The sequence below is a fragment of the Phyllostomus hastatus genome, unplaced genomic scaffold, assembly GCF_019186645.2.
Source record: "Phyllostomus hastatus isolate PE091 unplaced genomic scaffold, TTU_PhHast_1.1 phas_contig_495, whole genome shotgun sequence".
Taxonomy (NCBI): domain Eukaryota; kingdom Metazoa; phylum Chordata; class Mammalia; order Chiroptera; family Phyllostomidae; genus Phyllostomus; species Phyllostomus hastatus.
The window spans coordinates 7,448,230-7,584,947 of NW_025333895.1; the positions used below are offsets into that span (position 1 = coordinate 7,448,230).

The following is a 136,718-nucleotide window of genomic DNA, read 5'->3' on the forward strand; positions in this document are numbered from 1 at the left end:
TTCTCCTCGCTCCTGCCGGCGAGGGCCACTGTGCTCTCTTGTGACCAGGATCCCGAGAGGCTGTCGCTTGCCCGAGGTCACACAGCAGCGGGGGCCCAGGCCACTGCCTCCCACAGCCCTTGTTCTGGGCAGGGCACACCCTGCCTCACACAGTGCTGCTGCCCGGAGCGGGTGGGCTCGGGCGCCCCACTCTTGGGGGTGGGTGGGGCAGCAGGGGGCGGGGAGCTGATGGTGCAGGGGGGCCCCCCCAGAGAGGAGGTCGTGCACAAAGCAAGCGCGTGTTAACTAGGGGAAGGGCCGCTTTGTGATGTCTTGGTTCTGGCTAAGGACTTACATCCAGATGGAGTTTCACTGACAGTCCAGCAAAGTGAGATCTGTCCTCCTCCCATACCCCAAGTGACAAGGGTGGGTGGCACGGCCAGTGACCCCTGACCAGGCTGGGCCAGCTACCTTTCGGGCTCAGTCTCCTCCAGTCTCGGGTGCTGGGTGCAGAGCAGGCGGCGTTTGCAACCGGCCTGCAGCCAGGACCCCTCCGGGGCCTCCCAGGGTCTGGGGATGCTGACCAGGCAGGGGCCGCTCTCAGGGGGCCCTCGGGGCAGCCGGCCTCTCCCCGTGAGGAAGGACCCTCTGCAGCTGGCGTCCTCGTCCGTCAGCGGAGGGACCCCCAACCATCTTCCTAAGGGGCTGGCGTGGGGAGGGGCTCATGAAAGAGGATCGGAAGCTCTGTTGGCCCGAGGTGCCCCGTCCCTTCACGCCCCCTCCAGGGCACTGTGGGCCCCAGTGGAGCATATTGGGGGGCCTGACGCCCTGCCGTCTCCAGGGTTCCAGCACCTTGGGAAACAGCTGTGTCCAGAGCTGCCCACCCACCAGGGCAGCCACCGCCACCTGGGGCCGTCGACACTGGAATTAATGAGAACGAAGACCATCCCCTCGGTCGCACCTGCGGCTGCGGGTGGCCGTCCTGGACGGGGCAGAGGGCACGGGCCCTCGCTCCAGAGAGTTCTCCTGGACCACATGGCCCTGGGGATGCCGGGCCTTCAAAGCTGCGTGTGAGAGGTCACTGGGCACCAGACTCCGTGCCGACAGCCTCCCCGGCACCTGCATGTCGGCTGCCTCGGGGGCCCGGGAGGCGGGGCCCGGTGACGCCCACCCCCCCCATTCTCGCGGTGAGAAAGGAGGGGCTCGGGGCCGGGACTTCCCTGGGTACACGGCGTGTTCCGGCTCCCACCCGCTCACCACGCTGCCGCACAGTCGCCCTGGGCCTCACCGCACCTGCGCTCCCAGACCCCCCGACGAGGCCACCTCCTCTCAGGACACGTGAGATTGCGCCCTGCACTCTTTATTGGCTCAGCCGAGGTTCCAGGGGGCGGGGGGTGGGGGCGGGGGGGGCCCAGGGTTAACTCTGTTTCTCCGGATGCTGCTTGCCCTGCCCGCGTCAGAGGGCTTTCGTGGGCAGGGGGTGGATGATCCCGCTCTCTAGGTGCTCGAAGACGGTGTATGGGTCCTGGTCGCCGTTGACGGCGATGGCCTGCTTGTAGAACTTCTCCAGCTCGGGGGAATTCCTGTAGAACAGGTCTACCTTGAACTTGACCCGCTCTTCGGCGTCCTTGGGGTGCTGCAGGAGCCGGGCCTGGATTTCCATGGTGGGAGGCGGCTTGTACATGAGGTGGTACCTGCGAGAGAGCCGGGGAGGCAGGTGACGCACGGCCCAGCCCAGACGGCGGGGCAGAGGGGGGCCCTCTGTCCTGCTGTGGCCAGGGGTCGGCAGCCACCAGCACCGCACACGGGCCGTGCGCAGGGGCGAGGGCTGCGAGCGGGCCAGACGGCGTGGAACAGCGGGCGACACCCACATTCCTCCCTTCCCCCCGCGCCTCCCTCTCTCCTTCCTCCCAAACACCGTGCGTTGGGCATCTGCTCCGTCTGGCGTTCTGTCTGCTGAGGACGGCACAGGGACACGCGAGACAGACGCCGATGCCCACGGAGCCTGCAGCGAGATGGGGGCGGGGACATCACGCCACCACTGGGGAGCGGAGGGGACAGGAAGTGCCACCCAGGAAGTGCCACAGACGGTCCCTGTTGGGAGGGGCCCCCCAGGAGGCCGCCGTCCTTCATGGCAGGAAACATGGGCCCGCAGCCAGGGCGAGGAAGGAGGTCAGGCCCGTGGCTCAGAGAGAGCCCGCCACTCCCCTCCCGCCCCCCTCACTCGCTGCTGCGGGGGCCCCGGCTGCCCCGGGCACGGAGGCTTGTACCCCGCCGTGGTGGCAGGGACTCTAACCCACAATCGACACGCACACAGCGACCGCACGTGGTCGGGCTGCAAAGAAACTCAGAATCGACCCTCTGCACCCACGGGAAGGCCAGGGGCTCCCACGGGGTGCGCACAGCACGGCTGGGACAGCAGGGCCCAGGGACACACACGGGTGGCCCCTGCACAGGCTGCAGCCGGAGCTGCCTGCCGCCAGGACAGTGCAGGCGGACCTCGCTACCTCCGCTGGGGAGGCGCGGACACTTGTGTCCTGGTTCCTCGTCCAGGCAGAGAGCGTTGACAGACGCTGTCCGGGGGAGCTAGTGGGAGGGGCCCCCTTCCTAGAGTCCCCCGTGAGCAGTCACCAGGCTGTCCCTGGAGCAGCCCGGCTCAGGCACTGGTCAGCCACCTGGAGAAAGGGAGTCTGCGGGGGGCACTGACCTTTCCCCGGTGACGGGGTCGGTTCTCCTCAGGGTCAGCCGCTCGACGACGGAGTCCAGCGGCACGTTCAGGAAGAACACCCTGGGGGGCGGAGCAAGCGCACGGTCAGCCGGGAGGCCCCTGCCCACCGAGTCCAGGGTGGGCACCAGCCCCCGCGGGCGGGCGGGGCCCTGGGAGCCGCCCATCCGGGCTGCAGGTGTGCAGCTCTCGCAGGCCACCTGGGAGGGACGCAGGTGAGGCCTCTCTGCTATGGGAGCCACCTGCACCCCTGATTCGGGGCGGTCCCCAGCCCCCATCCCTCCTGTGGGGGCCACTGTGCAGGTGGGCTACGGGCGAGCAGATGACCTGCCCTTTCGGGAGGGCGGAATCTCCCCTCCTCGTGGACCTGCCGTGTGAGCCGGGCCACTCACACGACCTCCCTGCGACTCGGTCCCCCGCCCCCGCTGTGAGGTGGGGCGGGCGACGGCAGCTGACCGGCGCCGAGGGTCTGAGGAGACGACCTGTGTACGGGGCTGAGGAGCGCCTCCCGGGGCCGGACACGCCACTGGTGTGGGCTGTGCTCCCCGGTCCCTGCGCCCTCCCGGAGCCCGGCTCCCCATGGGGACGGCCCCTCCCCGAGTGCGGGGGCGGGGAGCGTCCTCCTTCACGAAGGGGCCCCCGGCCTGAGGGGCAGGGTCCTCAGTGGTCAGGGGCCCCGCGGGAAAGTCACAGCACCGGCCCCCGACCCCGGGCTCCTGGAATGGCAGTGCTCGGTGGTCCTCTGTCTGCTAACCCCTGGTCCAGAGGGCTTCGCCACCCCCCCCGACCCCGGCCATGGACCCCTTTCCGCACATAAACCAGGGGAGAGGGGCTCCCAGCTGGGTGTGGCTTTGCCCCGAGAAGACGTGTGGCAGTCCACACCTGGGGACACCTTTGGTTGGTTGTCACAGCCGGGAAGGGGTGCCGCTGGCACCTTGTGGGGAGAGGCCCGGACGCTGCTACACGTCCTGCAATGCACAGGACGGCCCCGTGTGCCCGCCCCCACCCTGGTCCCCGGTCCCCGCAGAGAACGGCCGGCGTGGTGGGCGTCTCCAGTGCCGGCCGAGACCATGGGCGGGTGCGAGCATGCCCTGGGTGGGGGCAGGGCAGGGGCCTGCGTGTGCGAGGCTGTGGCCCACACACCTGGCCCCGGCCATGCCTTCCCGTGTTGAAGCACCTGGGTGTGTTCACAGCAGTGACTTCAGGAAGGTTCCGTGGCTCGCTTACTAGTTAACGCCCGCGTCGCGAGCCAGGCACCACAGCAAGCCCCTCGCGTGGGACCCAGACACGACTTTCAGTGGAGCTGTCACTGTCGACGCCGGGCGGGATGACGACTGATGTGTGCAGCTCCCACGGGGGACTCACGGGGGGGACAGCAGCGTCAGTGACAACAACCCCCCACCCCCGCACCCTTGTTCCTGTCCCTTCAAGCAGGCCAACCAGGCGGGAAGCCTGGCGACACTTCTAGCCAGCCCGCCGAGACCACGTGTCGTACTCCAGGGAAGGCTCCCGACCGGCGGGCAAGGTCAGGAGCACAAGGACACCAGACTGGTCCTGGAGACGCATCGCCGGGACAGGCCTCGCCGGACAGGCCCAGCGCGCACCCTCTGGGTCGGGCGCCCGCGGAGAGCCGTGGCTGACGGTGGCCAGGGTGGGGTTCGGACGCAGGCGGCGGCTCCCGGTCGGCACAGCTCACCCCGCGCTCCTCTGCAGATCGGCCAGGAGGAAGGAAGGGGGTGTCCCTGCCCCGCACAAGCCAGAAACCGGGGGTGTGGGGGGCAGTGCCGGCCAGAGTCCCAGGGTCAGGCCTGCGGGCATCAATGCCGCCTTCCTCGCTCCACGAAGACCCACCGAACGGGGGTAAAGGCGGGAAAGGGTGCCTGCGCTGGTGGTCCGGCCCGCCCCGGGCGGCTCCCGGGCACCGCTCGGGACCAGGAGCCCCCTTCAAGGGCTGGGCTGCAGGGTGCGCGCGACCTGGGCTCTTGGCCGCCTCGGGGACAAGTGCGTCTCCTCGTCACCGTCCTGGACACAGGCAGCGGAGGGAGAGATAGCAGACTCCACTGTGAGGTCTCCTTCCGCGGCGCCAGTCCCCACCCAGGTCGGGCGCCCAGCGCACACCCGCCCGGGGGGCGGTCACCGAGGCACCACCCCCTTGGGGTCTCCCGCGAACCCCCCACTCCGCTCCTGCACGGGGCGCAGAGAAGCTTCTGCCCGACCGTCCCCACAGCCGGGCCTCCTCCACGGGCCTCCTGGCCTCCGCCCTGACCCTTTGCCCTCAACACCCATCACCACCGTCACTGCCAGCCGTCCCGTGCTTGCTGCGGGCCGGGCACTGTTCCGGCGCGGTACACATGCGTGTCGTGACACTCGATCTCACCACAAGCGCGTGGCCCAGGTCCTGCGATCGCGCCCGACTCAAGGACGGAAAAACTCGCCCGAGACGTAAGGTGGCGCCTCTGGCTGGGCGCCCCGTCCGGCGGACTCGAGGGCGCCCCGTGGCGGCCCGCTACCTTCCCGAGGGAAACCGGATTCTGCTGCGTTCCCTGCTGTGGTCGGAGGGGGAAGGCGGCCCAGCGGGGTGGGGGTGGGGTCGACACCCCACGGGCACCCCCACCTCTGACCGGAGCTGCCACCTCACCCGTGCCCTCCCTCCTGCACCTAAGGGACCCCCTCCCCCCGGCTCGCCTCCCTGAGCACGCCGCACACCGCCGCCTCTGGGGGTCAAAGATGAATAGCCAGGATTCCAGAAGGCCCTTCCTCCCACCTGCCGCGGCCCTGCCTCAGGAACCCACCCCCGTGCTGGCTAAACCCGCGCTTCAATCACTCCGGGAGCACGCCGAATCCTTGCATAAACACTGCCACGGCACCTGCCGCCGAGTCTCATTACGGCGAGCTGGGCCACCGCCAGCGCGCTCAGCCGCGAGAGCAGGCGCCGGCGGAAGGGACGGGCTCTGTTTTCCCGATAAAGAGGCCAGGTCACCCTCTGCCGTCGCCCAGGTGTCGAAGAGAAACGGTCTCTCCCTTTCGCAGACTGTGCGGGGGGAGTCACGTCCTCCCGCCCTGCGCTCTAGAAGGGTCCGCTTCCCGAAAAACGTAACTCCGATTAAATATTGATAGCCAGCGGTATTAATTAAGGGGGAAAAGTCCATCAAGAGAACCCCAATATGTTTCCAGCGTCCCCGGGAATCTGGGAAAATTCACAATCAAGTGCGTAAATATTCCAAAAAAGGGTCCTGAATATTTTATGAATATTTGTCATAAAACAGAAATAATAACCAGTGTGCAGAGCTATTAGAATTAATATTTATGCTGCCCGCCATGAAATATGCATGGGGACGGGGCGGGGGGGGCCGCGAGACAAGAATTAATTTACACCGGGCTCGGTTTACCCGCTGGCTTGATGTTTAAAGACGGTTGACAAGTCTCCGTGTGCATCCGCCAGTCACTTGCCGCACCGGCGGGGGGCGGGGGCGGGGCGGCCGGGGCCCTGACAGCCCGCAGATTGAGTTTCTGACAGCCCTTAAAAACCTAAACGGCCCCCCACCTTTTTTCCCTTCTTCCGTTGCCCGAGGCGCTCTGTTCTGCCACCGTGCATCCGATCGCCCCTTCCATCTGCTGGAATTAGCGAATTAATGAGCGGGTGCGCTTTACGGCGGGGCCTGTGACTGTTTACAGGCGATTAAATTATAATGCGGGGCGGCTGTATAATTCATGAGCCAATTAAAGGAAGTGTTAGTTGGTTTGATGGGATGAGGGCGTACAAAATGCATTTAACTAATGGGGAGCCGCGGGCTGCGCGGCCGGCTCCCTCTCTCTCTCCGATTACTCGGCTAATTGCTGCGCTTTATGGGGCTGTCACCGACGGCCATGCATATTTCATTGTCCTCAAATACCGCGGTCGTGCCGGCCGTGTCGGGCTGCCACTCGGGGGAGCCGGGCCAAGCCGGGCGGCCGCAGCCGCGGCCGAGGCTCGGAAACCAGAGCTGGGGCATCGGGTGTCCTCCCACCATCAGGGGATTAGAAGGGTTCGGCGTGCAACTGGTTTTTGTTTTACCAACGGTTCCGGAAGCCGGCTGCACGGCAGTGGTGACTCCGGGGGCCCTGACCCCGTTTGTGTGGGACCCCCGGTGCGGCCCCCAGCACGCCCGGCCCTCACGTCGCCCTGAGGCCCAGGACCCCACAGGGCACTTCACCTGGGTGCTTTGTGCGCTGAGGTTCTGCTCCAGGTCTGACTCTGTCCCTCTGCACAAGGTGGCCACTCGGGGCCTCATTAAACGCAGTCGGCGGCAAACTTAGACTTCACCTCGAAGCTCCGGCCCCAGCGCGCCGGTGTGCCGGGAAGGAAACCACAGGGAAAGGCAAATGGACCTGCCCGAGAAGCACGGCAGGCGCCCGGGCGCTCAGAACCGGCGTGCTTCCCCAGTGCTGGGGGCGGGGGCGTGGCCGCCTTCCCAGCGGGGGCCACGAGGCGTCCGGTCCAGAGAGATGCTGCCATCATGGCAGCACCCACCCCCCCACCGTGTGCTCTGCAGGGCCGGGAGAGAGCCTCCCCGCTCACCGCGGATGGTCAGAGCCCTGTGTGCGGCCTCAACCGCCCAGCCCACCGGCCGGGCCTCTGAAGTGCTTCCCCTCCCCCCCGGCTCCTAAGCCCGGTCTCACACGAGCTAAGCACACGGACACGACAGCAAACGACAAATCCTGGGGGTGCCCAAGACAGAATGTCCTTGGCTCCCCTCTGGCACCCAGAGTTGTGCAGGGGGCTGGGCCGTGGCCAGAGGCCACAGCCCCGGACCAGGGCTCACAGGTTCTCCGCCTCGGGGGTGGGGGTGGGGGCGGGGTGGCCACAGGTGGTGAGGATTGGCAGAACCAACCCACGTGCTTCGTATTTGGTCTGGCGTGTCTCGATTCCCCAAGTCATTGGAGCCAACGCTGCTATCACGGGATGTTAGAGGCTTCCACGAGTACCACCGAGGGGGCTGAGCCCACCACTCCCTCCTCCAGAGACGCCCGAGTGCCCCGACCCGCCCACCCCCACCCGCACCTGGGTGCCGGGCGGGCAGGTGACGCAGCCAGGACGTCCCCTGGGGGGCTCGGCAGGGGTGGGCCCGTGGGGCCAGAGCAGGGCACTCTGACTGGACCCCGGAGGCGGCGGAGGCAGCGGTCCGAGTCCGGGGCCCTCGGGTGAGAAGGGCACCCAGTGGCGCCCCCCAAGGATGGGGGAGGGCCGACGAGGTGAGCAGAAGGGCCTGCCCCCAGCTGCCCGTGACCAATGCATTCAGTTCGCTCTGGGTTCGGGCAAGGCTGACGCACCGTTTCCCAGGGGCTCCCTGTGCGCGACCGACCGTCCTAAACGTCTCGTCAACGCGGCCCCGTGCCGTGCCGTGCCGTGCAGCTCACACCAGCACCCTCAGTGCGAACGTGGGGAACCGGAGGCTGGGCGTCTTGGTTCAGGGCTCCCTCCTCAGCAAGCACTTGTGCAAGTGCAGGGGCACATGGGCGAGCTCCCCGGCACGGGGTGTGCGCCCCCAGACGCGGCCCAGGGGCCCGGGCGGAGGAGGGCACCCGCGGTGGTGCGCTGTGCCCCGTGCTCTGCGGACAGAGCAGCAGGCGGAGGCTGCCGGCCCGGACGTGGCTGACACCACAGCACGCATCGCGCCAGCCAGCCCGCCTCCGTGAGACGGGAGAAGAGGGCCTGGCAGGACGGACACCGGCCTGGGGAGGGCTGAGGGGCTCGGAAGGACCTGGCTGACTGCAGCTGGAGGCGCTTCATGTGGAGGGGTGAAGGGCGCGGGCCCCGGGGCCTCGCCCGGGCCAGCCCGGCGGCGTGTGGGCGCCGAGAGAACACCCCCTGACTGCCCGCTGCAGAGGAACCCAGGGGTCACCTGTTCATCCGGCTGTGCCCCCGGGTCAAACTCCTTCGGTGAACCCACCTCGGAGGTGACACCGGAGCTTCCAGATAAAGCCTTTCTGTCCTTGGCGGGGGGCCCAGGGCTGCGACGTGAGACCGCTGGTCTCCGATGGCGGCTGGGACTACGCCCGCCGCCCGCCAGCCGCAGCCCCGCGGGCCTGCTGGGAGCCGCCCGAGGCCTCGCCCTGCAGTGGCCCGGAGCCTGGGGGGCAGTGGAAAGGGGGGGCGCGAGCCACCCCCCCGCCGTGCGAACACGGAGCACAAAGAACACATTACGCGGGAGAAGGGGGTGTGTAGAGTATCTCCAAAAATGTCACGGAGGTTGGTTTTCTCTGGACATCCAAAATACTCACTCAGCGGCACTTCCTCCTCCCTCTTCTGCAGGAAGTGGATTCCCGGTGCGGTCAACTGCGGGACGCACACGTGGACAGTCACCTCCCCGACCCCCCAACCAGCCCTGCCCTGCAGACCCGCCGCCCCGGGTTGCGCCTGGTGCCCCCCGTCACCCCGTGGCGGGCTCCTTGTCTTCACGCGAGTCTCAGCTCAACCACCCCTCCCCCAGAGATGCCCTCCCGTGTCACCAAACCTGCCACTCACTGCCCTCTGTGCCACGGGGCACCTGGCCTTCGCGGACACGTCTCCTTTGTGGCGGGTCGCTGTCCGCTCCTCCCCCCAGGGTCTGGGACGGCGCCTGGGGCAGCAGCAGCCCGACCGGGCTCCCGGCTGAGCTCTGTGCTCAGGAGCCATTCAGCGCTCCCTGGAGGCAGGAGCCGGTGCCCTTCCTCGCCCCTCCGACCGGTAAGGAGGCCGAAGTTCAGAGAGGCGAAGCCACCCAACAAAGTCCCCCCCCCACCAGCATTCACCCCGCTGGTCCTGGGCCTTCGTCCCGCCCTCTGCCACCAAGATGCCCAGCGGTGGGTGCCCTGGCCCCGCAGAACTGGGGCTTGGCGGGCAGCAGCACTGACCCCTCCGTCTGGCCCCGTGGCGTGGCCCAGAACGCCCCCCTAGGAGGGCTTGGGGCAGTGGCCCGCTGACACGTGCTCACGGAACGTGTCGCGGAGTCGCACAGTCGGCCCAGCTGGCGGACGGAGTTCGTGGAGGGGCCGAAGCCACCCTGGACCCTGCCGCCGGCCTGCTCGTCCTGGTCGGGATGCGCCCTCGAGTGTGGGCTCCCGCTGGCAGCTCCGGACACGCTGGTGCCCTTGCTGGAGGCCTGGCAGTCCCCTCCCCCAGGTGGCCCTGAGTGGCATGCCCCCTGCCCTACTGGGGCGCAAAGGGCATCGTCACTGTAGCAGGACCCCCTCTCCAATGCTCGTTCCTGGGCCCCCCAGAGTGGCGCAGGGTGATGGCGGGGATCACGGGGCTCCCCTGGGGCGAAATAACCGGCCGCAGCCCAGGCAGCTCAGACGGTGCCCACAAGGGAGTCCCAGGACCCGCTCCGGCCCAAGGTCCCCAGTGATCCACTCGGCTGAGCACAGACCCCAGGGAAGGAAGCAGCAAGGACAAGGACGCCAGAGCCCCTGCCGCGAACGGGACAAACGGGGCAGAGCAGGCGCTGAGCAGACTGTGTGTTCGGCGTTCCGGAGGCGCCCTGGCCCAAAGCTCCGCCTGCAACAGGCACGTGCTGCGTGTGGGCCCAAGACAGACAGGGCTGGCGGCATCGCGCTGCCTTTCCGCGGGACTGCAGGTACACGCGAGACGGAGGGGGGCGGGGGTGGGGGCGGGGAGAAGTCCGCTGGCGGCAGTGCGAGCCCCGGGGCGCGGGGTGCTTTGAGACAAGAGGGCGCCCCGCTCGCTCGGGACCTTCTCCTGACTCAGCAACGACTCTGAACTCTGAACAGCGAGGTTTTCCCGGAATACCCGGGAACATGCAAATGAGGGAACCGGGCGAGCCCCCGGGCCCGCCTGATTGGACGGGAGTGACCGGAGCCCCGCCCCCTGCGCATCCCCGAAGGTCAGGCTTACCGGGAGAGCCGGTCTGCGGGCTCCTTCCCGCAGCTGCTGTTCCAGGAGCAACCCTGGAGCCAAACGCAGCGTCTCCTCCCCCAGCGCCCCCCCGCCAGCCACGCCGGTCTCACCTAATGGTCCGACATCTCCCAGTCTGATTCGATCCTTCTCCAGCCACTTACAGAAAAAGGCCTTGCGGCCAAAACATTACCGCGGACCTGATTAGCCCGGCTTTGCTGATATTTTTATCAGCATCTCCCTTCTTCCCGCTGACAGCAGCCCGCCCGCACAGCCGCGGAGGCCTGGGCTACAGCCTGGTTGTCTGAAATATTTAACAGGCCTCGCGATTTTCCATGTGTCAGGGAGCTGGAACGCCGTCACGGGTACCTGCCCTGCGCGAGCGCCCTGCCCTGCACCCAGACCTCCCCGGGGGACAGTCTGTGGGTCCAGCGCCCTCGGCCGCCTCCTGGGAGGCTGAGCTCTGGGGCGAGGGGACCCTGGAGGGCAGCACCGTGGCCCTGTCACCACCCACCCTGGTCTCTCCCGAGCCTGCGCTGCACACACACCACACCACCACGGGCACCACAGAGGTGGTGGAAGCACCAGCGACCCTCCTGGTGGCGGAGGTCCGAGCCCACGGCTGTGGCCCCCGCACCCTGCTAGCAGCAGCGCCCGCCCCGGGCCCAGAGGCCCCCAGCAGCCCTCCGATTCTGCAGGCGGGTTGCCTCAGACCCGGGATGGGCTCCAGTTCTCAAAGATGTCCAGGAAAAGAGGGTTGGTTATTCACCAGTTTTTGTTGGTTTTTTTTTTTTTCCCCTCTTGTGGCCGCCTTTGCAGACGCCACAAAAGCCCTTTGGATCCAGGCTCTTACGGATTCATTTCAGACGTCTGTCCTCCTCTCAGAGGAAGGGCCGGACCGGCAGCTCGCTCTGGGCGGAGGGGAACCGCTCTGGGTCAAAAGCCCTTTGCCCGCCTCCCCGCCAACCACACGTCCGAGTCTGGCCACAGACAGAGGACCAGCAGGGTGGGGGTCGCCCGCCAGGGGCCGTGCTCCAAAATGCAAATTGAACCTGAACCGATCCCCTCCCCCCAAGAACAGCCACAACCTGCTGACGCGACTCCCGACATTTTCCAGGCCAAGCCTCGGGGCTGGGCCATCCCACCATGTGGAGCTCAGTGTGTGCTTTTCTAGGCACTGGAACACACAGCCTGACTTACGTCCCGCCACCCCCGGGGCAGGCCCCATCCTCACGCCCACTCTGGCGAGTAAGTAAGGGGCCTGCTCGAGGTCCCGTGGCCAGTGAATGGCAGGGCAGGACTCGAACCTCTGCATCCTGATCCCTCACAGCTGCCACACCTGGCACGTGGGGCGGGGGCTCCCGCCCACCCACGCAGCTGCTCCACCCAGCGTCAGGGTCTCCGCAGGTTGGGGCCGTCAAGCCTCGGTCTGCACCCGGCTGGCCGCCACCCCCCACACGTTCCCTGCATGACCACTGCACGCCTCGCTGGCATCCAGGTGGTCCCTTCCCCGGCCGCTGCGCCTCCGCCCCTCAGTTCAGACGTCTGACGGGCCCACCGCTGGGGGCTGGAGTGACGCGGCTGCCGGGGCCAAGGTACCGTCCGAGGGTCCACAGGCCGGCTCACTCAAGGTCATCGCCGGCCCGACAGACGTACTCACTGGATCGGTACCCAGAGGCTTCCGCCTGGCTGGCTTTCTCCACTCCACAACCAAATGTCTCACGGAGCCACTTCCTCCCCAGACACAGGGTGGGGCAACAGTAGGTTTGCAGTTGTTTTCGTGTGAAAAACAGCACAGTAATTAACAAACAACAATATAAGAGTGAACTGTGGCGCTAGCTGGTGTGGCTCAGTGGACTGAGTGCTGGCTTGCGAACCAAAGGGTCCCAGGTTCGAGTCCCAGTCGGGGCCCATGCTTGGGTTGTGGGCCAGGTCCCCAGTGGGGGGTGCATGAGAAGCAACCACACATGGATGTTTCTCTCCCTTTCTTTCTCCCTCCCTTCCCCCTCTCTAAAATTAAATAAATAAAATCTTAAAAAAAGAATAAACTGTTTGTCATACTCACAACTGTAACCCTACTTTTGCCCCCCCACCCCGTACTTTTGTTCTCAAATGTGTACCGGCCCCTCCATCACGATGCAGACTTCATGAGCGCCCTGTACTGACTGTGAATTAAGTGCACAATTTCGGGCCCATCCAATCCCAGTTTGGCGCTGTATCTGTCTCCATGACGCCGTGGCACCAGCCTGAGTGCCCGGCAGATGGCGAGGGAACGCGCCCGTCCAAGGGCGGCCACGGTGAGGGACATTTTGGTCCGGGAGCAGCCGCGGCGTGGCGGGGGGGGGGGGGCTGTTCCCACCGCTCACTGGCACGGTGGGCGGGGCGGGAGCCCAGGGCCCAGCGGAAGGGGGCTCCCTGCCCGGAGGAGGCCCCTCCCACCCACCCAGCTCCAGGAAAGGGGTGCCGCCACGCCGCAGCACAGCTGGATGAGCCAGAGACCGTCCTTCCCTCTGGTGAGCGGAAGCGGCATCGCAGAGCGGGGAGGCCGTGCCTGGGGCCTGGGGGTCATCCAGTCCGCTCTGAAGCGGTATAACAGGGCGCAGCCAAGAGGGGAGCCCCAAATAGGGATCTGCAATAAGATCCAGAAGAGCCTGGAGATCATTGGCTCCACACCACAGGGCCTCACCTGCCCAGAATCTGGCAGCTGTGGCCAATTGTGGGAGGAGCCGGAAATGGGGCTGCAGAGGAAGATTGGCGCTGGGATTTAAACCAAACGCGGCAGCCATTTGAGGGGGGGGTCATGTGCAGCCCTGCAAGAGAGAACCACACAGCTTTAGCAGAGTGGAGACTCTCTCGGCCCTGAGGGAGAGAACCGCATGGCCTTGACGGAGTGGAGACTCCCGCAGCCCTGAAAGGGAGAACCACGCGGCCTTGACGGAGTGGGGACTCCCATGGTCCGGGGAGAGAGGACCACGTGCCTTTGCCAGAGTAGGGACCCCCGCAGCATTAGGGGATATGGTACTCTGGACTGGGCAAAGGGGGAAGGAAGGACTGTGTCTGTTTGTGGGTGCTTTAAGGGACTTTAGGATTTTTGGTGAAGACATTAGGTCCCTACTTTAAGTTTGTATAGCATTAAATAAACGTTTTCCTTTCCTTTTCACAAATCTCTGGCATTGAGAGACGTCTTTCCTCGGGCGGCGGACATAACGGACCTGGGGGCTTCTTTATATCCGTCCCAGGCCCCCCCTTTTTTGTTCTGTAACAGCGGGGCGTGTGGCTGCTCCCTCTGCTCCGCAGCCGCTCCTCCCAATGTCTCGTCAGCCCCCGGGCGTCCACGGGCCTCAGGGCTGAGCGGAGCTTGCGCGTGACCGTCTACCCCAGAGTGGGGCTCCCACCAGAGGGTGGGCGGTCTGCCCGTCCCGCTCACTGGCCCCGCACACAGCATGTGCTCACACCGAGTCACGCTCAGGTGTCTCTGACCCCGAAGTGCATGTGTTTACACTGCCCCTGCCGCTCCCAGATGTCACGGCCATGCCAGCCAGCGGTCGGTGCCCAGCGGAGCTGAGCGGCCTGCTTCCGGAGGGCAGTCTGGTCCATACCGACCTGGCTGCATCGCCGCTCTCACAAAGGACGGGGGTCCTGGCATGCTTCTACCCCCAGGCGCTGGGGCCAGCGGCCCCAGCAGGGTCTCAGCCCAGAGCTTCCAAGGCCCGCCCTCCCCACAGGCCACCTGCCGGGGGCCGACTGGACCACCCGACTGCAGGCCGGCTCCCTCGCCCGCTCTCCGTGGAGGACGGCGTGCGCTGGATTCCAGCTTCCCGAGAAGGCAGCCCGGGTCTCCTGAGGACGACTGCCTTTTATGATGGGCCTTTATGTTCGCAGGCTTGTCAGGTTTTAGTTGTGGCTAGAGGCTCAAAGCAGTAAAAATGGAAATAATTGTCATTACTTAAAATACCCGACATGTAAATCACAAAGTAACCGCTGTGGGCGGTAAAACCGTTCTTGAAAGAAAACATTTAGGCGTATTTTAAATCCATCCTTGATCCTAAGGAAAAAAAAAAATGCTCCCTAAAAGTTGAGTTCCACGCGTCAAACCTTTCCACAGCCCGGGCGTGGGCCTGCAGTCCCACGGCACTGTGCCCCCGGCCCTGGCGGCCACGGGGCCCTCGCGCTCGGAGCCGGCCCGGGCCCCCTGCAGCCCTGCGGGTCCAGGGTCCCCGACCCCAACAAAGCCTTCGTTCCTTGGATGTCCCAGCTGTTCCCAAAGGCCACCCCACCTCCGGCCTGCAGTGCCAGCACCCACTGAAAACAAAAATGCAGCTGCCCCCACATCCGGGATTTAATCTGCAGAGACCGCCCTGCGCGTGCGGGGGCCGAGCGACCCGGGGCGTCTGCCGCAGCGCCGGTTGCCAGGTGAAGGGAAGAAAACCGTCTGGACGTCCTTCCGCCGGCAGGCAGCCGGGTCGGAAGGGTCGGTGAACCCGACCGCGGGGCCGCGGGCTGGGGCGCCGTGGGGCCGGGAGAGGGGTGAGAGCGGGCGGCGCGCTACAGGGAAACGGTGCCGGACCTGCTTACAACGGACCAGAGCACCGAGCCGCGTGGGGACGCGCCCCCCGCCCCCGCCCCCTGCAGCTGCGCAGTAGGTCTCCACCTGCAGAAAACGAAGGCGTGTACGTCCGCCTCCGTATCGACGCGCAGAAGTTTTCTAGACGAACAAACATCCTATAAATTAGGACCCGTGGCTGCTTCTGGGGGAGGGAGGAAAGCTCTGGGGGAAGAAGAGAACTTCATGTTTTCACCATTTTTTTTTTTGTTACTATGATGTATTTTGATATATCAAAGTAAGCAGCGTAATCCTTCTGGCCACAACTACTTATTGAGAACTTACTATGTGCCAGGCATCCTTTTGGGAGTTTGGGATACATTGGTAAGTAAGAAAGGTTTTTTCTCCTGGAAGAATGTTATATAGAATATAAAACGAGCCCTGCGAACCCCCCCATGGAAGCAGGGCATCACCCCGATACTGAAACGCTCTGGGTGGCCCTACCCAAGCCTGCCCTCTGCCTGTACTCACGTCGGAAGAGACGTCGACTAGTGAGAACTTTTAATGCGAACCAGCGCCCACACGTCGCTCAGCTTTGCTGGGCCTGCCCTCCCACAACTCGCTTTGCCACTTCACTTTGTTTTCCTAAGACGGCTGCAGGCCCGCGTGCGTGGGTGGCTGCGGCTCGCTCCCTGCCGTGGCGGGGCGGCCTGGCGCTGGGAGTGGGGCTGTGCTCCGTGGTCTCCGGCCGGCCCCCTGCCCGCCATCACGCACGCGCATGGCTGCGGGGCGGTCCCGGCTGGAGTGCGGGGGCGGGGAGCTCGCTCGCTCACGGTGGGGCTGTTTGCGTCTTCCCCCTCCTCCAATGTCAGACGGGGGAGGCTGCTGCTCCGCTCCGATTTTCCACCTTCGCTCTGCTCCCAGACTTGGTGTCGGAAAGCGGTTCACCGCATGCTTCCGACCCTTTTAAACTCCATCTGCGGAGGTATGCACGTTTGTATCCCAAGTATCGTTTATCCTTGCACTCTTTCCTTTTCTGGCTCAGCCCCGCCGGACACACGTCCACTTTGGTAACGTCATCCAGGAGCCGGCTCTGGCCGCCGTGTCGCTCTGCTTTCCGTCCCCGATTTCTGTCCCGGCGCCCCTTTGCTGCTGCCCCTGGTTTACCGTTTTCCGCACCCGAGTCAGGGGCCCAGATCCTTAGTTTCTGGTGGTGGTTCTTCTTTGGGACTTACTTTTCACTGAATATTTACTTGTGCTCCTTCAACCCCTGACTCCTTCCAGCTGAAAAGAAAAGTAACTTGTTCGCTGTGAGTGCCCTTCGGCTCTGCAGCTCCGTGTCCACGGATTTCCCCGAGATGACGACCAACACGACGCATGAAGACGTTCGTGTTCGCGTGCACGCTTGCGCCGTGTCGTCCGTGACGGAGGAGGGCTGGAGTGCTGTCTGCTGACGGGCACACTGCCGCACACCCGGGCTGTGCCATCGGGCAGTGACGCACCGCACGGGCATTGCATGAGGTCTAGCTCTATGTAACGATAGGTCCATTATATTTTATTAAGCGAAAAAGTAAGTCACACAAGGACGTACACAGTCTATTCATTTTTTGTTGTTTAAAAGAAACCCATCAGAAAGCAATTGGGGTGCGGCCCAGCCACACCCCGCAACAGTCCCTGGCTGGTTCAGTCGCCCGCAGCAGACGGTGAGCACGGGCCGTCCCTGCCCTCCGGGAGCGGGGGCAGAGCAGGAGAAGGGCCGGCGGCCGGCGCTGGGCGGGGAGACGGTGGGGGCCACGGGAACACGTGGGAGGCACGTGGGTGGGGCTGCGGGCAAGTTCCCCCAAGACGGTCGGTGTCAGAATCCTCGAAACTCGGTGCGTGGGGTTAACGAAGGTGCCGTGTGGGGGCAGGGGGTGTAGGTAGGGCAGGGCCAGGACGGACCCCTGCCCCACCCAGCCCGTCACTCCAAGGCTGGGTGGCCTTGACCCCCGGGCTCTCAGCCTCTCTGAGCTCCAATCTTTGGGGGGCAGGTAAAATACGAGCCTTGAACTGAGGACCTCGAAGCATTCTTCAAAGTCCGAGACGCCCTGCCGACCTTCTCCAGCCCCACGGCGGACTGGTGCTGCATCCGAAACCTCGGGGAGACGCTGGGCGCCGGGGGAGGGGGGCGGGGGGCAGGGGGCGGGTGGGGGCAAGCGGAGCCCTCTCCCCAGACTCCAGCGAGCAGGGCCCCAGCCCGGCAGGCTCCGAGGCGGGGGTGGAACGGAGGGATGGGAGTGCGGGTGAGCGACTGAGTGAGTGAAGTCGGCGTGCGAGGAGGGCCGGACGGAAAGGCCCGGGCGAGGTTTCACAGACGTCCTTTGACCTTGGCTCCTCAAGGCGGCCGCAGGCCCCCCCCTCCCCGCACACAGCCCAGTGTGGGGGAGCCGAGCCGCCCAGCCCACCGCCACTTGCCGGCCCTGCCAGGTAACCGGATCGCGGTTGATTAATACGGCCGTCAGGTGCGCTGTCCTCCCCGGTCATTAGTATCCCCTCAGAAAGAGGATCCTGCCATCGCCACCCCATCCGCCCCGGCCCGCGGCTCAATTACCTTAATGCCATGCAAATGAGAGGCTCCTCTTCTCATCATTAGGTTAGAGTCCACGAATGTTAATCGCATAATTGGGCCTTCAACGGGGTAATTAGACACGATTCCGCCCATTAGTCTGACAAGGCTAATTACGGTTGAGAGCAGGGGGAGCCGCGCCCCGAGCTCCCCGGATCGGGGGCAGCTGCTTACCGTGCGCAGAGCAGAACCCCGGCCAGGCACAAGGGCGGTCACGGCCCACCGTCCCCGCCCGTGTGGGGGGCAGGCGAGGGCAGGGAAAGGGGACACGGGGAGGCCTCGGGCGTGGGGCACGGCTGCGGGGTGGGCGGCCGCTCGCCGGCCCATGTGCTGGACCAGAGATGAGCAGAGCGAGCGAGTCAGCGGCCGCACCCGGCTCCGGCCCCGCTCACCAACAGGACACGTCGGTCTCGGGGCCTCCGTTTCTCCCTGCGCACTCTGGAGGCTGCACGGGGTGGCCGCGGGAGCCTCCCGGGTCTGCCTTCATGGGCCTGAATCTCAGAACGAAAGCAGAAAGGCCCGGCCGGGGCTGGGGGCAGGGAGGGCAATGGATGCCCCTCGGGGGCTGGGAGGGGTGCCGGCACAGGCCTGGGCTCCTGGGCCCGGGAGCGGCTGTGACGCGGCAGCCCCGAGGGCAGGTGAGACGGCCCCGGAGGATGCTGTACGGGTTTGCTCGGGCTGCCGCAGCGAGTGCCACAGCGGCGGCTGTGAGCCCCGTGTGTCCCCCAAAACCCGCATGGTGAAGCCCTGACCGCAGCACCTCCCAGCGCAGGCTCTCGGTGTGTGGAGACGGGGCCTTTGGGTGGGCCCTGAGCCGATCTGGCGGGTGCGTTACAAGAGAGAATCTGGGTGCAGAGGGACCCAGGGTGCGTGGGCGCAGGGGAGAGGCCAGGTGAGAGGCAGCCAGAGGGCGGCCGCATGGGGGCCAGGCAGGGAGCAGAGCCGAGCCCTCAGGAGAAGCCAGCCCACACGGAGCAGGTGGTCCCTCCCCGCCACCCCCCCCCCGCTCCTTCTGCACCCCCCACTCACAGGCAGGTGGCCCGTCCTCTCCTCCCAAGCTCCAGCAAAGGTGGGAGCTCTCCTTGGCGCTGACGCTTCCCATCCGCCCTGTCTGTCCCGCCTTCCAAATGCAGACTTCCCACCACCTGCACGCTGTTACCATGGGCCGGGGCACCGGCGTGCCTCACCTGGGTTATTGCCAACGGCCCCCTACCCGGCCTCCCTGCGCCCACCCTTGTCCTGCCTGTGGCCCATTCCCCACCCTGTAACCCGCGCCATCCATTCGCATCGTGAGTCAGATCCATCACGCACCTGCTCCGACGCCCCCCACGGCTCCCACCTGACTCAGAGCAAAGCCCCTCGGCCTCGGGCATCACCTCCCAGGCTGTCCCCACAATCAATGCCCCCTCCACACACGTGTCCCCGCATCAGTGGCGGCCTTCCCTGACCGCCTGCACACGCACCGTGGCGACACTCCCTTCCTGCTGCCCATCGGGTCCTGCTCCCTGTCGCCCTGCGTCCCGATCCCCAGAGAGCACCCCCACCACAGCGCCAGCGTCAGCCACTCGACGGCACGTGCTGCAGCCTGTGTCTCCTTCTGTGTCCCCAGAACTCAAGCAGTGGTGCATGGGGGACCCCAGGGCCCCACGATGGTAATGCCTGCCCCACCCCACGGCACTGTAGGGGCAAAGCCCGGGGGCCACAGCCTGTGTGCTCCACCACCGGCCCGGCAGGCCGCTGCCCGTCACAGGAGCAACGCATAAGGCCCCGTGAAGGTGCCGAGTGAGGAGAAACATCAGGGAAGGCTTCCTGGAGGAGGGGGAGTTCCGGGCCTGGCCGGTCTTCTGCAGACACACGCAGCCCTTTCCTGGGATCTGGGACCCAGGCGCTCTGCATCTCGAGACCCAGGTCCAGAAGATAAAGCAGAGGCCACGCGGGAGCCTCGGGCGGAGGCTCTGCCCGGCTGCTGCTCAGGGGCGGGGGGTATCAGTGCACCCACTTCTGGGGTGGGGGTGTCTGGACTCTGCAGAAACCTCAAAGCCAGCAAGGCGGCACTGCCCGGGGCTTCACCACCTCAGAGAAAGTGAAGCTGAACTTCTCCTTGTGGGAGACTTTTTCTGAAAGTTTTCTCTCAGCAAGAACTTCCTGTGATATTTAAGGAAGGACAGCTTCCAGCTCTCATACCCCCACCGCCTGCCCGGCGGGGGCCCGAGCTTCGCACGCGCAGCGCCGGGTCCGGCGGGTCAGCGCTTGATTGATGCCTCCGCGGACGGCGGGAGATTGAAGGGCGCGCTGATGTGCCCCAGCGTCCCCGCCGGGCAGCGGAGAACAAACAGGACTCCTCCCGGTCAGCGCGGCATCTCCGCCCTCTCGCCCTTCTCGGGGAAATGAATTTGCGTGGCCGGCCGAGTGCGGCGCCTGCCAAAGATGAGGGCGTCTCCATCAGAGCCGGACTCAAATGCCAGCCGCCCTGGGTGCCGTGCTGCGAAAGGCCACCTGTCAGTCTCCACCGGAGGGAGGGAGATTGCTTTGGGCGCCTGGCCGCCCTGGCGGGAAGGGGGGTTTGCCTCGTCCGAGGTCTCCCCCACCGGCTGGCCGGGCTGCACCGGACACCTACGGAGAGCTTACCGTCCGCAGGGAGAAGGGGCCGGTGAAGGCGAGTGAGCCCCGAATGGAGGGAGTGTCGAAGGGGCCGGTGAAGGCGAGTGAGCCCCGAATGGAGGGAGTGTCGGACTGACTGCGCCAGGCGTCAAGCACCAGAGGACGCAGAGAGAAGGCGTCACTCCCTCCCGCAGCGGCACGTCTACCTGAACGGTGTGCTGAGAGTGGGGGGTGGGAAACAGACCCAGAACCCCCCATGACCCGCGATGAGGGCAGGGACGTCGGGCCGGCCCCTCGGGGCAGGCGGGAGGGAGCGGGCGCTCTCAGAGGACTCCTGGGAGGGAGGGTTTTCAATGCCTAACAAGGGAACCGACCTCCGGTCTGGGACAGCGAGGCCGTCAGTGGGGGCCCGTCACTCACAGACCATCCGCCGAGAAAACCCCGTGCAAATAATCCCAGGCTGCACGCACGTCTGCCTCCCCCCTTCCCAGAGACTCCCAGCTCCCCCCCACCCTGCACAGACCCCTCTCCTCCCCCTCCCTGGAGGTTTCCGCAACGCAGACCCAGACAGGGCGAGTCCGAGGTCCCAGCTACGCGCCCGGGCCAGCAGAGCTAAGCCTGGGCCGGTGGGGGCCGGCGCCCTCCTCTCTGGGAAGCCCCTGAGCTCTCTGCCCAGAAGACGCCCGAGGTAGCAGACCAGGAGAGCAGAGGGGACGCACCCTGCCGATCTTGTGGCTTCACAAGTAATGGCTCTCAGGTTCTCCCTACGGGGGATCGACCCGGGACAGATGGCCGACAGGGACAGACGGCCAACCCAGGACAAACGGCCGCAACTAAGTTTCACCCCGGGAAAAGGCGGCTCAGAACCACCCTCTCCGACTCCCTTTTGCGCCAACGTTGGAGATGGGTGGTACAATGTCACCGGCCCCCAGGCAGGAAGAAGAGGGAACATGGTTGGTTTTCCGAGTCAGCTCTGCTTTACTGAAGGGTTAAAACGCCGCAGCTCCAGGGGCTGTGGGCCGACGGCCTGTCGCCGTCACCGCCATGACTGCCGCAGCCTGGGGCCCAGGCACCAGGGCGCTCCACCTTTCTTAGCTCGGGCCGTGACCCCGCCGCCCCCAGGAACCTTGCTGCTGCCCGTGGCCACATGCCAGTGCCTCTCCTCCGAACCTCTGCGTCCTGCCTCTCACCTGTCCGCGTGTCACTGTGGTGCTGTGTCCTGCCGCCGCAACCGCCTCGAAGTCACATAAAGCAGCAGGGACGGGCGAGGCGCGTTTCACCTCTTTCCCAACCTGGGCTCAGGCCCCCTGGACCGCGAGGCTGTGGCTGCAGCATCAGGAGCTCCCCAGGCTGGGCTCCTGGTGGCTCCCACCGCAGAGCCGTTCCTCCTCCTCCTCTCTGTGCAGAGCCGCTCTTCTGCCCCCAGTCACCAGGTGGGCAGGTCCTGCCCTCCCCCGACCCCCGACCAGAGGGACGCAGCCCGTGCGGGGCAGCCGAGGACCCGGCCTGGGCCTCGCGGCCGTGCAGAGGAGATTTCAGCGAGACGCTGGCCTGGCCTTGCTCTCAGAAGCTCGGGCCCCGTGGGCAGGCACGGGGTTCCCGTTCGCCGGGAATAAACGAGGTCCCCACACGTGCGGCCCGGGGGGGGGACGCCAGGCTCCGCGCGGAGGGCTTCCCCGAGTCGTGTCATCTCGGGCCCGCAGCCGACGTCCTGCCTGCGTCACCGCCCTGGTTCCCGGCTGCGGACACTGAGGCACAGGGAGCAGCTGCCCCGGGGAGCCCAGGCCTGGACGTCGCGCCTGCTGACGTCATCGCCGGGGCCGCGCAGAGCACCGCCCCCTCCGTCCGCGCCGCCGCCGCCGCCGGGCACGTTTCCCCTGCAAACAGCATGGGGTCCGGCAGAGGGGGAGGGGAGAGGGCAGGTCATGACCCCACCTGGCGGTTAAGGAAACTGAGGCTCAGGAAGGGGGAGCGGCCCCAGAGCGCGTACCCAGCGAGCGGCAGAGCAAAATTGCCACGGGCGCGCGTCGGGCGGTCAGAAACCTGGGTGGGGGGGGCGGGAGGGACGGTCCAGGAGAGGAAGCGGCCACGTGCTGAGGGACAGGCACCAGGCCCCGCCGCTCGGCCTCGCCCCCGACATGTCAACGCTCCCGTTTCCACCCCGGACCCCGGACGCTTCGCCGAGGCTCCGGCTGCACCCTCGGTCGGAGCCGTGGGGCTGGAAGCCCTCCGCCCTGCGGACGCCCATCTGGAGGCCTCGCTGCGCCGTCCTGCTGCGGCAGGCAGAGCCGCCGGGCCCCGGGCAGGCAGCGGCGGGCGCCTCCGCCATCCACCGTCCGCCATCGGCAAGGCCCCGCGGCCCGCCCACCTCCACGGAGGAGCTTCCTCCCCAAACAAAAGGCTCCGCGGAACTCCCGGTCGGTGATATGTATTCGGGCCCACGTCCGGCAAACTCCCCGCCGGCGGCCGCGCGGCGGGGTCGGCCGGGTTCTATTAGCTCAATTAATGAGGAGCAGATGAGGCCGACACTGCGCTCGCCAGGCGGCTGGGCGCGGAGCCGGAGTAATGGAGTTATTAACCCCCGTCGGCCGCTGAGTGCGGCTGCCGCCTCCAACTCCATTCCCCAGTTCAGGCCTCCATTAATGGCTGTTTATCATCCCTAATCCACGCAAGGATCAGCGGCGGAGATGGGAGCGCTTCCTCGGGGGACGAGGGACGGGGAGAGACCGAGAGAGAAGGGAGGGGCAGGAAATCACCCTCTCTCATTTGCATTTCCATTTCTCTCGGGTCTTCCCACCGGCCTCGTCCTCGTCCTCGGAGGATGTGACAGCGTCCTTCTCACTCTGGGACACGTGAGGGACGGCAAAGCCGTTCTTGTTCTCCTCGGGTTTCACCGCGTGTCCCCGGAAACCCGGTGTCGCGTGGAAGGGAAAAGCAGCCGGCCTGTGAACTGCAAGCCGGGCCGGCCCGCCCCTTCACCTGCACCCCCGCCGGCCCATGGACTAAGGGCGGCCGTTGGCCGGTGAGGGCAGCCAGCGTCCCGTCTGGCGGAGTGCCCGCCCTGCTCCGCCGCATCCCGGGCCCCGCGCCCCGTTCTCCGGCCTGCCCGACTCCACAGGGCCCTCTGGACAGACCGGCGGTTTCGTCTTCGTCTGATTCAGGGTCACCCTCCGAGGCCACGTGCCGGCAGGTGAACAGGGAGGCGCCCTCCCCGGTTCCAGCCTCCGGGGACTTGGAGTGTCTCCCGATGGCGAGGAGAGCGGACGGACTGCAACCGGAGGGACACGCTTCTGAGCAGCAGCGAGTCCCCTGCACCCACCCCTGAGGGGCCGACGGGGCGAGACTCCGTCTGGCCCTTGTCCCTCCCCAGTGACCGCATCTGCCTCGGAGCCTCATGGCATACGACGGGCATTTGGAATTGCACGGGTGACCGGCAGGACAGACAGACAAGACAGATGGGGGGCTCCCGGGCTTGGAGGGGGCCGTGGGTGACTCAGTGTGTAAGCAGGAGAGAGGACAGCCATGCTCCACGGGCCAAGGCCAAGGCCTGCCTGGGTGGGCCAGCCCCCAGCACCGCGTCTGGGTGGCGCTTCCCATCATGCATCGGGTGGCACACAGGCCTGCACCCCGGGGGGCCGTCCCGGAGAAGGGCAGAGGTCACGGGCCCACTTGACAGACTAGGAACACCGGGAGAAAAGGTGGCGAGCAGGGTCAAAGGCCCCTTGCTGGCATTGCGGACAGGACACAGGGTCGGGGATGGGGGGCAGAGGGCTGGGCTCGGGGCCGGGCTCCTCGGGCCCAGGCCAGGCCCTCAGCATCCTGGGAGGCCCCCCACCCCACTCCACAGGGCTGCTGAGTGGAATGAACAAGACGTAAAGCATTTACGTCTCGTTTGTTCTGTGGGTGTGGGACTGGCAGAGGTCAGGCAACAGCAGCACGACGCCTGCTGTGCGGATGAGGATGAGGGCGAAGAGGAGGGCCCAGGGTCCGCAGGGCAGGAAGGAAGGAGCGCCCCAGAGGCCCCTGGGAGCCAGGCGGGAGGCTGAGAGGCATTCTGTCGGCCCCAGATGCGGCTGGGCGGTTTGTGTGTGAAGGAAACCTGACCGGCTGCCAGGCCCGCTGGCGGAGGGGCCTCCCGGCCTGGATCCGGCCAGCCCGGGGCCCCCGTGGGGCCCTGCTCCCCGCTCCCTGGAGGAGGGGCTGTGTGTTCAGCAAAAGCCAACACCACACCCCTCGGCCACGGGGAGGGAGCCGGGTGCAGTGCGGGCGGGGCCTGTCACTGCGTGCCCAGGGACAGCCGAACGCCCCCGGGGCTCCTCGGGGTGTGCGGCGCACACCATCCAGGTTGAGAAACAACGATGACCCATAAAAACTCAAAAGCTGCCCCCGAACGGCTTCCAGCTCGCACAGCAAGGCCGGGGGGACACAGGCCTCTGGCTGCCATCTTCGGGTGACTTCTTCCCGGGCCCCACGTTCGGCCCCCCGCAGGCGCAGAGAGGGGGAGCAGCGCTGAGACACTCCCACCACCGCTCTGGCTCTGCCAAGTGCCCCTGCTGCTGGCTCAGCGGGGGTCCCCGCGCCCTCCTGCCGGGGACTTCTGAGAGGCCCGGCAGGCAGCGGCTCTGACCTTGGACCCGTGCAGGGGAACGTGGCCCAGGCCTTGCCCAGCTGGCCCTGCCGGAGCAGCAGCGGGGGAGGGGGGTCACGGCCTGGGCTCGCCCCGCCCCTCCCTCCCTGCAGCGCAGAGGGGAGGCTCGTCTGTCTGATCCACCGCCAGCTCCCCGACACCAGTCAGAACCCCGAACTCCTGCTCTCCAGCGAGAACGCTGATTTGAAAAGCAACGGCCGAGCTCCACGCTGGCAGCCTGAGACGGATCTCCCGGCAGCCGGGCGGAGGGCAGGGCTCTGGATGTGGCCGCGGACGGGTCTTTGTTCCTTTCCTCTTCCCTTTTTTTCGTTTTTTTTTTTTTTTTTGCTGTTATTATGTTTTAACAAACTTTATAGCCCATTTTATTTGTTCTCAAATAAGTTCTTCTCCTTCTTCTCGACACATCAATTACTCGGCCTGTTTCCCTCCCTGTGTGATGCCGGAATCGGGAGATCGATTCGGCTCCGCGGGACGTGATTTAGTGTTACACGCGTGGGTTTATGCGGCAGGAGCCCAGCAAAGCACCGCGTCTGAGCGCCGTCCATTCATTAGCTCCGAGAGGAGATTTACACGTGACACGGAGATAATAACTTTGCTTTCTGATACGCCAAAGAGGTCTGTTTCTGTGTCCAATACGCCGAGCGGCTTACCCTTCCCAATAATTCTGTTTACTAGTGTGAATATATTTTAATAATAAAATTGATATATATGTAAATTTATTTTAATCTCATGTCACTGAACCCTCCTGAAAAAAAAAAAGAGCCTTTCCAGCGGTTTTTGCATCTGAGTTGCAGATTCCGGCATTGTCGTCCCGGACTGACTTCCGGGCGGGAATTCTGTCCGGTGTCCCCCTGGGGGACGAAGCGGGGGGGGGGGGGCAGGTGCCCTGCTTGGCAGCCGGAGCCTCGACCACGCCGGACCGCCACCCCAGCTCGGTGTGGGCCAGCGTTTGAGTAGTTCTGTCTTCCTCAGCCTGTATCTGGACTTGCAGGTTTATGACCAAAATTACTTTCCACGTTAATCACACAAATGTTTAGCCACGAGCCAAGCTGGGAAAACAAAGCCAGCCGAGGGGGGGGCGAGTGCGCGCCCGCTCGGGCATGGGGAGAGGCCAGTGGGCAGGGGGACCGGCGCGAGATGAGGGGTCTGCGCTGGGAACAGGCGTCTTTCTCCCGCGTGTCCTCTGCCCGAGGGTCAAACGAATTAAACTGGCGTCCTTTGCTGAGTGTTCAGACGCTGGTCTTGACTCCGTGGCGAGCAGGGGAGTGTTGACTGGAGGGCCTGCCCTAAATCCAAGCGTCCTGGGCCCTTCTTCCCGGTGCGCTGCGGCCCACACACCGTCGGCCCGGCAGCCCCGCGCCCTGCAGAGGGCGGTGAAGGAGGCCGGTGGCTTCTCCCAGGGGCTCGCGCAGAGGAGCGCCACCCGGGCCCCACGCGGCGGTGCCGCGCCCCGACCTTTCCCAGGTCACCACAGCGGCCACACGACGCCGACGTCCCAGCCTGCGCTACTCGGAGACCAGCAGCAGGCCTGTTCCAAGAGACACACGATGGCAAAATGCCTCCTTACCGGTCTCGGGACTCAGATAGGGACGTCACCAGAAAGGGTCCTGAAGTAACAGAGAGAGAGAGAGAGAGACTCGGACAGACAACGGACACCCTCTGGAAGAAGAATTACTCCAGGAAACTAAAGAACGTTTTAGATAAAGGCTTATCGATGTGCTCAAAATAATGTCGGCAGAGCAGGCTGTATGACGTGAGACGTCAAAGAAAAAAATGGTAAGATAAAAACAGAGGAAAGAAAGCCGACAAAGCTAAGGGAAAGAAACTAAGGGAAACACGGAAGCATTATAAAAATGAAACACGAACTGGAAGCAACAAGAATGAGACGTGGCGGGAAATGGCGTTGTCACGAAGGGCGGGCGGGCGGATGGAGGAGCCGGCGCCGAGGAGGGAGCAGGAGGGGCCGCCCTGGTGGGCGCAGACGGTGAGAACCCGACTCACGGGAGATCCGTCTTCCCGAACAAGGGCGCCCGGCTGGTGAGCCGGAGACGATGTCAACGACGACGCACTAGAAGAAAATCCTCCCGGAGTAACGTAATCGCAAAGGATTCCGACGCTCCAGGGAAAAGTGAGGGGAGAATCCAGACCGAGGCGCGCCCGCCGCCTGGAGAGAAGCCGAGAGGGAGGGAGGGAGGGACGCGCTCAGAGGAAGGTTCCCGGCACCCTGGAGCCGGAGCCGCCAGAGGGCGGGCCGAGTGGGAAGGTGCAGGACGCCGAGCGGGAGAGAAGGGCCCAGGGGCGTCTTCGCTGGGCTGGACGTGCACACACTCAGGGAAGGGAAGGGAAGGACGCCCTCCGCCGTGCGAGGGTTCGGGAAGGTCGGCCTGTGCGTGCCCTTGCCGTTCCCCCAACCGAGCACACGAGACGCCCGCTCCTCGGTGGCCACCTCGGCTTCCTGGGCCACCGCCTCCCCCAGGACACCCCGAGAACCACCCCCCCCACCCCCCCCACCCCGCCCCGAGCGCTCTAGGTTCCGGCCTGCCTCTGCATCTCCCTCTGCCAGACCCCGGGACGGGCCGGCTCCTGGCCAGAGCCAGCGCCGAGGAAAGGGCCTCTGCTGCTCTCGTGGGGGGGGTGGGGGGCGGCCTCCGTTCGTCTCCCAGAATCCCCACGGGTGCCGCGCCCTCCGGGCCACGTCAGTGGAGGGCGAGCAGCGTACCCCACAGCGGGCAGCCCCGTGTCGGGACAGGCGGCTGACCCCTTAGGGGAGGAAGAGCGAGACTCACGCGGCGGACCCACACCAAAGTAAAGTCCGGGGGCGCCCAGGCCTCCAGGGAGGGGGCAACGAGGTCAGAGCAGGGAATGAAAACCCCGTTTGCCCCACGACGATCCCGAGAGGAAGGACGGACTCGTGGGTGGGTGCTGTCGGTGTCCGGGGGAGGGAGCTCCGTCCGGCGAGGCCACGAGGCCAGGACTGGGGCCTCCGCTCCACTCCACTCCCAGTTTTCGGGGCAGACGAACACGGGGTGACACACCCTCCGCCTCAGACGCTCGAGCGCCCGTGCGCAGGAAGCCCCGGGGCGGACGGGGGCCGCTCACCTGTTGGGCTTCTGGCCCAGGTGGTCCAGCAGGTGCGCCTGGTCCAGGTCTCGCGGGAAGCCGTGCAGTACCCACCCCTGCTGGACGCAGTCGTGTTCGTCCAGGCGCTGGCCCAGCACCTTCGCCACGATGCTGTCGGGGACTGCGGAGAAAGGACGCGGTCACTCCGCCTCCCCGGCCCCCACCGGCCCGACGAGGACGGGGGCGGGGGGGGGGGCAGTCCCAGGCTTGTGGGCGTCCTCACTGCACCCGACCACGAACCACACTAGTGAGGAGTTGGTGCGGGCGGACAAGCCCTGGGTCCCCGTTCTTGGGCCCCTCCAGCCATGGTCTCAGTGACAGGAAGAACGTGACTGCCTGAGATGGGTCAAGGGCAACCCTGACCTTGACCTTGTCCTGACCTAGACAAGACAACCATGCCCATCGGCAGCCAGGGTGGTCCCCAGCCCCCCAGTAACACATGGGCCGCGTTGCCCCCCAAGGATCCAGATACGCAGCCAACGTGCACCAGGCCCTGCCAGCCGAGGGGCTCACCACCCCGGCCCCCCCCCCCCACTGCGGCAGGAATCCGGTCTGGGAGGATCTCCGCTCCGGTTGTAACCAGGCCTGGAACGAGGACTCGGGGAGCAGACGCGGGGAGCGACGTCTCCTGTTTACATTCCGAGTCTGACATTTTCCCGAACCAGTTCTCAGATCCACTAAATGTCCTATGTTGCTAATGTTCCGGCAATTTGCTCTGCGTCTCCTGCACTTTACACTCATTTTTCCGGAAACACTCGGTAAATATCACCGCGCCTGCCGTGCCTGGGGCCCCATGAGAGCCGGTTTCCAGACTGGCGGTGCCGAAGGCGTGGCGGCTTTTCTCGGGAGGTGCCGGGCCCTCCGTCAGCACCCGCGGGCCGGGCCCAGCCCTGGCGCACCCGCCTGAGACCGCCCCAGAGGCCTCCGGGCCGACGGCGCGGTGAACACGGGCGAGAGACGCGGAAAACCACCAGCGTCTGCCTTGCTCCACGGCCACGACCCGCCGGCCACTCCCCTGTCACCGAAGAGCCAACCGCAGCCTCAGTCTATGTCACCTGCGTGTCCCTACTCGGACCCTCTGAGACCTTCCAGCCTTTCCCCCCAGTCCCCAGGAAGGAGCGGCAAAGGGCTCCCATCCCAATGAGAGCATCGGGCCGCGCAGCAGGGATGAGCAGCCACACGGCTGTCCCATCTCTTCCCCCGCTTGGACCTGCTGTGGCTCCCCAGTGCTCTGTCCCCTCCCCCACGGCCGACCGGGCCCACAAGGTCCGATTCCTCCCTCCCCCACCAGGGGACTGTCCCCCAGACCTTGGATGTCCAGTCCTTGCAGCCAGAACTCAGCCTCCTCCAGGGCCGCCCCCCCGTGCCCCCCACGGGTCAGCCCCGGCTTCTCCCCCCGTCACCTCTCACTTCCTCTGCCCCGCTGCCTCTTGCGAAGGCCGGGGGCGTGGCGGGTCCCCGAGGACAAAGGACCAGGCCTCCCTCGTTTCCGCACGAGGGACCCAGCGCCGGCACGCAGTGGGCGTGGGACTTCTTCAGAGGCTCTGCCACGACCAAGCAAGCGTGTCCAGCCGGCCTGGCCTGCCCCTGGGGAGCTCAGGTGCAGGGTCGGGGGGGCACAGCGCAGGGGCGTCCCGGCCCCGCCCTCCGTGCTGGCTGACGGTCAGTGGCCCACTCAGGCTCTCTGGGCCTCAGCCTCCTCGCCCCCTCCGAGGAGGGTGACGCACCTGTCCCCATGGAGTCGACACAACCGAGTTCCAGGCCCGCGGAGAAACCGGAAGACGGTGCCGGAACTTTCCAGCGTGGGAGGTGTGTGCTGGGAAGCGGGGAGAGGAGCCTGCCGCCCCATGACCCCCGGGCCCGGGGGCCTCCACTGTTGGGGAGCGGTCACTTCCGACGGCCTCTCCCACCGTCGGGGCCCGAGGGGGAACCAGGCTGCATCCCAGGGCCTCCTCCGGGCGGCGGAGGGCGTGGGCAGCTGGGAGCAAAGGGTCTGCGGGGTTCCCCCGCAACTGGCCTCCCTCACTTCGAAGCGGAGAAACCGAGGCCCTGAGAGCTCGCAGCCGAGGTGGCCAGTGCGAGCCGGTTTCTCGGCGGGGGAGAGCTGACCCAGGCAGGAGTGGGGGCGCCCACAGGAACGCAAGGAGGCTTTTGGGGGGAGGATTTAGGGGGAGGGGTTGCCTGTTAGGCGAGCAAGGACTTCTAGGAGGAATTTCCCCATTTGCCTCCACGGTCCAGGTGGACATGCCTTTCGCGCCGGCCATCCCGTGTCTGAGAAGGCGCACCTGGGAGCGGTAGGGGGCTCAGGAGGGACGGGGTGTGCGCGGGGGGGGGGGGTCCCCGCAGGTTCTCCCTCCTTTTCACCCGTGGTCAGAGCCTGCTGTTTGAAATGTGGCTTTTTTTTTAAGGAAACTCACTAAGTGCCTAAAGGAGGCTGAGCCAGCCGCTGTGAGAGACCACCCCAAGGACAAAGAATGCATCTCAGAAGGCCGTGCTTTGGGGGCGGGGCCGGGGCCGGGACCGGGGCGGGGCCTCCGAGGGGCTACAGGCTGCAGGGGCTGGATCCTCCCCGACACAGAAGGCTCCTCGGAGCACGGGGTCTCCTCCGCGCTCCCCCAGGGGCTCAGGGCCCGGGGAAGAAGACGGGAACCCCTGGAGGACCCGCCCCAGGCGCCCCCGGAACCTCCTGCAGTGCGTTTGCCGCTCCCCGCCCCTTCCACCCGCCCGCAGGCTGCGGACTCCCTGCCCCTGCCCCAAGTGGCCATCCCGAGCAGGTCTGGCCGGCCGGCCGTGCTCCGCGGGGTGTGGAGAGGGGCCTCAGCGGGGCCCTCTGTCCCCTGGTCGGTCAGACCTGGGCCTCACAGCTCACGCCTTAGCGCCTCTGCCGCGGCGCCGCCCCAGAACGTCCCGTCTGGCCCGAGTTCAGCCAAGTGCGAGTTTTTAGCCAAGACTCAGACATCCCACGATCTCATGAGGCCACTCTGTGTGTTGCAGGGCTTTCCCCCCCTTTAAGATCTTCCATAAAAGACGGCAATGCTCGCTCAGACCTTGAGGTCTAGAAACCTCACTCCCTTTATTTTCTGCCAGTGGGGTGTGCTTGGCACCAGGGTGCACTTGGCCAAGGGGGTGGATGGGAGCCGCGGTCACAGGGGACAGGCACCCAGGCCTTGCAGGCTCCTGCCAGGTCCCCCTCGCGCCTGGAAACACTTGATTCTACTCGAACCTGAGGATTTCGGTTTGAAGGCCCGGGAGCCCCGCCCAGCTCCCTCTGGCACAACTGGGTCCAAGCTCCTGCACAAGCCCCTCCCCGCACCCCTCCCGGGCCCAGACCACCAGAAGGGACTCTCCTCTTCCTCCTCCGTCTGGCCCCCCACAGAGAGCGGGCTTGGGAATTAGGAGGGCCCAGAGCCCCAGGCCCTGTGGAAGGGAGCCCAGGGCGTGGGGCTCCTCCAGGCCTCGCTCCCTGCTGCCCCCTGGTGCCCACACCCACACTCCTGCTTCCGGCCTGCCAGACAAGGCCTGACTGGGGGCTTGGCTGGGGAGGGAGGGGCAGGTGGGGCAGGTGGGGCAGGTGGGGCAGGAGGCTGCCCAAGTGGGTCCCGAAAGGCCAGGACGTAAGTAGAGGGAAAGAAATGGAACCCTCAGCTGTGCTTGAAGACAAAAAGGACCCGGGGTTGACGGACAGGCGCAGGGTAAGCAGTTCACCCCCTGCACCCCAGGACAGGTCAGAATAGGGAGGAGCTTCTCCGCACACCCTGCACGCTCCCTACACGTGCACACCCCTGCACACCCTCAGCAACCCCCCTGCACACTGCACACCTTATACACACACTCACGGCCCCACACTCCCCTGCAACACCCCCACAATACCCCCCCGACACCCCCACGACACACTCTCCAGCCACACTCCACACCCACGCTTTCCTGGGCGCGCACAACCCACACGTTCCACGGCCCACACCCACCCACGCATCACACACGCACCCTGAGACTGTCCCTGCAACGTCCTTCCTCCCTCCCTCGAGCCCCCTTGCCGCCAGGGTGCAGGTGACGTGTCAGGTGGGAGACCCAGGGCTTGCACGCCCTCCCCCTCCCAGCACCCACCACGGGTGGGAGGGGCGGGGTCCCCGGCAGGGCCCTGCGGGGAGGTCCGAGGAGAGGACGGGACCGTGGAGGAGGAAGAGGCTGCCCCTGCAGTATTTCCATCTCCTGCACGGGCCCACCCCCCACCCCTGCCCTGCCACGTCTCTTCCCCAGAGTGGTGGGGGCTCGGCCCAGGACAAGGGTTGGTATAACCACAGGGCCCGACCTGTGAAACAGCTTTCCATGAAAGCTATTTCTGGGAGACTGTTCCCCTCCCCCGACTCCAGGGTACTGATTCCAGGCAGCTGAGGCCCCCTAGCCCCCTGCTGGCCCCCACAACCGGAAATCGCCAGCGTCTCAGAAGGAGGGGCAGGGCCCACAGCTGGGGGGGGGGGACCGGGGCAGCCTTGCCTTAGACAGGCTGTTTGTTTATTATTTACTGCCACCTGCTGGTCGACCTTGGCTACTGCGCCCCATACGAGCACAAAATGGTCAACGTTTCTAAAGGCTCCAAGGGAGATGATGAGGGGACTCCGGATTGTTCCAATTGGCCGCACCCTGCAATTCTTGGGGGGGGGGGGTAAGCCGCCGGCCCTGGCTGGCCTCCGGCCGCTTGCGCCAGACAAGCCCGGTTTCCAGGGTCTCCAGGGCTGCCAGGCACAAGATGGCACAGACGTGTCTCCTAAGACTTCTTCAGCTTCCAGAAGTCCGTATTCTAACATCTTTATGGCTTCACAGTAACGTTTAAAATTGCTCGGCAGGCAATGGAGCCAGGAAGCAACTTTCGGGAAGCTGGATTTTTTTTTTTAAAGTCTAGGAAAGTACATGAGCCCCGGGGGGTCTTCCCAATGAGGAGCGGATTCGTGGGCTCACCCCCCTCCGGAGCGGCTCCCCCGTCCACCCCCCTCCCCACCCAGGCGGAGGGAGGGCCAAGCCGGGGCCGAGGTGCCCACGCACCCTCTCCTGTCGCCCCTGCCGGGCAGGGCCCCCCAGCCACAGACGCCTGGCTCCGTCTCTCCAGGGGAGTTTCAGATAGAAAGAGACGGTTTAAATAGAGACGTTCTTCTAGAAACAAACGGTACTTCGCTTAGCAAGGTCATAAGACGTTTAAGGAAGGTGCGCACTTACCCACACCGTGTGTAAAGATCTGACGGTCATTCCCATCTTAAAATACGTCCTCACACGAAGGTGAGAATGGGGATGTGAGGAGGAGGCCGGCCAGCCCGCCCGCCGGCCGGGGGTGGACCGTTTCCCAGCGCAGCGCAGCCGTGGCAGCTGCCCACGGTGGGCCCGGGAATCTAGGGACATGCGTGTCCTCCGTGGTAACGGGTCCGGGCCCAGGAGGCGTCGTCTCCCCCACACCTGACGGGCAGCAAGAACACTGCTGCCCGCGCCACCTGGGAGAAGAAAACCAGCGACGACGGCACCCGGGGAGCGCCCGTGCGCCCGTTTCCTGGGGCGGAAAAGACGCCTGGTGCGCTGTCTTTTCAACCCCATTTGACAGATCAGGAAACCGAGGCAGAGAGAGGGAGTGACTTGTCCAAAGCCACGCAGCCAATAGGCGCAGGGCCCAGATTTCAAGGCAGGTGACCTGGCTCTGGGGCGACCTGCCCAGTCTGTGCTCTGTCCCTGCCCTTTGGGGAGGGGGCAGCAAGAACCTACCCTCCACTCTGTGCCCCACTCACAGCGCACCCTCGGTGAGCCACTTTACCACCCCCCAGGGGTTCCTGCCTCTTTAAAAGGGAATGGGCCGCTCAGGCCCCTGAGCTGAGGGCGAACCCCTCCGTGGCAGGCGGGAAGTCACGCTGTCACCCAGCTCCTTGGGGTCCGAGGCCCCAGTCACAGGTGTACCACCAGCCCTGCGCAGCCCCGAACCTCTGGGCGCCGACCCCTGCCCACAGGTGTGGGCCGGTCGTACTGACCCGTCTGACGGAAGCCTCGCAGCTCACCCCACCCTCCACCCAACCACCGCAGCCGCCCCGGACACCCTGGGGTGCCGGTCTCCCCAGAACCAGGCAGAGGGCTGGCGGACCCGAGGCCGCTGGGCCGTGGGAAGCCAAAGGCAGCCACGTGAAGAGGCCGTCGGGACAGAGCTGCCCGGCCAGCCCCCTCGGTCCCCAGCATCTCCCTGCAGGCGCCCAGCACGAACATGGGGACCCCATCCTGGACAGGCAGCCCCGGCAGACGCGACAGGGAGAGGACCCACGGAACCGGCCGACACCGGAACTGAGAGCCAGACAGGACGCCGGCGAGCGGCCCGGTTCCGCCCAGCGTCGGGCTGCCGGACCGAGACCAAGTCAGAGCAGAGTGCACTGGAGCCCCCGCCGCCCGCCCTGCCCGAAATCCCGGCGGTGCAGTCAGGAGCGCCGGTCAACACCTGTTGTCATGCGCCACCGCGGACGCGCCACTGGAGGTGTGGCCAGTCAGGCCCCCACCCGTTCCTGGGCATCGTGGGGACCCGGCACCCAGCGCCGGCAGCGGTCACAAGGAGAGAATAAACTATCAAAAACACACCCACATGGAAACCGGGGCGTGCGCCCGATGGCCTCGCTGCCGCCACCGTCACGTGCCCCATCACTGTCCTGGGGCAGCTGGCGCCCAGTCCCAGCCGGCGATGGGCCGCCCACGGGGCTGCCTGTCTCTCGGGCACGGTCTCACCTCACACAGGATGAACCAAGGCGGGGGGGCTCCGAAACGCTCACCTCTCAGGTGAGGAACCTGGGTTACCAACCCCCCTCAACCCCGGTCACACGGCTGGGAGGTGGCAGAGTCGGAACCGTGGAGGAGGGACGGAGGCCGGCCACCTCCGGAACCCGCCAGGCCCCGGCTGCCTTCCATCGCTGCTGTCCCCACTGCCCGCCCCGGCCCCACCCCCTGGGGACGGTGGGGCTGTCCTACCCAGAATGCAGGTGCAGGACCACCCAGGACGGCCACACCATGCCACCGGGGCCAGGCCGGGCGCGCACCCCTCACCCTCGGGCATTAGCTGGGCCCCCCAGCTGGCCCTGGGCACTGGGGGCGGGCAGAGACGAGCAGACACACACAGGGCAAGGCCCACCTCACGTCCCAGGACCCACCCGTGACCAGCAGTGGGGGTGGTGAGACCCCAGTTCCAGAGGGTCAGCTGCAGGCATCCAGGTGAGAGGCGGGAGGGGCCGTATGTCTCCCCCTCCCCCTCGGCCTCCCCTGGACCCCGCAGGGGGGCTGCAGGGAGGTGCACGGGGACCAGTGGGATGGGTGCTCCCCTCACGCTGGCTACGCTACACCATGCGTGCCCCAAGCACAGTGTACTCGCACTGCGCTGTGCTGGCCCCCCGCCTCCCCTCCTCCCGGCGGGTCCCTCTGCCCTGCCTGCCAACCCCTCCCCCCGCATTCCCACCCTCACAGCCCCCCACCCCACCCCTAACTCAGAGCAGCGTGGACAGGTGCGGAGTGACGGGCGTGGGTCCCCCTCCTCCACCACAGCTGTGCCACGTGCCCCGCGGGGAAGCCTTCTCGCCGACAGACCCCAGCCAGTCCCCCGTCCCTGACCTTCCAGGGACACAGCCACCGGCCGAGGCACGCCTCGGGCGGCGCCCCCTCCGCAGGCCCCACTCCCACTCCCAGGGAGAGAGCCGGTGTCAGGGACGGTCCCGGAGTGTGGGGGCTTCACGCCGCACCTGCCTTGGGGGTGTGAGGGGACCCCCCAGGCAGCTGCACGGGAGACCTCCCGGCTGGAGGCGGCGGCTGGGGCCGCGGGGTCCAGCCTGTCACAGACGATTTCACAGCTGAGTGGGCTGGAAGCCGCCGGGGCCGCCCGTGGAGGGCGAGACGCATCCAGAAGCCCTGGTCAGAGCGAGAAGGACACCATGCACTTCGGGGCTCCCCTCAGACTCGCCAGAAACACGTGACCTGGACGCCCAGCCCAGAGTGGACCCGGTGGGGACACCCCGGCCAGCCAAGCCCCCCGCAGTCGGTCCCACGGCCCGGCGGGGGGACCCCGGGCAGCTCTGGCTGGGGAGGCAGCTCCGCTGAACGGAAGCATGAGCGAACTGAGAGCCCCTCGCTGCCTCGGTTTCCCCGAGGGTTTGGCCACCGAACAAAAGAGCTTTGCAACCTTGACGGCGACAGGCCTTCTGATGGCAGAGAGACAGCACACGCTTCGCAATCAAAGCTTGGTTTTTTATTTTATTTTAAGATTCTATTTACTTATTTTTAGACAGAGGGGAAGGGAAGGAGAAAGAGAGGGAGAGAAACATCAGCGTGTGGTTGCCTCTCGCACCCTGCCTACTGGGGACCTGGCCCACAACCCAGGCATGTGCCCGGACCGGGAATTGAACCGGTGACTCCTTGCTTCACAGGTCAGCACTCAGGCCACTGAGCCACCCACACCAGCCAGGGCCAGAGTCTGGTGTTTTAAAAAACAAGGAGCAGGGCCTCTGGGGCAGGAGCCCACTGCCAAGCGGGGCTCTGACCCTGCCTCCCACCCCCGTGAGTGGACTGGCCGCCACGGGGGGCTGCCGCCCGGCCGGGGGCCCCGGGCCACGGCCCCTCTGCCCGGGGAAGACTTGCGCCTACTTTCCACGAGGAAATCTTTGTAGCAGTCCCCGCGGAAAAGTCAGAGTTTGACTTGAAAAAAGGAGCTACTTCAAAAGCATTGTCAGACCGAGGTGCGGTTCCTCGGAAATGCATAAATTACAGGGCGGCCGCCGGCCCACCCCCGGCAGCCCTGCGGCGGGGGCGCGGGCGGGGCCGCCCCGGGGAGGGCCGCCCGCCGACAGACAGCCCGACGCAGGGGCAAACGAGCGTGTTCGCTGCTTACTGCCCGGACCGCGGGCGCGTCGGCGTGCGCGAAATGAAAGGAGAACGCGGAGTTTTTTCAATAATAAAGAGGGAGTTGCACCGCGGGGCCCCGAAAGCTTGTGAAAAATTAAACTCGACGGATTCAAACTGTCCTATTTCCACTTCAAAAGAGAAGCGCGCTGAGCTCTTCCCAACTTATCTTCAAACGCCCGGCGCCCGAGAAAGTTCCCGGGAAAAAAATGAAGGCTCCCGTTCCCCCAAGCGCTGTGCCGGTCGGTGCCCACCGTCTCTCCCTCTCCTAATTATACCCCTGTGGGTCCATTAATCAACCGGTGAATAATTTAGGCAGCCGGGCGCTGCTTTCCGCTGGCGCAAACACACCGCAGGCAGAGCCTTGCCGGAGCAGGCCGGGGTCCCTCGGCGCGCCCCTCCGCGGAGAGGGTGGGCGGCCGCCCTCACCCAGGCCGCGCCCGCTCCCCGGCTCCGAGGGGAAGGCTCACTTTGTCTTTCCACCCGGCAACTCTCCGCGAGTTTTCAACAGGAGCGAAAAGCTGGTCCATTGTCGGATCTTTAGTGTGCGTTTAGTGATGAGAATATTAATCCGCCCCCCCCCCGCCCCCCCCCAAAAAGGAGGCGTGCCCCGGGCCTCCTGGGAGGTGGCTGCGCAGAAGCCTCGCGGAAATGCTCGTAATCACGCCCGTTTGGGGCCGGTGCGGCTTGTTTGCGCGGCGACGGCGGGGTCTCATTACCAGCAAAGGTGTGAATGACAGTCGAATCTCCCTCAAATCTCCCCCCCGCCCCCCACGCGGCTGGGCCCCGAGGGACCTGCTCCGGAGAGGAATGTTTAGGGAGGCAGCACCGGGAACGCTCAGTGATGATCTGTCTTCCGCGTTCCTTCCCGCACATCAGGACTCGGCTTTTAGGGGGAAGTTATTACGCCGATTAAGCACCGGCTTCTGCGCCGGAAGGGCCTGCCGTGTGGCACGTGCGCCCGGGGACTTGGGCCCCCGATTTTTGAACGGTGGGGAGCAAGCACACCGGTGGGGACGCCGACAGGGTTGAAGGGAGGTGGCAGCTCCTGGTACCGTGGCCGAAGAGCCATGTGGGCAGGTGTCAGAACACGCTCTGCTCCCAGAGAGCCCGAGGCAAACCCCCGCGGCTGGGGACGCCCTGGCTGGCAGCCCCGGACCCGACCCCCCACCCAAGGGAGCGGGGTGGCCGGAGGGAGACAGACGTCTCACGCTCGGGGCACAGACCCACACAGCCAATCAGAGACAGCCCAGGCCTCGCTCGGGAACGGACATGGTCGGCACAGCCGGGTGGGAGGCCGCCCTCGGGGTCCCAGATCAGAGCCAGCGGTCTGGGGTGGGGGCGCACCTGCCGCCAGCAGCCCCCGCCCCCCCCACACACACAGCCACACACACGGGGTCCTGGGAAAGGGCGAACAGTACGGGGGTGCAGACTTCCCCAAGGTCCGCCGCGGCCGACAAGGAGGGCTGGTTGCTGCGCTCGGTGACAACTGGGGACCCGGACAGCCCCGCGGACGTGGACAGGTGGCTGCCTTCCTCAGGAAGCCCCAGGTCCCTGGAGGGAAGGAACCTCAGCTCCGCCGAGACCCCATGCTGGGAGCGGCGCCCAGGGAGAGAGCCGGCCAGCCGGCCGTCTGTCCGTGGAGGTGGAGGCACTGAGCCTCGCGCCGCGTGGGCAGAGGAAGAGATCCTGACTGGGGGCCGAGCAGCAGGTCTGCACCCCCTGCCATGGGGGTGGGGGCAGGGCCACCCCACTCTGACGGCGTGCAGCGGCTGAGAAAACACGCTCCCAAAAGCCCAGAGCAGGCTGGTGGCTTGCTTCGCACCCACATAAAAGCGACTCAGAGCCGACCCCGGAGTCCCGCACAGTCCTGACTCCTGGCTCCGGGGCCTGCAGAAGCGGCGGCGGCCGAGAGAGCAGGCGTGGGCGGAGCCCCTGGGAATAACTGTGCTCTGTTCGCAGCACCTGAGTCAGGATGCGTTTAGGAGGTCAGAGCCATGTACTTGCAAGTCCAGGCCACGGAAGCACCATCCCCCCATGTAACGGGGCGCAGCCAAGAGGGGAGCCTCAAACAGGGATCTGTAATAAGATCCAGAAGAGCCTGGAGATAATTGGCTCCACGCCACAAGGCCACACCTGCCCAGAACCTGGCAGCTGTGGCCAATTGTGAGAGGAGCCAGAAATGGGGCTGCAGAGGAAGATTGGCGCTGGGATTTAAACCGAGACGCAGCAGCCATGGAGGGGGGAGAACCCTGCGCAGCCCTGAAGGGGGAGAACCACACAGCTTTAGCAGAGTGAAGACCCTCGCGACCCTGAGGGAGAGAACCACGCAGCCTTGACGGAGTGGAGACTCCTGTGGTCCGGGGAGAGAGGACCATGTGCCTTTGCCAGAGTAGGGACCCCCGCAGCTTTAGGAGATACGGTTCTGGACTGGGCAAAGGGGGAAGGAAGGAAGGACTGTGTCTGTTTGTGGGTGCTTTAAGGGACTTCAGGATTTTTGATAAAGACATTAGGTCACTACTTTAAGTTTGTATAGCATTAAATAAAGGTTTTCCTTTCCTTTTCACAAATCTCTGGCATTGAGAGACGTCTTTCCTCTGGTGGAGGACATAACGAACCTGGGGGCTTCTTTCAGTAATAGTATATCATCCCAGGCCCCCCCTTGTTTGTTCTGTAACACCCAGGCCTCGGTCCCAGCCTGTCGCCAGGAGCCCAGGATCCAGCACTAGGATGGGGCCCTGGGGCCCGCTGCCCAGTGAACGTGAAAGATGGGAAAACAACGCCGTTATTAGTTTTGCCGCTGAGCCTCGAGGAGGAGGTGTTGGCAGCCCCTGCGGGGACGCCGGGGAACATAACGGAGTCTGCAGAGGTCATGCCTGGGAACATCGCGGCCGGAGGCCCCGAGGCGGGTGGGGGGGGGGGTGGCTCCACGGGGAAAGGACAAAGGGACAAAGGACGATGACTGGATCTGCCCCGCGGAGCTGCTGACGGTGGTGACGATGACCTCCAGGGTGGCCCCAGCGGTGGGACTGCCAGCTCCGGGCTTGCGGCGCCAAGGTGAGAGGAGGGGGCGAGAGCCTGCCGAGTCGGCCGGCAGCCGGGAGCCGGGAGCCGGGGCGGAGTGTCCCCAGCGGGGAGGCCCACAGGTGGGAGGACGCTGGCCGGCGGACCCGGTGGTGAGGCTGCGGTTCTGCACCGAGGTGGCTGCACGCGGCGTGCGCCGGCGGAGGCAGCTGCCCGCCCAGAGGGGCCAGGGCCGGGCCCCAGGGTGAGGAGGCCTCTGTGTCTGTACCAAGCACCTCTGCCCCTCCCCCGAGCTCCCGAACCTCACAGGCTTCCGGGGGCACAGACGGGAACAGGCGCAGGGCCGCGGGACCCCTGCTGCCTCCACCTAGTCAGGGCTCTTCTCAGGAAGGCCTGGGGTCAGCCTCCCGCCCCACCATGGGGACGTGGCCGCTCACTGGGAAAGGGGCAGCACCTTCCCAACCTCCGCGGGCTGGGCCCCAGGCCTGGCCTGGGGGGCTGTGTCGGGAGCCCCGCAGAGCCCGTGGATGCCCACGGCCTCCCTCCGACACCCTGGCAAACTCCAGGCCTGCCCCCACACGGCTGCAGAGCTCAGACGCGGGGAGGGGACATGGCTGAAAACGGGCCCCATCCCTAAACACGGCACCCCTCCCCCTGGTCCCAGACCCCGCAGCACTGGGTTCCGGGAGCAGGGCCTCGGCGAGCAGACTGGCAAGGCAGCAGTTGGCGGCAGGGTGTCTGCGTCCAGCCCGGCCTCCCCGCTTCCGGCGGGGTCCGGAGAATCACCCACCCCTTCTTCCTTTCCGCCGGCGGCGAGTGGCTTTCCGGCTGCGGAGCAGCGGGCCCTGCCAGCCGGCCCGGCCTCCCCGAGGATCTGCCGAGCGAGCACGCTGGTTCCCGGCCACACGTGCGCAGCCCACCCCGGAGGAGCCAGGAAGGTACATGCGCCCCGCAGCCCACCGCATCGCGGTCGGTGAGGCCGCGGGACTCACTGCTCGTTAGGAAGGTGCCGTGCCGGCTGCTGTTGTGTCTCTAAGGTTGTGGGAACGGGAAGTGCGGAGCGACACAGGCTCCGCGAACAAAAGGCTGTGGGGGGCTGGGGGCAGCGCGCAGAATTTAGCACAAAGCACGGAAGGCGGAAGCTACCGGTGTCGCTCGCTTCCGTGCGTCTCGTCTCCTTCCAGTCACTGGAAAGAACAGGAAGCAATGCCGCCGCTCGGCTGCCACCGAAGAGACTCGCTGGGTTCAGTTTCCGTGGCCGGAGAGAAAGGGAAAGGCGGAGGACGCTACGTGCTGGACACGCGCGAGGGCGGGCGCGCTCTCCCGGCGCCTGCGGATGGACCCGGCCCCGCCCACGGCGCTGGGCGGGGCACGTCCGTGCTGACGCCCCGCCCCAGTCCGCGTCCCCAGCAACAGAAGGTGAACACCTGGCCCTCCCAGGGGGACGCACGAAGGGTCCCGACTGCGGAGGGCGCCACCTGGGCCTGGCCCCTCCGGTTACCCCGAGGTCCTCAGGGGCTCCGCAAGCCCCTGTGGGCACACCGTGCATGTTACAGGATCGCAGGAGGGGTGCGACTTCGGGAACCGCCCAAATACTTACTTTGTGTAACTCCATCCAAAAAAAAGCTTCACAAGCACAGAAAAGTTGCAAGAAGCGAGTCGAACCCCTGCAGACCCCGCGGGACAGTCGTCAACCGCCAGCTGCGTGGGCCTCGCCTCTCCTCCTGGACCGCTGCGGGCCCCTTGGCGCAGAACTCGGTCACACCCCCTCGCGCCCTAGACAGCCCCGCGCAGCCACGCCTCTTGTAAAACGCTGCGGTCTGTCGCCGGGTCAGGCAGCCGCCCACTCAGCCATCACGCGTCCTCCAGGGGGCCCCGCAGCCCAGCACCCTGCGTGACCGGAGGCTGCCGCTGCAGGAGGAAACTGCGGCTCGGGCCCCTGTCCCCGCGGCCGCCACGATGATACTTCCCTACCAGCACCGCACACACACCGCCCATCGGTCCTCACCCGTCCCCGCAGCCGGGGACTTCCACGTCCCCCTCGCCCCCAAGAGGGCCGGGTTCTGAGAGCCGCGCAGGGCTGGGGGCACCCCAGGGTCTGAATGGGCGGGGAAGTTCCAAAGCCCACCGTGGACCTGACCCTCGCCCGGTGCCTCCAGCTCCCACAGCCGCCGGCCGTGGAGGGAACAGACTCTCTCCGCGACCTGCCCTGCGCACACCTGGCCCCCGCACACCGAGCTTCGCCCTGGGGACCTGGGAGAACCAGGCCAGGACGTGGCCCCGGGGCTGTCCGAGCTGCCGGTGGGGAGCGGGCAGCCCGTTCTTACGGCTCCCCCGTCCACTCCCCATGTCCGGAGGATGGGGGAGGAGGCCCTGCACACGCTGCCGGACGGTGTCCCGGCCAGCACGCCCATCGCCTGCCCGTCATGACCACAGCTCCTTTCGGGGTCGGTGTGACTCCCAAGTCCACGCTCGTGTCAGACCTGACAGCCGTGCTGACCGCACAGTGGGGCTACAGCGCTTTACGCACGAGAGGACGCAGGGGCCTGAAAACCGCTCTGCCCGAGGGGCAGTCAGGGTCCAGAGGGGCCACGCGCTGGCTGGGTGGCCGCAGAGGCTTGGCACCCCCCCCCCGCCCCCGATCACTCGTGGACGCAGGGAACTGGACCAGAATGATCTCAAAGGTCTCTCCTCGGGGTCAGATCTTAGGAACGTCTTCAGATTGTGGATCATGGTGGGGGGGGGGGTTCCTGGAGAGATGACCTGGCCCAGCGGCCCCTGTCAGACAGGTCACGTCAGGCCCACGGAGGACCAGCGGCCGGTCAGTCCGAGCACCTGCAAAGCGGCCCGACCCTTCCGGCTCTGGCTGCGGGTGAAATCGGAACACCCGCCCGTGGCCTCCCCTGGGTCTCTGTTTCAGGTTTGCCCCATGTAAGCAAAGGTTCCCGACAAACGGAAACCTTCCAGACTGCCCGCGGTGGATACCATGCGGGCCCCCCAAGCCCCGGGCCCCTGGGACAGGCTGGGCAGCCCGGAGGCCTCACCCTCAGCCTGCAGGCGCAGAGCCTCTGCCCCCGAAGAGCCCAGCTCCCAGTGCCCAGCTCCCAGTGCCCAGCTGCCCTCCCCTGTGTGCGCTCTGGCGGCGGGGGGTGGGGGGGGCTGGTGCACCTCACGGCGGGTGTGAGGGGGTGGCAGCTGTGGAAAGCGCGGCCTACCTGCTATCTCCTTTTCGAAAAACGGCTGGATGTCCTGGCCGAATCGGGAGTTTTCCGCCACGGCCTCTTTCAGCAGCTGCCCGCAGCAGACTGGAGGGGAGAAGGCCGGGGAGACGCCGTGAGACTTTCAACAGGCAGGAGAATGAGAAGAGGAGAAACCCCAGCGCTGCCTGCTGGGCAGGAAGGAGCGGTCGCTGGGAGAAACGTGAAAGGTTCCCCGAGGGCGGGGGTGTGTCCGTCCGGGCGAAGTCCGCTGGCAGGAGTCAGGGAAGGAGAACGGGCCCACGGAGGAAGACGCGGAGTGAGAAAGAACGCACCCGGCAAGGACGGATTACAAATGAGCGGCCCGGGGAGGGCAGACCAGGGCCTGGGTGCGCTGGCGCCTGCTCCAGAGGGAGACAGGAGATGCGCTGGGCCCCGCGCCCCACCCCACGGGCGCTCCTGCTCACACTGCGCGTGAGGGGACCACGGGAAGCTGGGTGCTCTGACTGGGGATTGAATCTGCAACCTTGGAGTGCTGGGACAATGCTCTGGACAACGCAGCTACCCGGCCAGGGCCAGAATGGATTTTTTAGAAAAGCAAGACCAACTCTGTGTTGTCTACCAGGCATATTTACAGTATCAGACACGGCCCTGGCCTGTGTGGCTCGGCTGGGAAGAATGTCATCCCATAAACCAAAAGGTCTCGGGTTCGACTCCCGGTCGGGGCACCTGCCTGAGTTATGGGTGTGGTCCTCCGTCTCCCCGACAAGTGACTGGGCGAGGGGCGACCAGTTGATGTTTCTCTCCCTCGCTCTCTCCCTCCCTTTCCGTCTCTCTAAGCATGTTCTTGGGTGAGAATAAGAAAATAAAATGCTGCCCTGGCTGGTGTGGCTCAGTGGATTGAGGGTGGGCCTGTGAACCAAGGGTGGCCGGTTCGATTCCCAGTCAGGGCACAGGCCTGGGTTGTGGGCCAGGTCCCCAGTAGGGGGCGCATGAGAGGCAACCACACATTGATGTTTCTTTCCCTCCCTTCTCCTCTCCCTAAAAACAAATAAAATCTTTAAAAATTAAAAAAAAGAAGCCTTTCTTGAACGAGGGCGCCTGCGTGAACAAGGCAGGACACGGGGGCACGCACTGTGTGTAGCCAGATGCCGCAGGCGCACTGCTTAGATCCCCCCCCCCCCGCCACGTGCGGCGCAGGACCCCCGGCCCCCATGGGCGCAGCTGGAGCGCCGGGCGCTCAGTGTCCCTCCGACTCCAGATCCTCTTCAGGGGGGAAGCCAGAAGAAGAAATGATCCGAATAATGGCTTTAAAAAAACCCACTGATGTCAGCAAAAGCATGTTTCATCCTGAAGTGGCCAGGTTACTCTCCAAACTAACCAAGGCAGAACACTACCACTGAGAACTTGTAGTGAGATACAGACACCACTGTGACTCGCCTTTCCCCACACTCATCAGAGCCGAGCTGCCGCTCGGTTCTCCATCTTCGTTTCGTGGGGGTGGCTTTTGTCGTTAATTCCCGGCGTGTGGGAGACCTGAGTGGGCGGCACGCTCACGCAGAGCCCGGCCCTCCCGGGGCGGCGCGTCACGTGTGTGTGTGCGTGCGCATGTACGGCCTGGGGTGACGTGTATGTGTGATTTGGGGTACGCACCTTTATCTGTGTGGGGGTACGGGCCTTGTGTTTTCTTCCTAAATGAAGCAAAGGCCACCTGGGCTGGTGACACACTTGGGCGACAGTGCCCTGAGACCCCCCACCCCGCCCAGCCCTCTACCGTCCTGAAGACGGGCGGGCGGGCAGCCGGGGCCGCCTGGGACCACGCCGGGCAAGTCCCGGAGAACCGATCTCACCGTTTCCTCTCCTCTTGGTGAAATAAATACTTATTGAGGCCGTGCCGGGCGAGAAGTCTTCCTCGGGTTCAGAAACGGCCTGCCTGTGAACACGCTGCCCCAGGCCGGGGAGCTGCCCGCGACGGGGAAAGGAATGAACAGCAACCCGGGCTACGCAGGAGCTGCGGCTGCGCAGGAGCTGCGGCTGCGCAGGAACTGCGGCTGCGGGCAGCTGCGGGCGGCTGCAGGTGGCGGCCGCACCGCTGGGGCAGGGCGCAGAGAGCCGGGCTGCAGGGGACCCGAGGGCGGGTGGCCAGAGACGGCCCCGGCTCCCTGGGCTGCGCACGCGGTTTTATTGGTTCGTGTTCGGATGGCCATTATCCTTGGGCAAGAAAAAACGTCATCCCGGCGAAGACGGACCCACTGAAGAGTGTTCAGAGCGGAGCTCAGGGAAGGGCAGCGACGCCGGTGCCCTCCTGGCCACCCGTCCCCCCAGGGGGCTGCCCCCGGGAGAGCAGGGCCGGGCGGCACTCACCGTTCACCAGCCTGTACTTCTGGGCCAGGAGCGCAGCCTGCAGGCTCTTCCCGCTGCCCGCGGGCCCGCAGAGCAGCACCCGCGGGGTGAAGGGCGCGTTGGAGCGGTGGTTGGTCTGCACGTAGGTCAGGGCTGGGGGAGAGGGTGGCAGGGTGGTGAGCGCGGGCGCCAGAGAGGGCGGGAGCCGCCGGCTGTGGGCGTGGGCTCCTCCCCCCGCAGAATGGCTCCCCTCCGCCACGGCTCCACGGACGCCCTCCCCGTCTGCCCTCCCCGTCTGCCGAGCAGGGCCGGGCTCCGGGCCTGGCGCCGAGGGGGGAGGGGCTTCCCTCCCAGCTGAAGGGGGGCTGGCTGTGTTGGGGGGCTGGTCCCAGGACACGAGATGTGAGATGTGCACCGTCGATCAGGTCGGGATGCCGAGCCTCTAGCCTGAGCCAGGACCAGGCCGGTCTCCCGGTGGCAGAGACGGCCTTTGATGACCGCATCAGGCCCCGGGGTGGGCGGGGGGGGGGGGGCAGCACAGGCGGACTTCTGAAGGACTCGGGGACTGGAGCGGAGTGATGTGCGGCCCCCAAGGAGGCGGCCGTCAGCCAGGCCCCGGGGGGTGAGGGTGGGGCAGCCGCGCGGCCTGGGCGGCGCGGGGCCCTGGCCTGTGGTGAACAAAGAAGTGAGGACAGCGGGGCACATCTCCATCTCCGGGGCCACCGCACAGAGCGGGACCCCGGACGCCTACAGCCGCTGCACATCAGACCAGGCCCCCTGCCACTTGAGCACCGGAGCACTGGAGAGGCGGGAGAGCGGGCGGGGGAGGCCGGGGCAGGGCTGTCCCGGCGCCCAACAGGGGAGCCGCCCCCCAGCTGCCCGTGTCCCTCCCCACCCCGCCTCCTGCCGGGGACCCAGAGCATCCAGCACCAAGGTCGGCCGAGGGGGCCCTGGACCCCTCCCACCTTCAGGCGGGTCCTACCCCGGGCCAGGGGCGGCGCCAGACGCTGCCGCCTTCAGGAACCCGGCCACCCCGACCCAGCACCCGGAGCGGCAGGGTGGGCCGGCCTCGCACCCTCCGAGTTCGGGACCCGTGGGCTCCTGGCTGTGGGCCTGTCCTGTGCGTGGTAGGGTCTGAGCAGCGTCTCTGCCCGCCCCCCCCACCAGGTGCCAGCAGCACCTCCCAGGTGTGACAACCACAGTGTCCCCAGACAGATGTCGCCAGACGCCCTGCCTGGGGAGGGGACAAGACCGGGGCCCGGGAGAGCGTGTTTGTCGCGCGGAGGCGGGCCTCTCCGCTCTCTGCGGGCTTTCTCAGCCGGCAGGCTCACCCAAGACGCCACAGGTCCCCTCGCTCTGGAGTGACGGGCGCAGGCGGGTGGGCCAACCGTGCCAGGCTGTGCGTGGTGGCCCCGTCACCATCGCCGCCGGCACGTGGCGACTGCCGAGCCGAACACCCTGCAGTCTCGCCCTGTCTCGCCCGGCCCGTAGTCCCCGGGGGGCGGGGAGCCCGGAATTACTCTCGTCCCCGCTGACAGAGGGGGACGGGCCGGGGGTCACTCTCCCCGCCCCCCCACGGGCACGGGTGACCTCCGCCAGTGGGCCCGGCCGGAGGGAGGGGGTGGTCAAGCCCAGGCCTCCGTGTCCTCAGACCTGCCAGGGCCGGCTCGCCCGAGGAGAGCGAACGCCGCCCCACAGGCGGAGCGGCCTGCCTGCAGGCACCCGACGCTCAGTCACCGTCCGTGAGCAAGTTCGTTAGAGGTAACGGTCCCCCAGACAGGCCCGACCCCAATTACTCTTTTTCACAAACACGTGGTGGCTGGATGCGCTGCAGAGAGAGTGGGAAAGCAACAGAGAGGACTTGGCACTCCAATTTTCCATTTCTCTCTCTGCATTACTAATTAATAGTAATTAATATACTCAGACACTCGCACTCTTATTTACAGCTCCAGGCACGAGCTCTTGACGGACGAGCACGTGAACTTCTGAGTTTAGTTAGATAATTGGGAAGCAATTACTGTGTGTGCGCGGACTCGCGGCACGAGACAAACGCTGTTTCCGAACGCCGTCTGTCTTCGGAGAGCGGCGCCCGCTGCGGAAGGCCCTTCCGAGGGGCAGAACCTCGGCGACGCCACAGGCCGCCCGTGCGCCCGGCACCTCTGAACGCCCGCGGGCGGGGGGCCGGCGGCAGGGCCGCCCCGGGGTGCTCAGAACCGCCTCCCCCGCAAGCAACGTCCCCTGGCAGGAGGGGGTTGAGAGCGTGAGAAACGGCCGTGTAAGCGGCCGAGTGCCTTGGGTGCCCGGTGGCACTGTTACGGTGTCACTGGCCTGTCCCGGCACGGAAGGGGGGGCGCCTGGCCTTGCAGACAACCGAGGCACGACTTTAAAAAGCTGCCCCCCCTCGGCAGCCGGGGGGCGGGGCTCCCCCAGCTTCCCCCCGGCTTGCGGACAGAGGTCGGGTCACCACGAGAGCCAGAACAGCCCACGTGCGCTGAGCCAACCCTGGGGGGCTGGCAACGCCGAGGCTCTGTGGGGGGAGGGGAGTTGCCCACGACAGCAGGGGGGGTGCCCACGGTGGGGGTGGGAGCTCAGGCCCCGGGGGGCGGGGCAGTCGAGCCCACAGTCCCGCCCTGCGCACACGCGCCCCGGCCGGCGGCCTTGGAGTGGCTCAGGACGCCCCCTTGCGCTGCAGCTCTTTGGTCTTCGTGCTGGCGGTGGGACTTTGTTGCCCTGTTTCCAGTTTTTATAGAACGTCCCTCCTGTCTCCCTTACGCGCACGCAAACGGTGCTGCCAGCTCTCCCGCCGAGGCCCCGCCCCTCCTCGCCCCTCCCCTCCCGGTCAGATCTGCCGACCACGCAGGGTGTACAAGGTCAGCAGCCCAGGGGCTGCGAGGGGGGTGCTCCTGGGGACCTCACCCTCAGGGATATCGGGCGCCGCCAGGTTCAGTGACGGTGGGACAAGGAAGGCTGGGGTGCAGGTGAGCCCGCTCCCCACCCCACCCCACCCCACCCCCAGCTCACCCTGGTAGAAGACGTCCACACACGGCTGGTCGGCACTGATGACCTTCAGGATTTTGGGGTACGAGGGCAGGATCCTGATGATGTTCCTGTGATACTCCAGCAGGTTCCGAGCCGTCTCCGGCTCCGAGATGCCCGCGGGCACCACCAGGCGGTTCTGGACCTCAGCCACAGGGGGCCAGTCGAAGGTGGTGTGATAAATCTCTGCCAGGACAGGAGGCCATGGCTGCTGAGGACGCCGCTGCGGGCGGGGTGGGGGCTGCAGTGCGGTGGGGGCAGGGCGCGGGTGCCTACCTCCAGTTTGAGGGTCGACTCTCTTCCCCAAGTTCCTCTCGATCAGGACCGTGTCTGGGGCGCTCAGCACGACTGGGCGGGGAGGCAGAGGAGGAAACCAGGCGTGCTGGGCAGCGGGTCCCAGACACCTGAACCGCAGGGACCAGTAACTAGCCTGGGGGGCCCGACACCGTGTAATGACATTGACCCCCACCACCGGCCTCCCCGGAGGCCTTCTCAGCCCCAAACACAGCGGGCGTGACCTCAGGGCTGAGGACTGCGTGCACCCCACCCGTCTGACAGCTGACGGCCTCACAATCACAGACGACTCTCTGAGGCCCTGGCCCGGCAGCCCCGTTGGTCAGAGTGCCGTCCCCGTGGCCCACGGTCCGGGGTTCCACGCCCAGCCAGGGCGCACGCCAGAGCCGACCCGAGAACGCGTCAGCAAGTGGGGCAGCAGATAAACCGACACTCCCCACGCTCCCTCCCTCCCTCCCTCAAACCAATCAGTAAGTGACTTTTTAGAATAACCCCACCAGGGACATCTCCGTGCGAGCGCCTTTGCCACATTTTAGACGATTTCCTAAAGAGAGTTTCTCAGAGGTGGGGCTCCTGGGGCAAAGAAGCCACCAGGCCCAAACCCGGAGCCCACCCTGTTAAGGACAAGGACCCCCCCTCCCCCGCACTTAGGCCCCTAAAAGGCCCAACCGTGCTGCCCCTCCCCCTGTGGGCGGTGCCTGGGCGGCAGAGCGGGTCGGGGCCCCCGGGGCCACTCACTGACGTGTCTGGGGACGATCCCGTGGGTCTGGATGGCCAGCACCTGCTCCCGGGTCTCGGGGATGCCGTCCAGGATCCAGCCCTGGGCAGGGGGAGGGGTGGAGAGGGGCCGTCTGTTTCCGGTTTGCAGGTTTTTGGGAATTAATAAAGGAATCGGACAGATTCACAGAAAAATCGGAACTTTGAAGACAAAAGAAAATAAAGGTTCCTGGCGGGTGCACCGTCCTACCTGCCCCCTGCTCCCTTCTGAACTCCGTCACGGTGGAGCCGGCTTGCACACCGTGCTGTGTGCTTCCCGATCGCGCGCCAGAGCGCCCCCGGCAGGCGCCCGCGGCGGCACGCCTCTTCACGGTCACCATTCCAACGGCCGCACGGCATTCCGCCGAGCGAGCTGCCACGGTCACGTAACCACACCCCGCGGGTGACAATGCAGCCATTAACAACCTTACGGGAATCATGCCGGGACGAGCACCTCCGTGCAGACAGCTCTGCCCACGTCCCGGCTTATTTCCTGAAGGAGAAGTTGTTCCCCGGATGCGAGGCCCCGGACCAGGAGCCCCCGAGGTCAAAGCCAAACCCCGCCCTGCCTCGGAACAAGCCGCAGACGCAGCGCGGAGAGACCGGGGTCCGAGCTCCCGTTCTGCAGGGAACTCGCCGCAGGGCGGAGATGCCTCGGGCCTCAGGCCCCTCCGGGAAGAGCTCGGGGTTTGGTTTAGGAGGTCCCTTTTTATCAACTCCACATGCGACTGTGAAAGTCAGGCCCGGCCACTGTGCGCCCCTTGGAAAACACGGAAAAGCCGCGATGAGGACCCAAGTCGCTGGTCACACCGTGGAGCCCAACGAGCCGCTGCTCGCCCGGCACGTCCGCCCCGCCCCCGGCACGTCTGCCCCGCCCCCGGCTTCACGCCGAACATGCTGTTTGTGGTCTTGGCTTTGTTTCTCGGGCAAAGCAAAAACCTTCCGGGAACATGCCCATGTCCTGAAACGCTCCTCCCTGGGGTCCCCGCGGCCGCCTGGCCCTGGGCGGCTCCCGCTGCCAACGAGAGCGAAGCCGCTCGGACGCGCAGTTGGTGTTGGTCCGGCTTTTCACTGTCCCACGTAAAACACGCTGGACGGACACCTGGGCGCCCGCGGAAGCGCCCCCAGGTCACGGCCGAACCTCCGGGCGGTTGGTGGACCCCCGGCCCGGCTGCCTGCCCCCGTGTCCGCGGCCGGCAGCGCCGGAGGGAGGGGACGTGTGTCTGGCCAGCGGGAACCGGGCTCCGCTGCCTCCAGGCACACGTCTCCGATCACGCGCGAGGCTCGGCCTTGTTTCCACACGTCCACTGGCTGAGTTTTTCCTTTTCCAAAAATGCTCATCGTGCTCTCTCTGCACTGTCCCCGTGGGGGGGCGGGGGTTATCCTTTTATTTACTGACAAGGGCTCTTCACGTATCAAAGACAGCAGCCCACTCTGGCAAACACGACCACAGGCCCTTGGAGGCAAACCACGTCGCTCATGTGTTCCACTGTTTGTTTTGTCTGGGGCTGTTTCGTCTCGTGTATGTGTGGGGGTGGGGGGGCTTCACCTTGTGCATGGGGGCGGGGGCTGTTTGCGACTCCCGCGTCTTCGGCCAAACTGATCGGCTTCCTCCGCGTCACGTTCTCGGGCCGCGCGGCTGCGGGAGGGAAGCGCTTGGCACCACGAACGCGGATAAATACTCACTTGCGTTTAAGCTGCGTTCTCTTGCAGGTTCGGTCTCTACGTGTAAATATTTGACGGGGCCGCGTTTTCGTGTGACAATGACGTGCGGCTGAGGTCTGACGGGTCTCCTCCGGTCTCACCGACTGTCCGGACCCAGTCTATGCAACAGCCCGTCCACCCCCGTCCACCCCCGGCGTCACCCGTGTCCCAGGCTGGGCGCCGGCGCCAGGCTGCCTCGGGCCTCTCGGTGCCCCTGGGCACCGGCATGGTCCTCACCCCAGAGAAATCGTTGCTGCTTTATAATTTTTTTGTTGTATGTAGCAGATTCTGCTCCTCCTCCTTTGTCTTTTTTCAAAAAAAAAAAGAAAAGAAAAGAAAAGAAAAAAAAAAAACAACAACCCTGCTCTTCCAGGACAGAGCAAAAACACTCTGCCAAGTTCCGAAACAGAAACGGCCCCTGGATCCTGTATCGACATTCAGGGTACAGATTAATTCAACAAGAACCGACACCTCTGCAGCATCTAGCCGACACGCCGGCTTCCCACGTGCTGAAGCCGTGTTCCACGTCCCTCGGCGGCGCGCACGTCAAACAGCCCCCCAAGCCTCTCCGGGTCCCACGCGCCGAGTCCCACGCACGCGCAGTGGCACGCGCTCAGCCCGACGCCCCGCCACGTCAGGCGGGGCGAGCTGCGCTGCGAAGAGCGACTCAAAAACCACCCACAGCTTCGGGCCTCCGCTCTGCAGTGGGGGGCGGGGGCGGGGCGGGCGGGGGCTCTGACCCCGCCACTCTCGGAAGGGGACCCCTCCCCGCCGCCGGTCCTTAGGGGGACGTGGCTGCTGAGGTCAGAGGGTGGACGGACGGGGGAGCTCAGACGCGAGGCCGCCGGCCCCGCAGAACACGGTGCGCACAGGGCGAGCCCCGTCTCCCCTGGGAAAAAAAAAGAGGAGCCTGCAGTCCTTCAACAGGAAACTATTTAGGTTCCAACAGCCTCAACTGACAGGGTTTTTTTTGTTTTGTTTTTTTTTAAGCTAAACAAATTTACAGAGCCAGGCGTGTTGGGAAAAGCAGGCATGCTATCATTAATTTCTTAAATTATGCAGGAAAACACGCCGTCCCGGAGCCCCGGGTTTCCGAGCTAACGAAGCAAACGTGCGAGAGGAAGTCCGTGGACAGCGGTTTGCTCCCTCAAGTCCTTGTTACCGGCGGCCGGCGCTGGGCCGCGGCCCGGAGAAGACCGCGTCCACGGATGCGGGCGCAGCCGCAGGCGCCGAGGCGGCCCGCATGGGCGGGGGGAGGGGGGGCCCGTGCGCTCCGGACGCCACGCCCCGGCTCCTGCACTTGGCCGCACGCAGCCCCGGAGTTTTCCTTGATTTGTCGGGGAGGGCTCGGCAGCCCACCGACAGCTTCCCCCAAAACAAGGGCTGGCCCCCCTGTTTCCGGCCCCCGTTTGAAGCTGAGAGCGGGCAGGAACTCCGTCCTCACCGGCGGCGGGACACGGGCCTCCTCCGCGGAGCCCTCATTAGCATCTCGCCCATACATGTGCAGCCGATTCCAGCATGTGGTCCGAAGCTTTTAGGGCTGTTCCCGGGAACAGCCCTCACCGACGACGACTCGCTGGAGAACGCAAGCTTCCAATTACCCAGGAAAAGTGCAGCAAAATGAGGAGCATCTCCCTAATTAGCCGGGCCTCACCGCCGCACAGCGCCTAGCGGATCTCAGACGCAAGGACCGAGACGGAGGGGGCTCTGGAGGGACTCGCAGGCTCCACCCGCCCCCCCAACTCTCCAGGCTGCTCTTACAGACCCAGAGGGATGGCACCAACCCCACGTCCCTGAGGGGCCCTGAGGGCAGCCGCGCACCAGCCCAAGGGGGTCCCCCTGGAAAGCAGGGGCGCCGGTGGGAGAGTGTTGGTCCTGGGGCATTCTCAGGATGAGGGCCCCAGGCCTGGTGCTCGGAGGTCTTCCCCAGAGCTCCTGCCTTTGCATATGATCCCTGCAGCTGCCCAGCTGCAAGATGGACACTACTTCGCAAGGGGAAACCCATGTGGGCCGAGAGCAAGCTCATGCCTGCAAAGTCTGGCAGGGCGAGAAGCCATGAATGAGCAAGCAGCCGCTGACCGCTGCCAGGACGGCCCCGGGTCGGTCCGCAGCGAGGTCCGTGGGTCTGCCTTCCAGGAGCGACTGGGCGCGGAGGCATCGGCCAACCCCTAATTGGAACACATCGCCCGTCTTGCTGGCACTTCCGCTAGGGGCCCGCCCCGCTCCGGAGCCGCAGCTCTGCTCCGAGCAGGTTAATTGATATTCCGGCGCCGGCGCCCGCCTGCCCCCGCGGCTCGGTCCTGTTTCATCACACATCAAAGGGGCCGTCTGCTCAGGGCGCCCCGCGCGCTGGCGCGGGGGTCTGCACAGCTGCGAGGGGGGGCGGTATCACAGGAGGGACAAGCACCGAGCAGATGTCGCGGGTGAGAAGAAAGGAGAGAGGGGCGGCCGGCCGGCCCGGGGGACGTAGCGAGGCCCAGCCCGGCGCGGCCTGCCGGACGGACGCGGGCACCCAGCTCCCTGGGGACGCCGGTCTTCCCCGCCTCTCGGCCGGAATTCAGGCGCAGGCGCAGTTTCACAGGGACAGATGCTTGCCCGGCGCATTTGCTCTCGCTGGGTCCTCTGCCTCTTTGACGCCCAGCCCCTGGGCTCCTTGGCTCCTCCCCTCTCCCCCGCAGAGCACAGGGGCAGAGTGGGGCGCTCCCCTGGGTCTTCCTGTAGGACGCCCCGCCCAGCTCCCAGCTTCAGCTCCCAGACGCCCTGGGGCCTTTTCCTGGTGAAACCGGAGGTGGCTCCCAGCCCACGAGAGAAAAGGGAGGCACGTGAAGACACCGAGGGCAGCACACGACGCTGACGTGTCCTCGAGGACGGCCAGGCGCCTGCCGTCGTCCCTCGGGTCCGCGGGCACCGGCCGCAGCACTGCTCGGACCCGACCCCACAGGCGCTCGAGCCCCTCACGGAAGTCGGCGCAGGAGCGAGCTCGCGGGCAGCGGACTCGGGGATGTCCTGCTGGGGGATGTGGGGGCCCCTCTCTCTCCTGAGAGCAGCCGGGGGGGGGGCATCCCCCTTCCTCCAGAGGCAGGAGGCTGAATCCCCAGGGGGTGGCTCTGCACCCCTGAGACGTGGGCGATACTTGGGGGACACTCTGGGCCGCCACCCCCCAAGGCACAGCTGTCCTTCTGTCTTCCCCCTGCCCACGCGGCTGCCTCACCTGGTCACTGCCCCTCTGGCACCGCCTCAGGGTGTCTGGGTCCCAGCCACCAGGAAGCACACACCCGCCTCCTGTGTCCCTTCTCTCCCCACCCGACGGCCTCTTCCCTCCGGCTCGGGTCCTGGGGGGCCGGGACCCTGCTCCACGTCTTCCTCCACTCACTCTTAACCCCACTTCCGGAGGCCGGGCCCCATGCTGTCGCCCCCGGAAAACCCAACCTCGCCAGCTGTTGGAGGGGGACGTGCGGAGGGCTGGCTGTCGGTGCAGAAGGAGAACTCCTCGGGGCGGACGCCGGCGAAGCCCACGTCTCAACAAATAAGTAAAAGACGTGCCAACCCAGTGCGCGTCTGCTCTCTCGCGTGCTGACACTTGCTCTCATCTACGGTTAGCACTGCAGGTCGCCGGGTCATCCGTATTTAAAACTGAAGCGGGGGGGGGGGGTTAATGTGTCACGGATTGCAGCAAAACTCGCCCACTCTCATCTCCACCACTCTTCCAAGCCCTACGGGCTGACGCGCTGAGCCAGATGGGAGGCCCCGGTGCCCCACTCACCAGCTGGGTGGCCGTCTCCGGAGAAGCGGGAGCCGCGCTGACGCCGCTGCGGGGCGGTCGCGGCCCCGTGTCTCCCTGGCCCGGTGCCCGCCCCACTAGCTCCTGCTGCCCTCTGCTGGGCGCCCCCGCAGGGCATCCGGCTCTCGGGAGCAGCCTCGGCTGCGGCCTCTGCAAGAGGGGCCGCGTTTTCCTCGGGCCGTGACAGGAGTGTGCACTCATGTCCTCCACTGCTGAGTGGCAGTCGTCCCGCCCTCGGGGGCAGGACACACCACGTCCGCGGCCCAGGTCAGACGGCCCCTCGCTGCGCTCTGCTCCGGCCGGCGGGCTGCGCTCTCACCTGAGGCCGGACTCGGGAGAGCCGCTTCAGCCCACGCAGGTGCAGGTGCGTGGGAAAGGCTCTGGCTGCTCGCGGGCTGGGGGCTGCCCCCGGTCCGCCCCCGCCCCCCGAGGCCCACCCCCACCCCCGGCTTCTCCAACTCAGAGGCTCACACCCTCAGGCTGGGAGGGGGAGCTCTCTCTCTGCTCTGCTGGGGCGCAGTCCCTCCCCCGCCCTCTAACAATAAACCAATCTTTAAAAAAAATAAAAAGAAAAACGCTTCTCTGTGTATCAAACAGTCTTTTTTCAAGGGAGTGCAACACCAGCCACCCCCAGGGAAGGGACAGGGACAGCTGGGGACAGGAGTCCAGGGGGACTGGGGGACCCTCTGACTCTTGGACCGTGGGAACCGTGCTGCAGGCAGGAACTAGACCCCCTCCACTCTGAAGGGGGCCCTCCGCGGCCACGGGAGGCAGGATCGGGGTGGGGCGGGGGGCCGGGCTGGGTGCCCGGGAAGGAGGGAGTGCTTAGTGAGTCAGACGAGCAGCATGCAAACACAAAGACTCAGAACCCCTGGGGTACAGAGCCTCCCCCCCCCCGGCCCCGAATATCCTGCCCGGCGTCTTAGCGCCCCCTTTGCCCTCGTGGGCCGCGCTGAAGGACTCGCACTCTCGGGCTCCAAGAACGCGGCTGTCCTGTCCCCGAGAAGGGCCACCGGGTCCCCGCCAGGCAGAGCCCCCCTCCCTCCGACAGGCCCACGCCGAGTGCCGGTCTCCGGTCCTCTGATGTGTTTGACGGTCACTTCAAAGAAGTTCTTCAAAGAGACTGCGTTACACCGAGGGGGGGAATCGGCACGAACCACAGAGCCCTGACGGGCTATGAATGCAGGACTGTTCCCTGAGCACCACCCCCTGCATCTCTGTTGTGCTCTAAATTACCCGCCCTGGTCCCCGTGCCGCTAAATAATAATAATTACCATATAAATGAGTATGCATATGTGTCACTTGCCTCCCTGGAAGCAAGAAGGCCTGTTTACTCCGGATGAGGCTTTGTCTCCCGCGTGAGTGAGGGGGGCGAGGGGGGGAGCGGGCTCCCATGCCCCCCGCAGCTCCGCAGAAACCCGCAACAGAGGGAGGGGCGGTTTCCTCGCTCCGCCGGCGACGATGGCTCGGGCTGGACCCGAACCAGAACTGGGAGGCCGCGGGAAGGGGGGCCCCTGCCCAGAGGGACGTGGCGAGCGTGGGCAAGACCAGGACGCTGGGCCCCAAACCAGGGGCGACCACGGTCCCACCGCACAGTGCCGGCGCGGGGGTTACATGGCAAAGGCCCTCGGGCCCCTGTCGCTGTCCGCACGGTGGCCATCACAGCCTTCCCGCAGGGCCCGCCCGCCCATGGGCCACATCCCAGGCCGGGACCCCAGGCTTCCCATGTCAGGCCGGCGGCCCTGTCGCCAAAACAGTAACAAGGAGGACAATTCCTGTCATTCTGGACATCGACGTAAGTGGCACAGAGTTGGCCAAGGGTCAGTTACGCTGCCCGATACGGCTGCAGAGGGCACTACAGTGATGATGGCCACCTGTGCTTCTGGAAACCCACGGCCTGGGAACCAGCAGTGCCCAGGACCCCGCCCCCCTTCTCCCCGCCCCCCCCACCCCGGGCTCGGTTAGTTTGCTAGAGCGGCTCCAGACTCAGAAAAACGCTTCACTTACTAGGCCCCAGGTTCGCTGTGCAGTGTGTGAAGGGGCATCACTCAGGAACAGCCAGGGGAGCGGCGTGCAGGGGGGGGCCCGTGGGGAAGGTGCGGAGCCCCTGTGCCCGCCGAGTGCCACTCTTCCGGCCGCTGCACGGCTGGCTGGCCCAGAGGTGCTCTCAGCCCCGGCCTGCCGGGCCCCACAGAGGCCCCGCTGCAGACCACGATGGACCATGTCCTCAGCCGGCGGCCACTGGCCCGACCTCCAAAGAGGGCACTGGAGGGGACCAGCGGATGGAGGGGGAGTCTGAGGTACCCCCCTGCTCCTCCAGGTCCAGGGCGTCCAGCTCCCCGAGCTGTCGGTTGCCGTAGCCCCCCACGCCACCCCTGCCCCCACGGCTGTCCTCGCACTGACGGCCCCCCGGGACGAGCCAGCTCTCTCCCACAAACGCCCCGGCGGACACCCCAGGTTCCACCCTCTCGTGTCCCCTCCCTCCCTCCAGGGTTTGTCCGTCACCCACACCCCCCTCTGCAGGCCTCCGGTCACCTTCCCTCCGGGACAGCGACACACGCCGCCAGCGACAGCACCCCGCCGCCCGGGAGCCCCGGCTGACGCGACGACGCAGGGCCGCCTCCCCGCAGGGCCGCTCACCCGCTGCACGCAGTCCTCTTCGCCCAGGCGCTCCTCCATCAGCCCGATGAGCAGCGTGCTGGGCACCGCCTGCGGGGCAGAGACGGGCGGGGTGAGGCCCGAGCCTGGGCGCCGGGCCCCCGAGGGCGCAGCACTGGCGGGCGGGCCGGTGGGCTCAGTGAGAGCCGAGGGCCCAGCCCCGACGACGCGGTTTCCCCGGGTCCCTGACCGCACCGCCCCTCCCCCTCCCCCCTCCCCCTCCCCCTCCCCTGAGCTCCCTCCCCTCGGGCTACCTCTTAACGGCCCCACGTGTCCACACCAGCCTCCGTGCTCCCGCTCACCTGCGCTCCCGCCACCCAGGTGCATCTCCCCAGGCCCACCCAGGCACCTCCCGGTTCCCTCTGGGACCCCGCTCCAAGCCCTGCCACCTGCAGGCAGCCCTCCTGACCCGCCCCCCCCCACCCGGGCCTGCACGTGGACGCAGACAGAAACCGGCGCCCACTCCGCACCTGGCGCCCAGGGTCCCAGAGCCTGTTCCCCCCACCCCCCGAGGCCAGTCTGCCAAGACCCTTCTCCCTCCCCTGACAGCACCCCTTCGGGAGGCAGCGTTCACACAGGCCCCGGGGCGTGGGGACGCAGGGGGTGCAGGGGTGCACGGGTGTGGGGGAGGGGGGCTGCAGTCTGCGCAGCAGGGCACGCTGGCGACTCTGAGTGGACCCCTCTGGGGTGCCCCCCCCACAACCGCCCCTGCCCGCCAGGCCGCCCTGATGCCACGCCAGCTTCAATGGGTCACAAGGCCGCGGAGTCCTGCCAAACCGCCTCCGCGGGAACCAGGCCCTCCTCCCGGGGCCCTGCCACGCTCTCCCACCCCGGCCCCAAGGCCTGGCTTTCGGGGAGGACCAGGGGCAAACGGACAGAGCCCAGCGGAGCCCCTCACCCTGCCGACTGGTGACAAAGGGACACCCAGCCTGCTTCCGTGCTGTCAAGGGCGGCACCGGCCGCGTGGGCTCCAGTGTGGGCCTTTCCTGCCCGGCCAGCCCAGCGCCGGCCGCGCAGAACCCCAGGGGCTGCCCTGGAGGCGGCCGGCCCCACAGCCCGAGCGGCAGGCTGCTGGTCAGAGGCAGTGGGGCCGAGGGGCAGGCCCTGGCTGCTCTGTGCCTGGGGCGCCTCCCGGGCCTCCTCCCGGCCCGGGCCTCCTCCTGGGGGGACTCGGGCCAGAGCGGTCCCGCCACCAGGCCCCGGTCTCAGGCCCCGGCGTCCCTGTGTCCCCTCCGGGCGATGCCGGCTGGGGCGTCACAGGCACTTTCATCCACAGCACAAACACCTGTCAGAGCAGAGCCGGGCCGGGAGAGCAGAGGCCCGGTCTGTCCGCCCCTGCCCCAGCTCCCCGGGGGCTCTCCTGGGGGCAGCACCGGACTGGCGCTCACTTCAGAGCTGAGCACCTGGCTGTTTCCGGGCGCACCGTGGGTGACTAGGGGGCGCTTCAGAAGCCACCGGGAAACGCCTGCCCCGGAGAAGTCTGGGTCCAGGGCAGCGAGCGCGGAGCCGAGATGGACAGGGGATGTCGGCGACCACGGGGTTGTCTACTCGCAGAAAGGACTCCACACTCGCAGGCCATTTGGAGACGCCGCCCAGTGAGCGCCTGGCCTGGCCTGGTGGGTGCCACCTTCCCCAAGGCCGCTTGCCCCCTCCCTCCGCCCCGCGGCTCCAAACCCACCATTCCCTGCTCAGCCCTGCGCCCTGGCCTCTCGTCCCCCACCACGGCTGCAAGCACAGAGTGCCCCCCCCCGTCCCACAAAGGACACCCGTGAGAGCGCTCGGTGTGGTCTGAAATGTGCTGGTGATGAGCCTAATGAAACCCAGGAGGGACCTCCTCCCACTCCCTCCACTCCACAGAACTCCATAAACCCGATAAAAGCATCTTTATCCTGGAAGTACGCCTGCCCCCACCACCCTGGAGAGTCAGTTTATCTTCTGCGGAGGAGATGGCCACGCCCACCGTGCCCAGCAGCCCGAGAGTTCTCCCCTTCCTCCCCTCACATCCGCCTGGGCCTCCTTTTCCCCAGCAACCGCACCCCCCCCCCCCCCCGCCACTGCACCCAGCGGGCTCGGGGGAGCCGAGGGCACCGTGGGGGTGGGCCCTGGGAGCGCTGCCCGCCCCCTTCCCGCCCCGGGGCCAGGCCTACCTTCGTCACCTGGTAATGCTTCCGGGCAGCGGCAGCCAGAGGGGAGTACTCTTTCGCTATCAAGTTCTCCATGGTGAGGTGACTGCTGTTCAGGTGTTTGCGGAGCCACATCGCCTGCGGGAGGGGCAGAGGGCGGGACGCTGGAGTGCGGGCTGCGACGCAGGGTGCTGGTCAGCGTGCCCGGGGCCCCGCCGGGTCTGGCAAGAGCGGCCGGGCCGCAGGGGAGCCGGACCGCTCCTGCCGGGAGGAGGCAGGCTAGGAGGCAGGCGCACGAGGCCTCCCAGCGGGGGAGCTCGGCCTGCAGGCCCTCCCTCCTCCGCCCCGAGACCCCGCCGGGGCCCTCCGCCCAGCGGCCCTGCAGCAGGCTGCCCGGGGCACGGCCCTACCGGCCTGCAGCCCACGGGCTGTGAACTCGGGGAAGCTGTACCAGGAAATGCAGGGAAAGGCCCTAAATGCAGGTCATGGCCACACTCGATCTTGACGTTTTTTGTTTGTTTGTTTAATTTATTTCTTTATTTTTTAGAGAGGGAAGGGAGGGAGATAGAGAGAGAGAAACATCAATGTGCGGTTGCTGGGAGCCATGGCCTGCAACCCAGGCATGTGCCCTGACTGGGAATCGAACCTGCAACTCTTTGGTTCGCAGCCCGCGCTCAGTCCACTGAGCTACGCCAGCCAGGGCTTTGACGTTTTCTTAAAGAAGGGAGATGAACCATCAGGCTCCCTCACGGCCAGCGTGTACACACGGGAAGAGTGCATGTCGGGAATAACAGTGTCTGCGTCGCAGTGGGAGGGCCTCTGTGCCCAGCAGACCCTGCTGACTGTTCTGGCTGCAGCCCTGAAGGGCCTCTGGGCAGGCAGGAGGCCCCACTCCCTCGGTCCCTCACTGGGACGAGTGGGCGGTGCACTACCCGCAAACAGCCCCGTGGGGCCCTCTGTTTGGGCGTGACTGTGTATCATCTTAGTGTGAAGTTAGATGCTGCGTGTCCCCGACGGGGGGCGGGGCGGGCAGCCAGTCCACGGAAAGGCTGTGGCGGACTCGCAAACCAGCTGAGCGCGGCCGGGCCCTGACCCCGCAGGAGGGTCGGGGTTGGGGGAGACCAGAGGAGGTCTCCGCTCCCGAGGGGCCCAGGCCCCCTAAATCCCGCGCTGTGGCCCGAGAACAGCCAGAGCGGGGCAGGGAGCGAGTGGGCCCAGCCTGTGGGCTGTCTCCACGGCAGAGGCGTGTCCTCGCCCCGGGCCGCTGGGCCGCTGACTCTGCCTCAGCACGGCCCCGGGGGGCCTGGTCGTGCGGAGGCGGCCAGCACCCTGGGTCCCAAACTCAGTGCCATCTCGGGGGCGCTTCCCACGGGCTCCGGGGCCTCCCCAGGAGCTGCTGACCGGAGGAGAGTCCGGGGGCCTGCCTTTCCCGTGCACCCTGGGGATGCTGGCTGCAGCCAGGGCAGGGAGCCCCTGCACTTGTAAAGGGGGGGGGGTGCAGGAGGGACCAGAAGCTGACAGCCAGAGCCCGCGGGACGAAGTAGAAAACTGGAGAGGGAGGCTGACAGGTGGGTAGGTGGATGGACAGGCTGGCGGACGGACTAACAGGTAGAGGCGCAGAAGAGCCGCACCCGCTCGGAAGCGGAGCAGGTGTGCGTTATTTGGGGCACGGGCTGGCCATCCTGAGAGCCAGCCGGGCAGGGAAACCGCCTGCCGCGCCCTCCAGGCCCGGGAGGGGGGCTCGGGGATGACACAGGGACAGTGCACTGAGGCTAAGCAGCCTTTTATTTTTTTTAGGATTTATTTACTTATTTATTTTTTAGAGAGACGGGGAAGGAAGGGAGAGAGAGGGGGAAAGAAACATCGGATGTGCGAGAGAAACACTGATCAGTTGCCTCTCGTGCGCCCCCTGCTGGGGACCTGGCCTGCAGCCCACGCATATGCCTGACTGGGAATCGAACCGGCAACCTTCTGGTTCCCAGGCCAGCACTCAATCCACGGAGCCACACCAGCCAAGGCAAACAAGCTTTTCAAAGCCAGAAAAAGAGCCATCTCAGATGGTGAGAACTTTAACAAGGTTTTCGGCCCTTAAAGAAAAAGGAGCTCAAAGATCGAAACGGCAGGCAGGACAGAGCACAGCAGCCTCAGGACAGAGGGCGCGGCGCTCACTGTGTCTTCCAGGCTGGAAAGGAAGCAGAGGTGGCAAAGCGACAGATTCCAGAAGAAATGAAGGGGGCTGAGTACCCAGTACACTTTTCTGACTGGTTGGGCTGGTTCATGGTTAAAGTTTTAGGAGCACGCCTGAAGACTCCACGCCCACTTTTTGGAAATGGGGGCGCTGTTTGGTCGGCACTCGAGGCCGCCCCGAGGACCGCATGAGGGGCAGAGACAGAGTCCCGTGGCCGCGGGGACGCCCTGGCAGCTCTGCCCCGGCTCGGGCGGGCAGTGCTCCGCTCCGGGGGGGCGGGGGGTTACATTTCTGGGTCGGTTTTTTGTTTTGTTTTGTTTTCTTTTTTCTTTTTCTTGTTGTATTTTCTAGGTTTCCTACTATGAGCACGCACAGCCTCCTTCAATAAGAAATAAGCTCAAGCCCCTGCTGGTGCGGTTCAGTCGATTGCGTGCCGGCCTGAGAACCAAAGGGTCATCGGACAGATTCCCAGGCCGGGCACAGGCCTGGGCTGCGGGCCGGGTCCCCAGCAGGTGGATGCATGAGAGGCAACCACACACTGATGTTTCTCCCCCTCTCTTTCTTCTTCCCTTCCCCCTTCTCTAAATAAATGAATAAATAAAAATAAAATCTTTAGAAAGAAAAAGAAAGAAGCTCAGTAGCAGGCCAAGGGAAAGAGGGAAAGGCCGGCTGTGATGGCCGTTCCAGGAGGGCGGCCCCGCCCCCAACTGCGCGGGGTGGCGGGCCACAGGGTCACAACCCGGAGCCGGATGCACTTACGATGGTGGTTTTCCCGGAGGCGGGCGGGCCTAGTATTATAATCCTGGGCACTGCGGGATGAAAAGATTCCAAAGTCACCGCTCAGCACGACACAGCAGCCTCCCCCGCCCGCCCACCGCGCTCAGGGAGGATTTACTCCCTCCCTCCCTTCCCAGATCTCATTTTCTGCACGAGACAGGGCCGTGACAGGGCCGTCCGTCACCCGCGGCTCGCCCGGGCGCCCTCTCGGCGTTGGAAGAGGTGAGCGCTCCCTGAGACGGTTTATGTCCCTGTCTCCGAGGGGACACGGACACGGTGCCTCGTTTGCCGAACCAATAAATACCGGGGACAACCGAGGTTTCGAACACCGTAAAGCATTTTAAACAGGGACTCTGTCTCGGGGACAGGCTCCCAAATAAAGCCGTATTTTATGTAAATCGACCTTCAGGGCTTCTCTGTTTAATATTTATGCCCTCTTATTTAGCAAACTGTACTCCCCGTCCCTTTGCAGAGGGAAGTAACGGGGCAGGGCCTGCACGGCGTGGGCCGGGTCTGTAAAGCCCCAGGTCGGGGAGCCTCTGTCCCCGGCACAGGCGGCTCTGCGCCGAGAGAGACCCTGGCTGCCCGCTCCCCTGCGAGGGGCCTGGCCCAGCGGGCGCCTGCTGGGCTGCCCCACTGCGGGGCGGGAGGTCGTGCCGGCCGCCGGAAAAGGCCAGCATCCTAGAAAGGGCGTGGGTGGTGTGTGCTTGAGTTAGGACGCAGGACAAGGCCGTGGCGCCTGGACAGAGGGCTCACTGACCACCGCCTTGATCGGGGCCCCGCCTCTACACAGTGGGGATCAAGGGGCCAGAGCCAGGGTTGGGGACGTTGGACACGGGTGCCCTCCAGCTCCCCTGAGCCTCTGACAGCACATGGAGAGCCCGTCCCTGCCGGGCTTCCGGGAGGGGTCCTGTCCAGGCAGAGGGCGGCCCTGCATGACCCCTGGTCTGGGAGGGACACCGAGAAGGGGCACCAGGGACCGTCTGGGCTGCAGCGGGAGGGTCGGCACCACACCCAGCCGGGCTGCCGGGTTTGTGGCCTTTGCCCAAAGGCGCCGCGCCGTCTCCTCTCCAGGGAAACTGCGGAGGGGGAGTTCAAGATCACTGAGATTCACTCCACAAACACTCCCTGGGCCCCTCTGCCCTGCTCCGCTCCGGGCCGCATGCTGCCGAGAAAGCCCGGTGCTGAGAAAAGCCCGGTGGGCCGGGCCCCGGGGGACAGTCCCAGGCTAACGCCAGAGAACCAGCCTGAGCCTGACAGGGACGGCCCCTCCGCCTGCATCGGACTGAGGAGCTGCTCGCGCCCCAAGAATACGACCGACGTCCAGTGCTCCCCAGCCTCCCGCCGCCACGTGGTTCCCGTGGGTCGCCAACTGACCGCCCCAGAACACCGTGAGTCCTCAGCCCCAGCCATGGGCGAGAGGCAGGTAATGTGCCCCTGGGGGCGGTGACGCAGGTCGAGGGCGTGGGGGCAGGGAGGCGGGGACATGGGGAGCCCAGAGCACCCGGTGCTGCCTGGCCGCCTGCCAAGACGCACTGCGATGCTCCTCTCCGAGGCAGGCTGGGCCGGCGCGTCCACGCTTGCTGTGGCCACAGGGCTCTGGGTCCCTCTAAGTCCTCTAGGACCTGAAGGGCCATGACCTCCAGAGAGGGCGCTCGCTGGGGACCCAGGTCGCCCGGCAGCCCCAAACAATCCCCTCTCCCTTGATCTGGAGCCACCTGCTTCCTCCAGAAGGTGTTTTCCACGTCCCTACCTTCGCAGCGGTCAGCTGCCCCCCAGGACTGCCCTCCTGACCCCGCCCCGACTCTTGTGCCACGGCTGACCGGGCGGTGGCATCGCTGTCCCCCACCAAGTGGCGGGCTCCTCGACGGCAGGGCCGGACTGGGAGGAGCCACACGCACCGGGACCTGCAGCGCCTCCTTCTCAGCTGTCCTCCTCTCTGTCTGTGGTCACCCAGTGGCATCACCTCTGTCGTCGCCAGGGCTGCCTCCTGACAAAGAGACGCCCTCTGCCATTCGGCATTCTCGGGGGCAAGCCACAGGGAGCGGTGGAACGCAGGGTCAGCGAGGCTCACAGAGCCTACACGGCAGGACCAGGCCCGGGGCCAGTGGCCGGGAGCGGTGAGCGCCCCGTGCCGTGCGGGGGACACCGCAGCCATGCCCGGAGCGCCACTCACTGACGCGGGCCATGGGGCTGCTGCCGCACACGCCACCCGCTGCCCCTCCAGCCAGACCTTAACCGCAGGGCCCCGCCCGGCGGGGCTCGGGGCTGCGGAGCCGAGGAGAAGGAACAGGCACCTGGAGGACGAGAGTGCGTGGGGGCAGCCCGCCCCCCGAGTGGCGCGTCCGTCTCGCAGAGCGACAGGGTTCAAAGGCCGCGGGGAGCCCGTCCAGGCTCCCGCGACACCCACGCTGCGCGCGTCTCCGGACCCGCGCTGCCAGGCAGCGACCGCGGCCCCGAGGCTGCTCCCGCACGTTTATCTGATTAATTTCAGCTCCTTGAAATCTAACTCCGCCAAACGGCAGCCCTGCTCGCGAGTAATTATTTATAAACAGTGTCATACAGGCGGCTCGACTGCCAAGAGTAATCAACTTCCTCGAACCACTTCAAAGGAAATCAAAACCCTCTCCATCCACAGATGCTTCTGAGGTTTAACTAGGAGCATGATTTAAAATTCACAAGAAAACCCTCGGCTGCCGGGGCCCTAATGCACAGCTTTCCCGGACAAACGTTTGATAAGAAACGCAACGCGCCGTTACACGCGACGTCGCCCCAGCTAATACTGCCCTGGGCTACTCTAAACGCTCGCTTTGTACCTCGTCCGCTTTCCTCGCGGGGCAGGGGCTGCCCGCCGCGTGGGGGCGGCTCCCCACCAGCCACAGGCCCCCCCACCCCCAGGCCCGGGGAGCAGGGAGTTGAGAGGCTGGCGTCCAGCCGCCATGCAGCGAGGGGGAGGCAGGAGGACCCGCGCCGCCGGCCCAGGGCATGGGAATGCTCGCTGGATGTCAGGGGGCCCCCCCACACCCCCCCATCCTCTTCTAGAACAGCCCCCCCCCCACTTCCAAAAAACCGCAGACGCAGGGTGCTCTCCCCGCCTCCCCTCTGCCTCCCACATTCCTGCTTCACCCCTGGGTGGGTGGAGGCTGGGGCCTGGCAGGGAAGCCCACAAATGTCCCTCTCCTCCTCTTCGCACGTAAGCAGCTGAGCTGCCGCCCGAGGTCTGGGGGCCAGTGACTCTGACGGCACCCGGGCAGAAACCTGGCCTGAGGCCCCTCGGGGCAGGCGGGGGTGGGGGGGCCGCCCCCGCTCGAGCTGCGCCGTGCGGGTCTGGACACCGCGGCCCACCTGAGGGCAGCGGGGCAGGACAGGGGTGGCGATGCTGTCCCACAGCTCCCGGGGGGGCCCCATGGCGGGGGGGTGGCACACAGGACCCGGTCCCAGCATCCCAGCAGCAGAGGGCGTCACTGAGCTCTCTGAGCGGGGCTGTCCCTTTGCGTCGCCCTTCTGCCTCTCCTTCCCAGTCCCCCGGCCTCGCTGGTGGCGACGGTGGGGCAGCCCCTGCACTGCGCCCGGCAGCCGTGCTCCGGGCCCCCCACAGAGGGAGGAAGGGCGTCTGACGCCCACCCACAGAGCAGGTGAGCGCCCACCTGTGCGGACCGGGGACCGGAGGCCTTCCAGAGCAGTCTCCGAAGGGCACAGTGAGTCCCACCGGGACCCCAAGGAGGACAGCTGGGGAAGGCGGCCCCCACCGGCCCCCCGAGGCCACGGCTGTGCATGCACCTGGGGCATACAGGCTCCCGGTCAACGCCGGTTCTCCACTCTGCCCAGCTGGAGGCCCGGGAAAGGGCACGGCTGGGCCCTTCAGCTGCGCTCTGCAAACCGCCCCCAACCCCAGCCCCCCACCCCCCCGCCAGTGCTCCGGGGGCAAGGCCGACACCGACACCCACGGGGAGACCTGCAGGCAGAGCTCGAGGGCGAGGCCGGGTGCACCCGCCCACCTGCAGGCCCGCGGCGGTTCCCCCACCCCTCTCTTTTTTAAGCTGCCCAGCATCCTGTCTCATCTGAGGCCTCTGAACCCCACCCCCGGGCCCCTCAGGCCTCCGGCCCACGGGCAAGGCCGAGGGCAAGTCTCACGGGGGGCTCCGGGGCCCCTTCAAAGCGGTGCCGCTCCATGAAAGAAACATCAAAGCCCCAGGAGCCCGGTCCTGCCGGCAGCTCACACGGGGCCGGGGCAGACGCCCCTCCTCCCCCGGCACGTGGACCGAGGGCCGGCCCGCCCCACTCCCAGTGCTGAGCGCCGGCTGGGTCCAGCCCACCTGCTCTCAGGCTAAGGCGCGGGGAGCACTGGAGCTCGTTAGCGGGTGCCGGGAACGCGGCCAGCAGCAAAGCCCGAGCGCCGAGCGCCGCCGTGCAGCCGTGCAGGTGGGCCGGAAACCACATTTCCACCTGCCGGGCGATCACAGAGCTTAAACCCAACAGGCACCCTCAGCCGGGGCGTGCGCAGGCATTAATAATTGATTCTGTGGGCCACTCCAAGGTTTTCCTCTCGATATCTCGGCCGGAGAATTTTTTAGCTGTGCTTCCCCCCAAATTAAGGCATTTTTCAATTAACCACCAGCCCAAATTGTCAAAACCTCTCCCCACCCCGTTCTGACCACCCTGCAGGCACAGCAGGACAGAGCTGTTCACAGCCTTCCCGTCCCCACCCCCCACCCCGCTCTGTTCCTGTTCCCTGGGGGGGAGGGGAGGGCAGGGAAGGGGAAGGGGGACGGAAGGGAGATCGAAGGGAGAGGAGGGGGAGGGGCGAGAGCTCTCACCGTCATCGTTGTTCCGCTGCAGGTGATCGATCATGAATGTGATGGGATCTCGGGGCTGGTGGATCAGGAGTTGCTCCAGCATGTTCTGTGGGCGCAGGGCGGACACCCAGGTGGTTAACATCTGCAGGGGCACCCAGGCCCCCGGATCAGGTGGCCCAGCAACCTGTCGCCACGGACAACGGCTAGGAGGCCTGATCTCTCCACTGCATCCCACCAGGACGCCTTCCCCTTGGGACCCAGCCCCTGCCCCGGATGGCAGCTGCTGGGGGCCACGTGAGGGGAGGTGTGGATGCAGAGGCTGCGTGGGATGGCTGGGGAGGCCCGGAGGGACCGTGCCCCTGACCCGGTCAGTCCCGGGGCCTCTCCCGTGGCTCCCTCTGTGCCTCACAGACCAGCCCTCTCCGTCCTTCCCATGCACCTCTGACCCTGAGCAAAGGGGGCAACCCTCGTCCCCAGGGCTCGGTGCCAGCATACCTTCCCGACCAGTCACTGGGTAAATTCTGCCGCACCCTCCTGTAGCCCCCAGTGTCCCGCCATTGCCTCGCCCTATCCCTGTGCCAGGGACAGTCACGGTAAGTGCCAATGCAGATGTCTGCCAGAGACACGGTCATTGCTACCCAAGTCCCTCTGCAGCGGGGCAGAATATTGACCAGCCGGATACCGAGACAGTCCTGGGATGGCCTGGCCCTTGAACTCCACGGGGCAGAGCTTCCACGGTTTCAGGACAAACAGCACGGAGGTGAGCCTGCCCGCCGAGGGGAGCTGGGCAGACGAACTAGGAGCCCCCTTCTGCCCCAGGGACGGGCAGAGGGCTTCCGCCCTTTGGGGCAGAGGGGTGTGGGTCGGTAAAAGGCACTGAGCTGGGAGAGGTCCTAGGCCTACTCCCAAACTCACCGGCAAGTCCTTCCCTGGGCCTCAGCTTCCCACCCCCACCCCCCAAGCCCTGCCGGCAAACCACACGGCTGCATGGCCTCCCTGGTGGCCAGGTGATCACTGGCGAGGTGGCATGAGTCGACGTTTGACGGTTCACGGACGAACAGGCTCAATGTCCCTTTTACATAGCTGCACATCTAATGTGTATTGGAGACACATGTCAGACCTATGACTTCAAGGATAGTGCTCAGGATGAGAAGGACTACATCACTTCAGTTTTGGAAAGGGGGTTGACTTAAAGAAATGGTGACGTTAAACGGAAGCGTGCCGGCAGGTACGTGAACCCACGCAGGCGACCCAGCTGCGGAGAGTGGCGCGCGCACCGAGAGTAACGGGCGCGGACAGACACGGGCGGAGTCCCGCTCAGGCCCCGGTCCAGCTCCCACACAGCCTCGTGCTGCCCTCGCTGTCCCGGTTTTGCTGACGTGCTGTCGTTAACTCAGACGTTATTACTGGGGGGCGAGGGAAAGAGCACAGCAGAACCTCATAGTTTGTAGCTTCCTGTGGGTCTCAAGTTACTTTAAAAGTGGAAGCGGAGGCCTGGCTGGCGTAGCTCAGTGGATTGAGCGCGGGCTGCGAACCAAAGCACTGCAGGTTCGATTCCCAGTCAGGGCACGTGCCTGGGTTGCAGGCCACAGCCCCCAGCAACCACACATTGATGTTTCTCTCTCTCTTTCTCCCTCCCTTCCCTCTCTAAAAATAAATAAATAAAATCTTTAAAAAAAAAGTGGAAGTGGTAAAAACCATGGAAGGAGCCCACAAATGACCGAGGGCTGGAACTGCTGGACCGAGCTTTCTGGGGCCGCACCTTCCAAAAGTCACGGTGGGGACGTGTGGCGCTCTCTCAGGGGACCTCGGTGCTCCCTGCGCTCCCTCGCCCTCCACCCCCACGCCTGACGCCTTGCAACTCAGCTTGCCGTTTTCTTTACTTAGACGGTCACTCAAGTTTAGATCTCCGTCTCTCTCTCCTCTATTGGTGAACACCCTTCAAAGGAAGCGTATGTTTGCTGGGGAGATGGACACTGGGGTTTTTAACGCTGAGCTCTGCTGTCCTGTGTGCGGGTCCGGTTCAAACAACGGCAGGTGTCAGGGTGAAGCCTCTGGGGGTGGGGCAGACCGGAGCAGCAGACAGATGCTCTGGAAGCGGGGCCCGGGCCTCCCCTTGGCCCTCAGAGTCTGAGTGCTGGACAGTTCCTGAAAGCCCTTCTCTCCGGAAGGGGCAGAAGGGACACCTACACACTCGCTGGGCACCGCGCTGCCTGAGGTCACACAGGGAGGGGGGCCAGCGAGGTCAGGAACCAGGAGGAGAGCCTGGGAGCAGCTAGAAACTCCCGACCCTGAGAAGGAAGGGCGCGATGGGAAACGCTGCTCGCCAAACCGCAGGGATGCTGTCCCAGGAGGCGGGTCTCTCAGAGGATGGGCCTGCCACCTTGAACTCGGGCACTGCCCGGCCCGGAAGCCAACGCTGCACACGGACGGGACTGCCAGAGCCGCGAGCGCCCTCTGGAGACCACCTCCTGCAGCCCGGCCCTGCACACTCGGAGGAACTGAGACAGGGACCGCCTCGTCCCCGGTCCTCCAGCCGGCCGGCGCAGAGCCGGGACCCCATTCTGGCTCGGACGGCTTGCCCCTCTTCTTTTCCCGGGGCCCGCGGGACAGGGGCGGGGGCGTCTTCAGATCGAGGGACCCTCGGGTCACGGCGGCACAAGAGGCAGACACCCCAAGTTAGGCAACCTCGTGGCTAACAAACGTGGGCCCCCTGTTGCCGGCTCGCGGGCGCGCCCCCTGATACCGCGACAGGGGTGCCACGGCCTCCGCCCACTGTCGCCACAGGGTGGGGCTGTCCAGGTCACCTGCATCAACTCGAAGATGTGGTTCGTCTCCCCGTAGAGGGGCATTTGCGGGGGAATGCGGTGCGGAGCAGTGGTCGCGTCCATGCTGCCGGGCAGCGCGGCCGCTTCCTAGTGACCGCCGTCGCTAAGGGCGCCGCTCCCCACGTCATCAGCATGCGCCGCTCCCTAGTGACGGCCGTCGCTAGGGGCGCCGCTCCCTGACGCCATTAGTGTGCGCCGCGGGGCTGAACTCGTGCTCCCGGGCCAGGGTTCTCAGCGGCCCCGGGCAAGGGCTTTCCCGCTCGCCTGCGCTGTCCCCTCGGCGCGTCTCCGCGGGGCACCTCAGGTGGCTTCCAGCTGTGGCCTTCGACAAGGAGAGATGCGCCGGGCGGGGCGTCCAGTGTTGAGACACCTGCCAACACCTCCAGGGCCCCTCGGCCCCCCGAGGGGGCAGGAGGCGGGATCTGTTGCGGGGTCTGCCTGTGCGCCCTGACTGGGGCGTTAAGCTCGGTGGCCTCAGTGTCCCCATCTTTAAAACGAAGACTAGAAGTAGAGGAGGATATTTGAGGAGGGAAGGGAGTCCAAAGGACCAGCCTGAGGGCCGAGGGTCCCGCTGGAAACCCTCCGACCAACTCACTGCTTCCAAGGACCCCTTCAGGAGCAGGGCGGGGCTGCCACGTGACCCAATTGCTATGGCTCCCGCGGTAACAATTGGGCCTGTGGCCCCGCCCCTTCTCAGCCAGCCCTCCACACCCTACACCCTGCTCCGGCTCCCAAACCCTGGGAAGGGCGTCCCGCTCCTCCGGGCCCTAGACATCAGAGGAGGCACTCCAGCTTCGGGGCGCTCTGGGAGTGAAGGCTGCTGTGAGACGAGCGAGGTGAAAGCCCCAGGCTTGGAAACTTGGGGCGGCGGGGGGGGCGGTTGGGAAGCGGAGAGTGCATTGGGCCGCCTCTGCTGCTGCCCCGGAGGGGTTGGGGGTGCGACGCGGTGGGGGTGGCGTGAAGTGGGACAGGGCCGTGCATGTATCCGCCGCAGCACTGAATTGCGAGCTGTAACTCTCATCGTCGTCCTTAGTGGGAGGCGCCGTTTCTGAGCTCTCTGTGGGCTCATCCGTGGAGTCTTGTGCACATTTTTGGAGAGGGTGTACGTATGGCCTGGTCATTACACATTGCCCAGAGTTCAAATCGTGGCTGCACTCCCACTAGCTGTGTGAGCCTGCGCCGCGCCTCGCTTTCCTCCCCCATGAAGTGGGGGGTATGGGAGGATCCCATGGTATCTGAAGTATGGGGCCGAAACTGGCATCTGGTCAGGCGAGCTGCATAGGCGCTACTGTTAGTATTATCGCATTTCGTCTTCGCACCATCCCTGAGAAGTGGGTACCTTCCTTCCCACGTTGCACATGAGGATCTGGAGAAACAGCGTGGTGAAAAATACCTGGCCAAGCGGCGTGGGCAAGTCGTTTCCCCTTTCCGGGCCTCTCTCCACGGAGCGTCAGAATCCCAAAGCCCTTTGAAAAGCCACTCATCCAAACTCATTTTATGGGGGCAGGCGGGGGGTAAACTGAAGCCCAGAAAGGGGGAAATCGTTGGCCAAGGCCACTTGTTAACAGCAGAGCCAGGGCTGGAACCAGGGGTCTGGACTCGTCGCCAAAGCCTGTTCCACCAGCCAGCAGCCCGGAGGCACGCCCCCCGGCGGGGGCGGGGGGAACGGCTGAGTTCTGCTTCCCGCTCAGAACCGCAGCTCAGAGCCCCCAGGCCCTGGTAGGCCCGTCAGACCCGACTGCGCAGACAGCCGGGGAAGAAAGGAGGCTGCCTCCCCCCCCGGAACAAAGAACACGACAACCAAGCCTGCAATTTGCACTGGAGACGTTCTGCTTGCTTCCTGGACATTTCTGAAACGACTTGCCTTTCTCCTCATTTATTTCCAGCCCTAGGCACTTTTCATACCAAGATTTAATCATCTTTAGCAGCCTGGAAAAAATACAAATCAATTAAAGCCAAAACCTATTGGGTAATCATTTCTTCCTTCCTCCTCCCCCAGACAGGGAAGTGCCTGCACCCTGCGCCTTTCATCCCGGCTCGTTTGGCTGCAGTGCGCCCCGTTCAAGGGCGATCACTTCGGATAGATTGTTACAGCTGCTCTCCCGACATTCCCGGCGTGCATGTCACAAGTCACGGGGATCAAGGGCCGAGTCAGTTTTTCTCTCAGGGGCCCTTGGGGCCACCAGGCGAGGCAGTGCCGTGTTCCTGGAGGACTTGGCAGCCCGGGGAGGGGGGCGGGGGCCAGGTGCCCAGGGCAGCCCCGAAGGCCGGCCCTCGTCGCTCTGGGATGGGGAACAGAACAATCTCACGGGGCTGGAAGCAAGGCCCCGGGAGTCCAGCTGGTGCGTGCATGGACCTGAGGAGGGCTCCGCGGCACCTCCGGCCCCCCCAGACACCCGACCGCAGTCAGTCTGACGTCTGGCACGTCTGTGTCTAGGGCGGATGGATCATCGCCGAGGGAAGGAGGGAGGTAAAAAGAGCCCAGCCCTGGCTGGCGTAGCTCAGTGGATTGAGCGCGGGCTTCGAACCAAAGCATCACAGGTTCGATTCCCAGTCAGGGCACATGCCTGGGTTGCAGGCCATGGCTCCCAGCAACCGCACATTGATGTTTCTCTCTCTTCCTCCCTCCCTTCCCTCTCTAAAAATAAATAAAATCTTAAAAAAAAAAAAAAAAGCCCAGACTTTGCGAAGTCAGGCAGAGGGGAGCGGGAACCCCTGCTTGCTCTCTTCCTAGCCGCGTGATCGCAGCTTCATCATCTGTCGAGTGGGGATGACTGCGGGGCCCTGTCCGCAGGGCCGTGGTGGGGGCTCCACGGAGGGCGCAGCCGGGGTTCTAGAGCCGGCAGAACGCTAACCCTCCCGGGGCGTGTGTGAGCCCCGGGCCCCCACGAGGTGAGGCCAGTGAGGCAGTTGGCTTCCACGCAGAACCTAAGGGGGTGCCCCACACCTCAGTACTCAAGAAAAGAACGTCTTAATGCAATCTTTTAAAAAATCTAAGTTGACGCAGAAATTCCTTCAGAATAAAAGGAGTCACAAGTTTTGCCCCGGCTGGTGTGGCTCAGTGGACTGAGTGCAGGCCTATGAACCAGAGTCACCTGTTTGTCTTACAGTCGGGGCGCACGCCTGGGTCGCGGGCCAGGTCCCCAGTAGGGGGCGCGTGAGAGGCAACCACACTTTGATGTTTCCCTCCCTCTCTTTCTCCCTCCCCCTCTCTAAAAATAAATGAAATCTTTAAAAAATTTTTTAAAAATCAAGTTTCTGAAAGGATCAGTGTGGCCGAGCTGCCCGCCGGCCTCGGGCTCCCGGACGGCGAGGTGCGGCGCTGTGCCCCGACCGTGCGTACTCGAAATTCCCTGCTTGGTTCTCGGTGGGACTTCCGGCGTTAACTTTTATTCGTTACAGTAGTGCATTACGTATTTTTACCCATCTTGATTGCCTAGTTAGTTGTCAGGGGCCCCCCTGAATTTTGCCCCGAGCTGAGTGCCTCACTCGCCACACCCTAGTCCAGGCTGCCAGGGCCGGTGCCAGGGGAGGAGCCTGATGCCAGGGGAGGGGCCTGATGCCAGGGGAGGGGCCGGTGCCAGGGGAGACACAACAAAAAGCAGCATCTACCTCCAGGTGGGAGGGGGTGGGGGAGGCACCTGGGCTGGGTCCTGGATACAGCAGTGTTTACCAAGCAGTGGCCCCACTGCGTCCCCACCGCCCTGGCCCCCCCTCCTGCCGCCCACTCCGGATGGGGGAGGTGCTCTGTTGGCGGGCCCCGCTGCTGTGGCACCCAGGGGTGGCCTCGGGATGCTGCTGTGGAAGTGTGCTCCATTACATTCACAGTGGGCCCGCCCACGGCTGTGGGGGGCGATTGTCGGGGCCCCTCCTGGCCTGGCTCCATAGTGGGCTGCCTGTCAGCTCCTCGTCCAGGACGCAGGCTGCGTCTCTGCAGCCCCCTACCCCGACCCAGCCAAGTTCTCCGACTGGCTGCTCCCATTGAGTCCCAGGGGCTGGCCCTCTTCTGTCCTTGCGTTTCCTTTCGTCCACGATGTCACCTCCTCTCGCCACAGAGATGCCCTCCCCGGCCCCTGCCCTGCTCTGGGCTCCGGGTGCCGAGGGACGGGCCCAAAGGAAACACCTCCTCCCAGCTCCATCCTGCTGGGGCTCCTGTCTGTCTGGGACCCGCTGGGAAGCCTGGCATGTGACCCCACATCCGCCCTTGGGGCGGCCCCCTCCAGCCTCCCTCCCTCCGCACAGCCTCCCGGGGCCCTGCTCACGGGCAGGGGGCGTGTCCAAGTCCGGGCTCCAGGCGTGCGGTGCCTGGAGGTGCAGGGACAGCCGGCTGCGGCAGCCTCGAGGGTGCCGGTTAACCGGCCGGAAGCCCGGGGCCTGGGTGGGGAGGGGCGGTCTGTGGCACCAGCTTGCTGCGACACCCTGGGTGCCGGTTCCCCCCGGAAGTAAAGGGAAGCTGATCTCCTGGGATTCCGACCCTCACGTGCCCCAAGTCTGTGACCTGGAGTATGTTGCGTGTGCTCAGCAAGTTCAAGATGTCCTCGAGGGAAGAGCCCAGAAGGGAGCCGTGGACACCTGGACGGCGCCAGGGACAGTGAAGCACGCGTGTCCCCAGTCACGATCATCCTGCAACTAACGTGCGAGACGGAGGAGGGCCCTGCCCCAGGCTCGGGGCCGGGGAACCACAGGCCAGGGCCGCCCCTCACCCGCGGGGCCCACCAGAGCTCGCCCCACAAACTGCAGCAGCGGGGTTCCCAAACCACGTGGCCCGAGCGGACAGAACTGATCGTTCTCACCGTGGCACCTTCCCGGAACCCGGCTCTCGCTGGCACCACAGGAGGCACATATGGAGGCTGTGCGTGTGGGTGCGTGTGTGAACCCCATCTGGGGGGACCAAGGACCGCGCCGGTCCACGGCGGAGAGGAGGAGGGAGTCGTGTTTTGTGGCAAAGAACGCGTCCTCGGAGGGAGAGCGGCCTGGGGCCAGGCTCCGCGGGCTCACGGACCGCCTGGGCAGTCCTGAGCAAGCGTCTGGCAGGGGAGGGGCTGGTTTCCTTCTCCACCAGCTGGGGGTGACGGCAGCCCCTGCCCCCGGGGCTGCGGGACCTCAGCGCCCCCCCTTCCGCCCCGCCCCGCAGACGCCTGCCCAGTCTCCAGGGGGCGAGCGCCGCGGGGACCATGAACGAGGCGAAGGGGTCCCTCCGGGCCATCGAGCAGAAGTACAAGCTGTTCCAGCAGCAGCAGTTCACCTTCGTGGCGGCGCTGGAGCACTGCCGCGAGAACGCGCACGACAAGATCCGGCCCATCGCCAGCATCGAGCAGGTGCCGTGCCGGGCGGGCAGGTGGGTCGGGCCGGGGCCCTCGCTCGAACGGGCTTTCAGCACCAGGAGGGAGCGCTGGGACCTGCCGCCCACCGGCGCCGAGGGTCCCAGCCCCTCCTGCGCCCAAGGGTGTGGCCTGCTCGCCTGAGGTCCCGCGGAGGCTTCGGGTACACAGGGGCCCCCCAGTCGGACTCTCCGTCCCAAGTGCTGACTCCCCACTCTCAGCCCGCCCTCCACGGGCAGACGACCAGCCCCACCCAAAGGTCACCCACACAGCAGGTGGCCCAGTGACGGTGCCCTGTTGTGGTTGCAGCTCAGGCTCCCCGACACCCCCAGGCTCTCCAGGCGGGTGTACGGACACACGTGGTCGGGGGGTGGGGGTCAGAGCCTCTGCCCCCTGCAGAGCTACTGCACTTGGGAAGGAGCACGTCAGGTGGGGTGGGAACACAGGCGCCAGCAGAAACCCCTGCCTCAGACTCGGAGCTTCACGGGTGCTGCAGGCGGCAGGGGGCCCCTCCCACCAGCTGTGCAGAGTGGAGGCGTCCCGCCCAGATGGCGGCAGTTCCCAGTACGAGGCTGGGCCTCCCGCCCTTGTCTGACCTCCGATCCAGAGTCATGGGGTCAGCTGGGTCACTCTGACACAGACAAACCCCTGACCTAGGGGGGCCCACAACTCCCTGGAAGGGCGCTGCGAGGAGGCTGGCTGTGTCCCTCCTCCCGGCGCCCACCCAACATCCTCAGGGCGCGTCCCTGCGCCTGCTCTGCAGCCTGCCCCCCATCCCGGGGGTCGGTGCGGTTTTGGCGCCAGGGCCTCGCCGGCTGGAGTCAACCCGTCTGTGGGTGCGAGGGACACTAGCGTCCTCACACAGAGTCATTCCCCAGTCCCACGGCCTAGCTGTCCCCTCCCCTCTCTCCGCCCTGGACCCACGGGACAATAGCTCCAAAGGGGTTCAGTCTGGGGGCCCCGCCCGGCAGTCCTTGCAGTGGGCCTGTGGCGGGATCCGGGAGGGGAACTGCCAGCCCTCTGCTGCAGCCTTGGCTTCGGCCCTGGGGACTGGCGAGGGCCGGGCCCGGAGCCTCGGTGCCGGAGCAGGCCAGCCCGCCACTCTCAGCCACTGCTGCTCACCTGTGCAACGGGGGTTGAACGCAGCCCAGGCGCAGCGGGGTTAGGGCAGGACGCGGGGACGCCGGGCCTGCAGACGCTGTCTGTACTTGGTGGGGGGACAGGGGCGGGGGCGGGGCCTGTGCGTTCCGCCACTCCCGTGGGGCTGGTCTCTCGCCTGGGGCTCCGGGGGCGGAGTGGTGCGCCGGGATGTCTGCCCCGCAGCGCAGCCGCTCGCTCACGGCGCCGCCCGGCCCGCAGGTGCAGAGCTACACGGAGCACCACTGCAGCAACGCCACGGACCACCGCATCCTGAACATGTTCCTGGACCTCTGCGCGGAGCTGAGCAAGCTCTGCCTGCACTTCGAGGCCCTGCACGCGGGCACCCCGGTCACCAACAGCCTCCTGGACAAGTGCAAGACCCTCGTGAGCCAGAGCAACGACCTGAGCAGCCTGAGAGCAAGGTCGGCCCCTCGGGGGCCCCCCCCCTCCCCGTCCACAAGGCTCCCTCTGCGCATGTGGGGCGGGGGGTGGGACAGGGATGGATGAGGAGGGGGGAGTGAGGGCCGCTGTTCCCTTGGGTCCTGTCCACGAGGCTCCCTCTGCGCATGTGGGGTGGGGGTGGGACAGGGACAGATGAGGAAGGGGGAGTGGGGGCCACTGCCAAGGGCAGGGGAGTCTGGACTGACGAGGCTGGTGGGAAATCCTAGGCCCCCTGATGTAGCGGAACAACTGGGGCCCACAACACCCAGACAGCGGGACACAGAGCCTCTCACAGGAGCTAGCCCGGGGTGCAGGGAGGGGCTCCCGGAGTGCTGTTCCCAGAAGCCTGCAGAGCAGCGGGCGTGGGCACCACCCGTGGGGCTCCCTAATTCTGACCCCCGGGGCTCCACCACACAAAGCCCCCTGATTCTCAAGGAAGCTGCTGAGGCAGGGCGGCAAGAGTCTCGGGGACCACCAGCGTGCTCTGGAGCCATCACAGCAGCCCGGGGCTCCTGGCCCCAAACCCGCTGACCCGCAGGGCGCCCAGCCTGGCGCGTGCACGGGGCCCACCCCTGCCCAGGGTATTCCGGTGGGAGCCCCGCATGAAAACGCCCGCCCGAGCCCTGGCGGCTGCTCGCCCCGGGGAGGGGGGTCCCCCTGGGCTGGGGCTCACCCCCAGCCCCGGCTGGCCCCACAGGTACCCTCACGACGTGGTGAACCACCTGAGCTGCGACGAGGCCCGGAACCACTACGGGGGCGTGGTCAGCCTCATCCCCCTCGTGCTGGACCTCATGAAGGAGTGGATCGCGCACTCGGAGAAGCTGCCCCGCAAAGTGCAGCAGCACGTGAGTGAGCCCGGGACGCACCAGGAGGCCGCCGCCGCCGCCGCCCAGCCTGCCCAGACCGCAGGCGCCCAGCCCTGGCCAAGAGAACACCAGTGCAGGCCGCTCCCCAAAGACAGCCTCAGACCCCGGGGGAGAGACAAAGGGCCCAAACCTCCCTGGAGACCGCCTGGCGGGAAACTGTGACTCTGAGCCGGCGACCTCCAGCGACCTGGCACCTGTCCCCCGCCCATCCCACAGGGTGCCGTCACCACTCTTGGTCCCCCTCCCCCGGCCGGCCCAGTTTCACTAGCCTCCACAGTCCCTGCCACTCGGGAAACCCAGGAGGGACCCCCAATACACTGCTGAGAACCTCGCCTTCTGCTCTTGCTGTAACTTCTAACTTTCCCCCCGCCCTGGCGCCCAGACTCTGTGCCGAGGAAGAGCAGCCCCCGTCCCGGAGTGACTGGCGAGGGCGTCCCGGGGAGGCTGGGGCAGAGCCAGGGCTGTGCCTGCCCAGCCCGGGGCCTCGTGGAGCTCCCAGCCCACACCCCCTCGGCCAGGCTGCCCGGCCGCGGGTCTGGCTTTGCAGGCTGAGCCGTGGAGCCAGGAGGCCGCGCAGCTCTGGCAAAACAGGGTGGCTCCCCGTTCCCGGGCTGCTGTGGGCCGGCACACAGAGTGGCCCCGGTGTGGCCGTGTCTCGGGACCAAAGCCCTAGGGGGACGAGCCCGCCTTTCCTCCCCTCCATCTGGGAGACGGCGGCAGGAAGAACTCCCATCTCGCGGCTCCCGACGGGACCATTACTGGTCTCTGCCACACAAGTGAGGCCCGGGCGCTGCAGTGCGTCGCTGGCTTCCGAGTTTGCCTCGAGTGCCATCTGACTGTCGGCTTTTCCCTCCACAGGGGGCGACTTAGCTTCTGTACTCTTGCTTCCTCGGGGGCTGCCGTCAAGAATAAAAGTGTCCTATTGCCTGTCTGCCTGGCCTGGTTTCCTGGGATTCCCCCTTCAAGAGAACCGCGCTGACCCTGAGCGCGGAGGAAAGGTGTTTCCGAGCGGCTCTGCCAGACGCACAGCCGCCGGCGGCCGCCTCTCCCGGGTCAGAGACCTGCCCAGACACGATCCCCTGAATGTTCCAGACAGAATCCAGAGCTGCCACCTCTGAGTCCTTGTCTCAGAGGAGCTGCTTTCACCCTAGGAACGGGCAGAGCACACCCCTCTGGGGGGGGGGGGCAGTAGGCGGAGGCACGCTGCCAATGGAGCTCTTTGTCCCAGTGCGTCCCAAGCAGGAGAGGGCCAGGCCAGGGTGGGCCCGTCACCTAAAGGCAGCTCGCCACCGCCTTCCGGGCACCCAGGGTGCAGGGGAGGTGCTGGGTGCCAGCTGCGCCTTCCCCTCCGCACGCAAACCCGGCAGGCGCGGCTCAGGGTCAGTCAGCTCTCCACAAGTTCAGTGCCGCGGGGCTCCGCCCGCGGGGCTGCCTGCAACCCCACATGCGCTCAGGCTGGGTGTGCGCAGGCGCGGCGGGCCGCCTGCCTTCAGGGGCTTCTGGGGGCGCTGACTCGGGTCACACAACACACCCCCCGCCGGCCACTCTGGGAAAAGGGCGGGAACTGCGGGCGGATCATTTCGGGGATCCGTGGCCGTTTTCCGATGTTTTGCCAGAACGAGGAGGATGTGAAACTCGTCAGCAGCCCCCGCCCCGCGCCAGCAGCAACCAACTCACCCTCGCCCTGACGTATCCTCGTCTCCGGACACGTCCCCCCGGGGCCACACCAGCCACTTCGCGGCAGCGCGGCCGAGTAGTGCAAAACGATAAATTTTTATTTGTTCACAGTTAAACACAAGCAACTGCCTCGACATTTTAGAACATTCTAAGAAGGACAGCAAACCCTTTCGATTCCAGTCCCCACTCGCTAGGATTGTACCATGTTCCCTTGCGGTTCACGTTTATGGCATTGGGTGTGGATTGCTTGACATGCTTTCACGATCGAGACGGGAGGGTTTAAACCTTTTGACGAGAGATGACCTTTCGAAATTTAACTAAAAGCAGCCAGTTAAAAAAAAAAAATCTGTTTTTCAGTGATGGGACCTCGTCACCGCACGTCAGCCGCACACGCGGGCTCCATGATTGGGTTCGAAAACTAGATCACGGCAGCGGAGCCGGCTCCTCCGGGGCGTGTGTCGGGTCCGCGGAGGGCTCCCGGAGGGTGGCCCATGATCCTTCCTAGTGCAAATGCCCGGCTGCCCCGCGGACAAGCCAGCGCGCCGGCCGCGCAGAGCAGCGCGCACCCTCCCGTCCAAGCGCTGCGTGGAGGCGGGGGTGGCCCAGGGCGTCTCAAACTCTCAGGGGTCTCCTCCAAGCTACTCCAGTGGGTTGGGGGCACCGGGGAGGGGGAAGGGGAGGAAAACCCCACTGCCGCCTCCGCCACTCCCGTCAGGGCCAGGGCCGGCGGTGGTCCTGGGGGCAGGGCTCGCCGTCCAGGGTGGGCGCCCGTGCAGCGCAGCCGCCCCTCTCTGGGGAGCGCATGCCAGTGGCTGGCGGGATGGTGTGGGAAAGCTGGAAACACCGCTCGCTCCGGGCACGCCGAGTCGTGGCTGGGGACAGAGCCGCCTGGGGCAAGGGTCACAGCAGCAGCCCAGGGGCCAGGCCGCGACCTCAGCCGGTCCTCTCGCCGCTAGGGGAAAGCGTCCTTGCGTGCCATCAGTCCCTCTGCAGCAGCTCGTGGGGGGGGGGTCACAGAACTCCGGGTGTAAACAAGCACACGAACGTTTTCAGACCAGGTGCGTTTCCCAGCATCACTGCCGGCTCGTCTTAAAGCCTGTACCTCAAGGAGTGAAACGCAGCAGCGCACGCGGTGCCGACGCAGGCCGCCCGGCGAGCAGCCCTCCCCCCACTCCTGGGCAGGCCCAGGCCGCTCTGGGGCCACGCAGAGGCGAGGGCTGGCCTCCGTCCGTGTGCACGGGGCGGCACGCCGTCTCCACTGCGGCTCTGGGCCGAGCCCGAACCCCGCTGCAGCCCGTCCACCCTCCCGCTGCCCGCCGGTGCGTGCCCAGCGCCGGGTCCCCCACCTGCTCCCCGCTCCCTCGGCGTCCCGTGGTCTGCCCCAGGGCCCGGGGCCTTCCGTGGGCTGGTGCGAGCACGGTCCTTAGACTCGCCTCTCGGAAACCCCGCCGGCCGCAGTCCAGCTGCCAGGCCCCTGCGTGGCCGTGGGCACGTCCACTACCACCTCCCACAGGGCCGCGGCTCCCATCGCTCTCCACGAGAACGCCGGGACTCCGAGCGCCGCTGCGTGACGGCCAGTCTGGAGTTCCGGTTCTCGCTGTCCTCTCTGCCCGGGAGCGCATGGCCACGGCGACCAAGGTGGCATGTGGGCTGACTGTTCCGTGGTCAGTGGCTTCTGGGACCCCGCTATGGACACGAACAGCTTGCCTCTCAGGGGCCGCGCCCCTGAAGACAGCGCTCGTGACCCGCCCGCCCCCAGAGCGGCACGTCTGTCCTCTCCCTCTGCTCGGGGAGCCCAGGAGGGACCCTCAGCCGCTCACTCCGAGGTCTCCGCGGTTTTCTCTTCTGAAGAGCTGAGACAAGCCCAGGGCGGTCACGTCCACCCGCCCTCTCAGGCAGGCTGGCCGCCGCCTCTGCAAGGAGAGCCCTACAGCCCTGGCCTCCGAGCAGCAGCCTTCCCCTCTGGCCTGCAGGCCCCGGGCAGTTTGCTCACGGGCGCCAGCACACTCTTCCGCCCGTGGCGCGGTCTGCAGGCCCCGGCAGGGCCTGCTCGATGCTCTTTCTGACCGCAGGTCACGTCTGATGCAGACCCACGCTGACCCGCAGCAGGTGGAGGAGAGCGTCTTCCCCGTGGAGACCACACTGCCCCCCCCCGCCCCCCCCCCGGACGAGGCTGTAGTGATCCTTCCATAAACCTCACGCCGCCCAGGAGGCGGTCTCCCATCTTCTCAGGGTCTGGGCCGACCCCGGTTAGTGTCAGGCGGGACCAGGACCCGGGCAGACAGCGCGGGCCAGGCAGTGCGCTCGGCTCCGGACAGAGGCCGCCCAGCGCAGCATGTGCGAGCGCCAGAGCCCCACCAGCCCGGTGCTACCCGCGCGCCCCTGCCTGGCCTGTCCCCAGTCCGGTTCCTGGGATGTCCTCCGCAGTCACCTTTCCGTCCCGGAAAATGCCTTCTGACTCTTAGCAGGCTCATCGATTCTAGAGCCAAGCAAAACCTGACCACCGAGCCCTCTGCAACACGGAAGCCTCCAGCTGTGGGCTGGTAACTCCCACGTGACCCCAGGCCGGGGCAGCAGCCGCGGCGGGCCGGAGCCCAGCAGCTCCTCCACCCCGGCCAGGGTGGAAAGCCAAGCAGACGCCAGGCCGGAGGCACGTGCCGGGGCCCCAGCCCACTTTCCCTCGCGGCCTTCTTCTCTGCATTTTCACAACCTGCATGTGTCGGGACGGTCCTTTCCTTCCACGGCCGCCTCGCCTCTGCCCGCCAGCTCTGGACGAGGCTTGGATTAAGCGCCGGGGCCCTGACCTCCCGGGCCTGGGGAGGGTCCACGTCAGAAGAGTTGCGGCAGCTCCTCTGTGACGTCTGCTCCACTTCTCTCGGAGCCTGGACGAGGCGGCCGGAGCGTCCTCGGCGTTCCCTCTCCTCAGGACCCACGGGAACCGAGCAGGCGGCGTGACGCCCTCCGGGGAACACACGGCAGGGCACCGCCACCCCCGGGGACAGCCTCGCGCAGGCTGTGCACGCAGCCACGCCGGCCACGCCCGCACGCCCTGCCCCGGGCAGGGCGGTGTCCTGCTCACGTGGCCTCTGTGGCGTGGAGCCTCCTCCTCGGGCCCCGCCTGGCAAGGGAGGCCAGGTACTCGCCGCCACGCTTGGAACGAAGAGGCCTCGGCCTCCCGAGCCGGAGCTCCTTCCCGCAGGAGGAGAGAATCCCCACCGTCACGTGCGTCTTCTCCCTCCTCCTCCAGCTGAACCGCCCAGACGTGAGCGCCGAGGACAGAGAGGAACACCGGCTCACTGGCACTCCCCCACCGGTCCCTCCTCGCCGCCTGCCGCTGGCGCACCAGGAAGGAACCCGCAGGCTCCCCGGCGTTGATTCCAGCAGCGTCTGCGGAGGTCGGATTCTCTGCCGTCGCTGTGTCCCGCCCGGCGTCCCCTCTCCCGAGCGTGTGCGGGCCGCCAGCCTGCGTCCGCGAGGCAGGGCTCTGCTGGAACCCACCCTGCCACCACCGACGCGTCGAGGGCAGCAGCCTCCCGCTGCTTGGGGAGTCGGCCCTCGAGTCAGAACTGGGGTAAAAAGCTGTCACCTTTCCGGTGGCCGGGATGCTGCCAAAGCGAGGCGGCTCTGACCGCCCGAGTGGCGCGGGCCACGGGAGCGCCAAGGAAGCCCTCGGCCCTCGGAGCCTCTCTGCAGCAGGGCCACGGAGGAGCGGCCCCCAGGGCGGCGCTGGGACCCGCGGGGGGCCGGCCGGGTGGGGGGGGCGGCTCCTCGTCCACGCACGTGTCTTGGGAGAGCGCTCCCCACCCCGCCCCCCGTCCGGCACACGGCAGGTCCACCCCACACGCCGGCCTGCGGTCAGAACGGCGCCAGTTCTCGAGCACACGCCGAATAAATAAGAGGTAGTGGGGGAGCGGACAGGGCCCCCGAAGGGGACGGCGGCCTCCCAGGGGACGGCGGCCTCCCCGGTGCCAGCTCCAGGTTTCCCAGCAACAGACAGACCTCTGCTCACAAAGACCTTCCGGGAGGCTCACCGGGACCCCAGAGGGACGTGAGGGGACCACGCCACCGTTCTTCCCGCCTGCTGCTTCAGACGCCGGCCTTCAGGGCCGGAAGCAGCCGGAGTCTCCTGTGAAAGTGTCCTTCACGTGAGGATGCCAGCTTCACGCGCCACCTCCTGCGGGAAGGGCGCACAGCAGTCTCCTGCGGTGCCACCTGTCGCCTGGCTAACTCCCCGCTGGCGGACAGCCCAGCCGCCCGGGCTCCGGGGGGCAGAGTGGTGCGTCAGACTCGAAACCCGGCCTCATATTGCACTGGCTCAAGGGCCCAGCCGCTGGGGAGGGAAGAGGGCGAAGCTGCTGAGGAACTCGAACTGGCCCGGGACTGGTGCGCACTGCTAGGAAAACTGTGAGGCGGGGGGCGGGGGCGGGGGGGGGAGGTTATGGGGCAATTCGATGCCAGATCCAGAAACCGTTCTGCATTCGTGGGCTGTCAAAAGGCCCTGCATCCCTCTTCCGCCGCATGAGCCGCCGCGCAAACCCCGGGAGCAGGAGCGCTGAGAAGGCCCCGCCCCCGGCCCGTGCCCGCCGCACGCAGGCTAACACTGGTGGCCCTGCCTTAGCTGTGCTCAGGGTGAGTCTCGTTGTAGTCCATGATGCGGAGCTGTCCAACACTGTCGGGGTTCGGGGGACACGGGGGCGGGCCGTCGGGGTGCGGGGGAGTCTTGGCTTCCACACCCAGGTCCTTGCCCGGCTCTGTCTTTAGGGCCTCGGAGAGGCTGCCAGCGGCCACGCCGCCCTCATCGCACTGGCTCTCGCTCTTGTTACGGAACAGCTCTCGAGCCTTCATGCCCAGGAAGCTCTTTGAGCTGGGAAGCGAGCCGACAGTCGTGGGGAGGCCGGCGGAGGGCTCGCCCAGGGCGCCCTCCCACCGACCGCTGAACGGGCCGGCCCGCGGGTTCGGCGGTTTCTCCGGGGTGGAGAGCTGGCTGCTGCTGCTGCTGCTGCTGCTGCTGCTGCTGCTGCTGCCCCCACCGCCTCTGCTGCCCCCAGCGCCCCGGGTGCCGCCGGGCCTGGGGGGCTTGGTCTCACCGTTGCGGCCAGATGCCTCTTCGCTGTGCGCTGCCACGGAGTCCGAGCAGCTGTCGTTACAACAGTCGAGCCTGTAAGACACCCAGGGAGGAGAAAGGCGCTGGTGACAGTGGCGCTGCGGGGGAGGTGCAGGGCCGCTCACGCCGGCACGGACCTCTGCCGGCTGCCCCACAATGGACGGCCGAGGACTCAGGCGCGAGGCCTCGTCAGAAGACTTCTGAGCCACAGCCAGGGCCGACAGACGGCCATCCTGCACACGGACGCTGCCCGGGGCCCTGCAGGAGGGGCTCAGGGCCACGGAAGGGAGCAGGTGAGACGAGGGGACACCACGCGGGGCTGTGGGAGGGCGGAGCCACGGGCCGTGGCCACCCCATCAGGCTGCGACAGCTCTGACCCTCGTCACACAGCCCTCGCCCTGCCCGTGGCATCAGGGACAAGGCCCTACGACGCCAACCCTGTTCCTACCTTTCCTCGGCTGCTTCCGCTGCTTCCGTTTTCTCGTCTTCAAGCTTTTTCAGGAGTCCGTCTTTCTCCAGCCTGCCGTACAAGGCTAAGACCTCCCGCTCGAACACCTGGGTGATCCTCCTCTGAGCCTCGTACCTGCTCTCCGCGGCCTGCAGCTGCCCTCTGAAAGACACAGACCGGCCGGAGTGGGAAGGCCGCCGCGCACCCCGCCCAGCGCCGCGGAGCCCTCCCGGCGGCGGCCGTTACCTGGCCTGCAGCTTGACATCCTCCAGGTACTTCTTCTGCTCCAGAAGGAGGTGGTCCTTCCTGGCCAGCTGCGACTCCAGCTCCAGCACCCGCTTCTGGGAGGTGTCCAGCCTCTGGCTCTGCTGCAGCACGTGGCTCCGGTGCTTCTCTAGTTCTCTCCGGCATGCGGCTTTCATCGTTTCCACTTCCTGGAAAAGCGAGTGGCGTCGGGGGCTGCACACCTGGGCACGCCGCGGCCATCGGGGGAACCAGGTAACGGGCACCGGACAGCGCGTCAGCGCAGCGGCGCGGGAGGGGGCTCGCGGGGGCGTCGACCCGGGACCCTTCCTCGAACGCTGCCCCGAAGGTGGCCATCTCACACGCGGACAGCACTCCGGCCCGAGAGAATCTCCACCGCCCACTCGGAAGAGCAGAAGCCTAGAAGTGCTGCCCGGCCTGGCGCCGGGGAGACACGGAGGAGGTCGGTGAATTACAGCGCCCCCGCACTCGTGAGTTCCGCCACGCGCACCGGCGACGAGGCAGAGCGGCCTCCTGCAGCCCCGCGGACGGCTGGACACCCGCTCACAGCACGCGGAAGGACGAGAAGCCCGCCGGCGGGGGTCGCCCCGGCCCAGGGCTCCCGTGGGCCATCTGTCTTCTCTCTACTCCTCTCCTTCTGCTCAGACCCGCCTCGGGCGCGCTGCAGAGCGCCGCCGAACCAGTGGGCCTCCCGGGGGAGGCAGACCTGCGGACCCGGGGCCAACCCGCCCTGGACGGAACCGGCGGAAACCCCGCGGCGGCGGACACGGACACCCAGACAAGGCCCGGAAGGACCTCTTCCAACAAGCACGTGTTAGATGGGTGCTGCGTTTGCTGTGGCAAAGCGTGCCTAACAAAATTCGCCACAGTGGGTTTTTCAAAGAAGATACTAAGCCACGAGGGGCAGGGAGAGGGCTCCTGCAACGGCGCCCCTCCTCCAGGGCGGCTGGCACTGGGTGGACAGAAGAGTCTGTTATTCTTTCCCGTAAAATAAAAAGCACACTTTTCATTTTCAACAACGACTTCAGTGACTTGGGTATTTTGAGCGTCGGTTCTCTCCCACTACTGGCTTCCAGTGGGGGAGGCACCTGCCAGTGCATGCGACAGCCCACTGCAGACAGAGAACTGGGTGGCCAACAACATGTCAACAGCGTAAGAAACTCTGCAAACCGCTTCTGACACGTTCGGTCACGGTACCTTCTCCACACGCTACACAAATCTCGTTTTGCATTTCAGATGCATTTTTACTTTTCTTGAAATGATAAAACATAACATGCCGAAGATGTCCCGTGTTTTCTCCCATCTTCAATATTAAAATGGCTGCACAAAACTGCACCGATTTTGATTGTTTGATTTTTTAAAACGCATGCTGATATCACAGCTCTCACAATACAACCTAGCAAATTTGTTTCGAATGAAGCTGAAGACAACTAAGCACTACCAGAGCGATCACACAGAAAAAAAACATAACGGACTTTTTGGCCGACCCAGAAGAACCAGCGGGGATGCGACCACCTGAAGCTCTGAATGGGGCGCCAGACCACGTGCCCATCCCAGCTGCCCCTCCCGGCCCCAGGCGTCAGCCCGGGGGAGGGAACCAATCAGATCTGGGTCCTGAGCGACAGCAGAGTGACGGGGACACGGACAAAGCACCGGACTAGGGAGGACACGCGCTCTCGCCGGCCCTCCCGCCCACCAGCCACCCCGCACCTGCCCGAGCAGGAGGAAGCTCAGCTCTGGGTCCTGGGGGCGAACCCGGGCGGCACCAGGCAAGGACTGGCTACCGACAGCACGTGACACGACCCTGGCCGGTAGCAAGGGTGGGAAGCCCGGCGGACAGACGGGTCCTGGGAAAGGTGTCCTTGCAAACAGCCCTGTGGGAAGCGACACTCTCCCATCCCCAGGACACCGTGGCATCCACCTGCGGCCGAGGTCATAGGCACGCACCTGCGGCCATGAGCACCGCTAGCCCGAGGGCCAGGTTGAAGAAACAGGTCAGCGGTGACAGCGGAAAGACCCAGCCTCCCTGCGCCATCCCTACACTGCTCCCCTGCCTCAGGACCTCCCCCGGAGTGAGGTGATGGAAGTCCTTAGTGATAAGCCCCTTGAGTGCTCTTCGTGGCCGCCCGAAGCCGAGGGTGCCTGCTCTGGGGTGTGAACCGTGCAGCAGCCCGAGAGCCCAGTGGGCTCGAGAGAGGCCCCGAGTGCGCAGGTGCTCGAACCTCGGGCGGCACAGAGGCCGCCTGGCCACGCCGCTCTCAGGGGACGCCAGGGACCTGCCGACGTCTGAGTAACCTGTCCGGAGGCGCTCTTCTCCCGCTGGTCTGTTTCCTGCCTCTGTCTCCCAAGCCACGCACTGTGCTTCCAGATTAAGCGAAAGATGGATTCCGGAGAGAGTCCCACGTTTACCTTCCTTCCAAAGGGAGTCGGAACTGAGAAATAAAAACCTCAGAGCCGAGGAGCTGAGACACGAGGAGCAGCTCCATTATAAAGCTGCTCCTCCGGTTCTAAGACGGCGCTCTGCATTCGGCCGGAAAGGGTGCCTTACACGGCGCGGGCGCCAGCAGCCCCACAAAGAAGCCCGGGTATGACAGGGAAGTCGGTGACAGGGCACATCTGAGCTCCTGCTATTGAAGTGCCGTTCCCAACTCATCACTCACGTCACCCGAGGCTATTTCTAAAGTGACACGAAACTCCTGTCTCAGCGCCACCGGGAAGCACTAATTAACGTGAGACCGTCCCACGCTGGCCTTGTCGCGGGCTGAACCACCATCCGCCGGAACTCAGTTCCGCGCTAGAAGGAAGGGGCGCATGCTCACCAGTGTGCACCCACGGTCCTGAGCGTCACGTGACATGGAGCCAGCTCCACATCCCCCCCCTTCCTCCCCCCACCGCCCCAGAAAAGGGGCCGGGGCAGGAGAAGGGCCACCCTCTCGTCACTTCCTCTGCACCAGTCCCCCTCAGGTGCTTTCAAGGACACCTGACTGAACTTCAAAGCCACCCAACCCGGGAAACAAGCGCGCAGCAGCTCGGGTGAGCAGTGCTCGGCTCGCCAGGCCGGGGAGAGGCGGGGAGGGACGGGGGACCGCGGCGCCCGCCGCCAGCAGATGCCTTGCAGAGCCACTCCGGGACACGCAGCCTGCACGCTGCCTCGGCCCCACAGGCCAGGGCCTGGCACCCGCGCCCGGCCTACCTTGGTGGTGTCCGAGTGCTTGTTCTGCAGCTGCTCCAGATACAGCTCGTTGACCTCCCCGAGGACCAGCAGCTGCCTGTTCAGGAACTCCATCTGCTGCTGCACCGACTCGCTGTTCGAGAGCTGACCGAGACACAGGGACAAGCACCGAAAGAGCCTCAGACAGGGAGCCAGCCAGGGCACAGCGTCGGCGTGAGGCGGAATCCACAGCGCCCACGGTTTCAAGCTCCCCGACCTGGCCGGTGTGGAGGGAGGCCTCGGGGCAACAACGAACACGGACAGAGCAGCACTTCGGGACTGTGCCGGCGAAGGGGAGAGGCACCAGCGCAACGCACCACGGGGCTGCGCCAGGACGCCTGGAAGAGGGCCACGGGCAGGACCCAGCAGGGACCTTCAGGCCACGGGACCGAGCCCCAGGGGAGGCCCACCTGTTCCTGACCACGTGACTGCCAGCTGCACAGTGAGTCCCACACAGAGAGGGACCGCAGCTCCAACACCTGAACAGACTCGGCTCCTCCGCACGCCGAAGGTGTGGGCAGGCGCTCCCAGGACCCGCGGGGCGAGGGCTCAGGTGGGCCTTCCCTGCCGGCAGGCCACCCTGTGCACGCAGGAGCCGAGCAGCGCCCCCAGCACCTGCCCGCTCCGTGTTAACAGCACCAGAAACACGTCTAAACCCGGCCAACTGCCCCCCGGGGGGCAGGAGCGGACTCACTCCCTGCTGGGAACCCCCGACAGACACACAGGGACACGCCAGCCCCGTCTGAAGGAAGACCGCCCGCCGGGGCACAGCCCCGGCCCCCGCTTCCTACCTTCTGAGACACCTGGCTGAGCAGCAGCTCGGTGTGGCACACCTTGCTGTTGGCCTTCTTGAGTTCCAGCCGCAGCTCCGCCACCATGTTCCTGCAGTCCTCTAGCTTTGTCTGCCCGGAGAGACACCTCAGCTCAGAGCACTGGCGGGCGGGCTGCCCCCGGGGCCTCGTTCCCCAGTGGGCCGCCGCGAACTCATTCTTAGTTTTTAAAGGTCAGTCACGGTCCCGACTGGTGCAGCTCAGGGGATTGGGTGTTGTCTTGCGAACTGAAAGTCTGGTGGTTCAATTCCCGGGCGGGGCACATGCCTGGGTGGTGGGCCGATGTTTCTCTCCCTTTCTTTCTCCTCCCCACCCTCCTCTCTAAAAATAAATAGAAACTATTTGTTTTTTTTTTTAAAGTAAGTTACGGTGGGTTTCTGAGTGTCTAACAAGGGGAAAAAGAGGCCTCGGACCCCTGCTTCCCAAACTGCACCCAGAGCCCTGGGGCTGCACAGCAAACCCCAGGGTGCTGCTACGGGATGTTTTATTTTTGAGGGGAACACAGCGCCATCTGTTGGTCGTCACGTGCACTACTGGCTGGAGGTCGTTCAGGTTCAGTGTGACACATCCCTGCCCACGGATGACGTCGCCCCCTTGCGAAGCTGAGCTTCTGTGGTCAGTGGGATAAAAACACCGGGGACCACCACCACCACCACCACCACGAGACCGGACGTGCGGGCGGCTCTGGGGTCCGAGGCTGCGCAGTGCCCAAGAGGCGCGCCCACAACAGCACTGGTGAGCGGCCGTGTCCTTCCAAACGTCTGAACTGACGCACGGTGTCTCAGATGGGCGCTGCGCTGTCAGGACAGCACTCCCTGCACTGTTCGGGTCTACCTGGCTGGCAGAAGTGCCAGCCGCCTGTCTGACTGCGGGGGGCGGGGTACAGTCACTGGCACGCCGAGGGCGCCGGGAGCCTCCACTCCACACGAAACGGACCTGCCCAGAGACCCGGCAGGCGTGGCCTCCGAGACAAGAGCAGTTCGCGGTGGCCACACGGGCAAGGGGCTCCGGGCCCCATGTGCGTGGGCTGCGGGCGCTGCAGCGCGTACCTGCAGCTCCTGGCTCTGGTTGTAGAACTCCTCCCGGTCGTGCTGCAGCTGCCTGATCTGGCTGTGCAGCTGGCTGACCACTGTGTCCCGCTGCTCCTGCAGCTGGCTGTACCGGGCTTGCTCGTTCTGCAGACTGACCTTCCATATCTGGATGTCTTTCTCCTGTAGCTTCAGCTGGTCTTTCTGGCAGAGACGAAAGATGTCATCATGTCAGCTGCCTTCCAGCGCGGGCCTGACGGTCCCTCCTATCCAACCTGGCTTTAGCTCCAGGGTTGCCAAGTGTCACACTAGCAAACGGACGTTAAGTTGCCTAAAAGACTTCTCTCAGGGACCGAGTTGCTCCCGATACCTCCAGAATCCCACCGCCACGGAACGCCCGCCCTGAGCCAGGCACTCGGCAAGCACCGCTGTCCCTCTGTCTTAGAGGCCAGCGGCAGGCTCCGGGAGGCTACGTCCCTCAGTCGCAGAGCCAAGGCCCAGCTTCCCAACCAGCCTGTGGCTTCACAACTGCGCCCCAGGGTTTGGGCCACCGAGTGGCTTCAGGAGAGCTGGCTGCGTATTTGGACAAATGAAATGTTTTAACCCTGCTGCCATCACAGCCAATCACGAGCACAAAAAAGTCCACTGTCCCCACGGACTCTAAGATCCACAAGGGAGCCCAGAGACGCGGCCGCTCCCGTGTCACCCTCAGGGACCCGGCGGCCTGTGGAGCCACCGGGGAGCCTCGCGAGGACGAGGAACTCTGACCCGGCTCAGGGGCTGCTCGTCATGGACCACGGGTGCCCTCCACCCCCACCATCACCCCCGGCGCTCACCATGGCTGCATTGTGCTCCTCCAGAGCCGCCGCCCTGATCACCTTGCGGAGGAGCCGCCTGTTCCGGACAGCGTGCTGCTGCCTCTTGAAGCGCTCATAGAGCAGCTGGTTGTGCAGTAAAAGCAGCTGGTTGCGGAGGGTGCGGACCTCATCTGCGGGGGGAGAGCCTGGTTTTAAAGCAGAGGGAGGGCGGCAGAGATGCTGTTTACACGCCGTTCACTCGGGCGCCCACCCCGGTCCGTCAGCTTGAGAAGCCAGCTCTTTGAGGGGCACCCTGCCGTTTACTCAGCAAATGACCACCTGGTCCCCAGCACCCGTCACACATTAGGGAGACGGGGCGACACTTACCACCTACCTCCCTCTAAAGGGTCGCAAAGGGCCCCATGTGGGGTGACTCTCTGAGAGCGTTGTTTGTCCCCACCACATGCCAGGACCACAGGCACACACTCCCAGCGACCCTCTTCTCCCCTCCCACCCCCCCGTGTGCTCTCCCCCAGGAACTCCCCCGGTTCTGTTCATCTGTTCACCGCGCCTGGGGCTGGCCCGGGGGAGCCTGGCGGGAGGCCTGCTCTCTTTGCAACTCCCCTGCCAGGGGCACGGAGCGCATGCTCTTCGCCACTTGTCAAAACCAGCAAACACTGACTGTGCGAGACCCCCGAGATGGCCTGGGCCGGACACGCAGAGGAACGGGAGCGCAGGGGAGGTCTGCTTCCTGCGGGGCCCCTTCCCTCCCGGACAGAAAAGGCAGCGAGCAAGCAGGACCCACGGGGGCTGCACGTGGGGCTCAAGTAACTCCTTTACCTCCAAAGTGGGTCCAGTCGACGGACTTGCTGGGTAAAGACAACCTAGGAAGGAGTCGTTGAAGAACACAGTTACTGACCTTACCCAGCACAAAGTACGTGGACTTCCCATGGCAGCGGGGTCAGATCACTTCCTCGGGGCATAAGGAAGCCTCCAATGCCAAGTCCACCTGGACTCAGTGGAGGAGCCTCAGAGCCACGCCAGGGGCCAGCGCCCCGGAGTGCGTGACCCCAGTCCCCGGCGTGGAGAGGCCCCACGGCCGAGCTCACTCTGCACCCGTGGGTGCTGCTCAGCTCCGCCAGCGACTGGCGAACGCACACCAAGAGCTGCCTGGCCCCCGCCCTCTCTGCCAAAATACACGGGGAAGGGCTCTGGGGGAGACGTTCCTGTCACGCGAGTTTGAAGAAAAGGCAGGTACTGTACCTGGGCCCATCACACCAAATGTCACGTGAAAAGGTATCTTAACTCTCACAACTTCTGCCAAATCCTACCTTAGGTTAACTTAGAGAAGAAAACCAAAAACTAACATTCCCCAAGAACGTGTTGAGGAATGGTTTCAAACTTCCCCTACCCCTTTGAAAAGGGTAATAAAAGAAAGGCTGGGCCCTGGCCGGGCGTCTCAGCTGGTTGGAGCACCGCCCCCATCCACCAACAGGTGGCGGGTTCGATCCCTGGTCAGGGTGCGTACAGGGGGCAACCAATGGATGCTTCTCTCGCGCGTCAGTACTTCCCCCCTCTCTCCCTGCCCCCTCCTCTCTCTCTGAAGTCAATGAACACGTCCTTAGGTGAGCATTACCAACAAAAGGCGTGCATCTGACAGATTTCTAAGACACCACGTGTGCCACCCGCAGGGCAGGGGACCGCCCTGAACTTGCACTGAAAGGTGGCTGGGTTTTATCTTGCGCCTGCATACCTGTCACCGGCCACCTGCAGCTAGACAAAGAAGGGCATTGCGACCGATGTCCCTACATCTGAAATACCACCACCTCACCCTCAAACTCTGAGAGCAAGTGTGAAACCTCTGAACATCCCCACGGCGCGGTGGCCCCACCAGCCTACACGTAAAGACTCACGTGAAAATGAAACACTGTATAAGGAGTGGTCCAGTTCAACGTGCGTGACACAGTTACGAGTGAGAGACGGCGACAGGCCGGAGGAGCAGGTGACCAAACAGGAGGAGCAGCGGCCTGGCCTCTAGGTGAGGGCCCGGCCCGCCTGCACCCCCCGCCCTCTGGGTTCCCACCACAGCCGACCCCGCAGGGGGCGGGGCCCCGCCAGCGCCTTACCTGCTCAGCTCCTTGCTGTGCGCGTCGGCCCCCTGCTGGATGAGCCTGTCCAGGATCTCCAGCGGGGAGGCAGAGGGGGCACAGTCTCCCTCTGCGCCTCCTCTCACTTTCTTGAGTAGCTCCTCGGTCTTCTTGCTGATGAAGTGGTGGGCAGTCTTTGGCAATGCCACCTCGAAAAGATGGTCGTAGAGGGGAGGCTGCCCACTTCCCAGGCGCGGGCCCCGCTGAGGCGGAATTTTGCAAGGGCTGGGAGTGACGATACTGGTCTCCAGGGGGGTCCGGCGCCCCCCGGGCCCGGCGGGGCCCTCGTCGGCACCCGCGCCGGGCAGCTCTATGGGAGTGAAGGCTTGCTTCGGGGTGTCAGGCCCCAGCTTGTCCAGGGAGGCGCTGAAGGGCTCGGGGTGCACGCAGGCACCCGTGACACCGCAGGCGGTGGAAGGGGTGGTCTTCCTCGGACAGCCCGGGAGGCTGTCCTGGTAGAAGGGAGAGTCAAAGCCGCCTCGAGGGACCAGGGGCTCGGCGTCGGCCGGGGTGATCTCAGAAAGCTCTCTAGATATCGCCGCTGAGAGGAGGGAGGGAGACAAGAGACACTACGGTAAACAGGCCACCTGGGGCAGGCTGGGCGGGGCCGGAAGGACGGAGCCAAAGCAGCACCCCGCCCCCTGGCAGTGGACCCAGACCGAAACCTCCCCCTCCCCCCTGGGAAGAAAAGCCAGGGGAGCCCGGCAGTGCTGACGGTGAGCCCCGGGGCCCACACCCCGTACCTTCCTCCTTGTCCTTCTCGATGCTGTCTTCTTCAGAGGCCAGGTCGCCCAGGAACTCCGAGAGGTCACTCAGAGTGACCGAGCCTTTGCTGCCGGAGAGCTCTTCTAAAGGGGAACCGAGACAACGCAAGTCCAAGCAGCGCACCAGAGACCACGCCACCACCCTCCCAGCGGCACGGCGTCCGCCGCACCGGAGGGGCCGCTCGGCTCCCCCTGCAGGACAGTGCGGGAGGCCGGGCCGCTCCCCCGGGGCTACAGGACAAAGCTAACACTCCACCGGTGACCCGAGTAAAGGTGCCAGAAAACTACCCCCACAGAACGCAAAATTCTCCATTCTCAACGCTCAGAGCACAGGTAACGCCAGTCCGGCCAGCTCAACACACGGGCACGGCACCGTAGGCGGCTGAAAGCGGTTTTTGCGGTCGCTGTTAGGCTGGCTCTCGGGACGAAGCACTGGTCTGGTGACTTATCTCCGGGCCTCCGGGCCCTGCAGTTTCCCAGACCGCCCCCGTGTCCACACACGGCCCGCCCGGAGGCGGCAGGCGAGGCCCGTGGTCCCCGGCCCCGGGGGACTGTACCTGGCCCTCGGTCGCTCGGGACGTGCTGCTGTCTGTGCAGGCTGGGCCGGGCCGGGTCCGGTCTCTCCTCCTGCAAAGACAGGCACCGCTTACGTCCCACAGCAGAGCTGGGTGCGTGTCCTCGGACGTAAGAGGAACAGCCCACCTGTCCACACTGTTAGATTAGAGAGGAGCTGAACGGTTAGCCCAAGGGTTTGCAAACTGTTTGGTCTCAGGATGCCTTCATAGTCTTAAAAATTAATGAGAATCCCAAGAGCTTTTGTTTATGTGGTTTTATCTAGCGATAGTTACTGCATTAAAATTGAAATTTTAAAGGTCATTAATTCACTTAAAAATAACAACCCCCTTACATGTAAACATAAACACCACATATTTTTATTTTAAACAAAAGCCAAAAAAACCCCCACCTCTACCTCCCTGACCAAGAACAAAGGAGCCGGGAGCGTGGAGCTGCTCCGCGCCTCCACCGTCCCCACGCGGCCGGCCGTGGCGGAAGGCGGCGGGGCCTCCGCCCCCGCCCCCCTCAGTCTGCGGCAGCACGGCACATTCTGGCTCACGCGCAGCCAGAGCACCCTGGGCCCCACGGGTGAGCGGTGGTAAAGGTGTGTCAGCAGATTTTTCAGATGACTGTGGACAACCACCTTTGACGTCACATCCGAACTTGACCCCGGGTTATTTCTTAAACGGTGATTACGAAGTGAGGTCTGGGACCACAGCAGTTCACTTCTCACACTGCGTACCACCCACTGGCCTGCCTCGTGCCCGGAACGCGCCTCTCGCCTGCGCAGGCGCTGCAGCGCCACGCTCAGGGCATCTAGAAAGCACTACATGTGTCACTTAGGTTCGCCAGGTTATACGGACGGGTTGAAGGGTTTCACTGTCCAGCACCGAAAACTCAGGTTCCCAGCCAAGCTTCTCGAGACACTCCAGCCTCATCCTGCGAGTCTGGGGGGCGCTACCGAGCTTGTGGGGGCAGCTGCCAGTGTTTCAATGCCCCAATTTCATCGGGAAGTGAATATCGTCATTGCAGCCACTGCTGTCCGCCGCTTGTCTTGAAGGGACAGGCTCAGTCCATCGTTTAAGAAAGTAGCTGCTGGACACATACTCAGGTCTGCACGACCACAGTCTGTCCCCCAGCCGTCCTCCACAGTGGGCTGCGCTGCGGGGGGGAGCAGGGGGAATGGCCTCGCGGGCCCGCATCTCCGCCACGCCGCTGAGCAGTGACCCGCTGGCCGTGTGCTCCTCCGTACCGGAAAGAAGATCTCACACACGGTCCCGGGGCTGGGACTTAATCAAACCAGTAACTTCCACTGCTCCCTACAGCACACACGTCCAAGTTAGCTCTGTCAGTCTGCCGTCCTCCTTTGCCCTGGAACACGTCAAGGAAGCAGGTGGGCGCCTGCCGGGATTTGTGCTTGGGGGCCGGCTCTTCACCCGCCACTGTCTCTCCACCTCGAGCCCAGGGCAGTCGGGGGACGGACGACAGCTTAGGGACAGCTCAGGACTGCAGCGGAAGGACTTCTGACCTAGCGGGTTCCCAGAAGGGCGCCGGGACCCCCGAGTCAGCTGACCTCACGTGAAGACCTGCTGGTGAGTCTGTTTTCAGACGTCCTGGTTCCAACCCGCCCCTTTCAGGCCCGAGTCCTATCTCGCACAACGGGCTCCGCCAGGCGGGTCTGCGAGCAGTCCCCAGTGTGGGCCGCGGGCGGCCGAGCGTACCTTCCGGGGGGGCGCGGCTGAGGACTGGGTGAGGGGTGCGTGCACGAAGTCGTCCGCGTGGCAGGGCAGGGCCGGAGGAGGAGAGGTGGCGGGGGTGCCCAGGGGCGTCCCTCTTCCTCCTGCTCAGAGACAAGGACAGAACATGCGGTCACTGAGCCCCATCGCTAGAAAAGCAGCCGCATTATTCCCAGCCCACCGGTTACTGCGAAGAAAGAAGCGCGAGTTAATTTTCTGGGGATCTAGGCCAATCTTTTTTTCTTTTTTAACCTTATGTATTTCTTTTGAGAGAGAGGGGAAGGGAGCAAAAAAGAGAGGGAGAGAAACATTGGTATGTGAGAGAAACAGCTCAGTTGCCTCTCACACACCCCCTAATGGGGACCTGGCCCGAAACCCAGGCATGTGCCCTGACCGGGGATCGAAGAGGTGACCCTCGGGTTCGCAAACTGGGGCTCAGTCCAATGAGCCACAGCAGCCGGCGCTGGGTCAGTCTTTTTTATTTTATTTTTTTTTTGGTTCACGTTACATGTTCTGGAAGCCCAGAGGTTTGCATTAAGTGTCAACATGAGGGTCACCACTGCAAGTGGCCCCCAAAGTCACTGTCAGATCTACGAGACCACTCCTGGTCATCGGAGGCGGGCCCAACCCACCCCCCCAAACCCCACCTAGGACACACATACCGAAGACTTTGCTGTAAGGGTGTGACGCGTCGGGAGGGACAGTTCCAGGGGAGGTCGGAGGAGTGGTCATGCCACACACCACGGACGGGCTCCAGAGCGCGGCCTGGGGAGGCAACGGGGCGCGTCAGCAGTGCGGGGCGAACACCGCGTCACCCAAGGGTCACACCCACCACTGACGGTCCTCCACACTGGAGAGGGCACCTCGCCAAAGCTTCACCAAAAGACAGGTTGCATTTTCTAAGTCTAGACCCTAAGAGAGACCCAAGTGAGTTCTGTCGATATACTTTTCAAAATAACTCATCCTGGAACGAGCAGCGTGAGATCTTCCCAGACCATATGCCAAATCCTGACTCGACTGGTCAGCTTCCACGCGAGCGGGGGAAAAGCGGGCACACCACTGGACACCGTACCTGCGGCGGCTCCGTGGACAGCCGCGGGGGTGCAGGGAGGCTCAGGGGCGGAGGTAGCTGCCCTGGCGTGCTGGACGACGTGGGCCGGGCCTCGGAGCGAGGGGTGGAAGTCACACTCCCTGCAAGGAGAGGGGAAGAGTGTGCAGCGCCGGTGAGCGCCCTCTGGCTGTTCTGGGAAGAAGTGCAGTGCTCCAGACCTCCCAGGGCACTCAGTGCTCTGTGTTCAGGACGCCCGTGGGGACAAAGGGACACTTGGGAGTGCTCCGTGGAAACGCAGCTCGGTGGGGCTCGCTGCCGGCTGTGCTTCAGGGGGGCCGAGAAGATGCGCCAACGGCAGCGTCGGGGATGGCGCCCGCAGACAGCCCGGCCTCCTCACCCCTCCTCACCGGCCGGATTCTTGGCCGGCCACCGCCTCGAACCCGTCGGGGCAGCGCCGGGAAGCAGAAAGGCCCCCGGGGAGTGGGGCCTCACGCCCACCCTCAGTTTTTAGCACTGAAGGCATGGCACGCTTCCGCCACTGGGGAGGGATCATGGACCTGGGACTACACTACACTGGAAAGAGGAACTGGTCAGGACAAAATGGAGGCAAATTCAAGCTTTAAACATTTGGGAAACAACTCCTAGGAGCCGAACTGAGTCTCATTCCAGGTGGAGAAAAGTCAAGTCAGCGAACATCCACGCTGCTCTCCAGCAGCCAAGGGGCAGCGCAGAGCAGCACCCCCCCCCCCGCCCCGTACCGTAGCTGTTCGGCGTGTCGGCGTAAGGGCTGGCGGGGGCCTCGGCGGGGTGGCGGGGGCAGCGGGCTGCATGGCGGTGAGACACGGAGCAGCCATCCTCGTACGAGGCTTCCGTAGGGTCCAGCGAGATTTTGGCACACTCGATCACGACATCGTGGGTTTCTAGCTTCTTCCACCTGTCAGAGGCAAAGAGCGTCCAGAAGTGCAGGCTGTGGCCCGTTCACTAGTGACATGGGCAGGAGTGCTGACTGCAGCCAGCCACGGACCCGCGAGCCGCCGGGAACAAGGCAGGACCGCCCCAGCGCAAGGACGCCCGTCAGAGACTAGCCCTTAGTTCCACACGCCTGGGTCCTTCCTAGTTACAATGGCTGCACCAAGTCACCAGAAGCTAGTCGGAGAGAAAAACGCCACCCACGAGAGACCAGGCACAGCCGCGTAAGAGCACGAACCGTGCACACCGGCCGCTGGGGGAGACCCGAGGACCGAGGGGCTGAGGAACAGGGAGCCCTGGAGGCCACCGCGCGGCAGGCCTGGCCCAGCGTCCCCCGCCACGCCTCGGACTCCCAGCCGCGCCCAGACCACCGCGCGGCCCAGACGGCCGCAGCCCCAGAGGAAGCCCGCGAGGACATTTAGAGAGCCGTCTACGGGCGCCTGCGGCGGGAGCCGCCGTTCCACTCCCAGGCACCCGGCTCCTGGACACAGACACCCCCCAGGGCGCGCGCCGACGCTCAGCCCAGTGCGGCTTGAGACGGAAGGGAAGAGAGGAGGGGCCCAGAGTCCAGCCCGAAAGATGCTTCCCTCGGACGGGAAACCACAGCCCGACCACGCAAGGACCCCGTGCTCCACCTCCCGAGAGGTCCTGAGAGTAACGCCGCCGCCGGCAGGTGTGCATACCTCCGAGGGTCCAGTTCGTGGTCCTTGGACCCGGTCACCAGTTCCGGGTGAATCCGCACGTGCGCCATCATCGGCTGGAAGGGGTCAGTGGGCAGGTGAAAGGCCTGGCGTCGGTGCTGTCTGCCCACAACAGAACCCCCCGGACAACCCACGAGCACGAGTGCTGCTGCGGGCCGTGGGCCGCGGACGGGCCTCTGACACCGCGTCGAGGGAGGGAGGCCGGGCACAGGAGACCCGCGGTGCAGGGCCCCGTCTGGGAGAACCGTCCGGGACCGGCAGGTCTCTCTGAAGGCAGGAGGGAGACCAGCGGGGGCCTGGGGCTGGGGAGGGGGCCGTGGTCTGGGGGCCGTGGTCTGGGGGGCTTAGTCGGGGGGAAAGGCAGAATTTCTTTTCCGAATGCCCCGCCTACCACTGAACAGAGAAGCTGCAAACGCAGCCTGTCTGCCCAGGTACGTCTCACGTACCTTGACCACTTCCTCAAAGGTCGCCAAGTTCTCCTTCATGCTGTAGTGCGAGCGTAGAAAGGAGACGAAGTTGCAGGGGTACATGCCATAGAGGCGGTGAAAGAGAGCGTAAACACTGGTGTGGAGGTGGACGAGGGAGATCTCCGCCACGTGGCCTAAAGAGGAAGCCATCGAGGGGAGACTCGGAGCCGGACACGAGACCGGTGGGCGCCGAACAGACGCGGCCCCGAGGCTGGCGCGGGCCGCCCCACCTGGCCCCGGAGAGGGAGGCGGCCTGCGACGCGGATGCAAGCTCAGCACACTCCCCGGTGCAGATCCATGGGGGCTCCCCGTGGCCTCAGGATGCACTCCGGCCCACTCTGAGGGACCCGGAGGCTCTCACTGACCGTCTCCGCCCTCCTCCCTGGCCATGCCTCCCGGAGGACCCCAGGCATTCCCACCACGCGAGCTGCCTCTGTAATGACGGTCGCTGTCCCTGACATTGCTGGTCCCCCGTCCGTCGCCCTGCTCGGCATGCGCTCCCTGAGCAGGGCGCTGTCTCTCTCACGTCTGCACTCTCGGTGCCTCGCACGGTGCGGGTGCACGGCCAGGTTTAGACATTTGTGAGCCAGCGTGTGAGAACCTTGTAAAGTCAGCATGGAGTCTCCCAGCTATGCAAGTCTGTAACTGCAGAGTGAGGAAACTATACCCCGAAACCAGCTTTAAAGCAAGCTATGAGCGCAAGAGACAGAACTCGCTCCATCCGGCCGGGCCTGGGCCCAGGGGAGACCCCCGCGTCCCCCGTGCACACACCACCCCTCCCTGTCCGGGCAGGCCGCCCCGCCCCCAGGCGGCGCTGCCCACGTGACCGGCACGTGCGGGCCTGTCTCACAGGCTCACACACCCGCCCTCCCTGTCGGCGTGAGCATCGCGCGTGGGGTGACCGAGAGCCTGAATTTCACGCGCTAACAGCTTCCGCGTCTTTCCAGCAGAGCCGCGCCACCTGCCGAGGCGGGGAACACCCACTGCACGTGCAGCGGGAGGACGCACGGGACATTCTGCACGCTCCGCGCCACTCCAGCCCACCCCCAAGCAGGCGCTCAGACCCCAGAGCTGCACTCCGTCCCAGCGGACTGGAGGGGGCGGCAGGACCGTCCCCAGGGCACTCACCCCGGGCCTCCCGCTGCACAGGCCGACGCCACCCTCAGCTCCCCGAAGGTCAGGCCTCCCCTCCCACCAGCCCTCGGAGCCAACAGAAGAACAAAGGCCCCTCCACGGCCGTGCCTCCCCTCCTGCCCACGGCGGGCGGACGCATCAGGCTGCTTCCTCACCGGTTCCGGACAACACCCCTTCGCAGGTCCCTCCCGTGCACCCTGCTCATCGGTAACGAGAGCACCGCGAGGCAGGGCACGGCAGGCGCAGGAGGAGACCCCTACCTGGTTTCTTCAGGCACCACGACGAGAGGCGGCCGAAGATGTCAAAGAAGTCGTGCAGGTGCTGCTTCCCTGACTGTGGGATCATCGGCAGCATGGTTATCAGCACCAGGACCCCGGTCGTGAGGACGATGACGTCAGTGTCCACCTGCACAGGGAGGGGCGGGCCAGGTGACCTGTCGGGGGTGGCACTAGGCCCAGCAGCATGCGCGCAACCAGGTGCGGGTGACCAGGGCTCTCGGGCGAGAGGTTCGCTCGGACTCTTCTCCCTGTCCCCGCAGCCCCAGTACCTGAGGGCCAGGTCCCCACTGGGGGCCATGTGAGAGGCAATCACACACTGATGTTTCCCTCTTTCTCCTTCCCTTCCCTTCTCTCTAGTGACACCGTGAGACCCCCTCTAGGGGTCACAAAGCACCCAGTTCCCTTGCTGGCAGAGAGGAACACCCTCCGCAGGGCGCTGTCTCGGACGGGTCCGAAGGCACTGCCCGTGCACAGTGAGCGCCACTGGGTTTCTCCATGGCTCTGTGAGGGGCAGGCGCTTCCTCTCAACCACGTTTGGTTACTTCACAGATCGGAAATAATTCCAGGAACTGAAACAGATTAAGCGAAGAGCCCTGAGTAGTTCTGCAAGCCGCTACCAGCACTCAGGCCAGAAGGTTCTATGTAGTTCTACGCTTGGACTACGTAGGAAACCTGAGGGCAGGGCGAGAAGGCAGGGTGCAGTTCAGCAGGCGCCCCCACTGCAGCTGTGGGCAGGCACGCCCCTAAATGCTGGAGGGCCTTCTGGGCCCCGTTCCCCGGAGCTGAGAGGCATGTGGGGGTGGGGTTTCCCAAAGGCAAACCAGCGCGTGTTCAGGGAGGGAAGGTCAGCGAGGATGGAACCGAGGAGGGCTGAGAGTGAAGCACCGCCAGCCGCGCTCGGACAAAAGCCACTCAACAGTGGCGCCCCGCGAAGGTGCTCAGTCCCGCCTCTGGCGTTCAGGCAGAAGCACCAGGTGCCTGGAAGTTCTCAGGCTCTCCAAGTTCAGATCTAGCTGCTCGCTCGCTGGAAGCGACTCCGCACTTCAGGGACCACGCGCACAAAGCCACTTCGCGCGAGCCCTTGCCGCCACCGTACCTTGAGGCATCTCAGCAGAGAAGGCAGGAGCGGAGCCTGAGAGAGCTTATGCTTCCAGGACGGCTGCAGCCGGATGACGTGCCCCAGCAGCGAGAGGGTGGGCAGCCGAGAGGTGGCTTTGCCCACATACTCGTTCATCTTGTCCAAGAGGTGCTAAGAATGTGAGAGAACGGAAAGGCGTCTCAGTAAAGCAAACCCTCGACGAACGCAGGAGGCTCACACAAACACAGGCGACAGCCATGGACCCGCCCCCCGGCTTCCCTGGTGCGGAACGAGGGTTGTGCGGGCACTGGATCCCACTCAAGAATGTGTGCCCCATGTTGGCGGACCAAACACTGCTGCGTCTGGCCTGAGAGAGGGCAGCCGGGCTGCCCTCCCCGGAAAAGGGTCCACCTCCCCCGGCAGGCCTGGAAAACACTCCTTCCCGGACCCCCTTTCTGAAGCACCAACTGGCCACCTGTTGCCACAACCACAGGTCCCCAGCCCACAGCCGTGGCTGGGGCTGGGAGGGGACCCTGCTGGAGACAGCCACTTCCTGCCACGGTAGCCCAGCACCAAGGCCGGGCCCCACATATCGGTCAGGGAGTAGCAGAAGTTCACATTCGGCCCAGGGTGAAACAACAAGACACTGTGAAAGGCAGACAATGGCAAGGCCTTCCAGTTCTGGTGAAGTCACCAGCACAGGAACTCAAGACGTCGCAATGCCTGCCACTACAGTGCCGCTGGCCACCTCCCACCAGCAAAACGAAAAGCAGAACACGAGGACCCTTGAGTGCTGGGACACAGGCCTCCTCCACAGGGCTCCCCTCGGTCACTGCACGCAGGGTTTTCCCAGACCGATGAGAAGCTGAAAACCCCGTTCGCCGGGTGGTTTCGACAAGGGGCCCTTCACGGATCAAACCGGCACTGTTTCTTTACACAGCGGGATCTTAGCAAGCCTCTGAAATTTGTTTCGTTTTGTAAGCCGTCCTGGAAAGGGAGGTCCTGCCGGGGCTCTGCACGTGTGCTGGTCACCTGCGCGTGAGACCCTCTGCGGCGGGCAGCGCCGGAGGAGCGGGCGCCCGGCCGGCACGGCGTGCGTGAGGAGCGAGCGGTGGGCGCCCCTCGCGGGGACGCTCCCCCCGCGGCAGGTACCTTATCGTGTGGCTCCTGCAGGGTTGTCAGGATGTGCAGAACTTGCTGAGAACTGGTCTCCAGGTAGTAGTCCACCAAGGTGTTCACGAGCATCGGCCCGCGGTCTAAACAGAGAAAAGGGCAGCTTCTCGTAGCTATTTCCTTTAACGCCCTAAAGTGACCTCAAACAGCTGCCTGTCAGAATCCAGAACAACGTTCCTCTGCATGCCACCCGAAGCCTGCGAGTCTCCTCCTTACGCTAATCTGGGTCTAACACTAATACCAAGTGTATTTGCCTAAGCATCCATAAAAGCACATACGATTCTATCTTCTTTCCTATTACTTTCTTAATTAGAATAACCCGCGTCCACTGTGAAGAATTCAGACTGTAGGAAAGCACATACAATTGGAAGAGTCTCCTCGCTCCTACCTCCCAACCCACTTCGCAGAGAAACACCCTTGACCCCGGTCCACATCCTGGCAAAGGTTTTCCTGCCGTGGAATCTCAGTCTCTCTCTCTCTCTCTCTCTCTCACACACGCTTGCACATGCGCACAACCCGTCCCTGTGCCCCCAGCCCGTGCGAGTGTTCTGACTGTTCCAACGGGGCGGTGCGGGCGCCTTCCCCCGGCGGCACCTATGGCCCGCTCCCCTCTCCTCTCTGCTGACCCCGTTCTCCACCGTGTGGCTCCACATAACTATGGTAACCACTCACCCACTGGAGGATACCTAGCTTTTCCCAATTTCTTACTATAGTTCACTTCAGGCTATAATGAAACATTTACCTGCTGATTCTTGTCAGCAAGCAAATGGTATATGTTTTGAAGTGGTTTTTCTTGTTTTGTTTTTCTGTTTTATCCTCACCTGAGGACATTTTTTTTCATTGCTTTCCAGAGAGAGAAATGTCGATGCAACACAGAAGCATCGACCAGCTACCTCCCCCAGGCACCCAGGCCAGGGATCAAACCCGCAACCCTTTGGTTACAGCCAACTCTCCCACCGAGACACACCAGCCGGGGCAAATGGTACATGTTTGTGCACTGATGACAGAGCCTGCAAAAAAGGCTGCCCTCCAATTTATTCTCCTGCAGATAAGGTCTATTTCTTTTTTTTATTAAAAAAAATTTTAAAGATTTTATTTATTTACAGAGAGAGGGAAAGGGAGAAAGAGAGAAAAACATAAATGTGTGAGAGATACGTTGATGAGCTGCATCTCACACGCCCCCTACCAAGGACCTGGCCAGCAACCCAGGCCTGTGCCCTGACTGGGAATCGAACCGGCAAACTTTTGGCTTGCAGGCCGGTATTCACTCCGCTGAGCCACACCAGCCAGGGCACAGTGTCCATTTCTATGACCAACATTTGATGTTTGCCAACCTGGTCAACAAAACTGGGTACTGTTTAAATTGTTCTCCTCCGATTAAAGAAAGGTTAAGCGTTTCTCGCATTAAAAATCACGTACGATTTACAGGTAAACTGTGTATCTGGGGTTTGCTTCAAAACCCCTGGGCAGGGCGGAGTCAGGGAGGTCAGGGCGGAAGGAAGGGCAGGAGCCTCGGCGCTCGGCCCGCGCGGCTGCCCACCAGACGGCACTCCTCTGTGCGCGTCCCAGCATCCTGCGCCTAACAGCCGCCAACGCACGGCCCCAGAGCAGCCCCACAGGTGAGCGTGTGCTCCTCACTGGTGGCTGTGGAGACACTGTGTGTGCGTGCAGGGGTGGGGATGAAAACCCCCACTTCTCAGCGGGACTGGGAGCCCCTCCAGGGGAGCACACCCTGCTCACCAGAATTGAGGTTCTCTTTGAAGACGGTGGTGACGTCGTCGCGCACACTCAGCATGGGGGAGTCCAGCATGGACAGGAGCTCCCCGACGTTGGCTTGCTGGGCCATCTCCTCCCGCGGACGCGCGGCGCCGGGTCCAGGACGCGCGTCACGGGCTCCGAGGGCTCCTCATCGGTGCCGCAGCCAGACTGGGGAAAGGGAAGACGACAGCGTGACGAAATGGGCTCGTCTCTCCCCACAGGAAACCACCTGCAAGGCGAAGCAGCCCGCGTGTTCCGCGCCGTGAACGGTGAGTCCGGAGCTCTGCTGACGACCGCAGCCGGGGTGCGTGGACAATCCCCCCCCCCACCCCCGCACACGCTCTCGAAGAGGAGTTCCGAGGAGGTGTGGGGCGGAGGCACCAGGAGGCCGACACCGGTTGGACCGACCGTCACAGCATCACAGCACCTGGACGAAGGGGCCAAGCCCGTTACCCTACCTCTGATTCTTGCCTGGGTTTTGGCTAAGATTACGTTCATTTTTCAAGCCACCTATCTAAGAAGCGGACAAACTGTTTTCAGAAAAAGGACTGAAGGCACAGTATTTCTTCTCGACTGTCCTCTCAGTGCCTAAAGGCTGGTACAGCTGGTGAGGTCACAGCCCCTAAGGTCCACACCGAGTTTGCACCACGGGTCACCTCTCCACCTGGAGAGCAGGTGCTCCCGTCACTGGCTACAGGAAAGGGCCGTCGGGGCAAGCTTGACCTTCAAGCTCCACGACACAGATCTCTACGGCATGGAGTGGCTGCAGCGACCGGAGGTGCGGAAAGGCAGCCCGCTCGCCGAGCGTGGCTGCACCCGCTGCCTGCGTCTCCCCGCTTCTGCCTCCAGGGCTGCGCTCGGACACAGGCCGTCGCCGCGGCCATCCGCCAGACAGAGCCGCGTGCCTTTGCACACACGGTCAGACACACTCCCTCCCTGGTCCTCATTTCACAGGGGCAGAAACGGAGGCCGGGCCGTTGGCTCGGGCTCACACAGCTTGCAAGAGGCAAAACCAGGGAAGAACTGAAATGCGAGCCCATATCTGCCTGGACCCAAAACCCCGCCCCCTAAATGTGACCTTAGGCCAGCCTGTGGTTTTGACCCTCACGGCAACTCTGCGAGACAAACAGTATTAGCCTCCTTTACAAATGAAAATGCGGATACTCAAAACATAATAATAACCTTGCCATGGTCCCATGGTAAAGCAGGACACAGGTGGCCAAGTTCAAAAGGCCAATAAATATATGTTGTCTGCAGCCATATTAAAACATACTCTTCATTTCTACTTGTTTTTCTTTGGATAAGCTGAACCGGAAGTTAGTGGGCTTTGAGAGTCCGTCAAAATCACTTGGGATGCTTGTTAGAGACGCGGTTTCCTGGACGCATTCCAGAACTGAATTTGGGGCTGAGGAATCTGCTTTTTTCTTTTTTGCCCTCACCTGAGGACATTTCCCCCCATTGCTTTTAGAGAGGAAGGAAGGGAGAGAGAGCAATATAAATGCAAGACAGAAGCATCAGTGGGTTTCCTCCCGGCCAGGGGACCATATGTGCCAGGACCAGGGATCGAACCCACGACCAGGTACATGCCCTGAGCGAGAATCAAACCAGCAACTTTTTGGCTATGGCACAACACTCCAACCAAGCAAGCCACAACAGCCAAGGCTCAGGGATCTACGCTTTAATAAGTACCCCAGGTAATTCTTACCTGGGTGACACATAAGCCCTGTTGGAGAGACACTACGCTCAAGAGTTAAGCTCCTCCCATAAGGACACCAAATTCCAAGTAGCAGTGACTGCAGACACTGCCCAGTATCAACTGTCGCCTGTGGTCTAGTTTAATTACAACCTGGGAATACCCACGGATTTGGCCCTTGGTGGACCAGGAGTTCATCAGCCAGAAAAACCAAATAAGATGTCTAAATGCATTTTGATAACAAATCCTGAAGTAGGAAGTTGCTGGGGTCACACTTATAAATAGAAACCTTACAGGTAAATCACGAAGTCAATTTGGTTTTGGTTTTGTTTTTGTTCATCCTTGCGCAAGGGTACACACACACACACACACACACACACACGTCACTGATTCTCGAGAGAAACGTCGATCAGTTACCTCCCGTAAGCACACCGACCAGGGACGGAATCCGCAACTCAGGTGTGTGTCCTGACCGGGAATCGAACCGGCAACCTCTCGGTGCCGGGGATGACTCTCCCACCAACTGGGCCACCCAGCCAGGGCAATCACCAGGACAACTTGAAAGGGCTCAGAAATCTTACAACTGGTAAGAAGAGGTCGAAACCGAGAAGAGAGACAAATTCCGCCTTCCTGCCGCCACACGGCACTGCCACTCTACGTGAAGATCGCGGCGGCCGGCGGGCTCCCGGGGAGGCTCGCCGGGGCTCGGTGTGCGGCTCACTCCAGAGCAGCGCCCACACCACGGGGCACTCGCTGAGCGGCACTGTGGGGCCGTCACGCAGACACCAGCGGGCATCCCCGGGGCCCCTGTCCAGGCGGCGCTCTCGCACCACGCTCACCCTCTAGCCCGAGTTCGTTTCTGCTTCGGGGAAGTCACAGGCGACCCTCAGGTTTAAAAGCGTTTTGTCCCTGAGTTCGGTTTTGTTCCAGCGGAACTGCTCCTCGCCGGGCCTCAGTCTCGGGCTTCAGTCTCGGAGGCGGAGGCGCTGCTGTCTGTGTGTGCTTTGAGGGCAGTCCTGTCGGGGCTGGGCCCCCCGGGCACAGGGATGCGAGCTCGACCCTCAACAAAGGCGGCGACCATCCAGGCCCCCTGGCAGTGGTCAGGGCTGACCAGCTCGGACTGCTCAGCTCGTTTTGCAGTTTGCAAATACAATGTGAGTAAACCAGGCACAAAGGTCCCGTTTCTGAAGCCTACTCTTTCCAATGCTTCACAGAAGGCAAAAAATGAGGTTTTACCTAAAACACGTTACAATATTTTTGGCAACAAGCTTTTTTCTCTTTGGGTCTAAAATTCTACCCTTTAACCCTATTTTCTAATCCCCAGAACAGAATAATCAAGATTGGGCTTCGTGTGCGACTCTTCTTTAAGCGACCCAAGCTCAGGGTATCTGACCTCCTCAAGTCCCCGAGGCATCAGATCACGAGCCTTTGGACCGAGTCCCACGGCGGGAGCACCTCTCCTCTTCGAACTGGCACGAACGCTTCCTGGGGGCCTGAGTGCAGGGCGCCACGCAGGCGGCGGACTCAGCAAGGGCCGGGGCTCAGAGGGCGCACAGGGGAGGAGGGGACCGGCTGGGGCCAGACTTGGGGGTGGGGAGCGGCACGCGCACTAAACACACTCCGCAGCCGACGGACGAGGGGCTGGAAACAGACACTCAGTGGTGAGCACCACGGGCACCTGAGACGCCCACTGCCGGCCATGGAAGTCTGAGAATGGCGTGGAAGTCTCTCTTCCACTCGGGAAGAACCAAGTACAGGGAAGAGAGGAGCCAGGACAGGCCAGAAGTGAGTATCTGGGTTAATACAGTTCTGCAGCTGCGTGCCAAGGCCACATTCCATCCACTTCGGGATTATCTTTGGCGGCCGCATGCCCCAGTGCAGGGCTACAGACGATGCTATTTATACGCAGGGGCCATGGCTTTCAGCACCCACTACCACGCCAAGCCTGTCCCCAGTCTTCTGGGCCTCAGTAAAAGGCACGACCGTCAGTCTACAGCAAACATCTAGGTGACACCTCCGTCAGTTCACCGCTCTTGCCCTCACCTCACCCATCGGCAAACCACTGATGTCACCAGCCTTCTGCGGTCCCCCCGGCCCCCGCCCCTCATCGCCCCTGGAGACAAGGCAGCAGCGGCCTCTCACCCCCTTCCTGCCCGCACCCCGCTCCTCTACGGCTCCTCTGCCAGCAAACTGGAAGCTCTGGAGCAAGGAACCCAGAATCAACGTCCCGTCCCCCCCATTGCGGGATGCCCACTACAGAAGCAGCCTGGGGCCCGGGCCGCGCTGCAGAGCAGGTCACGGGGCAGGGCCCAGGCTGCACGTGTGGTCCACACCGAATTCACGTGCGTGGGCCCAAGCGCACCGGGAAGGCCGGCCTGGGCTGAGCGCCTCTGCCCAGGCTGAACGACTCGCTCCAGCCCACGGGCTCCCCCGAGCGCAGCGAGCAGAGCCCAGCTTGGCTGTCAGGGCTGGCTGGGGCCACGGGCCCACCAGGTGCCAGCCCCGTGACCTCAGGGGAAGCAGCGAGCGTCCCAGAGCCCGCTTCTGCACCTCTAAGCAGCGGGTGCACCAAAAGCGTGGCTGTGAAGAAAAGTAATGCGCTTAACAGTGCCGGCACCAAATAAGCGATTAATAATCATCAGTAATTTGACCAATTACTTTATGCCATAGACCAGGGGCGTCAAACTCATTCTCACCGGGGCCACATCAGCCTCGTGGTCGCCCTCAAAGGGCCGAAGGTAACGTTAGGGCTGTATAAATGTGACTCCTCCTTAACAGGTAAGCGAGACTCAGCGCTGCTGCCAGGTAGAAACAAGGTGCCGGGCCGGATAAAACCAGGTGGAGGGCCGGGTTCAGCCTGCAGGCCTTGTGTGTGCCACCTGTGCCACAGACGGTCCAGTTGCTGGCAAGCAGCTGGAACCACACACGTTAAACCCTGCATGCAAGAAACACGTACACCAGGACAGCCGTGGACGAGACGACCGATCCCCTTTTGCCTTCCTGAACCAGTGGACTGAGCTGATCCCTTACCTATTCTGGGGACAGTCAGTACTTCCGTTTCCAGTGCTGTCAACCTGGTGTCCTTCATGGTCACTGGAGGGGAAAAAAACACACGTACGTAAGTAGCCGTCTTACAGTGGAGGGAACCCAGGCGCAATCAGAGAAGTCCGGTGTCCACCGGCCCCCACCGCCTCCCGCTCCGGCTCTGACAGGCGGCCATCTGCTCGCCACGGGAACACACACCCTCGCTGGGCACGCTTGCCTCTCCCTGTCTACACTGCTGGACAGCCGGTGCTGGAAATTCTTTGTGCTGTGTGGAACTGGTAACCTCTGCCTTTCGTTAACTGTCTGCATCAGAGCTATAAACAGACGGAGAGGAAGTGGATGGTCAGGAGAGGCTCCGGGGGATCCGAGGGTCCCGAGTGCAAGCCCAAGCTCTGCCACCGACCGGCTGTGCAGCTGGTGGCTCTCCATCCTGTCTCTGGTGTCCACGGTACCTCTTCCTCACAGGCTGAGTGGGGACCGGAGGAGACGCCGCGGCCCTGCGCCCCCGCACAGCGTGTGGCACGGAGTGCAGGCTCCAGGGGCCCTGGAGGCAGCCCCAGGAGTGGAGCAATGCGGGGCCGTCACCGGCCGCCCGCCCCACCAGGCCCCACTGACCCCTCAGTCTCTCAGCCGAGCCACTCCCACCCCCATTTCAGGACCTGCTGCCCCCCAAGCTGCGTCTTTACCTCCAAACCAGCGTACAAACCCCCTCCACTCCCGAGTCCCAGGCGGGGTGGGGCCCGGTGCCGTGCTCTCGGCAGCCTCGGTTTCGTTGTGTCCCTCACCACAGCCCCACTACCCCGGGGTCACTGCTGCTGACCACGTCTCCCCCCAGACCACGAGATCCGTCCAGCAAGGGAGCGTGGCCCATCGGGGCTGCGCCCAGCACGGCGGGCGCTCCAGCAGCCCCTCAGTCCCCGCAACGTCACGTCCTGGCACTGCTGACGAGACACCGCGGGACCTCAGCCCCTTCACGTCCCTCAGCCGACAGTAAAAATGGTCTCATTCTACATCACGCTGCTTAAAGCTGCAGCACTGACGATGACGTTAAATAAGGACCCGCTGCACTTGTGGACTGAGTGACTCGGAGTTGGAACAGTCTTAAATGCGCAAAGCGGAATTCTGCCTTCAGAACAGCACGACCCCAACCCAACCCTTTTCCACGACAAGCATCAAGTACTTGTGAAGAGCTGCCATTTCTCTACTCTCTCCCCCCACCCCCACCCCACTTTCTGTCCACACGACCTCGTATTAAATATCTACGTCCCGAGTGCGCACACAGGGGGTCCGGCACGAGTAACGCCCCTTCTCTATGTGCTGGGAATCTACACCAAATCTTGTATTATGAAATCACGCGTGTGTAATTCTGTAACATAGCAGTCACACTCAAGCACACCATGGGATGCGTTAGATGCAACGTTCAAATTCCCGGCCCTCCCGTGCGAGACAGTCACCCACCCGCCCCGCCAACCGCACTCAGGGGTGTTCCTCCGCCAGACCCGTACACACATACCTTCCAGTTTGCTTTCACCGCCTGGGCCCTTCAGAGTGGACCGAGGCACGGGCTGACCATCAGGCTGGAAGCTCCGTGAGGACAGAGACCAACCAGTCCACCAATGACACCCACGGGCTACTCCGGCGTCTGCCCCACGAGGGGCAAGTGACCCTGTTCCGTGGGCGACGACCCCAGCAGCTCCTTCGGTGGCCGTCCCCAGGCCGACAGTGGGGCACGAGGACTGAGCCCACACGCCACGTGCCCCCGACTCCCCGAGCGTGGGGACGCCTGCAATGAGCCCCCCCACGGACTGTCCCGGTCCGAGTCCAACCGGGGCACCGAGCGACTCGCTAACAACTCAGACCTCGGGCCCCAGCACCGTGGGCCTCGGGGGCACATGCGCTCTGTGTGCGGCGCTGGGGGCAGCTGGCCTTTCAGACAGGGCGCGCTGGCCTGGCCACTGTCACGCCACGGGAACGAGCCGGAAGGGAACACGGGGCCTCTGGCCTCCAGACCCTCCACCAGCTGGAGGCAGTTCCTCTCCTCCGGGGAACCCCAGCTGGGCCCCTGACCTGCGAGCGGCACCCAAGGCGAGGGTGAAATCGGGGCACACCCACGGGCGAGCTCTCTCGGCCTGCCCGGCCAGCACCTCCATCCTAGATAAAGGGGCTGGCACAGGAAGTCAGAGCGTCTCTGTCCCACTCGCAACATGAAGTCTCCTCGATGCCTGTGTCACCGCGCCACCAAACCCCTGCGAGGGCAGCAGGCCAGCATCCCCGTGACGCTGGCGTGTAGGTCGGAGCAGCCTGCTATGACTGATGCTTCAGCTGTCTGTCCACTTGCTGGTTCCCACTCAGTCCTGCCCTACCGAGGTAGGACCCCTCCGGTCAGCAAAGTGACGTGTGAGCCCCAGCTTCCTGGCCAGAAGTGAGGAATGGAGCAGACCCCCGTCGGAGGTGCGTGCACCCCAAGGGGGATGGACGGAAGCACCTGTCTGAGCATTGGGGGTCAACCCATGTTCTTAGCTTCAAAAGCCAAAAGGAAACGAAACACAGCCCCGGATCTTCATTTCCCTTCTGACAGCGGGAGAGCTGCTCTCGCCCCAGTGCAACCCTGTGGCCGCACTCCTACAAGCAGTCTTTCGGACAACAGCCAACAGCGGGTGTGAGGAAGGGGAGGGCCCTGCGCTCCAGCACTCTCAGACCACACAGGAGGAACGCAGGCCAACCCGTCACCGCGGTCACCTGACTCTCACACCCCAGCTGTTCCCAGACCGATGGCCACCCACCCGGGATGCCACACGAACCGCAGCACCCCTGCCGTGTGCGGCTGCCGTAGCGGGACCCGCACCCAGCTGCCACGGGTCTGCTCCCGGCAGGTCGCACAATGGGCCGTGACAGGGCTGAGCCACACACACCCGCACCAACGCCGGCGGCAGACACCTCCAGGCCTTCAGACTTGGGGAGAGCCGGTGCTGTGCGCGGCCTCCTACCCCTAAGAGTCCAGAACTGCCAGTCACACAGAGGACACTGCGAGCATGTGGCCCAGTGACTTTGCACACACCTGTCTGTGATGGACACCGCAACTGCAGGTGGAAACAGAGGCCACTCTCTCTTCCCTACCCACGTTTTCTGCACGCAGGTCTTCATCTAAAGTAACTCAAAGACCCCTCGGGTACAGGTTCAGGCACAGACGGACTAGTTCATTACCGAGCACGGCGCATGTAAAGCAGAAACATGTCCCACCACGGTAATGACACAGTGGGCACGCCCCCAGTGCACTCGCGCCAGCACGCTCAGCTCTGAGGGGCTTCTCGGAGTGACGTTCCACCAGGTGAGCGAAGCTGCCTTCGGCACAAGCGCGTCCACGCAGGGTGACACTGGCCCCGGTCCCCGCCCCCACCGCAGAGAAGGAAAGGGAGGGTAGAAGCACTACTTAGTGTGTGAGCGAAGCCGCTGACACCAAGACCTGCCAAAGCAGGCAGCCGTGTGTGGCCTGACGGCCACGGCCGTGGCGGTCCTCCTCAAGGTCACCTGGGCTGGGCGGGACAGCTCCCGACTCCACTCAGAACTCTGCCGTCAGGGAGCCTGAGGGGCAATCTGCTGAAGCTCCTGTCCTATTGCAAAGGTTGCCTGCAGGCGCAGAGCTTGATTTTAGAAAGGTATGTTTCTTCTACACATAAATGCCTCTTATGTTCTGACTTTCTATTAACAGGAATGAAATCATTCACCAAGAAAACACAGACCAGACAGGCACCACGTACGTGTCAGAGTCGCCACCCGGAGCTCCCCCCAGAAGCAGCCTGAGCAAACTAAGATTTCTCCAGGACCAGAACGGAGACACTCACGGCGCGAGGCGCCGTGTGCGACCGCTTAGACGGGGGTCCTGCAACGTGGGCCTCACTCCGGCGACACCAGCACTGCCCGGAATCCGTCGCAAGGGCGAACTCCCGGGCCCTGCGCAGCCCTGGAATCAGAAACTTTGGGAGCGGATCTCCCAGCTGATCCCGATGCCCAGTACAGGTTGAGAACTGCTGGTTCAGGAAGAAAAAAGGATGAAGGCAAGAAACATTAAATAGGTATTTTTGTATGTACTTTGAGGTTCAAAGGGAAAAAAACCAGTACAGTGCTACCAGGTGCTAAAGGCACCAGCACGGACTGAACGCCAACCCTGATGAGCGCCTCGCAAGTTACAGGCCTGAGCTCTCGGCTGCTGGTTTTTTTTAATGTGGCACCTAAGGCTGATTTCCAGTGAAGTGTAACAAATCTTCCAATGTAAGAGTTTGAAAACATAATTTACAGTACAAACAGTGCATGGGCTCATCTTTAAGAGACTTGGGTCTTTCCTACCTACCGGTGAGATTGAGAGTGAGTGAGTGAGTGAGAGAGAGAGAGAGAGAGAGAGAGAGAGAGAGAGACAGAGAGAGTCCATTCTTAAGAGCAATAATTTATCTAGAACAGCAGTTTTTCAACCAGTGTGCCACAAGAGTTGTTAAGACATGCAGCACCTGACCATTTGGTCAGGAGCACTGACCTCTTTTCCCTTAGATGGTCAAATAAAAAAATGACAACAGCCAACACAAGTCACCTGGTGTGACTGAATCAAAATTACACCTATTTTCTGTCAGGTCAGCAAAAAATGTGGGGGTTTTTGGCGAGCTGCAGAATGTCAGTAACGAGTCTGTGTGCGCACGCAATGACAGAGGCTGAGCCCAGGACCCAGGCGGGCAGGCCGAGCCCCAGGCGGGGTCTGTGGGGCTCCCGAAGCCGCACCCCGTGTCTCACACTCTGGGAGTGTTCGTGGTGGTGGTGATGGGACGGGGAGGGGTATCTGGTGCACAGTGTCCCTGGATCTTCAGAAGGGAACTGAGCTCCCCACCTCAAAAAATAAATAAATAAATAAATAAAAATAAAAGGTTAAGAACCACTGACCTAGGAGTTAGTTCATGAGACTGCAGGTCAGGCAGTTGAACACAGCGAAACATTCAATCTGAGTGTGGGGGCTCGGGGGTGAGCCAGCAAGGTCCAGACCCCAGCTCAGCCCCTCAGCAAGGGCCTCCAGGCCTCGGTTTCCGCATCCCCCCACCCTGTCTCTCCAGGCTGGGGGGAGAGTTCGTAGGATAGTATGTGCAGAATATTAGAGCAGTGTTTGGCTCATAAGTACTCAACAAATACAAACTTGATTATAGAAATACTACTACAAAATGTATTGCTGGATGCGTGTCAGCAGTCTATCAGTTTAACAACTTGCATTTGAACATTGACAAAACCCTTCTGCAGCTGAAAATGTATACTTTTCGTGTCGGTTACTGTGTTGGAGAACCTCTCAGGCAGCGCGGCTCCCGGGCTGGAGACGCGAAGGTCAGCACAGTTGTTCTCCCTTATCACTCGCCGCCGTGTCGTCTGCCCTCACCAGCAGAAGGGCACGCTGGCCCTCATCACTCACACACGCCGTGGTCGCGCCTGCCACTGCCCATACACAGTGCCCTGGGGGGTCCAGGCCAGGAACTACCGCACCTTGTTCGGCTCCAGCCTTGCTGTTCAAGGCACTTGACTCATCAGATGCCAATGTGAATTCATTCAACCTTTAAAAATATTTAGTACCTTTTACTACTTTGCTGTATAGAGCAAAAGGTAGTGCTGCATGAGAGAAGGGACAAGAAAAAAAAAAAACAGCAGTCCTGGGAATGAGTGAATAGGTAATGATTTTTTTATTCTTTTCCCCAAAAAGAGACATTAATTTCTAGTAACTACAGGCACAAGAAGTAAATCAGAAAATTGCTGATGGCAGACCTCTTTCGGACCAACTTAAAAGAGGAAAAATGAGTACTTCATGAAAACTAAATTATATTAAACAACTACGGAAAAAACTCAGTGTTTGAGCATATACTACATATTCAGACTACAGACTACAATGCTGAGTGTGATTTTCCTTCATGAGATCAGCTACTTAAATGACAAACAAAACTAATACAAATAAAACTAACCTCTTCAAGAGAGATTTATAGTATGAGAAACTTACAGGAAATCACCTTTTAAAAATAATGAAACATAGCCCTGGCTGGTGTGGCTCAGTGGATTAAGCACCCGCCTGCACACCAAAAGGTCACCGGTTTGGTTCCCAGTCGGGGCACACGCCTGAGCTGCAGGCCAGGTCCCTGTGGGGGCGTGTGAGAGGCAGCCAGTGGATGCACCTTTCACCCATCAATGTCTCTCCCCCTCCTTCTCCCTCCCTTCCTGTCTCTCTAAAATAAATAATTAAAATATTTTTAAATATATATATAAAATAAAGACAATGTAATATAGCCCTGGCTGGTGTGGCTCAGTAGGATGAGTGCTGGCCTGCAAACTGAAAGGTCACCAGTTTAATTCCCAGTCAGGACACAGGCCTGGGTTGCAGCCCAGGTCCCCAGTTGAGAGGGTGCAAGTGGCAACAGATGGATGTATCCCTTGCATATTTCTCGCACATTGACGTTTCTCTCCTTCTCTTTCTGCCTCCCCTGCCCCCCTCTAAAAAATTAAAAAAAAAATTTAAATAATGTGATATAAGGATAAGATAAACAGGTCAGAGACAGGTCAAGCTAAGAGTCACCAATTTGCTTAGATATTATAAAGCCATTAACACTTTGGTTCAATCAATTTACTCAGAATATTTAACTGAAGCAGCAGGAGGGGCTCAAGTCACCAAACTTCAGATTTAGAAATGCTCTCATTTACCGTCCGACTCATTTCACAGGGGAAGAAACTGAGGCCCACAGAACTTAAGTGACTTGTTCCAAGTGGAAAGCTACCCGACTTCAGAAAGCTTGAAATGGCTGGTACACGGCTGTGTGTCACTCATCTGCACCCCAAAATACCCAGTGAACTCCCGGAGAAGTGGATTTTAGCCCGCTGTGGCCCTGGGACCCGGAAAAAAGCACGCCTGCACCCCGACAAACTCTAAAAGGAGACGGAGCCGTGACATCAACCCAGTCGTGATTCAGAGCCCAGAATTCACCCTACTCCACACACACCAGAGGTTAGAAGCTATTTTTAAAAATGCCCTGCAGTAAAGATACAAATTCAAAGAAAAACAGCCACACTGAAGCTTGAAGGCACGGGTCCTCAACCTCTGCTGCACATCAGCGTCACCTTTGACCCCTCCCAAAATACAGGTGCACATTCAGGGCATCCCCCAGGCAGCATCTGCAGATCCACCCACCGCGGGGCCGGCCACCTGCGGCGGAGGTCCGCGCGAGCACCGTCGGAGGCCTCCGGCTCCCGGCAATCCCGTCATTTGGTAAACATCACACGGACAGGCACGTATTTGATGTGTCCCAGTAAGACTAACCGGGCACGCACACAAGGGACCGTGGCCACACCGGCGAGCAGTGTGGGAGGTCTTCGCTCCCAGCCCAGCGCTCTCACCGGGCACTCGGGAGCGCGCCCAGTCTTCACCACGCCAGGAAACGCGTGAGGCGAAGAAAGCTCACAGCACCGGCCTTCCCGCCACGTGACCTCAGAGCGTTTGGGATGAGACGTTAGCAACTTCAGCAACAGGGTGTTTTCCTTCTGCGTCTTCTACAAACACCCCCTAAGTTTACAGCAGGTGGCTGGGAGGAAGAGTCTGCGCTCCCCTGGGCCACTGCGAAGGCTGTCTCACTGCTGCCTGCACGACTGTTAAAGACCCACTCCCCGCACAACCCGAGGTCCGTTTCCACATTTGCGTCCTCCAGAGTTACCCCGGAATGCTCAGCTTGAGGATCACAGGCGCTTGGTTGCCCAGTGAGGTGAGGGCCCCCAGAAGGTCCGGCGTCCTAATGCTCCTTGACATTTACAGCCCCATTTTGCCAGCACGTTTGAGTTCAGACGACTCCGGGCTGATCCCGAAATCACAAATCCAGGCATCTCAGAGGAGTATTATTCTATTTCAGTGCTTTCACAGCACACTCTGTGTCAAGTGAAGTGCTATTTCTATGCTTTCTATAAAAAAAAAAAAAAAATCCAGCAAGGGCTTTTTAGCCAAACTTGTCTCTGCAGCCAACTCACCCTTTCAGAAAAACACCCGCTACTTTCCAGGCCAGACCAGCGCGTCTCTGCGCACAGGGCGGCCGACCCAAACAAAAGTCAAGGCAAGCGAGGAGGCAATCGCGCCCCTCTTCCAAACGAAACACACACGCGGGCACTTGTGCACCCTGGTTCATGCTAATCACTGAATGAGACGGACAGGCCAGCTTTGACCAAGTAACAGGCACAGGAGAGAGTCACGTGGGGACAAACAAGGACCTGCTGGTCCACAGTCGTGGCATCAGTGAGACCCCGGCCCCAGGCCTCAATGGGACGCTGCTAGAGGTGACCTTCGGTGCCTGCCAGGAATCTCTCTGGGCCTCAGTTTCCCCTTCTGCGGAATGGCAGAGGTAACAGTGGCCGCCTCCCCGCTGGGTCGCCAGGACTAAGGAGGCGATGGCTGCAGACCGCTGGCACAGGGAGCACCCCATAACCGGGAGTGGTTGTTCTTAGGAGAACCGCACCCCCTCCCAAGACACCCCCCCCCCCATGCAAAACACACCCAGCAAAACTCTTGACCGAGAAACACAAAGAAGGAGCTCTAACTCGAAAAGCTCCCTCCGACTGCAAGCCCTCCACCCTGCCGTTCCTCGAATGAATGAATGAGCGTCGAGGAGTGGCTCTGCGAATAGCTGTCTCTGAAGAACCACCGCGGCTGCCTCGAGGTAACTGTCTCTCGCCGTCCATTAAACACCCACAAGCGCCCCCGCAGCGACGCTCCGCAGCCCAGCACGTTCCGGCGGCGGCGCCCAGGCCCGGCGGCCGCGGGCGGCTCCGGGCGGACCCCGACGTCCACAGGCAGCCTCCATTCATCTCCCCCACCCCCCGCCCCTCGCGACGAGCCCTGGGGCCAGCCCCGCCGCCCGGGCCTGCCCCGCCGCCCCCGGGCCTCTCCGCCGCCCTCCGCACCCCGCGGGAATCTGTCACCGCCACCCCAAGGGAAGGGCTGGCGAGGGGGCTCACCTGCCCCCTGCCCCGGGCGCTGCGGCCCGGACGTGCGTCCGTCCGCCCCCCAGAGCTCCGAGGAGGGCCAAGTGCCGGCCAGGTCCGCCTCTGCATCCCAGGGACCCGCCAACCCAGCCGGGCCCACCGGAGCCAGCGCGTAATGAGAGGAAGGGGAAAGCTCTGCCAATCCCCCTTCCCAGGGTCCCGTCCTCTGAGAGGGAGCCCCTTGCCCCCGCCCCCCAGGGCCTCCCCGCCTGGGGTCAAGGTGCCAGGGCAGCCCCGAGAAGCCCCCATGAAAAGGAGGGGGCGACACCCCCATACTCACCCACCGTCTCCTCCCCCTCAGCTGTTTACCTCACAGTTCCTCCAGCCTACAGGGCGCCGCCATCTTGGACGTACAGCACCTCCCCCGTCGTGAAATGTCCACGGTCCAACGCAGCCTCCGCCACGAAAAAGAGTCCCCAGCGGGGTCTCGCCTCTCCCTCGAGCCCAATGACAGATGACTACCGTCCGCAGCCCCGTTGGACTGAAGAGGCCGTGCTTCTCATTAATGATAATAAAGACCAGTCGAGAAAAAACGAGGAGAGTTTATAAGGTAGCGGGGCGGAGGGGGGGGGCGGGGACGAGCGGAAGGATCCCGAAATAAGGCCACTGAGAGATCTTGTGACTCTGAAGGAGGCAAAAAGAAGGGCCGGTGCGGTGGGAGGAGCTATGCGAGAGGGCGAGGGGCGGGGCAGTCACGTGGTCCGGCTGGCCGGGCGGGAGGGGCCGTGCTAGAGGCGTAAACAAGTTCGCGGGGCAGGGTGTGGTTGGGGTTCCTGCAGCTTTTCCTGGGCTTCTGTCCCTGACAGACCCGGTGACCAGCCGTAGATCTGCGGTCCTGTATCCCGCAAAGCTACTAGGGCCCGCGTGGGTGCAGGGTCCGCGGTGCAGTCTTGCAGGAGTGGCAGCTCCGCAGGGCAGCAGGGAGGCGCTGCACCAGGGCACCCTGGCCTTTGCACCGCGTTTGCGAAAGCCCACCTGTGGGCTGCGAAGAGCAACCGCTGGGTGCTGCCCTCGGGCTACTGACGCTGCAGACCTGGTCAACACATTTCTGGAAGCCATCCTAATCAGAGCAGGCGGCTTTATTTATTTAGCTATTTATTTTAGAAAATTTCTATGAGTGTATTTGAGCCAAATTGACAAATGCAGGGAAGCAAAATATCAACCGATTTTTTTTTAACAATCCTCCCTAGAATGGGTGGCTTTAAAATCAGAACCCCTTGCCCTGGCTGATGTGGGTCAGTTGGTTGGGCCTCATCCTGCAAAGTGAAAGTTCACAGGTTCGATTCCCATCTGGGACACAGGCCAGGGTTTTGTGTTTGGTCTCTGGTTGGGGTGCCTACAAGAGGCAACTGAGCGCTGTTTCTCTCCCACAGAATGTTTCCCTCCCTCTCTTTCCCCCTCCCTTCTCCTCTCTCTAAAAATAAATAAATGCACAGATACAAAGCAGTGTGAGCGGAGGCAGACCACGAGATGAAGTCTCACTGTGGTGCCCGAAAGGCCTTCTGAAGAGTGGGCATCCTGCTGGGGCTTTAATACTTACTAGATTCATCTGTACTGTTTACTATGGCTGTAGTTTATTCTCACTGCAGTACAGTACTTTATGGTGTGAGTGTGACACAATGGGTGAGCCATCCTTTTTTTAAAAAAAGATTTTATTTATTTATTTTTAGAGAGGGAAGGGAGAAAGAGAAAGAGAAACATCAATGTGCAGTTGCTGGGGACCATGGCCTGCAACCCAGGCATGTGCCCTGACTGGGAATCGAACCTGCGATGCTTTGGTTCTGCCTCAGCCCGCACTCAATCCACTGAAGTATGCCAGCCAGGGCTGAGCCATCCTTTTTTTAAACTGGGGTGACATCGGTCAATAAAATGACACAGGTTTCGGCGTACAGTTCTGTAACACATCATCAGTACCTTGTGTGTCCACCACCCCAACTGGCCAGATTAAAGGCAGGAGAAGTAGGTTTTATTAAAATGAAATGAGGGAGGTGGTTGGGAAGAAACCGGCATTCCAGGCCAGGAGAACCAAGGAAGCAAGAGCTCGGAGGCAGGAAAATGCTGGGTGAGTTACAGGAAAAACAAGTTTTGTCGTGGGAACCAGTCGCAGCGCACCAGACGAGCCTGATGGAAGGGGCCTGCTGTGCAGGGGGGGCCAGCCGCATGGGGGGCTGTGTCAGAGGGCCCAGGGGGCCAGCCTGGGCCAGCGAAGGGCTGCTGCTGGCCTGTGTGCTGTCTTCGTGAGAATTAGAAAAAGGCAGCCCCTCCAGGCCCAGAGGCCCCGTGAGCAGAGCCCCGGCCCTCCCAGGGCCCTTGGGCAGTGCACAACCATGCTGCCTTCTGGGGCAGACGAGCACGGAGCTGGGCACACATCCCTAGGCAACTCGGTTATGGAGACAGTTGGGGGAGATCAAGAGCTCTTGATCCAAACAGACCCGAGTTTGGATGCAGATTTCTACCATCACAGTAACTGGGGGAGGCTTCCTCTCCTCACCCACAGCGTGGGGGTGATAACAATGCCAACCCAATGGAGATTCGGGTTGGATTCACTGAGGTACAAAGCTATCCCGTATCTTGCAGTGTTCAGTGCACACCCGCCATTTTTGTGCACATTATACACAGAGCATGCCCATTTTTGCACCCATGGTATGTAATCATTATACCCAGGTATAATGCCTATCCGTATTTTTCCCTCAAAAGTTTGGGCTGAACAGTGCGCATTATACTCACCTAAATACAACGCTGGTGTAGAGCCCAGTCCAATCAGTGTCATTGTGTCTACTGTGTCACCTGTGCTCTCGGCCAGCCCTCGTCACGCCCAGCGTCAGTTCATCAAAGGCTAACTTCTGTGTGGCCACCAAAGTCAAGTCCGCCTGCGGGCCAGAGAAGGAAAAGTTGGGGGAGCAGCAGGAGGGTCTGGGGCGTCCCACTTCCCCTCGTCCACCAACCTCTGCGTTCACAGCGGAGCAGGGCCTCAGGCACACTCAGAGACTTCTGAGACCGCCTGTGATGGGGAAAGTCCAGGTTAAGGGCAGGAGGTGGGGGACAGGCACCAGAGCCCTGACCCAGGAACCCCCTCCGCACCGCCAGCTTTCCTTGGCCTGCTGACCTCATCCTGCTGGAATGTTCTTCTCCGCGGAAGAGAGGGCTGCCGCAGGGAGCTCATCAGCCCCGGGCCTTCAAGGGGCCATGCCACACCACTACTGTTTACACAGCGTCTGGAAGAACACGGCCATTGTTCTCTCGCTGTGGGCCACCAGCGGCTCGTGAGAAGAGGCTGGAAAGGACAGCCCTGCCGCCATCTCTGGCCACTGCCCAGGCTGGCTGCCCAGACGTTTGCCGTTTTTCTGGGGTTGATTTCGGCCCCTTGCCAAACAGATGTTAGTCAGACCACCGCCTTACAAGCACCCCCCTGGAGCCTCCCCTGTAGCAGGGGCTGCCCCACCTCTGCAGTGTCCCCGCTTCTCCGTCCTGCGGACACCTGTAGCGCCACCCTCAGGCCACAGGCCTCTGGACAAGGCCTCAGTGATCCGAGACCCACCGTCCAGCCGAAGTGATTGGCCCACGGTTGCACGTGTGACTCGAGCTGTTCCAGCTAGAGTCTTTCCCTGGGTCTGGATCTCCGGATGCTAAAAGAGATTTTGTCTTCCCTTCCGGGGGCCGCTGAACTGGGGTGAGAAGCTGTGACCCTCGGCCTCCCCTCTTCCACACCACGCTCCACGAGGAGTCCAGCCCAGAGGTGGAAGAGACACGGAGACACGGAGGCAGAGAGAGACAGAGATGGAAAGAGGAACGTAGCTGCCATCCCCCAGAGTCCCCAGGACCAGCGTCACGCTGGTCTTCCAGTCCCAGAGTCAGTGACTCTGTTTGCCGACGCCGGTGTCCCTTGGGTTTCCGTCCCTGGCGAACAAACAGCCTGGCAGGGGCCAGGACATGTGAAGGCCCGCGCAAGGGACCCGCCCGTCACAAGGGCCTCTCGGCTTCCGTGTGGCAGCCCCCACCAGTCCCCCTGCCTGTGGCGGCCACACACGCTCCCGAGAGTGGTCCCCAAGGCCCTCCAATCTCCTCGTCGTCCCCTCGCTGTTCAGCACTGTGTCCAAATGGATTAAAATTACACACACGGTCACATATGGCCCTGGCTGGCGTAGCTCAGTGGATTGAGCGCCGGCTGCGAACCAAAGGGTCGCAGGTTCGATTCCCAGCCAGGGCACATGCCTGGGTTGCAGGCCATGACCCCCAACAACCGCACATTGATGTTTCTCTCTCTATCTCCCTCCCTTCCCTCTCTAAAAAATAAATAAAATCTTTTAAAAAAATACATACATGGTCACGTATGCACACGTACACGTGCACGTACTTTGAACTCATGAGACGGACAGCGTCACCAGCAGCCAGTGGCCCGCTTCTCGCCTTCCCCAGTCCTCACTGGGTTTTGAAACTCTGTGCGCAGGGCTCTGCGGACTCCCAGCCGGGAGCTTCCAACTGCTGACGTCATTCAAGCGGCCCCCTGCCCCGGTGTGCTCACCGCTGTCCCAGGGAAGGTCGTCCACGGTGCCACCGGACGGACACTGCGCCGTGACTGACGCCACCGTACTGGTTCTCCTCTGAACCTGGCTGAGAACTCCTTGGACGCACGCCGAGAGGGGGCAGTGGTGGGTCAGAGGGTGCGCACGCTCTCATGCGTTTGGTTGTTTTCGGGGAGGTTTCTTTTTTTTTTAGCTCTGTTGGGGTTTAACTGATAGACAAAAAATCGCATACACTTAATGCATGCATCTTTTTTTTTAACATTTTATGTATTTATTTTTAGAGAGGGAAGGGAGGGAGAGAAACATCAGTGTGCAGTTGCTGGGGGTCATGGCCTGCAACCCAGGAATGTGGCCTGACTGGGAATCGAACCTGCGATGTTTTGGTTCACAGCCCGAGCTCAATCCACTAAGCTATGCCAGCCAGGGTTGCATGCATCTTTTTTATTTATTATTTATTTTTAGAGAGAGGGGAAGGGAGGGAGAAAGAGACAAGGAGAATCATCAGCGTGTAGTAGCCTCTCACGCACCCTCCATTGGGGACCTGGCCTGCATCCTGGGCCTGTGCCCAGACTAGGGATCGAACCCGCAACCCTTTGGTTCTTAGGTCAGCACTCAGTCCACTGAGCCACACCAGCCGGGGCTTCATGCATGCATCCTGATGGCTTTGGACACACGCACGCATTTGTGCATCACAACCAGCATACTATACGTATCTCTCCTCACCTCCAAAAATTTTGCACAGAACTTACTTTCATTTTTAAAGATTTTACTTATTTATTTTTACAGCGAGGGGAAGGGAGGAAAAAAGGGAGCGAAACATGGATCAGTTGCTTCTCGTACACATCCCGACCAAGGGCCCAAACCTGCAACCCAGGCATGTGCCCTGCCCAGGAATTGAACCGGCGACCTTTGGGTCTGTGGGACGATGCCCAGCCAACAGAGCCACACTGGTCGGGTCGCACAGATTGACTTTTAAGCAGCAGCACCAAACCGCTCTCCAGGACGACCGGCCCGGGCTGCACTGCCCCTGCAAGTCCGCACGACGCCTGCGTCCGGTCCAACACCCGGCTTCCACTGGCTCTTAAACTTTGTTTGTTTTCCCAGTGGAACAGGGCTACAGTGACATGTTTTAATCTACTTCTCCCTGACTACGAATGAGATGACATGCTTCTTCCCGGTCTCGTCAGTCTTCTGGGTTTCTCCCTCTCTAAACTGCTGATTTTCATCTTTCGCCCATCTTCTCCCTGGAGAGCTGCTGTCCTCTCCTTGCTGGTTTGCAGGAGCGCCTTACAGGTTCTAGAAACGTGTCCCCCGTTGGCTACCCCCGTTGGCTATCTTTCAAGTGCCCCCCCAGCCGCAATCTCATACCTTCCTGTCGATTACATTGCACTTCATCGGAAAGAGGCGTTAATTTGGATGCTATCACACGTATCTTTCTTTTAACTCCAACTTTGAGTTTTTTAATTTTTGTTGAACAATGCCTTTTCCAACCAGCCACCTGGTGGTTGCCGGCCGTCTTCGACGCCCCTGGTCTTGTGGCCGTGCCCCGCCACTGTCTGCCCCCAGAGCACGCGAGGAGGCTGTGGGAACAGGTGACAAAGTCCTACCCCACAGTTGCTCCTTAACCCACCTTTATGACGGAGAGAGCTGGCCGACACCACTCCCACCAAGCGACCGAACTTCGCGTCTCTGCGAAAGGACGCCGTGACATCCGGCCCTCCCAGTGCCGCGGAGCCCACGGCCTCGCCTGCAGGGACTCCGTACCTGAGACTGCGCACCTGAATCTGATCCAGCCTTGGCCCTACCTGCCCCTGTGCGTGGGATGGAGGATCGGGTTACACGGCACCACGGGGAAACAGTCAGACAAACCCACCCCGTGGGGCCTTCCACCAGACTGGTCTGGACCCCCAGCAAGGGGGGTCAGGGGGGACGGGGGTCAGTGTCAAAGGAAAGGGCGGAGAGCGCTGCTCCACCGTGTAGGACGCTCGAGAAACAGGCTCGTGCGATGCTCGACCTTGGCAGCGTCCTGAGTCTAAAAAAGCAACTCTGGAAGAAAAGGGGCGGGGTGGGGGGGGGGGACGGGACGCTGCAGACCTGGGAATACGAACAGGGCATTCCTATGTCCTGTTATTAGGGAACTACTGGCAATTTTCTTAGCTGGGCCAACGACATTGTAGTTGGGTGATTGGTTACGTGAGGAACAGCCTCACTTTTCGGAGCTGCAGGCCCAAGTGTCTGGGGGTGAAGCATCACGCCGTCTGCCACACGCTTTCACACGTCGCGCCAGGACCGAGCGTGCTCACACGTGCAGGCGTGTGCATGCTGAGAGAGCAAGTGCCTTTGGCAAACTCGGGCTGTAGTCTGCTGAGGGCGGAGCTAGATGGGTGCTCCGTAGCCCTTCCGAGTGTGTCTCTTTTTAAAAGGTTTTCCTAATAAAAACGTGAGGGAATTTTTGAAGACGGAAAGACAGTTGGAATCCTCCCTGGTGGACGTTCTGAGATGCGGGTCACAAGGAGGGGAGAGCGTGGGGCTCCAGGTCCCCGCCTGCCTTCCCCTCCCTGCACCCCCGCACCCCGACCTGGGAACCGCAGCCCTGGGGAGGCGGCGGACGCGGTGGAGCGCACAGACCGCACGAGGGGACCTCGTGACCCTTTTCAAGCGCGAAGTCCAACGGCACAAAGTGCGGTCAGGCGGCTGCGTGAGCCCCACCCCCATCTGCTCCCAGAATTGTCTCATCCGGCAGAGCCGGAGGGACTCTGTCCCCGCTGGATAGCACCTCGCCCCTCCCCCGCCCAGCCCCAGGCAACCACCGTCCTCCTTTCTGTGTCAGCGACTTCGACTCCTCCAGGGACCCCGCGTGGGCGGGACCTACAGTATTCGTCCTTCTGGGACTGGCTTAGTTCGCTGTAATGTGTACTGTAGTCAAGGTTTGTCCAGGTGGTGGCAGGCGGCCGGCGGCAGGATTTCCTTCCTTTTCAAGGCTGAGTAATACTCCACGGTGAAGATCGGCCACGTTTTGTTTGCCCTTCACCTGTGCACGGACAGGCGGGCGGCTGCTCTGTATGCGGCCGCCGTGAAGGCGGGGGCAGGTCTCTCTCTGAGTGCTCCGGGTGCTCTTGGAGCCCCGCCAGCCATGGGCGGCTGGATCGCGCTGGATGGCTCGTAAAGGGTCCCAAATGGTTTCTGGCGGTTCGCTGCACGGTCAAACTGCAGCCGCTCGCCTCACGTCCCTCTCTCCCCCGCCTCCACGCTGTGCTGTCGTGTTATTTGGCAGCGGGGACCCGCCCGCGGGCTCACAGGTTCATAAGGAGCAACAGAGGAGGAAAAGGCTCATTCTTCAGGGGACTCGGGTGAAATGGCCACTGGAAAATCTCTGGCGGCAGCAGGCACATGCAAAACAGATGTAAATTAGGTGCAAGGCCTGGTGGGTGGAAGGCTCCCTCCCCACGGAGTCCCCCAGGACAGGAGTAGTGCTGGCCGGCATCGGGACAGAGCCCCCAGAGTGAGTAAAGGGGGGTCATTCCCAGATGCCGTTGTGTGTCTGGCCCCCTGTGGAGGTGGGTGCCTCCCCCCGAACGTCCGTCCCTGGGTTCCTCGCTGCTTCATGCGTTCGTTTCAGGCTTTGCTTCCCAGGCCTGGAGACTGAAGCCCCCCCCGAGGTCCGGAGCCCCCGAGCCCCATGGCCCAGTAGGCTGTGGGGGGAGACGGCCTCGTCCAGCTCAGCAGCCACGGCAAAGCCCTGTTTGCAAAAACTATCCAGGCGGCGCGGCGCGGCTGCCACCCACTGGGGGGCGCTATCTGGTGCAACTCAACAGGGTGCGTGAGGACCGCTGGGAGATTTTTGCCATGTTCAGGCTGGCTGGTGAACACACACACACACACACGCATGCGCACGGCACACACACATGCACTCGTGCACGCACAGCTTGTTGGGGAGAGCGCGGGCTTGCACTCGTGCATCACACGTTCACTGACCCTGGGAGGTCCCAGGCTTGGTTCTGGGGAAAGACTGCGGAGTAGAAGGGGGGAGTCCATGCCCTCGTGGGTGGGGCAGATTGCCACCCCCCACCCACTGTGGACTTGCTCCTGGCGCAGCCGCACCTGGCAGTTGGTCCTCAGTTTCCCCAAGTGGCAAAACACTCCCCGGGACCGAAAGAGACAAGGCTTGCGAACCCCCAACCCCAGCTGGCCCAGGGCAGCTGTTCACGGAACTTTGGTTCGGTCCTCCCGTCTCTGCAGCCTGCGAAGGGGCTCCCCGCGCGTGCCCAGAGAGACGGCGAACGCGGAAGTCGGCGGGAGTTCTCGCAGCAGGAACCGACCGTCAGGTGTCTCCTCTCGTTAATCACCCACCCTCCTCGGGGAGGGCGCAGCTCATCTGGAGGGGTCGGGCTGGCACCGCCCAGGTGTCTTCTTTTTTCCCCAGCAGCCGAGGCTGCTCTGGACCTCCTTTCTGATTAAAGAGACGAAGAGCAGAGAGCTGTCGTCCGCTGTTGGATATTGCTGCTGAGAGGTAGCAACTCGCACGTTTCACGCACTTTCGCATTTACAAAACGTTTTTGCACTGTATTCCCTCATTGGCTCTCTGCGACAACCCCAAGGGGGGTGCATCCTTGGCCCCACTTTACAGGTGTGAAGTGGGGGCCTTGGGAGGCCCCAGGTCATGCTGCTGGGTGGTGCTGCCACTCCGCCCGGTGACCGTGGAGGATTAGGCGCCGCTGCTCTGTTAACTGCTGCCAGGCACTTATGTTTCATGAAGGAGATGAGATGGCCACGCCGGAGGCCACAGAAGGATGGTCACCATGATGAAGGGCTTTCAGGGAGAGTGAGGAGGCCCCTCCCTGCCCCCTTGAGCCATGCCCCCTTGGCACAGCACTCTCTAGGCCTCAGTTTCCCCTTCTGAAATCTCCGATGGATGTTTTGGGGACATGCCATTATCCTGCCTCTCTGGTCCCCACGGGCCTCTGGCCAGAGCTTTGCTGGAGGAAAACGGACAGAGACTCCTGCAGAGGATCTGGCTGAGGGTAGGAGGGGCAGATGGGCCTCCTGGTTGTCCTGTCATCTCCTGGACCTGGACAGGGGTCGCAGGCGCCTGTTCACCGCCCCTGCTGGGGTGGCCGGGAGGCGTCAGGCAGGGGCGAGGGACTGGGACGCAGGACCAGACGTGCCCCTGCCCCCCACCTGCTGTCTCCAGTTCCCTCTTTCCTTTCACACTCCTCTGAGGCCAACCAACCTCCTTGTGAGGTGAACGCACCCCACGTTCTTCCTCCAGGATGTGGCCTGTGCCCCTCAGGGAACTCATGGGGCCGGAGGACAGAAGGGTTGCGTTCACAGACTGAGGGAGATTTTGTCCAACTGTGTGGGATGCCGCAGCAGAGGGGCAATAAAGATTATTTTTAATAATAAAGATTTGTTTGAATTCAGCCCCGGCGGGTGCGGCTCAGTGGGTTGAGTGCTGGCCCTCCAAGCAAAGGGTCACCGGTTCGATTCCCGGTCGTGCATTGCACATGCCTGGGTTGTCGGCCAGGTCCCCAGTAGGGGGCGCTCAAGAGGCAACCACGATTTATTTCTCTCCCTCTCTTTCTCCCTTCCTTCCCCTCTAAAAATAAATAAATAAAGTCTTTTTTAAAAAAAATATTTGTTTGAATTCAAAAACATTGTATGCACATGACAGGGAGACCTAGACAGGCAGGAGGAGGGAGGGGGCAGGGGAAGAGGGAGAGAGAGGAGGGTGGGAGGCATGGGAGGGGAAAACGAAATACACGCAGGACAGAGTGTATATTCTATTTTCTTCCTCCTCCAATCGTGTATGACTTTTGTAATTTAAGCAGCAATTAGAGACACCGCATAGATGACAGATAACACTTTTGTGCTTGCAGCTTTTTGCCAGAGGAAAAGGTGGCAGGAGCGCCACCTCGTGGTGGCATAGTGAATTGCGTCCTCCGGCGGAGCGCGAGCACCTGGATCGGGAGAGGAGGGAGCGCTCGGGCCGGTCCCATCCCTCAGCACCAGGCAGCATTTGCAAGCAGGGGCCCCCTCCACCTCCGCCTGCAACTCCTGGCAAGGAGGCTGGGTTTGGAAAGAGCTCTGCAATCTCCCTAAAGAACTGAGTCACAGCAGGACAGAGCAGGGGGGCTTTTCTGGCACCAAGAGGCAGGTAGAGGGGGCTGGCCCCAGGATACACCCCCATGCTCACCCCCAATGCACGACCCACCCGGTCCATCCTTGCATTCCCCGGGCAGATGGGCTCAGCTCGTGTTTGCTGCTTTCCTCACTCTGTGGCCATTCTCGGCCAAGGCCATGGAGACGCCCAAGGTCACACAGCTAATGCCGGCTGCTCCTGGACCCTGCTGCTCCCCCAGCCCAGCACAGGCACCCCCCATCGCCCACGGAGCTGCTGAAACACGCCTGTAGGTGCCTGAGATGTGTCCTCAGAGGGCAGGGCTCCACACCCTGCCCGCCGCCAGCCCTTGCTGGCAGTGGGTCCCATTTATTCAGCCTGACCAAGGTTCCTGCAGGCCAGCCTGGTACGGGTCAGTCGGTGCCGGTGCCCCGCTGAGAGAGAACGTGCCCGCCCTGGGGGAGCTGCTGGTCTCGCTGAGAAGCAGCTGAGTGTCTGTGATGGGCATGGCAAGACTGGAATCCAAGGGTTGTCTTGGGGGAGGTGAGTCCTTTAGACCACAGGTGACCCCAGGGATGCGGGGAGTCTGGGAAAAAGCTCCCTGGGGCAGCTTCCTGAGAGCTGGATTGGGCTGTGAAGGAGGAGACTGAAGAGAGAGAACATCCTGGACAGGGGAACAAAAAAAAAAAACACACAAAAGGCAGGAGCTGGGATTTGGCCCCCAGGCAGAACCCAGCATCTTCAAGGGACAATGAGAAGACAGAAGGTGGGAGGCAGGAGCTAGGGCCCCAAGCACCTTTCCAGCCTTATTCTCTGGGATGGCAACTGCTCTTTCCTCCGGAACTCATCCCTTTCTCCCCTCTCCACGTCCCTGAGTGTGGTTTTGGCAGGAGGGCCAACCAGCCCTGGCCAGTGAGAGACCCGAACCCTGTGGGAAGACCCGGGAGCTAGGCCGTGCAGGCGGAGGGGACAGCACGTGCCAAGGCAGAAGTGAATGCGGCGCAGACACTATCCTTTGAGCGTCTGGATCCAGCCACGCCTGATGCTGAAACCTGCGGGGCATGGGAACTAACTGCACCGTGGTTATCAGACTGGTGCAGTCAGGTTTCTGCAACCGGCTGGCTTCCGGGGGAGGACCCTGAAACAGCTCCGGCACTGCAAACCACCGAGTGCGACGCTCTGGCGCGGAGATGTCGGTCCTGTTAGGCAGAGGGGGGTCACTGAGGCTGTTTGAACGGGGACACCATCCCTTCCACCCCACTTCTTGTTCTTTTCTGGGCTCCTCTCTCCAGCATCCCCTCCTCCCCTCTCCTTCCCTGGGTCTCCCCCGGCCGCCCAGACTGTACCTGGCGCCCGTCCTTTTAGGCTTCCTCCCCTGCTGTCCTTGTCCCAGCGACCTCAGCCTGACGTGGACGCAGATGCTGCTTCCTTCATGGGCACTGCCCAACCCCCCTCCCCTCCTTTGCATGCTGTGTTTACACCGCAGCGGTTCCACCCCAAACTGTACCTTTTGTGCCTCTGGGGCACTCTGTCCCACCTACAGACCAGGAAGCAGCTCCTCTGGCTGCTGTTTGAGGGCCCGGTGTCTGGTACCTCAATAAACAGGTATTAGCTGGGGGAGCCTTGTGGACTGAGTGTCTGTGCCTCCCCCACCCCCATTCACATACTGAAGCCCTGCCTCCAGTTTGATGGCATTTGGAGGCCGGGCCTTGGGGTGACTAGGTTTGGCTGAGCTCACAAGGGTGGGGCCCCCACAGTGGGATTAGCGCCCTTATGGCAGGAGAGAGGGAGGCAGCCGCTCGCTCCCTCTGCCGTAGGAGTGGGGACTAGCAAGAAGGTGGCTGGCTGGGAGCCAGGAGGCTTGTCCTCATGAGAAACTGAGCCTGCTGGCACCCTGATCTTGGACTTCCCAGGCTCTGGGAGAATAAGTGTTGTTTGCATTGCCCAGACTATGGGACTTTGTTGTGGCTGCCAGAGCTAAGACAGGGAGGCGGGGGTGGGGAGGGGAAGGAGGAACCTGGTATAGGCAAGGGGCCAGCAGTAACTGAATGAAGTAATGAACTAATGAATTAATGAATGAACAAACGGGCACAGGGGTGCTGAACGGACAAGCCCTCGGGGCAGATGCAATCACTGCACCTCACTCGGGGGCTGTGTGCTCCATGGTGGTGCGGGCCCCACAGGCAGCCCTGGAGGGGCCGGGAGGGCTGGGGCTGGAGGCCTGGACGCTTCTCCAGGGACGGCCTGTCTCTGCCTCCAGGCTGGGGTCCTGGTCTGGGAAGGGGACCCCTGAGTTTGTTTCTCAAGGGGGAAGAACCGCTGAACTGTACGTGTCCCAGGTCATAGCTTCACGCTAGAAAGTACCCCAAAACTCAATGTCCCGATTAGATGAAACCGAATGCCCACCTGGAGAAAGCGACGGGCGAGGTGAACCGTGAACCCATCCCATTCACTCTGTTTACAGAAGCCCCAGGGAATGTGGGAGGCCCTTGAATAAAACAATGTCCGGGAGAAAGCGGTTCACAGCAGCGAGAGGTGGACGAGTGTGGATAACGTGGCGAGAACGTGAGGACACAGACTCATCGAGTGATGGGAGAATTTTTCCCCCCAGTGTCCTTGAATTATTTTTTTAAGTTTTCTGCATAATTTCAACTGGTTTTAGTGGACTGTTGGCAATGTGCAACATCCAAAGAATATTCTGGATGTTTGCACTCCAGCAAGAAGAGAGACCCAGGGCTGGGGCGATGGTCCCCATGAGCGGCCTGAGGTCGGCCCCCCAACCCCCCCCCCACCCCCCCCCCACCCCCCACAACATCACTCGGGCTGGGTGATGACATCCAGGCCGGCACGGACCTCACCCCAAACCCCCTCTCCCCCAGCCGGACCTTGGACTCGCACCTCCAGCCGGGGCTTCCCGTCCCCAAACTTGTTTTCTTTGGGAGGGAAACCCGATCTCCCTCTGGGCACAGGGCTGGAAGGGCATGCAAATCACCCTAACAGTGCCCGTTGTGTGAGCCCCTGTCTTATGCAAAACTTCCTCCTGAAATAAATTACTCATCCCGTCCGCCGCTGGGGGGCCGAGGGGGCGAAGGAGTGGGGTGGGGGACGATCAGGGAATGGGGCTCGGTGCCCATATGGGATAAAACGTCCCATCCACGCTTTCCGCCGGGTGAGCCGGGGGACGAGGGCCCCTCGGACCTCCCCTGTCTCCTCCGTGGCCACCAGGTGGCAGCACACGCAGGCCCTGGCGCCCGAGCACGGCCCGGCTGACTTCCCTGAGGCACCTGACTCTGTTCCTTCGCGCCGCCGCCGTCCAGGGTCCCGTCTAGGGAGGCGTGAATTTGACTTTTGTTCTCAAGGGCGACCTCTGCGACCTCTGCGAGGACAGAAGGGTGTGTCTCTAAGAGGGTCTGCCACTGCTCGGTAGCCAAGTGCTTTGTAGCCGAGTGCCTCCCTGCGGGGGGGGGGGGGGGCTGTCGAACGGGCGGGAGAAGAAAAGGCGCAGGAGGGGAGGAGGGGAGGAAGGAAGGAAAAAGAAAGAAGGGAAAAAAAAAACCTCGAAAGAAGTTCTCGACACAAAATCAGTAAATGTTTCCATTCAACTCTAATCTCTAAAATGTAGTAACTGAGCCGTCGCTGTCTTTGCCTCCGACGCCACTCAGACTTTTCCGGAGCGCGAGTGCCGCCCGGGGGCCGGCCGCAGGGAGCCCGGGGTCCGCAGCGCGTGGGGAGCCCGGTCCTGGGAGGCTTTGATAAGCAAATACAGCCCCGCTCGCTCGCTATTGGCTGTCCCCTCGCCGCCAGATTTTGACAAATAATCAGATTGAAAATCAGGGAGGGGAACGGGAGGGGGAGGGAAAAAAACCAGTGAGAGCGAGAGAAGAAAAAAAAGGAGAAGTATCTGTTTGTGCAGAGAGTCACCGAGTGGACGGGGTGGAGCAGCGAGCTTCCCGCCGCGGCGCCGGGACCGGACCGGACGGGACAGGTGAGTGCGGAGGGAGGGCCGCGCGCCCCCGCCTCCGCGCCTCCGTTTGCCGGTCTGGCCTCCAGGCGGGTGCCCTGGTCCCCGCGGCCGTTCCAGACAGGGTGAGGTGGGCTCCGAATCTCCCCAGGGGGACCTGGCCTTCCGCCCCCGCCCCGAGCCCGGGGAGAGGCGGCAATGAGTGGCGGCTGGGAGCCGGCGCGGGAGCGCCACCACCCTTCCCAAAACTCAGTCTTCGCTGGCAGGGGTCGCCTGCCCACACAGTGTCACACCGACACCCCAGCGGCCCCAAGGACCCGGGCAGGGCACCGTGTGGCGTGGCGTGACACAGGCTGAGGGCCTGAGTTGGGGTCCCCCGTCGGGCACAAACCATCCAGTCCCCTGGGTACTGGGAGCCCTTCTCCATGTATAAGCCAGCCTGGGATGGAGAGACCGCTGGAGGGAGTCCCACGGCCCCCCGAGTTCCCCCACGCTACGTGGGGTGCCCTCCCACCGAGCCTGCTGAGGGGACCGGGGCGGCTGCCCTCTCCACCTCCCCCCAGCCTCCAGGAGCAGTCGGACCGTAGATGGGGAACTGGGGTCACAGCCTCTTCTACCTTTTAGGGGGGAAAAAAAACCCAGGTTGGAGTCTGGGCAGCCGGGGTGAGGTGCGCGCTCTGACGACATGGGCTTGCGGCGGGGTGGGGGGGGCCAGTCCGCGAGGTCGCGGTGGGCAGGTGCCTCTGTACTTTTCTTTGGGGAACAGCCCAGGGCTTCTGTGAGATCTGGGGGCACAGGGTTCATTGGCAGTCCCGGGCAGAAGCCGGCTGAGCTCACCCGCGCTGCTGGGCTCCTGGCGCGCCGCCCAGCAGGCTGTGAGAAGAGGTCTTCGCTCTCGGGGAAGTGGCAGGTCCCTTGTCCTCAGAGCCGGCGCCCAGGGGCTCTGCGGGTGAGAGGAGGGAGTGAGGGAGGTCCCTTCCAGCTCCGACTCATGCTGCTTTCCCCACGGAACGTTCTTGGAGAGCGTCAGAAAGCTCCTGGGGTTCACTGTGATGGGTGGGGCCGCTCAAAACCGGGGCAGACCTGTTTCTGGGGGCTTTTAGGAGGATGGGGGGGTCATGGGGGCTGCTTAGTGGAGAACACGAGGACTCCTCCCTACGGCTCTGGGGCCAGACGGCCGGGACGATAGCCTGATCACGTCCCTGGGACCCAACCTCTCTCCCCTTTCCAGAAACAGCGGGAAGCCTCGCCCCTCTCTCCCTCAGTCCAGAGGCTGGCTCTCGGCCATGTGTCCTCCAGGAGCTCAGACCAGAGGGAGCTGTCCCGGCCTCCCGTTCAGAAACGCTCAGGACGTGCCTCACTCACTCACTTTTGTTTTCATTGAGATAAAACAGACCTGACACGAAACCGACGGTTTTACACGGGCGGCTCCGCGGCACGAAGCCTACCCACACGGTCGCACAGCCGCTGCTGCCCCCCCGCCCCCCCAGAGCACAGAGCTGCTTCCACCTGGCGAGACTGAAACTCTGTGCATTAAACAGTAACCCGCCGCGCCCCGCCCCCAGCCCCTGGAGACCTCCGTTCTCCTCCCGGTCTCTGTGGGCTCGCCTGCCGGAGACACCGCGTATGAGTAGACCCGCAGTTCTGTCCCCCTGCGACATCCTCTATCATTGTGCTTGTTTTGCTCAGCAGACTGTCCTCCCCTTTCGCCCACACCGTAGCCGGTGTCAGGAGTCCCTTCCTTCCTCAGGCTGAGCAGCATTCGCCTGGACGGAGGTGTCGCATTCATTCGCCATCCGCTGGCGGACACTGGGGTCGCTTCCACCCCCCGGTTGTCGTGCGTGTGCCTCTGCGAACTGGGGTGTGCCGGTATCTGCTCGCGCCCCTGCTCTCAGTTCCTTTGGGGGTGCACCCAGAAATCGATTCGCTCACTTGTTTAAAGAAAGATTTTATTTACTTGCTTTTAGACGGAGGTGAAGGGAGGGAGAAAGAGAGGGAGAGAAATATCAGTGCGTAAGAGATGCACGGATCCGTTGCCTCTCACACGCCCCCTACTGGGGACCTGGTGTGTAACCCAGGCATGCGCCCTGACTGGGAATCGAACCGGCGACCTTTCGGTTCACAGGCCGGCGCTCCGTCCACGGAGCCACACCAGCCGGGGCTGCTTCACTCGCTTCTGGCGTTGCCTTCTCTGAACGTAGGGAGAAACACCTGAGAACGCCTTCCACGTTTCAGATGGAAACAGCGCCTCCTCCCCTACCGTGGCTGGGGCCCACTTCCCCCTCCTCCTACCTGGAAAGGGCTTCTGTTTGTTTGTGTTTCCCCCGAAGTCACGCCTCCACGCACCAGGAAGTCCAAAGGGTCCTCTCCGGCCGCCGCCGCCGAGAAACAGCCGTCTTGCCCAACCCTCCCAAAAGGGGAACCCAAGGGATGCGCTTCTCAGACGAGGTGGGTCCGTGCCATGCTGCCCGGCAGCAACGGCCGGCCGGCCGGCGCGTGGGATGCGAGAGCGAGAGGGAAGTGGAGAAATCTTAGTCCAACCGTCCCCACGAGAGACAGGAAAACCGAGCCCCAGGTCGGCGGCCGGTGCGGTCCCGCACGAGGTCACAGAATCAGACCCGGGGATCCCGGGCCTGCGGCTCCAGCTCCTTCTGGGAGTCGGGGTGCCGGGCACCCCCACCCCCGCCGCCCCGACCAGGCCGGCTTCCGACGTTTTGGCTGAGATTCTGACTCAGGGCCGGGACCCTCTATCAGGATTGGGGTTTTTTTGAGAGATGTTAACAGTGGGTCTCTTTCCGGAGCCCGATACCATCGAGGTCTCTGTTTTATGAAGAAATCTTAGCCGTCTTTCACAATCTCTGCTCACACCTCTGTCTCCCGGACGGGTTCCTGTGAATCAAAACGGCGTAGTTGTCG

At 63.7% G+C, this 136,718-nt stretch overlaps 4 protein-coding genes across 9 annotated transcripts in view; 2 read left to right on the forward strand and 2 right to left on the reverse strand.

Annotated features, from left to right (window-relative positions):
* Positions 1-1,396: 1,396 nt before the first annotated feature.
* AK8 (adenylate kinase 8) lies at positions 1,397-70,568 on the reverse strand. The gene is made up of 13 exons (XM_045846366.1): positions 70,474-70,568; positions 67,688-67,772; positions 62,853-62,902; positions 59,930-60,043; positions 57,765-57,833; positions 49,622-49,703; positions 48,866-48,937; positions 48,575-48,775; positions 45,575-45,706; positions 43,229-43,318; positions 28,074-28,215; positions 2,687-2,767; positions 1,397-1,673 (listed from the first exon to the last, which is right to left on the reverse strand). Exons 1-13 carry the CDS (start codon positions 70,555-70,557, stop codon positions 1,436-1,438), a joined length of 1,440 nt encoding a protein of 479 aa, XP_045702322.1. The 5' UTR covers positions 70,558-70,568; the 3' UTR covers positions 1,397-1,435.
* A 5,100-nt stretch (positions 70,569-75,668) lies between these two features.
* On the forward strand, positions 75,669-78,424 carry SPACA9 (sperm acrosome associated 9). Its single transcript, XM_045846543.1, has 3 exons — positions 75,669-75,812; positions 77,175-77,377; positions 78,094-78,424. The coding sequence occupies exons 1-3, from the start codon at positions 75,669-75,671 to the stop codon at positions 78,422-78,424; spliced, it is 678 nt and encodes a 225-aa protein (XP_045702499.1).
* A 1,592-nt stretch (positions 78,425-80,016) lies between these two features.
* TSC1 (TSC complex subunit 1) lies at positions 80,017-119,670 on the reverse strand. 6 transcript variants are annotated; one of them, XM_045845976.1, is made up of 24 exons: positions 119,510-119,670; positions 110,369-110,484; positions 110,156-110,218; positions 105,415-105,600; positions 103,654-103,757; positions 102,520-102,672; positions 101,406-101,550; positions 99,991-100,145; positions 99,527-99,600; positions 98,633-98,808; positions 97,896-98,014; positions 97,486-97,588; positions 96,809-96,927; positions 95,090-95,159; positions 94,512-94,616; positions 93,748-94,309; positions 92,462-92,505; positions 91,661-91,827; positions 90,846-91,028; positions 89,758-89,868; positions 88,949-89,071; positions 85,738-85,925; positions 85,492-85,653; positions 80,017-85,097 (listed from the first exon to the last, which is right to left on the reverse strand). In XM_045845976.1, the coding sequence occupies exons 4-24, from the start codon at positions 105,518-105,520 to the stop codon at positions 84,554-84,556; spliced, it is 3,513 nt and encodes a 1,170-aa protein (XP_045701932.1). In that variant the 5' UTR covers positions 105,521-105,600; positions 110,156-110,218; positions 110,369-110,484; positions 119,510-119,670; the 3' UTR covers positions 80,017-84,553. The 6 variants fall into 6 exon arrangements, with proteins under 6 accessions (XP_045701932.1, XP_045701931.1, XP_045701930.1 ...); XM_045845975.1 differs by having other exon boundaries at positions 119,481-119,670; XM_045845974.1 differs by lacking the exon at positions 110,369-110,484.
* Positions 119,671-133,763: 14,093 nt separating this feature from the next.
* Positions 133,764-136,718, forward strand: part of GFI1B (growth factor independent 1B transcriptional repressor) — a 9,907-nt gene continuing 6,952 nt past the window's right edge. Inside the window, exon 1 of the mRNA XM_045846370.1 lies at positions 133,764-133,826. The gene's annotated coding sequence lies outside the window, so the exon portion shown is untranslated. The remainder of the gene's footprint in view (positions 133,827-136,718) is intronic.

Coding starts and splice junctions, on each gene's coding strand:
- AK8 (XM_045846366.1), bottom strand. CDS start 70,557: ATGGACGCGACCACTGCTCCGCACCGCATTCCCCCGCAAATGCCCCTC. Junction 43,319..45,574: donor GAAGTACAGGCTGGTGAACG/GTGAGTGCCGCC, acceptor TCTCCCCTCCAG/TCTGCTGCGGGCAGCTGCTG. Junction 1,674..2,686: donor GACCCCGTCACCGGGGAAAG/GTCAGTGCCCCC, acceptor GCTCTCTCGCAG/GTACCACCTCATGTACAAGC.
- SPACA9 (XM_045846543.1), top strand. CDS start 75,669: ATGAACGAGGCGAAGGGGTCCCTCCGGGCCATCGAGCAGAAGTACAAG. Junction 75,813..77,174: donor CCATCGCCAGCATCGAGCAG/GTGCCGTGCCGG, acceptor CCCGGCCCGCAG/GTGCAGAGCTACACGGAGCA. Junction 77,378..78,093: donor CTGAGCAGCCTGAGAGCAAG/GTCGGCCCCTCG, acceptor CTGGCCCCACAG/GTACCCTCACGACGTGGTGA.
- TSC1 (XM_045845974.1), bottom strand. CDS start 105,520: ATGGCCCAGCAAGCCAACGTCGGGGAGCTCCTGTCCATGCTGGACTCC. Junction 99,601..99,990: donor CCTTTGAGGAAGTGGTCAAG/GTACGTGAGACG, acceptor GACCCCTTCCAG/CCGATGATGGCGCACGTGCG. Junction 85,926..88,948: donor AGCACTCGGACACCACCAAG/GTAGGCCGGGCG, acceptor TCGCTTTTCCAG/GAAGTGGAAACGATGAAAGC.